The sequence below is a fragment of the Dipodomys spectabilis genome, unplaced genomic scaffold (genome assembly GCF_019054845.1).
Source record: "Dipodomys spectabilis isolate Male_0828 unplaced genomic scaffold, ASM1905484v1 ptg000009l, whole genome shotgun sequence".
NCBI classification, from domain to species: domain Eukaryota; kingdom Metazoa; phylum Chordata; class Mammalia; order Rodentia; family Heteromyidae; genus Dipodomys; species Dipodomys spectabilis.
This window is the reverse complement of record NW_024870686.1, coordinates 15835658-15979836: the sequence shown is the minus strand read 5'-3', so window position 1 is coordinate 15979836 and position 144179 is coordinate 15835658. Positions and strand designations below refer to the sequence as shown.

At 39.9% G+C, this 144179-nt stretch overlaps 4 protein-coding genes and 1 pseudogene across 6 annotated transcripts; all 5 read left to right on the top strand.

The window, feature by feature from the left end:
* Positions 1 to 23603: 23603 nt before the first annotated feature.
* On the top strand, positions 23604 to 25226 carry LOC122125221 (annotated as a pseudogene).
* Positions 25227 to 26066: 840 nt separating this feature from the next.
* On the top strand, positions 26067 to 37385 carry Tlr3 (toll like receptor 3). Of its 2 annotated transcripts, XM_042700500.1 has the most exons (6): positions 26077 to 26169; positions 26283 to 26387; positions 30168 to 30617; positions 30900 to 31091; positions 33990 to 35827; positions 36041 to 37385. In XM_042700500.1, the coding sequence occupies exons 3-6, from the start codon at positions 30177 to 30179 to the stop codon at positions 36267 to 36269; spliced, it is 2700 nt and encodes an 899-aa protein (XP_042556434.1). In that variant the 5' UTR covers positions 26077 to 26169; positions 26283 to 26387; positions 30168 to 30176; the 3' UTR covers positions 36270 to 37385. The 2 variants fall into 2 exon arrangements, with proteins under 2 accessions (XP_042556426.1, XP_042556434.1); XM_042700492.1 differs by having other exon boundaries at positions 26067 to 26387.
* Positions 37386 to 46694: 9309 nt separating this feature from the next.
* Fam149a (family with sequence similarity 149 member A) lies at positions 46695 to 88165 on the top strand. Of its 2 annotated transcripts, none has more exons than XM_042701589.1 (14): positions 46695 to 47302; positions 70091 to 70201; positions 70825 to 70960; positions 72167 to 72309; positions 73645 to 73770; positions 74639 to 74809; positions 76373 to 76563; positions 77558 to 77712; positions 80813 to 80916; positions 81398 to 81607; positions 84523 to 84643; positions 85788 to 85916; positions 86009 to 86087; positions 87908 to 88165. In XM_042701589.1, exons 1-14 carry the CDS (start codon positions 46710 to 46712, stop codon positions 87979 to 87981), a joined length of 2343 nt encoding a protein of 780 aa, XP_042557523.1. In that variant the 5' UTR covers positions 46695 to 46709; the 3' UTR covers positions 87982 to 88165. The 2 variants fall into 2 exon arrangements, with proteins under 2 accessions (XP_042557523.1, XP_042557529.1); XM_042701595.1 differs by lacking the exon at positions 46695 to 47302 and adding an exon at positions 65130 to 65484.
* Positions 88166 to 93401: 5236 nt separating this feature from the next.
* Positions 93402 to 113386, top strand: LOC122127372 (cytochrome P450 4V2). Its single transcript, XM_042702003.1, has 11 exons — positions 93402 to 93689; positions 97386 to 97498; positions 99346 to 99431; positions 100457 to 100647; positions 101037 to 101106; positions 103635 to 103761; positions 105848 to 106030; positions 107294 to 107396; positions 110129 to 110263; positions 110361 to 110540; positions 112005 to 113386. The coding sequence occupies exons 1-11, from the start codon at positions 93476 to 93478 to the stop codon at positions 112175 to 112177; spliced, it is 1575 nt and encodes a 524-aa protein (XP_042557937.1). The 5' UTR covers positions 93402 to 93475; the 3' UTR covers positions 112178 to 113386.
* Positions 113387 to 123890: 10504 nt separating this feature from the next.
* On the top strand, positions 123891 to 142663 carry Klkb1 (kallikrein B1). The gene is made up of 12 exons (XM_042702014.1): positions 123891 to 123967; positions 124931 to 125037; positions 127438 to 127597; positions 128287 to 128396; positions 132493 to 132652; positions 133868 to 133974; positions 134143 to 134305; positions 134396 to 134508; positions 134653 to 134821; positions 138831 to 139006; positions 140185 to 140280; positions 142659 to 142663. The coding sequence occupies exons 1-12, from the start codon at positions 123891 to 123893 to the stop codon at positions 142661 to 142663; spliced, it is 1443 nt and encodes a 480-aa protein (XP_042557948.1).
* The last annotated feature ends 1516 nt before the right edge of the window (positions 142664 to 144179 follow it).

The following is a 144179-nucleotide window of genomic DNA, read 5'->3' as shown; positions in this document are numbered from 1 at the left end:
TTTCTGGGGATACTCTACCTAAGCTCAGCTGGCTGCAGACTCAACTTTTACCTTTAGGACCAAATTCTGGCCTATGTTCCATGCTCCTTTGGGCATCTGACTTTAGCATGTCCCTGTTTGGGCTGTGTTATTCTTGTCTTGGCACTGACAATTTGTACTGTCTGGCTTATGCAAAAGAGGCCAGAATAGGACAGCTTTGAGAACTGCAGTGTACTTTCATTCTTTTCAGAAGCTAAAATAAACAAGTCTCAGTTATACATGCATTTGATACAACACAAAAAAAAGTCTAAAGACTAAGACATATAAAAAAAAAAAAGGCAGGGTGGACAAATGTAAAAGATAGAACCTTAACTTCTGGTGTTAAAGTTCTTTTGTTAGCAAGCAATCTAGTATATTGGGTTTAGTCAGATAAAGAATCCAGCCAGCCTGGAAGTTGCTTATCCTTTGGGGAATTCTGTGGGCACCTGTGGGACACAGACACAGACAAGATCAAGGCTAAGACTAAGTTGTCCTCAGGAGACAAATTGTCCCAAGAAATGGGATTCATACTAGTGGATGGGGAAGAGAAGGATTATTTTGCTGTAGGCAATTTCAAATCCTTTTCAGTACAAATAAAAACTCTTGTTCTAAACTCCAAAAGTTTCTCAAATAGTTGTGTTCAGATCTACACTCTTGTGGTGTTTCCTTCCCTTTTCTTTATCCTGACATTCGTCCTACTACTCTGTAACATTTGTTCATGTGCATTTCCTCCCTTTTGGTTGTAAGCAACTACAGAACAAAGATGGTGCCTTCTTTATCTTTGTTTCCTCAGCACTTTATGTAGTAATGTACAAAAAAACAGGTTGAAAATCCAAAGTCTTAAGTGCTTCAAAATCTAAAATTTTAGGGGGTGCTGCTTTGATCCCACAGTGAAAAAAATCCATGCCTTCATCTCATGGGACAAGACGCAGTTAAAAAAGAAAGAAAAAATAAACACGATCTTTGAAAATAGTATATAAAATCATTTTCAGTCTATTGTGCAAGATGTATAGAAAACACTAGTGAATTTAAGGTCAGGCTTGAGTTGTGACCCCAAAATAACTTATGTACATGCAAGATCTGAATAAATCTCCAAGTTCAGGTTCGACTCATTCCAGAAGAAGAAGATCCTCAGCCTGTAGCAGACAAAAGAAAATTACCCCTTAGTAACTGAAAACATTTCATTTTTCAGGTTTCAGTAGCATGAGACCTTTGCCCAGCACAAACCAAATTCAGTTTTTGGATCTTTCAAAAGAGAAGCCAGCTACTTAAAGTGCAGATTGTTTCAAGATGCCACTCCATCTTTAGCAAGGAGCAAGAGCTTTGTAATCAGTGTATAGAGTTGCAGTCTTCACTTTTCTAGAGCACATCTAAAAGTTGACATTATGAGACAAGCAAGTAAACTCAGTTTTTGGAGAATGGCAAGTCCCCAGGAGAAGCAAGGGGCTGCTTGTTTGGGGCAGAAACAAGGGAGGAAACAGATGCTATCAAATGGGATAGAAAAAACCAGTAAAAGCTCAGCAGATTCTTCAAGACTAAGTGCATGCTAGTATACTTGATGGTTTATAACACTGAGGAGCCTCAGTTTTAAAAAAAATAACTTGTTAGTATTTTTGCATTATGCGAAAATGAGCAAGATTTGGGTCAGGACAGGAAAATCTCAGGCCATCAGTGTTGGACCATGTGCAAATGCTTGTGATGAAGATGGAGAACCGGAAGCTGTTTTCCCTGAGGGAGGAGCTGAAAACTACTCAGGTACTGGTTTCTGGGCCCGGCACCAAACACAGGTTTATTGCAGGGAATGGAACAAGACATTTTCTCCTTCCCAAGGCTCTAGGAAACCTTTCAACCAGAAACAGCAATGACACACCTTATTAAGCTTGTCTTTGTGGAGACCTCACTGCCACCATCTGCCTCTTAGTACCTACAACACAGGACATGGTGAGAGTCTGTGGGAAAGATGTCTGCACGATTCTAATGCATCTTCCATCAAAAAACTCCACTCCTCATAGTTGCCTGCACCTTGGCCTGGTGCTGTTCATTCCCCTCATCCAGATATCCAAAGGATCCCATGGTCAGGCCCCCAACTACAAGTGAGGTTGGAGAGTTACTGTTAAAACCATTGCCTTTTCTGCTTCTACAGTTCAAGCAGAAACTCTAACTAAAGTGATTCTATAAGAGGACTGCAATCGGAGTTGGAAAGCCAGTTCATAAATCCTGCGGACATCCACCCAACTAGAAGCCATTACATCCCATGCACTGCTTGTTTCCTTCCTAGTACTGGAGTACTTGGCTTACACCTGTAATCCTAGCTACTCAGGAGGCTGAGATCTGAGGATCATAGTTCAAAGTCAGCCCAGGGAAGGAAAGTCTCTAAGACTCTGATCTCCAATGAAACACACACACACACACACACACACACACACACACACACACACACACACACAGAGTTGGAAGTGAAGCTGTGGCTCAAGTGGTACAGAGCTAGCCTTGAACACAAAAATCTCAGTAACAGTGCCCAGGTCCTGAGTTCAAGCTCCAGGACTGACACAAAAACACAAAACAAAAGTCACATGAAAGCTCAATTCATTTTTTGATTTCTTGCTTAAGTCTCACTCTACCCCATTCATTTGTAAATTCTAGCCATGCTTTATTCTTTGTTTATCTTTATTTTTGTGGTGTCTAGGCTAGGAACTAATATCTAGCAGAAAGTTGGCATGTGGTAAAAAAACTGCTGAATAAATGAGTAGAGCCTGAGACTTGGGTAAGAGCACAACAGTGGAAAAGTAGAGCACATTTGCAGTCAGTGTTTTGGCTTCATGGGTGAAAGGTGCAGGAAAAAGATAGCGATTGCGTGTGCTCCAGCTTACTTGCTTGAAATGCTTGAATATTGGGATGTATGTGAGCCATCTCGTTTGTATCCCCAAAAAAGAAAAGTAAAGAGAAAAGAAATCTTTGAAATGTTCCAACATCTCTGGCAGGTATGCAATGTGTCACTGGCAGGTCACTACCTTAAAAGAACAAGCCATCAGCCCAGAGCCATGTTTGGAAGTCCCTGGACAGCCTACAGCAAACCACTCAGGCTCCATCTATCTCCAGAAGGCATTTACCCAAATTCCTGGAACAAGTGCCAGCTCGCCTTTCAAACTGGCAACAGAAAAGGAAGCAAAAAGAATTCCAAGGTCTTTGGGTGCATTTTTTTCATTCCCTTTCTACAGCTAAAAGGAAGCCAGAAGCTTAAAAAGGAGATTCATAATCGCTGAATAATAGCCAGAAAAGAAGATTAGCGAGGAACATTCTGTGAGCTGGGGGACTGCTCCTGGTTTGATCATGAGAAGAATTCGGGTGTTCTGTCTTGTGTATTCAGCTTGCTAGCGCTGTGGATATCATCCAAAACTTCAGAGCAGGAGCTCCCCATGGTCTCCTTTTTCCTTTGTTATGATGGGATTAAGAAGTAGGGGTGTCCATCATGTAGGTACAGCCCCCCCAACGTACCCCAGAGGGGCAGAAAAGAAGGTCTCATCTCACGCTGCTACTTCAGACCAGAGACCTGCCCGCTCTGCTCCCATTTGCCAACCCCAGCAGAACAGAGAATCTAGTGTTGTGCAGAGAGGCCACCATTTGGCACAGAGAAAAGCTCTTTTCAAATGATTAACTTGCCAGGTTTCCATATTTCAAAGCAAGCCAGCAAATGGCAAGCAAATACACAGTAAATTTTAAAAATGGCCCTAAATTTCACAGTAACTAACAGCTTTCTGCTCTGTTTCTTTTTCAATCATTTTTCCCCTAACGACCTTCTTCCATTCAGTTCTGTGCTTTAACCAAATCAACAAAGACTCATTATTTAACCTTTAGACTTGTAAATTAACCTTTAGACTCTTCCCATATGGAATAAAGCCTGCGTTGCTCAAGGAAGGGAAAAGTAGCCAGAAATTTCACATTCATCTCCCTTTATGTTGTTGATAGTCTATAATGAGCACAATGTTTATGGAAATACATTCTTTACAGACATGCATCTGTTTCCTGTAAATCTTAATATCCTAGGCATCTCAGCTACCAACGGGTAAAGTTTAGTGCTTTAAAGGTAAAGAAATTCAGGAAATGCTGCCCCAAAATATACTGCTTGGGTATATTGGCAAGGCACTTGAGTGTGATAGTCAGGTTTGCATTGTTGTGACAAAATGCCTGAAAAAAAAACACATTAAAATGAAGACAAATTCAGTTGATCTCACAATTTCAGTCTGTGGTCATTGGGACCATTGTTTATGGACCTGTGACTAGGCAATACATTATGGTAGGTATTGAAAGACCCCCGAAGGCTTGGGGTGTCCTTCAGCCTGAAGAGACCCTTCCCCAAGGAACAACGAGACCACTTGTGCGGATGCAATCAGCAAGAGGTTTATTCGGGCATGCCTCGGCTCCCAGGTGCACTTAACCACGAGATCCACAAGGTTCGAGTCAGGTGTCTGAGAACCGGTTACACGGGTACCCGGGGCGACAAAGTCTATCGGGAGACTTGCGCGCCGAGTGCTTGAAAGCACCCTCTTTTTATGGACAGCAGAAGCGAGGTTACAGAAGCGAGATGCGTGGTTACAGGGGGATGATTGGTTATTTTCAAATTACGCTCAGGATAGGGATTGGGCAGGTTAAGCTGGCCAGATGGGGTAGGTGGGGTTGGGGGGGGGAGCTGACGTGTCGGTACTTGCCCTGACATGCCGGTACTTGCCCTGACATGCCGGTTCTGGTCAGAATGCCCCGAAACTTCTTGTTCCCTAATTTTGACAAGTGATTTATTACATCCTGCCCTACCCTGCCATTAGGGTTAAGTTTTACAGGAAGGGACAGGTGGGTCGGCTATTTTCCAGGAATGTCTGGCTTTAAGGCATGTACTAGGGTCAGGCTAGGGTCTGCAGGCGGTGACTCAGAGGCTCGAGGTTTCGTTTCCTGGTTAGCGGCCTGCGCTTATCCTGCCCCACCACCCCCTTAGGTATGCAGGGTAAGGGGCAGCAATTTTCTTGGGGTACCTAGTGGGCAAGCACGGGCTGGGGTCTTTCATTCCCCCATTTCCTTTTGCCTGAATGAAATCCTTCATTCACCCGACGTTTCCTCCGTTAATTTAAGCTGATGATATTGTTGGGTTAGTACTAGGGCCTGTACGACCGATAGTCGGTCTTTTACAAATTGTATCAGGCGATTTATAATGCAGGGACCTAAGGTAAGAATTAGCATTAATAGTATTAGTGGTCCCATTAGGGAGGATAACAGGGTAGCGAACCATGGGGACTTGTTCCATGATCCTTTGTACCAGCTGTACTTGTAAGCTCCAATTTTAAGACATACTCATACCATTTGCTACATACTTAAACTTTCTGAGGTTTGTCTTCTTTAAAGACAATTCTTACTTTTCAAATCCTTTCTTATCCAAAGTGGATATCAATTTTTTCCCCAATTCCTTTCCCAAGGCTTTCTTTACTACCTTCTTTACAATCCCTTTTCCAAGGCTTTCTTTACCACCCTCTTTCTTTACAATCCCTGAGCATCTTTGTAGCTGTAGTTTAAAACTGCACAATTTTCCTTTTGCTTGCGGAACCTTTATCTTAGAACAGCCTTAAGGCACCACTGTGATGTAGAAGCTTGCTAGATTTTAAGGCTAAGAGTATTACCTCCATTGATAACACACTCAGGTTATTACCATACCAGAGCCAAACTAGGCTGTGACCATAGAGTGGATTTCCAGTCACTATGCACTGAAGTGCCTAAGACAAGTAAGCCAATGATATCCTTGTCCCCAATATCCACTGTGGGAAGAGAGGGTTTTTGGATATCACCCAAAAGAATGTCCGACAAGATCGTAGATTTAGCAGCAGTCAACCAGGAAGCGGACTGAGGTGATGGAATCTTTAGGCAGGAGTTTCTCCAGGTGACTGTCAGGCAGTCGTTGAACTTTAACCATTAGGGTATGCAGCAGCAGCAGCAGCAGGATCTCTCAGTGGCTCCAAGGGACTGTCACACCTCATGCTGGGCTGTAAATTCCTACACAGACTGGTTAAGGATACATTGCATAGGCTTGGCAGGCTTTGATCCTGCTGGTTTTTAAGATCATTAAACAATAGCCCAGGACAATTTACCAAAATCACAACTTTTTTACTAACCAGATTATTTTTGTAAATAGACACAGAAGGCTCAGAAGGCTTAGTCTTGTAACCATCTCTGACAGATGCAGTCTCCACACCTTGCATATCAACAACAGTTAACACTATTTTTTATGTCTTTTTTTTTTTTTTTTTCTTGATCTTAAAAATGGGGGTAGAAGGGCGAAGTCAATCTTCTGTAACTTCTTCAAGCTGACTTTAGGGGCGTTGATCTTACCTAGCCAGGAACCTATAACTTTAGCCTATTTTACAAAGAGGCTATCAGGGTTAGATGTCACTAAGAACAATATTTAACTTTTGACAACTGCACAGACCTTTTCTCCGGCTACAGCAGTGTAGCTTGTTCAGCACTCTGGTTTGCAAAAGCATCTTCCTAGATGGCTTAGGAATGTGATCTCAACAATGCCTAAGATGCCTAAGTTACCTTTGCAGGCCTTTAGACAGATATCAATAGAAACACACTCAGGTTTGCAAACTTTTTCCTGAGCAAATGAACTTCATGTAACTAGTGTCAGCCAATCAATTAAAGCTTTTTGGCACATAAAGGGGTTGAGATTTAAACTATCCCCCACATTTTATAACATTAGCTTTTTACTATCATAGAGGATTGGCAAGTTCCTGTCTCTTACAAGGTAGTCATGAACATTAGGCATGCTTCCAAACTATCTTCCTATGACCTCCCGGCTCTGACCAGTTTTGAAAGGCCACGCACAAATGACACTAAGATCTGACATTTCTGCCATCCAAGCAGTGGCTTACTGCCTCTGGATGCTCCTCCATTGCTTTTGTCCCAGGAGTGTCTTCTCCACATTGGGATAAATGCCTCATTGGCATTTCCCTTTAGCTGGTTGCTGGACTCGAACTCAGGGCCTGAGCACTGTCCCTCAGCTCTACAGCTCAAGGCTAGCACTCTGCCACTTTGAGTCCCAGACTCAGGGCTTGAATGCTGTCCCCTAACTCTTCAGTCCAGGGCTAGTACTCTGCCACTATGAGTCTTGAGCTTGGCGCTTGAGTACTGTCCCCTGACTCTTTAGTCCAGGGCTAGTACTCTGCTGGCTGAAGAGAGGTGACAGTCTCACAGGGACCTTTGTCTGCCCGGGCTGGCTTCGAACCAGTTTGCAGATCAATGCGTCTTATGAAAGGCCACTTTACTCCAATTAAAAGCAACAAGGTGGTCAACATAGAAGTAGCTTTTAAGCATGCTCTTACCTGAAACTTATTAAGAGTCAAAGTTACATCTGACAAACTTGTAAGGATCCTCTGTGCTTTGCTCTGGGCTTGCTGGAAACTTAAAAAACCTATAAGAGCAAGCTAGAATAGCAATTATTTTGGTAATTTTAATTTTTCCCTTTGTGCACATTGAGGCCAATGTCAAGAACAATTTTACATTTAAACTTTATATCCAAAAATCCATTTTTTTAATTAATTTTTTTAAAAGCCTCTTATTAATCACCTTTAATATTTCATACTTTAGTTTTCATTTGCGTTTTGAAAAGATCCCTTGAAATCTTGAGGCCAGGTGTCACTCATTGCCTCTTGGTTGCTTGTTTTAAAGCAGACACACATTAAGATTTTTAAACTCAAATGACAATTTTTCCTTAATGTAAAAATTACAGTCACCATCATTATACCACGAGGCTAGACTTAACACCTCTATAACTTTCAAAAATATCTTAATTGTAAAACATTAAAAGCAAGCTACATTATACAAATAACTTTTTAGCTCCCTTTTAAGGCCTTCCTAATTTTAATGTTAACACATTCAAGGGGCAGTTTTAGCAATACTAATCAGATCATCACATCACTTATTTTAACCATCATGTTTTCAGTGTCTGACTGCAGAGAAAAGAGAGAACAAAGATGGGCCGTTCGGCCCCTTCTATGGAATGGGCACACCCAATCTGACTCTTTAGGGTTAGATGAACTGCGTTTGTGCCAGCTTACCCTCTTTCACCCTGCGTGGACTCTTCCCAGGGCCTGTCCCACCATGCATGGCCAGCTGAACTGCACTTCTGTTGTTCACCCCTTACCCCTAAAGATAGGTCTTCTGTTGGTTTCTTTTCTCCATCTCTTCTCTTGGTTCTCGAATGAAATACAGTTTTAGACAGACAGAACAGGTAACATCTTTGACAGTGTTAAACTAACCTTTACATTTAAATTTTTAATATTTATCTCCAAATTTTAGCCAAGGGAATTAGATCTCAAACTGCCAATGCATTTTTGTTAAGCCAGATAATTTGATTACAGTATAAACAGTCATGCATTTTAAAACATTAGTCTTTTTAAAATACCAGGTTTTCTAATTTGCAAGTTAAAGAATCTTTACAAAGCCATTTAAAACAATGTGAAGATTTTTTTAAAATCTTTGGTAATGTCCAAACCTCATAACCTTTTGAATTTTAAATTTAAACTCACCCAATTGTTACAGCATGCTGACAATTCTTATCTTTGAACATGTTCACGGACACACACAAAGCACTCACACAGATCTTAAAGCGCGCAAAAATCAAAATCAGTCGTACGTACACCTTTTAAAGTTCTTAAACAAAAATTTAAGACAGTATTTCTTTTAACTAGGTACCTTTGTTGGGCTTTATTTTCCCAGAGCTTGCTTATCTAGCAAGGCGATTCACTAATTAGTCTTTTGAATCCCTTCTGTAGGAGGAGGGCTGGGGGAGGGGGTCACCTAAAACTAAACTGTCCAGATTTTTACATTGTCAGGACTAGTTGAAAAAGTCCAAACCAGGCACACAGCCTTTTACACCCTCCCTGCTAGCAGCCTGCACAAGGAGAAAATGCAGCCTGAGGCTTGAAGGGAACCAAACTAGCCCAGTAACCTTCCATGCCTCACAGGGAGGGTGGGCATAGCAGGTCTGTGACCCAGCCCAGCTGGAACTTTTATTCCCCCAGAGATGTTTAAATAAATAACAAAAACACAGATAAACACAAAAACCAAGGGTCCACATTTAAAACTGGTACCAATTCTAAAACAGAACTAGACAAGAACTGAAGGCTGAGTTGGGGACTAATGAGCCCCAGTTTATCCCTACTGGAACTCTGTGCTGTTCTCACTCAGCAAGCTGAATCCAGAGGCTACTGATTGAGCCTGTCACACTCACCCAGAACTTTCCTACCCCAGAAAACATAAAACAAACACACACTAAAGTTAACAATACAACCAAGTGGCCACAAAGACAAAATCAAGTCTCAGTGAATGGGGCGACATTTCACCACCATTCACTTACCAGGGGGCTCAAACCCCCTATTTACCTCCGGAGGATTTTTTTTTTTCTTTTTTTTTCCTGCAGACGTTGACCCAGGGGCCTTCCAAGGCGGAGGAGAATTCCCAGTCATCTGGGGCAAGGGAAAAGAAAAATCCCTAGCGGCCGTCCCCTCAGACTGGCAGGTTCTCCCCCACGCTCAGACCCCCTGAGCCAAGGCCCAAGGCTGAAATCTAACTGGGGCCACTCACAGGTGGTCAGTGGCAATTTCATAATTGACAAACAAGCAAGTTCCTAAAACCTGACAATCTAGGCTCAGGCTGTCCTTCCAGTGCTGTAAAGTAAGGCTAAGGGGGGGTTGTGACAGTCTGTCCCATGCTTAAATTTTAACAAACACAAAAACAATACTGACAACACTTAGAACATTTAGCTTCGCTGCGCGTTTTTGCTAACAAACTGAAAGCAAAACCTGATGGAGACTTTATTGAGAGTCCGGATCTCTCGTCTCCCAGATGAACCACGCGTCCAAAAGGACCGGGTTCCAGATGGGCCACTTTTTCAGGCCCTCGGATGAGCCACTGTTTCAGGCTCCGGATGAGCCACTGTTTCAGGCTCCGGATGGGCCACTTTTTCAGGCCCTCGGATGAGCCACTGTTTCAGGCTCCGGATGGGCCACTTTTTCAGGCCCTCGGATGAGCCACTGTTTCAGGCTCCGGATGAGCCACTGTTTCAGGCTCCGGACACCCCCAAGACGTCTCCTGGGGGTTGCGGTCGGGAGTACGAGCTCGTCAGCTCCTCCACGGGTCCGCCAGATACGGACGAGTACGGCCGAACTCACCAGATTCGCAAGCGCACAGTAATTGGACACACAGATTGACTTCAAACAGCACACAGACAACACTCAGACAATACACAGACGCTGGCCAGCTTACCTCCCGAAAATGGGTCGGTGGTCCCTGGGTGGGGGTCTCTATCCCGGACGAGCCCCCACATGAAAGACCCCCGAAGGCTTGGGGTGTCCTTCAGCCTGAAGAGACCCTTCCCCAAGGAACAACGAGACCACTTGTGCGGATGCAATCAGCAAGAGGTTTATTCGGGCATGCCTCGGCTCCCAGGTGCACTTAACCACGAGATCCACAAGGTTCGAGTCAGGTGTCTGAGAACCGGTTACACGGGTACCCGGGGCGACAAAGTCTATCGGGAGACTTGCGCGCCGAGTGCTTGAAAGCACCCTCTTTTTATGGACAGCAGAAGCGAGGTTACAGAAGCGAGATGCGTGGTTACAGGGGGATGATTGGTTATTTTCAAATTACGCTCAGGATAGGGATTGGGCAGGTTAAGCTGGCCAGATGGGGTAGGTGGGGTTGGGGGGGGGAGCTGACGTGTCGGTACTTGCCCTGACATGCCGGTACTTGCCCTGACATGCCGGTTCTGGTCAGAATGCCCCGAAACTTCTTGTTCCCTAATTTTGACAAGTGATTTATTACATCCTGCCCTACCCTGCCATTAGGGTTAAGTTTTACAGGAAGGGACAGGTGGGTCGGCTATTTTCCAGGAATGTCTGGCTTTAAGGCATGTACTAGGGTCAGGCTAGGGTCTGCAGGCGGTGACTCAGAGGCTCGAGGTTTCGTTTCCTGGTTAGCGGCCTGCGCTTATCCTGCCCCACCACCCCCTTAGGTATGCAGGGTAAGGGGCAGCAATTTTCTTGGGGTACCTAGTGGGCAAGCACGGGCTGGGGTCTTTCAGGTATGTGTAGCAGCTAGGAGGCAAAGAGATGGGAAGTGAGGCCTGAATCCCAACAGCCCCTCCAAGGGTGCATCCCAAAGACCTAACTTCCTTCCATAGGGCCCCACTTCTTAATGGTTCTATGGCCTCCCAGTGACAACTTAGGTTAGGGAACTGAGCCATTAGCAGAGGGGTCTTTGGGAGACATTCTAACGGCAGTTATAACACAACAGCAAATGCAGAGAAGATCGTTCTCCAAATTTCCTTTATATGCCTGAATCAGGCCTGCCAGATGGAACTCAATGATCACGAGGCCTTCTCCATAGGAATCTCCTCAACCAGTGAAAGTTAACTCACAGGAGACTGGAAGCTGACAGTCTGTGTCACAGGCTATTCTTCTGGGAGCCCATCTGTTCATTCTGAAAATCATCTTGTCTCTTAAGTTTCCTTTGTCTATCCCTTTTTCCATCTCCCTTGTGAGGAGAGTATGGAAGCTTCTAGATCTCATTAGGATCGGGAGTGTTAACTTTTCTTCCCGTAATGCCCCTGTGAATGTAGCAAAGCTACATTCTTTTTCAACTGTTAATCAGCCTGTTCTATTTTTATAGACTCAATTATCAGATCTTACGGGTGGAGAGGCTGAGTCTTGCCTTCTCTGTGAGGGGGGAAATATAGCTGCCTGCTTGCAGCAATGGTCTTTGAAAATCAAATTTGATTTTTGTGGTTGTCTCTCGCAACACAATTTGGAAGGCTGGACTTTAGTGAGGAAGAGAGAAAGAAAGAAGGAGACTAAGCAAAACCAATGGGGAGAGCAGAAAGAAGAGGAGATGAGAGAGGGGAGGGGAGGAAGCCAGTCACCCTTTTATCAGGAACACACCTGTGGTTACAAATGCACCCCTTAATAACAGCATGAGTCCATTTGTAAGGGCAAGACTCTCACACCTAATCTTTCGTTAATTAACTCAGTTTTTAAGTAGTTGTACAAAGGAGTTGCCATTTCACAAAGCAGTTCATGAATACAATATATCACCTCTTAAAGCACAGTTGCACTGGGGAGTTAGTTGATAACACACAAACTTCTGGGGAGGGGGAGGTATTTGAACTATAGCACCAAGAATCAGAGACATTGAGCAGTAACTATAAGGGGGAATTAAATAAAACCAGGTTAATTCAATCTTAGTTCATAATCCTGCCTTATTTCCAGTTCCCCGAGGTTGATACTTAGAAATGAGGTGATCGTTACAGGCAGCCTGAGAAACACAATTCTCCTATCCATTCACATGGATCCACTTAGCCAGCCAAAATAGACTACATGTCTATTTATTGGTGCAATAGTCCACTGGGAGGCAAAAATGACAATGTGAAGTAGTATGTGAGATGACCGAGTATTTTCTCAAAACAGATCTTTGGATTATTCTTTTTATTGGTATAAGAAATCAAGGCAGCACTTTGCTGTTAAATGGCAACTCCTTTGTATAACTACTTGAAGATAATAAGCACGTATTTTAAAACGTTAAGTCATTGAGCCTTTAACCTCTCCCCTTTCACAGAGGAAGAACTTTATTATTTATTTGTTTACTTTTGTTTATTTCTCAATCTCCAGTGAAAGCCAGGTCATTTTAGCATCCTGAGTTATTTGCAGCCATGATCTGAAATGATGTTTGCTTTAGAAGGACAGTGAATTAACTTCCCACCTTCCCTTTTTGAGAACTCCCAGACTTACACAGACTGACAGAAGAATCAGCATTCGGTCCCCATGTGACCTGCAGACTGCTCCAAAGACTCAAAGGCATTTAGTAAGTTGAAAAACAAAAATTAAGGAAGTGATTAGCACAATGAAAGGGAAATGAAACCAAATATTAGAAACCAAGTCTCATATAACCTCTAAAGAATACATTGAACACATGGTGAAAAAAAGCTCAGGAAATTTCTGTCTATTCAATGAGGAAAATGGAAACATCCTAGCATTCCTTTCAATAGATTGCATTTAATTTATTGAAATAGCATCTACATACATAAAAATGGCTACATACCTATACAAGTTACCATTCAGTACAGAGATCATTTTTCAATATATATTTTTTATTGTAAGGATACTGTACAGAGGGGTTAGAGTTACACGAGTAAGGTAATGAGTACATCTCCTATTAAGCATTGTTATCCCCTCCTTTGTTTTTCCCCTACCATCCCTTCACTCTCCACTTCCTTAACTCCTCCCTCCCCACCCCCAAAGTTGTAAAGTTCATTTTCAACAGTGTCTTGTACATCTCATTGTTGCAATGGGTCAACTTGTATCCTCAAAATCCTTTGCTACATCTTTGTGGCACAGCCTCCTTCTCTCTGTCCCAGAAATATTTCTTTCTTTTTCTTTTTCTTTTTTTTTTTCGGTCATGGGGCTTGAACTCTGGGCCTGGGTGCTGTCCCTCAACTCTTCAGCTCAAGTCTAGCGCTCAATCACTTGAGCCACAGCGCCACTTCCGGGTTTTTTTTCCACAGAAAATAATTTTTATTTCTGTGAGAACATTTTTTTTTAATTTTTATTTTTTTTATTGTGAAAATACTTTACAGAGGGGTTACAATTACATGGGCAAGATAATGAGTACATTTCTTATCAAGCATTGTAACCTCCTCCTTTGTTTACCCTTCACATCCCTTCCCAGCCTTCCCCTGCCCCCCCACCCGCCAATCCTCCCCACCCCCCACCAAAGTTGTAAAGTTCGTTTTCGACATAACGACTTGTACTTCTCATTGTTGCAATGGGTCCACCTGAATCCCTATTTAAACGACTTGCTTTTCCCCTTCCCCTCTACAAATTATACCGACATCAAATACAGTGAAAGCAGGGGTTATACTGTAGGGGAGGGACAAACAAAGCAACAAAGAAATAATCTTATAAATGTGTTAGAAACAAATGCATGAAAGAAAAAAAACATTTGAATACATATCTTAGGTTTTTCTGGTAGTTTATTGGAGATTAGAGTCTCATGGACTTTGCTGCCTGGGCTAGCTTTGAACCCAGCCTCCTAAGTAGCATTATTTTACAGGCATGAGCCACCGGTGCCTGGCCCCAGAAATATTTCTGACCATTGCTGGCCGTAGTGGAGCACGCCGGTAATCAACGAGTAGGATGGGGCCGAAGGATCACGAAATATTTCTGACCAGATATGATAATATTGTGGAAAAATATTATTAATATAGCTGTTTTTAATTAGCATTTTTAACCCATATTTTTTGTGTTGTTCAAATTGTATTATTGTTATAAAAACAGTTTGTGCAGTTAAAGTGGTTAATCTTGAGGCTGGGAAGGTGGCTCAGTGGTAGAGTGCTTGCCTTGCGTGCATGAGGCCCCGGGTTCGATTCCTCAGCACCACATAAGCAGAAAAGGCCAGAAGTGGTGCTGTGGCTCAAGTGGTAGAGTGCTAGCCTTGAACTGAAGAGCTGAGGGACAGCGCCGGGAAAATAAAAGAGTTTAATCTTTTAAATTTAAATCTTTTAAATTGTAATAACATTTTGATAACTAATTCACAAATATACTGTTCCCTCTCAAGATCTCAATTCATTCTCTTTTGTTACAGATCGAATCTACATATGTGTCAAGCAAGTAGTCTACTGAGCTACACCTATAGTCTAGTTATTTTAAAATGCAGAATATACATATTTTTAGTGGTCTAACATATGTCCGGGAAAAAATTGCTCTTGATATTTAATCTAAACAATGGAGAAGATTATTGATTGATAAAGACAGAGACTTGAAGTAAAACAGACCACTCAGTATTTGTGTCTGTATATGTGTGTGTATTAACACACACACACACACACACACACACACACACATACACAATTTTTGTGTTGCTAAAGGTTTAAACAAAAGGATCATAAATGTCTTAGACAAGCACTCTGCCATTGAGCTAAGCCACAACTCACCAATCCTGCATTTTTATATAACCCACGGACTATCCTTCAAAGGAAAAACATGTTTGCTTTATATGTTTGCTGGATATTCTCACTATTCAGTTATTCATTTCTGTTTTATTTTTATATCCTTGCTCGTTATTTGATTTCCCATGTGGTTTGATTGCTGAGGTCAAGCCCAAATCTGTCACTCCGAGACACATCTCAATCCATTTTAATGAGCTAAAATGTAATGCAAATAAACCAGAGGTAATGTGGAAAACAAAATACCACACAGTCGCCACAAAAATGGCACAGCAGGAAACCACTGGAGACCAAGAGCAAAGATTACATGAGTGACTTCACTTGTAAAGGAGGAATGCGAACAAGCGCCCCAATTCAATTCAGTCACTGGCGACGGGCAACTAAATGCGAAGGCCAAGTCAATGGGATGAGGTGGAAAGGGGAAACGAGGAGAGAAAATAGTGAGGATGGATGGGAACAGTCAAGAACGCTAGTCATTCATTACTCATTGGCCCATGCATGGTCTGAACAAGTCAATGAGCAATGAGCTTTGTGGAAGACTATATAACACACAAATGACAGGGGAAAGAAGGACGAGGGACAAAGAGATAACCAATTCCGACTAAGAATTATACACTTTTTAGGTTGGGAAAGTACTTCTAGGGTTAATGGATTCCGTTTGTTTGTTACACATATAAAAGAGATCGTTAAGGTTGTGTTCTTAGAAAGGAAGGGATGCCAATGAGGGAAGAGGTGACACTGTTCAAAATGTACTCATGTACATCACCTTAGAATACAAAGGGAGGTTGGATTTTATAGGGCATGCTGGGAAATAAAAGAGCAAAGGTTGCCATATGCTCAGGTCAGCACAGGATTGAGCTAGACCCTAAAAGAGCTCTGAGGACAGTTTGGGCACAATCCCAACACAAACCTTTCAGAACCTACAAGACAGGCCATTCAACATGCAGTGTATCACAAGTGCTGACATCATTCCAGTGTCTCCATAGATAAAGGGAAGTTTAGATCACTAGTATGACCAACATGGACAGTGTGTTCCGCCAACCCTTCCCCCACCACCACCACACACACAGCAGACACTTCTCTATTTCTGTAAAGTCAGTCCAAATCTCAATGTAGGCCACAAAACCAAACCAAAGGAGAACGAGAGAGCAGAGACCGGAAAGGGGTAAGAGACAAAGATAAGAGTTAGAGACGCTTGGCTTGGCTTGCTTAGTCGCCTAGCTACAAAATGAAAACTCTTCTGCCAGGACAGTATTTACAACTCAGAATTTAAATCGTTGGCGAGATTTATCTATTTGCGCCATCTACTGTTGAATCTTGAAATGACATGCTTCTTTGCCATCTCACAAGGGAAGGATCTGCAGTTGACTTGATCCATTAGAAACTGAATAACAGAGATGGTGAGCCAAAGGAAAGGGTGAACCAATGCAACAGTGATACTCACAAGACACTATGTTGGAAATAAACTTTACAGTTTAGGGGTAGGGATTGTGGAGGAGGGAAAACAGGAGAAAACAAAAGAGGGGGTAACACTGGGGGGGGGAGGTACTCATTACCCTACTTAATTAACTGTAACCCCTCTGTACATCACCTTAACAATAAAATAAATAAATAAAATAATGACTTTGAACAAAAAAGAAACTGAATAAAGTACAGGACAAAAACTTGATTCTATTGGTTCATAACTGTGAAAAGTGTTCCAAAGCAAAACATTATACATTCCAGGCACTGAATCAATGTTCTCCATAGTTCAAAAGGAAATCTTTAAATCTAGGGCAAGGCAGTAACTGTGATCCAACTATGTCTAGGACAGAATTATAGTTACATGTGCAGTGAGGATAAATAGAGCCTAGGATGTGGCTCCTCCTACAAGTCAATTTCAACAAGAGATCACTTGACAACATATGTATCTATTATACACAAGTGGAAGTTTTATTAGAAAGTGGGAAGGAAGGAAGGAATGGAGGGAGGGAGGGAGGAAGGAAGGTGGGTGATGGGAATCTGTTTTTATGGGAATCTGCTTTGTTCTCATAAATCCATGTTGCTCCTCTCTCAGCCCAATCTTTTGTATGTATCCAAAGACCCTATATGAAGGTCTTGCCTCTCCCAATCTTTTTAGGTATCTAAAGATGGAATATGAAGGATTGAGTCTTGACTTATTACCAAGGATCAAGCAAAGCACCGGGTGTGTGCTGATGTGCTTGTCTGCAGGCAGATCATTCTGATCTCTGCCTCTAGGAGATGAGAGCCCCCACATCCCAACATTCCACTGTGGACCTGGCCAGTGCCCTGGGTCCCAGGAGACTAAAGCCCATAAAATCCTATGAACAATGGCCAAACCCACAGGAAGGCCTGGGCCTCAATAAACAGTCGGAGACCAGCCTATTCCCTTTTCCATTCTCCTCCATTTTCCCGAAAGAAGGAAGGGGCAAAACTATGAGATAAACTTCTACCTCTTATCTCTCTTTTTTAAATTATTATTATTTCTTGAAGCACTGGGGTTTGAACTAGAGACTATGGCTTGCTAGCTGAGGACTTTACCACAGAGCCATGCTTCCAATGCTTATTTTCCACTGGCTATTTTGGCCAAGGGTCTTACTTCCTGCCAAGATGCATGTTTGGACCACAATTCTCCTGTTTTTCACTTCCCTCCCTACATGGGATTATAGACATCCGCCACCACATGCAGGGTCTTCCATTGTGTGGGATTGGTGCACTCACACTGTTGTGTAACCACCCTCACTATCTATGGGAACTCTGTACCTGTTAAACAACAACTTCCTGTTCTACCTCCGAGTGCCTGGTAGCCACTAGCTACCTTCTGTCTCAACTTTGTATTCTATTCAGGTGAATGATCTATCCTTTCGAGGATGCCTTATTTCACTTAGTGTAATGTTTTCGAGGTTCACTTATGATGTAGTGAACAGACTAGTTTAATTGCCTTGTAAGACTAATATTCCATTTTATATATACAACATTTTGTTCAGCGCTCACCCATGGGATGGATGTGAGTTTCTTTACACCTTTTGGCTATTGTTAATAATGCTTCTACAAGTAATAATACAGATGATTGAGTGGCTGATTTTCATTCTTTTGGGTATACCAGGAAGTAGAATCTTAAGATCTCCTGGTAATTTCATGTTTAATGATTTGAGGCCCAGCATACTGTTTTCTACAATGGTTGTACCTTATTACAACTTTCTCAGCAATGTTTAAGGTGGTCAATATCCTCACATCCTTCTTAACACTTAGTTTCTGCTTTTGTTGTTTTTTTTATCCTAGCCACCCTAGTGGGTGAGAAATGGTACCACATTGTGGTTGACTTTCATTTCCCCAATTATAAGTGATGTTGAATTATTTTTCATGTACTTATTAGTCATTCATATAACTTTTTTGAAAATGAAGTTATTCCAGTTAAAATCCTTCAACCATTTTTAATTGGTTGTTTAACATTTATTGTTATCCTACATATTAATCTTGTATTACTGCATATTAGTCTGGATATTAATCAGACATTTTGATACAAGATTAGTATCCCATTCTTTGCTTTGCCTTCATATTCTCTTGATATTACCTTTTGATGTACTAAATCCTTAGTTTTGGTAAAATCTAGTTGATCTAAATTTCTTCTTTTGTCACTTGTGCTTGTGGTATCTTATTTAAGAAATAATTGCCGAATCCAATGCCAGAAAGTTTTTCTCCTATTTTTTTTTGTAAATATTTTTATAGTTTGAGGATTTATGTTGAAGAATCTGAGCCATTTTGAGTTATTTTGCATATGAGAATATTAAATGTTTTACTTCATTCATTTGCACTTGAATAATCTTTTGTTTTCAATAGTACCTGCAGAAAATTATCTTTACTGAATGATCTTGTCACCATTGTTACAAAAGTATCTGAACATATATGGTAGTACTTATTTGAAGGATTTCAATTTATTTTATGAGTTTATATGTAAGTTGATATGTCAGTAACATTGTTTTGATTAATATGTCTGTATGGGAAATTTTAAAATCTAGAAGTATGAATTTTCCACCCTTGATCTTTTAAATTTGGATATTGTGACCTCTTGAAATTATGTAAATGTTTTAAAATGGATTTTGTTATTTCTATTTGATGTTTCAAAAAATGTCTTTGAGATTTTTTTGTTGTTGTTGTTGGTCATGGGGCTTGAACTCTGGGCTTGGGCGCTGTCCCTCAGCTCTTCAGCTCAAGGCAAGCACTCTACCACTTGAGCTACAGCGCCACTTCTGGTTTTCTGGTGGTTTATTGGAGATAAGAGTCTCACAGACTTTCCTGCCCGGGCTGGCTTTGAACCAAGATCCTCAGATCTCAGCCTCCTAAGTAGCTAGGGTTACAGGCATGAGCCACTGGTGCCTGGCGTCTTTGGGATTTTTGTTGTTGTTGTTGTTGTTGTTGTTGGTCGTGGGGCCTGAACTCTGGGCCTTGGAGCTGTCCCTCAGCTTTTCAGCTCAAGGCTAGTGCTCTACCACTGGAGCCACAGTGCCACTTTTGAACTTTCTCTGCTTATGTGGTACTGAGGAATTGATCCCAGGGCCTCATGCAGGCAAGGCAAGCGCTCTACCACTGAGCCACCTTCCCAGCCCATCTTTGGGATTTTGACAGAGATTGTGTTGATCCTCCAATCATTTTGATTACCTACACAATATTAAATCCTTTGATCTATGCACAGAATCATTTTCCATTTGCTTTTCACTTCTTTAATATCTCTTAGGGATGTTTTCCAGTTTGAGTATATAAATATTTCACTTCCTAGGTTAAGTTTATTCCTAAGTATATTATTCCTTTTGATTACAAATAGAACTGTTTGCATTATTTCCTCTGTAGATGGCTTACTGTTAGCATACATGAACACAACTGATTTTGTGAACTGATTTTTTTGGGGGGGGAGGGTGGGGAGTCTGGTCGTGGGGCCTGAACTCTGGGCCTGGGCACTGTCCCTCAGCTCTTCAGCTCAAGGCAAGCGCTCTACCACTTGAGCCACAGCGCCACTTCTGGCTTTTTTCTTTTTGCTTATGTGGTGCTGAGGAATCGAACCCAGGGCCTCAGGCATGCAAAGCAAGTGCTCTACCACTGAGCCACCTTCCCAGCCCCCCTGATTTTCTATATTCTAAATTGTAGATTTTTTAATCTAATAGGTTTTATGGCATCATTGGAGCTTTCTACAGATAAGCCATGCCATATGCAAAGATTAATCATTTTTCTTCTTCCTTCCCAATTTGGAGACATTTTGTTTTTCTAACCAGCACAATTGGTTGGCAGAGGGGACATTCTTATCATGTTGCTGACTTTACATAAAACTTCTCCTCTTTCATCACTTTATATGATGTAACTGTGGGTTTTCCATAACATTGTTTATTGTGTTGAAGAAATTTCCTTTATTTTTAGCTCAAAGATAATTGTATTACAAAGGTAATACAATTTTGCTTTAATGTTTTAAGATGATTTTATCTTACCAGGTCTAATTCTTTGCTGGAAACCAGCCAGTTCTCCTTCTTGAGTAACTTACTGTGTCTGTACTTCAGTCAGTTCCTTTAACCGATGTCTGTGCCCCAGGCCACTGTACATCTTCCCTAATTGCCTCAAAGACAAATACCACACAACCAAGGATATCTTCCACACCCTAGTATTCAAGAAAACTATCAAAGTAGTCTGTCTACAGCTTAAAATACTAACAACCTTGTTCAAGTCTTGTTTGGCTTTTGCTCAAAATCACTAGGAGAGCAGGAAGCCCAGACTACTGGTAAATTTCTGCATTACCATGTCTGCTTTCTATTCTCTTTGTCAGCAAGTTCTCATTCACTGTGTTTGCCAGTGACTAAGTACTTTGATTAAGTTTATTCATAATCACTGTACTCTTTTTAGTGCTATTGTACTCATAAACACCAAAACAGGGCAGTAATCTAATTATCCATCACGAAGCACTAGATAAGAAAAAAAATAGAGTGCCTACACGCAATGGATACTATTCAGCCTTATAAAAAAAGAAGGAAGCTCCATTACTTACTACACCAGGAGTACTATATGTTGAGCAAATGAAGCTAGATACAGAAGGATTAATGCTACGCGACACCATTCAGATGATGAAAGAGGGTAAACAAAACCAATAGAAGCTTATAATGGAACAAAGAGTTGGGGTAGCAGGGTTAAACCGGGAGGTATTCATTTTAGTCTACAAACCAGGTGAATGTTATAAGATAAATGATTCTTAGAAACCTACTATTTTATAGGATAGTAGTTAATAATACTGCATTGTATATTTTAAAACTTTTAAAGAACATTGATCTTCTGTTAAACATTCCTATCATAAAATATAATAATAGGTAAAGATGGTAGAGGAAACTTTGGGGAGAAGTATAGTTTTATTGGATAGGTTGTGGTGATGGGTTCATAGGTATACACTTGTTTTCAAATGTATCAAGTTGTATCCAGTAAATATTACCTACTATTTTATAGGATAGTAGTTAATAATACTGCATTGTATATTTTAAAACTTTTAAAGAACATTGATCTTCTGTTAAACATTCCTATCATAAAATATAATAATAGGTAAAGATGGTAGAGGAAACTTTGGGGAGAAGTATAGTTTTATTGGATAGGTTGTGGTGATGGGTTCATAGGTATACACTTGTTTTCAAATGTATCAAGTTGTATCCAGTAAATATTACATATCAAAATATATTATATGTGTATGTCTATCATCATACCTAAATAGGATAACTTAAGAATAAAAAATAAAACTGCGTATCTTATGACAGGAAAGAAAAATGTAATCATATATTTATTTGTATGTAAAAATTTTAATAGAATAAAAATAAATAAAAGTTTGAGCACCATCACAGGATTTTTGTGAGGAACACTGCTCTTTCAGAGGGGAAGTTTCTGTTTCACTCAGCTCAGTGGTCACCAGTGAGAGTAGAAGAGGGAACATGGCATTATTTCTTCTCCTTTTGAAGTTCTTCCTGTTTTGTTTTGTTTTGTTTTCCTATTTCCTTGGTCTGATTCACATTAGCTAATGTGGACTAAAAGTTCAATGAGCGGACATGGAAGTGAGGTTAGTAAGAGAAACTTTATGTTTTCTTTAGAGAAGGGTCCAAAAACAGAAGGAACACCTTCTAAACTTTCAGATTATACAGAGGCAGGAGCAAGTCCTTTCTCAATGATGACCATTCTCAATGAGTAGCATTCACAGTGACCCTGTATTTAATGCTCAGAGGGAAATTTGACAATCTAAGTTCACCTGGTGTCAATCACATGAATTTCCCATGCAGAGTTCTCATGATGAAAAAGTACACCTTGATTTTGATTTCCTGTTACCATGGAGATTACTCAGTCCCTCTTCATTCTATTCACAAAAGGTTTACTTCTCTGGCTCTCTAAGAGCTATTTTAACTTAAATCTACGCATGATATTGACAGTTAGATATTGAAAAAAATGTCTCAACTGTTGAACTGGAAATTCATTATTGGAAGTAGTTTAAATGTTCCTCAGCAATTAGTTCTTTTTTTTTTTGGCCATCATAGAATTGAGCAAAGTGTAATGGACATTCAATATTAATCTGACTTTTTTTTTTTTTGGTCAGTCTCGAAGCTTGAACTCTAGGCCTGGGTGTTGTCCCTGAGCTCTTCAGCTAGGCGTGGGGGGAGGGGTGAGCTTTACCACTTGAGCCACAGCACCACTACTGGTTTTCTGGTGGTTAATTAGAGTTAAGAGTCTTGCAGATCTTCTTGCCTGGGCTGGCTTTGAACCGCAGTCCTCGTATCTCAGCCTCCTGAGTAATTAGGATTACAGGTGTGAACCACCAATGCCTGGCTAATCTGACTTTTTACATAGATACATGAGAGGGAAGTGTTTCTTCAATTTCAACTTTCTATGTTTGTGATTAGAAGCTGCAATGGGGAAATCTCCATGACTGTTTTAGTCCATATAGAAGATTGTAAGACTGCCATATAGAGCTGTGGCTCAAGTGGTACAGCATCAGCTGTGTGTGAAAGAAGAAAGGGACAGCACCTAAATCCCAGAGTTCAAGCTCCAGGACCAGCACACACAGAAGAAAGGAAAGAAAGCAAGAAAGCAAGAAGAAGAAGGAGGAGGAGGAGGAGGAGGAGAGAAGGAAGGAAGGAAGGAAGGAAGGAAGGAAGGAAGGAAGGAAGGAAGGAAGGAAGGAAGGAGGAAGGGAGGGAGGGAGGGAGGGAGGGAGGGAGGAAGGGAAGGAGAGAGAGAGGGAGGGAGGGAGGGAAGGAGGAAGGAAGGAAGGAGGGAGGGAAAGAAGGAAGGAAGGAAGGAAGGAAAGGAGGGAGGGAGGGAAGGAAGGAGGGAGAGAGGGAGGAAGGAAGGAAGGAAGGAGGGAGGGAAGGAAGGAAGGAAGGAAGGAAGGAGGGAGGGAAGGAAGGAAGGAAGGAAGGAAGGGAAGGAAGGGAAGGTTGGGAAGGAAGGGAAGGTTGGAAAGGAAGGAGAAAGAAAGAAATGATGCCAGCCAGGTTCAGCAGAGACGGGAACAAGATGGCGATTCTGAAGGCAGTATGGCTTTATTTTGCCAAAGAAAACACAGCAGTGACACTGTGTTTTGCAAAAACCATCAATGTTTGGGAATGATTCTGATGATGATGATGAGACCTCCGTGAGTGAAAGCCTTCAGAGGGAAGCTGCTAAGAAGCAGGCCATGAAACAGACTAAACTAGAAATACAGAAAGCTCTTGAAGAGGATTCCATGGTGTATGAGTATGATAGTATATATGATGAAATGCAGAAAAAAAAGGAGGAAAATAATCCTCAATTGCTTTTGGGAAAAGATCGAAAGCCCAGGTATATTCACAACTTACCAGAAGCAGTTGAGATCAGAAAAAAAGGAACAAGAAAAAAGAAAAAAGAATGGAAAAGAAAATACAGAGAGAACGAGAAATGGAAAAAGGAGAATTTGATGATAAAGAGTCATTTGTGACATCTGCAAATAAAAAAACTGCAAGAGAGAGCTGAAGAAGAAGAAAGAGAAAAGAGGGCTGGTGCACTTGAAGCACATCTGGTTGTAACGAAGCAGAAAGATCTCAGTGGATTTTACAGGCATCTGTTAAATCAAGCAGTTGGTGAAGAGGAAGTGCCTAAATGCAGCCAGGTCTGGAATAAAAGAAGAGAAGGCCAGGGGTTACTCTGATGAAGTAAATTCAGAGAACAGAGTACCACAACAAAACTGCATTCTCCAAACTGGTGTGAAGGATGAGGAAAACCCAGATGCTGACAGTGATTTTGATAGTAAAAGCAGTGAGGAGGATGAAATGGAGGAAAATAAAGTGAACTACAGAAAGGAAAAGGTCACAGAGACCTCCAAGGATTACTCCAAGCATCGTAGGAATCAAACCCATTCACACCCATCTAGTGAAGAAAGAGGGCATGGTGCCAAACACCACACCACAAGTTCCAAATCAAGAGGGCATGAGAAAAGGGGAGATCAGCACCCAGTCAGGCAATGCAGAGACCAGGAGAACCATTGCAGTGACCAAGACCACCGAAAAGAAAAGGATTCTTATAGGCACCGAGATACCAACCATAGAGATTCCCACTGGAAGAGGCAGGAGCATGAAGATAAACTGAGGAGAAGAGACCATAGAGAGAAAAGTGACAGAGAATGGCAAAGGGAGAAATGCTCAAGAGAACAAGAAAGAGATAGACAACGAAATGATCATGAGAGACACAGTGAGAAGGGAGAGAAGGAAGAGAAAGCTAAAAAAAAGGAAGATGTATAAAAGGAAGGAAAGAAAGATATGAACAAATTGACAAATACAGAGATAGGGAAAAATGACAAGTAAATGAATCTTCAGAAAGAAATCGAGATAGAAAGGAAAGTAGCCCAAATGTTAGGGCAAAATATGAATTTCTTGACCAGCAAAAATCAAGCAAAATGAAAGACAGGGAAAAGGATGAAGAAAGAAACCAAGAGAAACCCATCTCTAGTTCTGAGATGTCACTGGGAACTAAACACAGATTAAGAGAGGAAAGGCAAGAAAAGGATAAGGAACAAGAAACACAAAAGGCTGTGAGCAAGTTTGGAAAGCAGAACAATGAGGAAACTCTAATGTCAGCTAGAGACAGGTACTTGGCCAGGCAGATGGCACGGATTAACGCAAAGACTTACATTGAGAAAGAAGAGGATGAATAGCTATCACAGTTGAAAGATTTGTGGAAGCACAGAACATTGTTACTCCTGGAATTGACTTTGTAAAAATTATGAAGAAGTAGATGAACAGTACTTGGGAAGAAATTCATGTTTTCATTCAGTCCTAAATCAAAAGTCGGTCCTTTTATCTTAAATATTTCTGTATATATTTCTATGTCAGTAATACATTGTTAGTTGTATCCAAAAATCATAAGTGTGTACTAAATCTGCAGGTACATAGGAAAATTGGCTCTACTACAATTAACAAAAATAAACTACTTTTCTAATGATAAAAAAAAGAGAGAGAGAGAAATTAGAAAGAAAGAAATGAGAAAGAAAAAGAAAGAAAGGAAAGAGAGAGAAAAAAGAGAGTGGGAGAGAAAGAGAGAAAGGAAGGAAGGAAAGAAAGAAGAGAAAAAAGAAAAGAAAAGAAACAAAAAATAGTGGCTACATTCTGCCTTGTTGCTAACAGAGTTGCAAAGAAAGTGGGGTTGGGAAGAGATAGTAGGAGAAAAATAAAGGAGGGGGTAACAATGTTGGAAAAGAAATGTAGTCATTGCCTTACTCATGTAACTGTAACCCCTCTGTACAGCATCTTTACAATGAAATTAAATTTTTAAAAAAGCAAGCAAAATAAGCAATGGGAAGTGCTTCCCCTTAATTAAGATGGAGAGATTTTTTTTGTCTTGATCACACAAACTACACGAAGATACGAATTTGACAGCTGTGCAATCGCCCAGAAGTGTGATTTTCTCTGAGTTAAGCACCTCATTAACTTGCGCAATTCCAGCCCCGCCCACACTCCCTCAGGATGTTAGTTCCTACCCTTTCAACTTTCTCCATTGCTGCACCAGAGTGGATTCCAATGCTATCCGTGTCTTTTATCAAGGACTCTTAAAAGGAGGAGACATATGAAAGAAGCAATTTGAAACAGCTCACTGAAATTGTCCTGAAATTTTTGTGTATTTTTTTTTCTTCCTTCACCCTCCTTAAAGCGAAGCGCAAAAGCCTTTTCCTTTTTTTTTTTTTTTAAAGGTAAGTTTCACTTTCAATTTTCAGGAAACCTGCTGCGAGGGAGTCACTTCCGCAATGAAAACATGCCTGAATTTGGACTAAGAGGGGAAAAAAAGGAACGGGCTGCAGTCGGCAGAGTAAGGAGTGAAGGTATGCATTTTAAACTTACAATTGGGTACACTGTGGATCTTGCTAAACAAAGTCAGAATGTATTTGGCTCTTTTTAATTTTTTTAGCAGTCTTCCTTTAGTTAGTGTTTGACATTGCCTGAGTCATTCAACAAGGAAACAGAAATGGCAAGGATACAGGTAGGGGAGAGAATGAATCATTTTCAATTTCTTGAAATTTGTGTTCAATGTATAATGGACTTATTGGGATGTAATCCCACTGTAAATCCAGGAGCATCTGTATGTTGTTAGAACTGTTCTATTTTGTTGTTGTTTTGTCAGCCTCTTACTGTGTCTAATCTATAAAATAGATACACAGGCATATGTAGGTAGAGACATAGTGTGTGTGGGTTCTGTTGCTATCTGCTCTATCACTTGGGCACTGGAGGGACTGGAATGTGTACAGAAGGGAAACTATCTACTGAAACATACATCATAGGTAAATTTCAAAACTAACCTGTGGCATGAAAGAGGCCTTACGTAAAATACTGAATATTATCCCCTGTGTCTGAGATTATAAAGTACATGAAACTAATCCTTAGTAGGACAAAGGGCTGGGATGGCTTTAGGGCAGCACATTTGGGGAATAACCAAAACATGTTAGGGAATTCCTTGAGGTTAGAGTTTACACAAATGCGTGCATTTGTCAGAACTCAAGAGAATGTACATTTATGATTTGTCCACCTGACTAAATCCAAGTTTTACATAAAAGTCTCCATACACAAATATTGAATGATAGGTAAGCATGTATATATTCCATTTACAGGGAAAAGCAAATGGATACTTCCTGTACTCATTTATGAACTGATGATAGATGGAACATTGATAAATGATTAGATATGTCATAACACAAGCATTTTGTCTTTGAACTGTATTGCAAACTTAAAAGATTTAAATTAAATATTGGAAAAATATTAATTGTAGTATAGCCATACGATGGAGTATTGTACATCAATGAAGATGAACAAGTGTGTTACAAAACACTGCACATAAATCTTACAAGCTTCATATGGAGCCAAGAAAAATAGAAAGACAGTAAAATAATACACCCAGTAATGCCCTCACTCCACAGGTGAAGTGGTCCAAGTCTCCAGTAGACATCTAAAAGTACAGATATTACCAAATCTGTGTAGCTCTTGGTTTTCCCTATACATACAGATGTATAATAAAGCTTAATTTGCAGGTTAGGCACAGAAAGAAAGAGAATTATTAGTAATTAGAGTAATTGCAACATTTACTATCATAAAAGTTAAATGAATGAGTTTTCTCAAAAACTATTTTAGTTTAAACAATAATAGTTCAACGAATAATAGTTTAACTAAACTATTAATACTACTAAATAATGCTATTAAAAGTTGACTAGTTTAATAACAGCTTAATAATCGTTTAATTAAACTTTTAACTCACTCGTGGTCTATACTAATGTTCTTGTGCTGTGGTATAGCTGTCCATCCATCCATCCCTCCATCCAATCAACCCAACTGGTTGTAAAACAATAAGTATGATTAAGAAGCTAGGTAATATTGGTGTTGTGAAAATGTAGCTTCCTATAGTGCTTCTCTCAGCAATAACAAAATAGGGGAAGTTTAAACTTTATGAAAGTCACAGGCCAAATAGCCAATGAGATGGGTGATCATTTTGAAGAATTGGTTTAGTTTAAGGGAGGAGTAAGGTGTTGGCTCTCTCCCTCCAGGGTCACTGATGAGAGGCCCTGAACTCTGACTGCCCTGTTCTCAGCTGCACTCATGTTCACTGGCAATATTGCTTCCTGAATAACTCTACTGAAGGCAAAGCATCCCAATGAATTAAAATCATACTTCCTTTCATTCTCCTGTGCAAAGCTGTGATTCTATCTTTAGGCTCCTCAAGTGTGCTCATTTAATAAATTATTCTAATTCTTTACATTTCCTCATGAATTGTACAATATCTTTCTGATGGAAGAGTAGAATTTATACATATATATGCATATATTCATATATATATATATATGTATACCACATTAAGCGAAGTAAGCCAGACCCAAAGAAATATAGGTTGCATGATTTCCCTCATTTGTGGTAACTACAATGTGCCTATAAATATACAAATAAATACAGTGGATGGTAATAGTAATAATAATAGTAATAATAATAATAATACACTGGGGCATGATAACTTATGCAGGTCTCCAAAAATTCACACAGAGACCAAAGGAGGATATTCAGGAGAGTGGATCACAAAGGCTCGATGTCCATCTGATCACATAAAATAATATTTTTCAAAACAAAATCCAAGAAATGGAAAAAGGGATTGTTGGCGGTGGTGGTAGTGGTTGTTGCTGTCTTTGTTGTCTTGTCCCTTTGTCTTGTTTGTTAGCTTAGTTGTCTTTGGGAGGGTAAGGGGGAACACAGAAAAAGTGGGACAAATGCAGCAGTTACACTCACTAGACACTCTGTGGAAAATGAACTATATATTTGTGGGTGGGGATGGGATAGAAAATCTGGGAGAGAGTGAGGGAAGGGGTGGTTTAAAAAGAATTGTACTCATCACCTGACTTATGTAACTGAAACCCCTCTGTACATCTATAGTAACAATAAAAAATATGTTGGGAAAATAAAGAAGAATTCTAACCACCTGGGAGGAAGGGATAGAAAGATTGCTATTTCAGGCCAACCTAGGGAGTAAAAAAGCTAGCGAGGCCTTATCTCAAAAAACTAGTCAAGGTTTTCCTGGCGGGAGGGCAGGGAGAAGTTCTAGAATCTATTTGAAAATAACTAACGCAAAAAAGTACCAGCAGTATGGCTGACATAGTAAACACTTACTTGCTAGACAGATGCTCTACTGCTTGAGCCATGCTTTTATCCCTTTTGCTGTGATTCCATTTAATACAGCCTCCATCTTGGAACCTGAACCATGATCTTCCTACTTATACTTTCCATCACAACTCTGAAGACAGACATGTAACACAGCCCCCAGCTCTTGGTTGATATGGAGTCTCATGAACTTGTTTTCCCAGTCTAATTTGGAACCATCATGCTCCCAATCTCAGCCTCCCAAGTAGCTGAGAAACGGGAGCCACCAGCACCTAGCCCATAAAATGTTCTCAATGTGAAAAGAAATAAAAGTTGGAGGCAGGGGATATTGCAGTTACTTTAATCTGATCATTATATATTATATATGTGTATTAAAATATCACAAGCGACTCAGTAAATATGCACAATTATTATGTGTCAATAGAAATAATTTTTATTGTGAAAATACTGTACAGAGGGGTTACAATTACATGGGCATAGAAATAATTTTCAAAAGATATTTTTCTCTGAAGTTGACTGCTTTACAAATATTACAAATAGAGTCGGGGTATAGTTTTAGCAATTATATATGTAAGAATTGACTTAATAAAATAACAAGGTTGAGGAGAGATTAGGGAACTCATGATATCATGATCATGTTCTTTATCTTTAGAGTGGGAAGAAAAGGCTCAATGTCAGTAAGGAAATAGAGGGGCAATAATATTAAATGTATAGAGGTAATGGTGAGAATTGACAATAGAAACTCTGAAGAAAGGTAACCTTGGAGTATTGGAACTGAGGAAGAAGTAATATATGAGAAAGGGGTTGGCCTTTCTATGTAGTTTGGATTATCAATTTGTACAATATAGACATGCAGAAATGTAGCAGAAAATGATGAATAAAAGGATCATACAGAATCACCTATCAGTTATATATCTGATAAAGAATATACAATGCACTTGAGAGCATGTGTTACTTATGTATATGTACAGGGCATAACCATGAGATGTTTACCTGGTCATGTCTACTCCTTCCTGGGAATGATGCCCCTTTGGATTCTGGGAATATCTTCCATCAACCAATGCACTGTGAGACAGGAAGTAGCTGACTGCAGTCATCTGAAGTTGACTCACATACCTGATGACCTCCCAACAAACATCACAGTGTTGAATCTTACGCACAACCAACTCCGACGACTGCCACCTGCCAATTTTACAAGATATAGCCAACTTACTATCCTGGATGGAGGTTTTAACACCATTTCAAAACTGGAGCCAGAACTGTGCCAAAATCTCCCCCTATTGGAAGTTTTGAACCTCCAGCACAATGAGTTATCTCAGCTTTCAGATAAAACCTTTATGTTTTGCCTGAATTTGATTGAGCTCCATCTAATGTCTAACTCAATCAGAAAAATTCAAAACAATCCCTTTAAAAACCAGAAGGTAAGATGAAAATGGTCATTGCTTCTGTCTAAGAAATGCAAAATATATGCTTGAATGCTAAGTTTTCAAGTCATTTATTTTGCTAAGAGAAATAATGTGACTCTTGAAGTAAAAAACTAAATGTTTACAACAGGTTATTTTTAATCACAAGAAAGATTACTTATTACTCCTACTATTAAAGGTAATGTTTTGTTGTTGAACTATTTCAAAGACTGACTCAGATTTGGAGGAACTGCTTGGGATGACAAAACTAACCTGATACTATTTTTTTTTAACTCTCAGAATTTAATCAAATTAGATCTTTCTCATACTGGCTTGTCGTCTACAAAATTAGGAACTCAGCCGCAACTGGAAAGTCTCCAAGAGCTTCTCTTGTCAAATAATAAAATTCATACACTAAGAAGTGAGGAACTTGACTTCCTTGGTAATTCTTCTTTACAAAAATTAGAGCTGTCATCAAATCAAATTAAAGAGGTAAGAAGTAAAAGTTATCTTGCTTCTACCTTTGTCTGACGTCCTTAACTGTCACATTGTTAGGAATCTCAAGTAGCTTTAGAGATAAAGCTGCTGTCTTTCAGAAATTCTTCAACATTTTGCTTGGGCCCTTAGGGCCATTACCAAAATGGAACTTTGTTAGTAATTACAAGATGGGCTCTGAGGTCAAACTGTAGTGTGCTAAAAATCCCTGTGCTGTCAACAAGAGTTCCTTGAACTGACCCTGGAAGACTGACTAGTCTTAGTTTCATTACTTTATCAAGTGGAAATAGTACCCAAATCTTGTGCACGCTTTCTGTCTCTCTGTTTCTGTCTGTCTCTGTCTCTCTCCCTTCTCCCCTCTTTCTGTCTCTCTGTCTTTGTCTCTCCCTTCTCCCCTCTTTCTGTCTGTCTGTCTGTCTCTCCCATCTCCCCTCTGTCTGTCTGTCTGTCTCAATCTTTTTCTCTTTGCCAGACCTCAGGTTTGAACTCAGGGCCTAGTACTGTTCCTGAGCTGCTTCTGCTCAAAGCTAGCACTCCACCACGTGAGCCAGAGCACCACTTCCAGCTTTTTCTGCTTATGTGGTATTGGGGAATCAAACCCAGGACTTCATGCATGCTAGGCAAGCACTCTACCACTAAGCCACATCCCCCAGCCCAGCCCTTGTGGAATCTCTTTTCTATGGTTAAGGAAACAGCTTTAGAGTTGGGTTAGCTGCCTCCATGTGTGGCTTTATCTTTTAATAATATTGTAATTGGGCATGTATTTGATTTTGTTCTGCTTCAGCCTCTCAGCTTTCAAATTGGCGTATTAATGACACTGCTTCATAGTAGTAAAGAATTGGATACACTGTCTGACAGAAAGTGCTCAGTAATTGAGAGCTAGATCTGTTTTTTACCAAAACTCTCCTCTAATGGAACATACATAGTTAGCCATTATGGATCCGTTATCTTTAGTTGAGCCATTTCCATTCCAAATGTGCCTATATTTCCATGCTCTATTTTTCCATGCTCTAAGAATATTGGAAGAACTAGTTAAGGACTAGTTAGGACTAGGCTAGTTAAGGATTATCTTAAAGATAGCTTGCAGAATTGTTTTCCAGACATAAAAATAGACTATAAAGTGATCCCGGCATAAAATGAAAGAGTTCATGCAAGCTACTCATCTTCTGTTATTTATTTTCAGTGGTATTAGGGATTGGACTCAGGGCCTCATGCTTGCTAGGGAAGAGCTTTACCATTTGAACCATCTCACCCGTCCTTTTTTAGTTTGCTTTTCAGGTAGTGTCTCACACATTTTCTCAGTCTGATCTGAGGCTGATCTCCTGTGACTACTTCCCAAGTAGCTTGGTGATAGGTGTGCTCACCACACTCAGTCATTTTATTTTTTAAATGGTATGTTCCCTAATTCGAATATTTGTTGTTATAATCTTATAAAACATATACTGAGGGGCAATAAAAATAAGGGGAGGCTAAGAAAAATCCACTCTAAAGTCCACTTTAAAGAAATAAGCACCCTCCTACTTTGGCTATATTTATTTTCAGACCCTCCCCAAATAATTATTATTATAAGAAAAACAGGGAGTAGTTGTGGAAGTGGGAGAGAAGGGATGGTAGGGGAAAAACAAAGGAGGAGGCAACAATGCTGGATAGGAAATGAACTCATTACCTTGCTCATGTAACTGTAACCCCTCTATACAGTATTTTTACAATAAAAATGTATAAAAAAAAAGAAAAACAGAGCTAACTCTGTACCAAGCACTTTAAAGCATATATATATATGTATATATATACGTACACACATATATGCTCTTTTAAATTAATTTATTATGATATTTTTACACAAGAGCGAATTGAAATTAAGAAGGATTAAGTGTTGTAGCTAAGATCTCATAGGGTATTCATGGCAAAACTGAATTCTGGTATGCACCTGGAGCCCCGGTTCTCAATGATGGTGCTAAGAACATCTCTGAAATGTTTTTTTTTTCTTTTACTGCTTTTAAAAAAATCAATATTTTTGTGTAATGAACATCTCTCATATAACTTTAATTTTAGTGGCTAAAGAAACCACTATTGTGTAAATGTACCATAATTAATTTAGCAATTTCCTGCTTTGCTTATAACTTCTTTTATTCACAATGAAGACCATTTTCTTCCACACTTACCTATTTTATTTCTTTTGCCCAAACATCTCACCAGTGAAGCATTAGAAAGCAAAACTCCTTTACTTCCCACCTGTGTCTAACTGCCTGGGTCTGGCTACTATCCTCTCTGGATTGTTTTCCTCCTCCTTTCTTTTCTCTTGGCTCAGCACTGGGTCCCAGACCAGCCAAGGCTTCTGATGGGGAAAGGGGAGCTAGAAATGAGTGGCAGAGAGCTAAAAATATTATATAAAGTTAGGAAAGAACCTGGGTGAAAAGATGGGGGAAAAAAAGAAAAAAATCTGACCTCAGAATACTAGAGAGTCAGTGTGCATCACTTTTTCCTAATAAAAGCCATTCATTCATTCCTTGCATATCCGTTGATAACACAGGACAGGATCAGGTGACTTCACAGAGAGTTCATTCATTTCAGTTGCACCCAATGCAATACCGTACTAGAAAACATGAGCTAGCCATGATTGAGAACTCAGGAAAAGGCCCCTGCTTGAATGTGAGTGTTCAAGGCACATAAATGGATCCAGGAGTGCTAAACGGAGATTAGCTAGAGGGAGGGGGAGGTCAGAGACTGGAGCCTATGGTCAGTGATACAGGCACCGAGGAAGGCTAGAGCCATGTCATGCAGAGGGGCTTAGCACAGGGACTATGATGAAAGCGGAGTGAGTATGCGTAGAGGATTTTCAAGGGTATAAACACCTATTATATTGTAGTTGTTAACCTCTTTTTGTGTCCTCTCTAGTTCTCTCCAGGGTGTTTTCATGCCATTGGGAAATTATTTGGCCTTTTTTTGAACAATGCCCAATTGGGCCCCATTCTCATAGAGAAACTCTGTTTGGAATTATCAGACACAAGCATCCAGAATCTGTTTCTGAGTAACACCCAGCTGTCTAGAACCAACAACATGACTTTCTTTGGACTAAAGCAGACAAATCTCACTGTGCTTGATCTTTCCCACAATAGTTTAAGTGTGATTGGTAATGATACTTTCACTTGGCTTCCCCAGCTGAGATATTTATTCCTGGAGTCTAATAACATACAGCATCTTTCTTCTTCCTCTTTTTATGGACTTTCCAGTCTTAAATATTTGAATTTGAAACGATCTTTTACTAAACCAACACGTCCCAAGATTGATGACTTTTCCTTTCAGTCATTGAAATGTTTGGAGTACCTTAACATGGACGATAGCAACATTCCAGACACAAACAGCCATATGTTCACAGGACTGGTAAACTTGAAGAATTTAAGTCTATCCAGTGCTTTCACTGGTTTGCAAACTTTAACAAATGAAACATTTTTATCACTCGCTCACTCTCCTCTACTCATACTCAACTTAACCAAAAATAAAATATCGAAAATAGAGCCTGGGGCTTTCAGTTGGTTGGGTGAATTAAAGGTACTTGATCTTGGGCTTAATCAAATTGAGCAAGAACTTACAGGCCAGGAATGGAGAGGTCTAGGAAATATTTTTGAAATCTACCTTTCCTATAACAAATACCTACAACTGACTAGTAATTCCTTTGGATTGGTTCCAAGCCTTGAACGCCTCATGCTCCGAAGGGTGGCTCTTAAAAATGTGAATAGCTCTCCCTCGCCTTTCCACCACCTTCATAACTTGACCATTCTGGATCTCAGCAACAACAACCTGGCTAACATAGATGAAGAAATGTTGGAGGGTCTAGGAAAGCTAGAAATTCTGGATTTGCAGCACAACAACTTAGCACGACTCTGGAAGAATACAAACCCTGGTGGTCCTGTTCATTTTCTAAAGGGTCTTTCTCATCTCCACATCCTTAATTTAGAGTCCAACGGCTTTGATGAAATCCCACCTAAGGCATTCAAGGGCTTATTTGAACTAAAGAGCATTCATTTAGGGTTGAATAATTTAAACATCCTTCCACCATCTGTCTTTGATGACCAGCTGTCTCTAAAGTCACTGAGCCTTCAGAAAAATCTCATCACATCAGTTGAGAAGAGTGTTTTTGAGCCAGCTTTCAAGAACCTGAGCAATTTGGATCTGAGTTTTAATCCATTTGACTGCACCTGTGAAAGTATTGCCTGGTTTGTCAGTTGGATGAATAAGACTGACACAAACATCTCTGAGCTCTCAAGTCACTACCTCTGCAACACTCCACCGCAATATCATGGGTTCCCAGTGATACAGTTTGATACATCACCCTGCAAAGACAGTGCCCCATTTAAACTTCTCTTCATGATCAACACGAGTGTGCTGTTGATTTTTATCTTAGTTGTATTGCTCATCCATTTTGAAGGTTGGAGGTTATCTTTTTATTGGAATGTTTCTGTCCATCGAGTTCTAGGCTTCAAAGAAGTAGACAACCAGCCAGAACAGTTTGAATATACAGCATATATAATTCATTCCCATAAAGACAGAGATTGGGTCTGGGAACATTTCTCCCCGATGGAAGAAAAAGACCAATCTCTCAAATTCTGTCTGGAAGAAAGAGACTTTGCTGCAGGTGTCCTTGGACTTGAAGCGATTGTTAAGAGCATCAGAAGGAGCAGAAAAATCATTTTTGTTATAACACAACATCTGTTAACAGATCCATTGTGCAAAAGGTAGGTGATTATTGTGAAATTTTAAGTGTGTGCCATTTCAAATATTACCTATACTCACAACTCAAAGAATTTATTAAACAAAATTAAGAAAACAATCCTAATTTTTAATGGCAGATTCAAGAACTTTCTACCAAGAATTTTAGCTTGTTGCTCTTTTGACTGCTAAAAATTGATCATTTAACTTTATATTCCTTTTTTTTTATTTTCACTTAGATTCAAGGTACACCATGCAGTTCAGCAAGCCATTGAACAAAACCTGGATTCCATTATATTGATTTTTCTTGAAGAAATTCCAGATTATAAACTAAACTATGCACTCTGTTTACGAAGAGGAATGTTTAAGTCTCACTGTATCTTGGACTGGCCGGTTCAGAAAGAAAGGATACATGCTTTTTATCATAAATTGCAAGTAGCACTTGGATCCCGAAATTCAGCACATTAAATTTTTTAAAGGCTAAGTTAGCAAAGGAATCACTGTCCAACTTAAAAAGTTTCATGGTAAACTTAAGTTTTACTTTAAAGTAATGTAATGTGGTGGGCCATATTTATGGATGAAGGTATCGCTCTTCTGTGGAAATGTATCTCCCTAGTTTAGACTTCTTACTGACAGTGGACTTTCCCTCCTGAAAGAAAACCCTCTACTAATGAACGCACAAGGGGTCTCTGATGCTTATCATGACTTTGACAGTTTCCTCATTGAAAGAAAAGTTAGAGTTACATTTTGTGATCACCCCTTTGGGATTCACTTACAATAGAAAGAGATAATTGTTTTGATGGGCATAAGGTTATTTCAATTGTAAAAGGGAAATGTGTTGCTAACTGTGACCAGTGGTAGTGCAGTAGGATACTGAGCCAATGAAAATTAGAAAACACTGAGACATAGACAGATAGATAAATTCTGTCTGGAAGAAAGAGACTTTTCAGGTCTCAAGGGACCAGGGATCCCAAGGTTCTCCTGTACTTGGACCTTGAGTCCCCATAAGTAAGCACATTTTGAGTTTATTCTGGTATATTTTGGGTTGAGTTGACACAAGGAAGGTTGCTATAGGTACATGTAAAAAGTAAAGCATCTTTATTAATATTACAATCAGTTAAAACAAAGTTTATGAGAGACACTGGTTCCCTTATTTTGAGACAGGAGACTGCAGCCCAGGGAAAGTCCGGGCCAGTGTCTATATATTAACTCCGGGTTAAGTTGTGAAGGTCCCTGGTATAGCTGCCAGCCCAAGGAAAGGGGGGGGGGTGGCTGCACCCCAGTCTTTCCACTCTCTCCAGACTTTTAACCTTTCCATAGCCCGCTCCCAGCATTCCAAGTGCTGTCAAGGTGGCATTCCAACCTCTCGAAACTTTTCCAGGTTTCACAGCTCAGCTTCAGAGTTCCCTGCAGGAAAGTATTGAGAAAAAAATTAATTGCAGTCATATTTTTCTATTGAAAAAGCTTTTTATTTGGGGGTCACCATGTTGATTTTGTTAAGTAATGTTTAATTTGTATACTCCGGGGCAGAACAATTCACAATGCACTTCGATTATTTGATGAAATAAAAACTTGTACTAAATACTCATTTGTGTTTTCCTATCCCTTGAATTCTACTAGAGGAATATTGTAGAAAGGCTTTCTTCCTAAAAAGTTAATTAGAAGGTAGACATTGTGAAAACAAAGAAGTTCCGTCTGTTTACTCAAAAGATAATGCCCAAGTCACTTGATTCTTTGTCTCTTTATCTTGAAAATTACAATGAACAATAAAATTTCAAGTAGCTAGTGATGTTGAGCACGAGTTGATGTGGAATATATTGTGCCAGTTTCATTTTGCAATCAAATTAAAAAGCTTAGCTTTAAACTGAGATAAAAATAGTCAAAATATTGGAAACGAGTAGTTTTTTGGAGTAGTTATAGTTCTGGTATTCCAATATAAGAAAGACAATGCTGAGTTTGCTTCTTGTATTCATCTCAACTTGTATTCATCTGCTAAATCTAGGAAGTAGTTAAGCTGTCACATTTTGGAACTTTTAAATATATTCCCAGGACTTTTGACATGACCCTGGAGTAGTGTTCCTTGTACAGAGGCAGGCTCTGTAACACAGGGAAAGAGGACAATGCATAGCAGCAAAAAGGTTATTCCTTACATCCGAACATCACATGACCCTCAGTGAAAAACAGACCATTCAAAACAGCTGGGATCAACCTGGCTGATAATGACTACAAACTCCTTTTCTTCATTATAATGTCATCTTAGTATTATTAACCCTGTAGATTGGTTCTTCCCATCATGCATCTGATACCACCATGCATCAAAAAATCTCCTATTACACTGGAGAAGAAAAGAAAGGAAACCCTATTCCATGAGTTCCCCACCTTCTCTCCCACTGTGACTCATGAATAATCTTCTCTTTCATGAAGCTTGACCACAAAATATGCTGTCCAAAAAACAAACAAACAAAATTCATGTGGTTTGCTCTGAGAATGCCTACACTCACCTCTTGAATGTTTACCTTTTACTCTATAATAAAACTTTCTCCCAATGTCTTTCTTTTGTCTCTTCTCTGAAATTATGGTAGAGGTCTCTTAATCTCCTTCTCTGACACCTCCCTCTTCTGATCACTGCTGGTTTTGAAAGAGTCTAGGAAGGAATAAATTTTCACTTTTGCATTATTCACAACCTGTACATCTACATATTCGTTTACAGAATTTTAAATGAGATTTGTTGTTAACTGAAATATCTTGTTCTATCTTTTGACATCATAAAATCAAAACCATTACTACTTTTCTTCTTGATATGCTTTGTATGTTATCTAACAATATCCTTAACTTTCATTAAAATGTTATTCCATGATAATTATAAATTAATCTATGGTTTGTAAAAAGTGCTTTAATTTCTCGTTTATGTGCCTATAGGTGATTGAATCAAAGGCCATCATTTAACTTGAGTTCAAACATAGTATTTGCTAAAGCTGTTTAATATTTTAGAGGCTAACACAGGCAAAGAAAGACTTGTTTAAATAAACACAAGTAAAACTAATAAAAGGTGAACTGTGATTTGCACTTGACCTGCACAGGAAGTAGCATCTGTCCTTCTTAATTGTTCTCAAGAGGAGGCCTTGTCCCTTGAGTTCAAGCAAGGGGATTGCAGAAAAGGATGTTTGTAATTTCCACGAGCAGCTTGACTTGTTTGACTACTCTCTCAGGGGTCACAGTACTGTCTGCTCACTCCAATGTCTTCCTGTTCTCCATTATGCAAAACAAAACCCAATTGAATCAACACAGAGTTAACATAAACCTTAGTAGTTAGGCTTTATCAAAAAAGAGACTAATTTTTTAGATTGTGATAAGAAGTACCTTGATAAATTCATTAGTGAGGTGGGGGATTTATTTAGTGCCATTTAATGATATCTGGATATTCAAATATACCTATTTTAGGTAACTTGTACAGTGGGTTCAATTAGTAAGCAATGGTGACTATCATACTTCAAACTAGGACTTCCTGCAATCTATAAAGACAGTTGTAAATGTAGCTCAAATGGTAAGTCATTTGTTAAACATGTGGGAGAAAAAGCCTTAGTTCAATTCCCAGTACTGCAAACACAAACTATAGAGCTAGAAAGTAGCTGACAGGAATGGGGAGTCACTGCAGTAGACACGAGGTGTCTTTGTAGCATGATGAAAGCATTCTAAAATTAAGTTCAGGTAAAGACTGCGCAAGTAAACTTACTGGAAAACACTGCATTATGCAAAGAAAACACGTAAGTTTATGGTTATCTAAATTACATTTTCATAAAGATGTTAGAAATCATGTTCGTTGAGCAGTCACAAGTGCCTAGCTCCTTGCTAAATTCTATTGTGTAAGAAAGGTGTGAAATACAGGTGTAGGAAATGGGACAAGTAGTGCAGAGAGTAAGAAAGGATTGTCCAATGTGGACCTGTACTAGCCAGGCTCCAGAGAACAGTCAGATCCTTCAAAGATAGGTCTTGATCTTATGAGAGAGGGGGAAGAAAACAGACTGAGCTGTAAATCAGAAGGGAGGGGGAGTCATGAACTTGGCATTAGAAGATAGTATGGACGCCATACTATCTGCCATGCAGATAGCATATGCTTTGGATGTTACAAACCATATGTTACAAAGCATATGCAGATAGCATATGCTTTGTATGTTATCTACCAATAATCTTAACTTTCATTAAAATGTTATTACATGATTATTATAAATTAATCTATGGTTTGTAAAAAGTGGGAGATAATTTTGCTTTAGATTTAGGTTTATATTTATTCTATTAGTATTTGGAGTTGTGATTCTATGAGCTTCTTTTGGTAAAAACAGACATTTATAATGAAATTCCCTTGTGATATATATGTATACACATACACACTCACACACAAATATATATATATATATATATATATATATATATATACCTTAGATTTACATAAAGGTCAACTGCTTTTATAGAACAATATAGCTTATAAAGTCCCAGTCTAAACAACCAAGCTGCTGCTTTCTCTCACAGACAGAACAGAATAGGCTTTGAAACACTTCTACACTATGGTGTATAGCCATACACTACATAATAACAAGGATGGATCAAGGATGGATAGTACAACAGTAATTCCATAAGATTATACCATTAAGTGGGCTGGTAGTGCAGCTCAGTGGTAGAGTACTTACCTAGCATAAATGAGGCCCTTGGTTTGATCTCCAGTACCACTAAAATGAAAGAAAGTATCACCTAGAGGTGACAGAGCCATCTTCCTTTGTATAAATATTCTAAAATACTCTAGAAGCTCAATGGTAACAAAATTATATAACCACTCATTTCTCAGAACCTATCCTTGCCTTTATATATTGAGTGGCAACTTCTCTGTGTTAAAACAGCAGGGCATGTCAATCAACTGATCATTTGTTACTAATTTCAGTGTGTTGGATATAAAGCCTCTCTTTGTTCTTGTAAAAACTCTGCCTCTGTCACTGAAAACAATCTGGCATATTTATTAAAAACATCTAAATGGTATAAAAATAAATAAATTTTGCAGCAAATGTAGCTATGTTTTCCTTACAGATCTTTTTCTCTCATTATTTAATTAGATTTTTCTCACATTTAATAAAAAACGATATACTGTGACCAGCTACTAGTGGCTTATGACTATCATCTTAGCTACTCAAGAGGTCATAGTTTGAAACTAGCTGGGAAGAACAATCAAAAACAAGCCCAATACTAAGGCTACCATCACAATTATGTTTATTGCAGCGTTATCTACCATAGCTAAGATATGGAACCAACCCAGATGCCCCTCAGTAGATGAATGGATTGTATGTGTATATATATATATATATATACAATGGAATTTTATATATTCTCTCTCTCTATATATATACAGTGTAATTCTATATATAAAATGGAATTCTATGTCTCCATCAGAAAGAATGACATTGTACCATTTGTCAGGAAATGGAAAGACTTGGAAAAAATTATATTAAGTGAAGTAAGTCAGGACCACAGAAACATAGGTCCCATGGTTTCCCTTATTTGCAATAACTAGTACTTGTGCAGGACAAGCAGAAAAGGCCCAAAGCTATGTACATATGACCATATAAGATGATGCTAAGCAAAACGAATCCTAAGACAGGGACACATGTTTATTTCTTTCTTGCTATTGTTTCTAATGTATTTATAATGTACCATGTGATTATTTTGTTTCTTTTTATGTTCTTCCCCCACAGTATAACCCCTGTTTTCACTGTATTTGATGTGGGTGCCTGCATCTTGTATATACACTTCTCTAATTTGGGAGGGGAAAGGAAAAAACAAAATGCTTAAATAAGGATACAGGTTGACCCATTGTAACAATGAGATGGACAAAACACTATGTTGAAAATAGACTTGGGGGGGGGGGCGGGGTATAGCTGTGGATATGGGAGAAAGGGATGATAGGGGGAAAACAAAGGAAGAGGTAACAGTGCTCAACAGGAAATGTACTCATTACCTTGCTCATATAACTGTAACCCCTCTGTAGCACTTTTACAATGAAAAACATACAAAAAAATAAAAAATAACATACTGCACCAGGTACGAGTGGCTCATGACTATAATTCTAGCTACTCAAGAGGTCATAGTTTGAAACTAGCTGGGAAGAAGTCAGTGTAATTCTATCTCTATTTATGCAAAAAAAGAATTTGAACTGCAGGTGTGACTTCAGCTATGCGTAAAAAAGGTGAGCAATAATGCAAGGTCCCAAGTTCAAGCCCTAGTACCAGCACGTGCACACACACAGAGAAACACACACAAACAACAGCAATCAACACCCAATACCCATGTACCTCATACTGACAGTGTACCACATGCCAGCTCTGTCCACTGCCCTTCTGGGTAAGAATAGTGTAACTTTCACAAGGCATCATTATTTGAATAGCTATTGTTATTATCCTTGAGCTACCGTTGAGGAAACTAAGGAACAAGGAGAAGCTTTATGTTGGTGAGTGGCTGAGACAGTCTAGCTATACTCTTCTCATCCTAAATAGCTTCCCTGGGTGCCCAGTACTGAGTTGTTAAATCAAACAATGTCTTTCATTATTCAGAATACTAAAAGAGGTGACACTGATCAAGATGCGCTGTATTCATAAACTGCTTCGCACAACTACTTAAAGATAATAAAAATACTTTTTAAAAACAAGTTTCAAATTTCTCATGGTAAAAATGTCCAGTTTTTTCCTTATAGCCCTTAACCTTCCTGTCATGCTTAGCAAGGTAATTTAACTTCACAAAAAACTCATTGTTTGCTTTAACTTTCAGGTTTTCAAAACATAACATGTCTTTGTAATAACTTGTTCTTAACTTCCTAATGCTTTCTCCATGATATAGCCAAGCATTATCTTACACATCAGGAAAAAAAGTCCATCAAATTCTTAATTTAAAAATGTGAACAGAAGAATTCTATCAAATAAAATGCCACTTTGACACTTCTAATAGTCCCTTTAAAACAAACATTGCCACACATAGACACTACGATTTACTGTATTTACTTTCATTCCATTCTTCTTGAATGAATGACTTCATCCAGTCCACGAAGAGAATACCCTGGGGCTGGTAATTAACTGAGAAGCTTGGAGCATCTAACATCTGTCTTAAAAGACTGTTGATGGATGAACAATGGGTGCAATAGACCTAGCCTCTTACTAAGAATGGCTCATCATGTTTGCAATTATGGGTCATTTTGAAAGGAAGTACCTCCAACAAAAGGATCAATTGTTCATTCACTGTCCTTTCCTAGAGACTGGCTGTTCTAAAAAGCTACTCACAATGTCACTATCTCCCATGCTACCTCACTTATATGAGTTCTGACACACTCCCTATGGATTCATTTCTTCTGCATCTTTTTTAGAGTAAATATACTTTTAAAGAAGAACAAGATACCATATTGGGGAAAGTACTTCCCAATTTTTTACTATCCCAATAGAGCATTAAGGGCTGTCTTAATGAATTGCCACAACCGGGTAACTTAGACAGATAGAGATTGGAAATTGTAAGACTTAAATCAGGTCCTTCAGAACAATGCCCTCTGAAACCAGTGAAGTTGGATTCCTCTCTTGGTCTTTTTTCTTCTTCTTTCCAGCAGTTGTCGCACTGTCTCTCTTGTCATATGGTATTGCCTCTTTGGGTCTGTGCTCAATGATTCCTCTTCTTAAGAGTACCTCACCCCTTAGATTAGGGCTCATCACTAATCTCCCACTCCCAAACCCATACATTTGTTTTTCAGGGTTTCAAAACATTACCATAGCACAATAAGGGATTATTAGAGATTGAGAGAGATGAAAACAGTACAATAGATAAGTTATTACATAGCATTTGTTACATGAACTGGTAGTTACAATTTGACCTTTTTTGAGACAGGGTCTGCTATGTAGCCTTGAACTTGAATTCAGGATCTTTCAGCCTCAGCGTCCTGAGTGCTATGACTACAGGTCTTCAGGATTTCACCATATATTTTGGGAGGATGCAATTCAACCCATAAACATGTACATACATTTATCTAATTTGGGGAATGGAAGGGGAATAACAAAATGCTAAAACAAGGACACGGGATGACCCATTGCAACAATGACACTCACAAGACACTATGTGGGAAATGAACTTTATAACTTTGGGGGGCAGGGAGGGGGGAGGGAAGGGACAGTGAGAGAAAAACAAAGGAAGGGCTGACAATGCCCAACAAGAAATGTACTCATTACCTTACTGATGCAACTGTAACCTCTCTGTACAGCATCTTTACAAGAAAATAAAAACATTTTAAAAAGAATCCAATGATTAGCAGCTTGGACACTAAAAAAAAAATCCATCCTCCAGAAATTATCTCTTCTTGTAATGAGAATAGCCTGGTATAGAACTCAATTGTTCTTCTAGAATCAAGATGCTTATGAAGTAATCAAAAGAAAAAAAATTCTACAAGCTACTTTGCAATCTTGAAATGCTATATGGAAATGGCATGGTCTCTGATGGACCTTGCATATTCTAGAGGCTTCCTGGTGAACTGGCGCATCAGGGCAAAGGTGGGAACAGGAGAAATATGGGTGAGTCCACCCCAGCCCCCCTCTGCCGGCCTTGAGCTCTACTAGAGCTGACATAGCTTTCCTGGGCTGACTCTGACTTTTCTGTCCATTGCTGCTCCTGTATGTGCCTGCTGCTTATTTTCTTTTCCCTTTATTTTAATTCTTCCCTGTGGCCAATTGCATGCCATTGCCTCTTCTGGTATCAATTAAGACCTGCCTTTATTACTCCATCTCTTAATTCTCTTACATACCTGGAGTTCTGCTTCCTTCCAGCTAGTGTTGACCATGATGACTGTCACAAGTGGTGGGGGGGGGGGGTGAAAAAAGAAAGGGTGGGTAAAGACAGTCTTAATATTCAACATATAGAACTGAAAATGAACCTAGGAAACTTGACGGGATGGATGGGAGGCAGGGAGGAAGAATGAGGTTAGGGCTGTCACTGATCCAGATGTATTGTACATATCCATCAATGTGCTGAACTGAAGTTCCTTTGTACACCTGTTTAAAAATAAGTTAAATTTATTTTTTAAGAGAAAGCATGGGGCTGGGAAGGTGGCTCAGTGGTAGAGCGCTTGCCTTGCATGCATAAGGACCTGAGTTCGATTCCTCAGCACCATATAAGCAGAAAAAGCTGGAAGTGGCGCTGTGGCTCAAGTGGTAGAACACTAGCCTTGACCTGAAGAGCTGAGGGACAGTGCCCAGGCCCAGAGTTCAGGCCTCCTGACCGACAACAAAAAAGCATGCAGTAGGGAATGTAAGTTTACTTATTCATTATCATACTTATTCTTCTTCGTTCCTTGAACTTTGAACTAAATCAGAAAACATATCCTGATACAAAAACAAAACTCCTCCCAATATCAGTGGTAAGCACCACCCACAGCTTTAAAACAAAGCAACAACAGAAACATTTGCTCAAACCTGATCCCCTCCTGCTACAATATGTGTCATGCTCAGGATTCACTTTTCATACACATTTCTTCAAATGAAGCAAAATGTAACCCATTCCACTGAAGAGCCTCCTCCATGTATCTTTGAGTCTGTAGATGGTATCTAGTCATTCTCATTCACTGGAGTTCACAATACTTTGATTTACACAGGATGTTTTTCACTCTCATAGTCCTTTGGACATGGGGAAGCATGCATACTCACTAGCTCAGCATTCAGAGCCCGATTTCCAAAAAACAAAACAAAGCAAAACAAAACTGATTTCCAAAAAAAATTTTTTTTTGATAGGGGAGGCAGTTCCAAGCTGTTTCCAACTGTCACCTTAGTGATTTCTTTCTTTCTTTCTTTTTCTTTTGTTGTAGGTCTTGGGGCTTAAACTCTGGGCTGGGGCGCTGTTCCTGTGCTCTTCAGCTCAAGGCAAGAGCTCTACCACTTGAGCCACAGCACCACTTCCAGTTTTCTGGTGGTTTATTGGAGTTGAGTCTCATGGACTTTGCTGCCCTGGCTGGCTTTGAACCATGATCCTCAGATCTCAGCCTCCTGAGTAGCTAGGATTACAGGCGTGAGCCACCGGTGCTGGCAATGATCACCTTTAGTGACACACTTTGAAGGTGACCTTGGGGTACGGAACATATTCCTTCGAGTATAACTTTTTATCCACCTTTCCTCACATTATAAAACTAACCCTGAACAAACCACGTTTTTTTCTGGTCAGAAAGAGATGAATTCAGAATCTTTTGGCACCAGGATTTTGCTTCCCAGGGCTCTGCTCCACTTTTCTAGCTCTCCCGAATCCGGTGAAAACTCTTAAGGACCTTGGAGAAATTGGAGACTGTGGCTTTAAGGCATGAATCAAGGAGGGAGCCTGAGTTTCTATTGTGGCCACAGCCCTGAGCCCTGGTGTGGGGCCCAATTAGCCATTAGCTAAGCTGGGGTTTTGTTTGGCCTAGCAACCGCCCGTGCTCGCGGTCCCTGGGGCGGTCTGGGTGTCACCTGGCCTCTGGTTGCAATCTGCGCGCTCAGACTCCGGGGCGGGCGGTGGCACCGAGTCCGCTTTCTCTGCTCCAGGACCCTCGGTGGCCCCGACTTGTCCTGTTGAGGGGACAGGGGAGGGGTTGCGCCGCGCTGGGGGTGGTTAAGGTCGGGCTGTCACCACCTGCAGCCTCAGCTCTTGCCGAGCCGGCCAGGCGCGTCGGGGAAAGGACCGTCCTTTTCCTGCGGTTCGGAAGTTCCTGGAGGTGCTTCGAGAACCCGAGGCCTCCGGGGCCCTGCGGTGCACAGGGACCCCAAGATCTCCGCTCTCACCGGGGGCCACCCGATCCCGATCGTCGCGGGCGGCGGCGGATGGAGCTTGGGATTCGGGCAGCAGCGGACACCGCATTGGCCTGGCCAAGGCCCCGGCATGAAGCTCGCCGTGTTGGACTTGGGATCTCTCTTTGCCAAAATCTTCAAGTCCTCGACGGCAGCGTCCCCCGCCGTCCCGTCGCCGGTCGCCCCGTCCAGCCTCCCCGGAGGCGCCGCCGAGGGCGCCCCGCTCGCCATGGCTCCGCCCTCCACCCTCTTCCCCTCGCTGGCTCCCGAGTCCTCGCGGGGTCCACCCACCCCCGTGCACCCTGCCCTCACCTGCTCCCACCCCAGGGGCTCGGCAGAAGTCCAGCGGTCCCCCTTCTCCCTGCCCGGTAGCCCGCGAACAGCCAAAGTCCAGCCCGCGCCGGGCGCCCCCGGCTCCCCCAGCCACCTCGGCGCCCTGGCGCGCTCGCCCCCCGGCCCCGGCGGCGTCTGGGCTGCGGTGCCCTGGGTCGCCGGCCCCGCGGGCTGCAGCGGCGGCGTGGCGGCGGCGGCGAGTCCGCGGAACCCTCGCCAGCCCGGCCCCGGAGAGCGCGAGCCCAGCGCCTGGATGGGCCCCGGGCCTGGCCCCAAGACCTTGTTCTTCACCTTGCCGGACATCGGGGAGGAGTGGGCTTCGGGCAGTGACTCGGAGGACCGCGAAGAAGGGTGAGTGGCTGCCGGGGGGGGGGGGGGGGGGAAGGAGGGGGGAGGGCTCTGTCTGTCCAACTGTCCCTCTGTCTGTGTTTGGTTGGGAACACTCACTGCTCCACCTGCTCCTCGGGTGAATTTTCAGGAAAAGCTCCCCTGGACCCCCTCCTTCCCCTTCTCTGCTAGCCTTTCTTGGCTTTCCAACAGCAGTGAAAAACTTTGTCCTACTTTTTTTTTAAAAAAAAAAAACAGGAAGGCTCAAGGGAGAAGAGGGGAAATTTTGTTTTCGTCTACCTGACGAAATGATCTATCCTTATATGATCTATCCTTATAGGATCTATCCTTAGATCATTAGCAAGTGTCCACCGTGACTATTAAGGCGCCCTAAGTCCCTTTCTTTGTATGTAACCCAATGCGCACCTTGGCCACCAAGATTTGATTGTAGAAACAGTAAAACCCAACTAAGTCCCTACTTTCTAAGGATCAGCCCCAAGGCTTATCCCCAGTGGACTGGGGTTCCTGGATATGACATGGAGTTCATTTACACATGCAGCTCATCTTCTGATGCAAACGGAACTGGCAAAGCTCACGACACCTCTGATTATGTCCCCTGGAGGTCTTGTTTGAGTTCTTGCTGTAGTGCCCTGGGTTGCTACAGAAACGCAAACTGACTTCATGAGATTACAACTCTAACTCTCTCTCTCTCTCTCTCTCTCTCTCTCTCTCTCTCTCTCTCTCTCTCTCCTTTTGCAAAATAAGTACTTCAGAGTAAAAGTGAATTTAAATTTTTACTGATCAGATCCTATAGCTAGCTATTCTTACAAGTGCAAAAGATGTTTCACCGTTTTCAGAGCTACAAAGGAAGGGCGAAGTAGTCAAAGGCAGATCGGAGAAGCCCATTCACAGATGGAGGTTTCTGCACCATTCATTGTAAAACAGTCAGGCTTAATATAAGCACAACCATTACCGTGCTTCCCCCCCCCACAATGTTCTGAGAAGGATTTTTGCTTTATGACTGATGCTCACTCATTTGCAGTTTAAAGAATTACAACTTCATAAAACCGCCTGACATTCCTATCAATGCTAAAAAAAAAAAAAAGCAGCCAAAGAATACTGAGTTAAATAAATCCATTCTTTAAAAAATACTGTGTAGGGTTGGGAAGGTGGCTCAGTGGTAGAGCACTTGCCTTGCATGCATGAGGCCCTGGGTTCGATTCCTCAGCACCACATAAGCAAAAAGAAAAAAGCCGGAAGTGGTGCTGTGGCTCAAGTGGTAGAGTGCTAGCCTTGAGCTGAAGAGCTGAGGGACAGTGCCCAGGCCCAGAGTTCAGGCCCCACAACCGGACCAAAAAAATAAATAAATAAAAAATAATAAATAAATAAAAAATACTGTGTTATGAAATACATATTTTTATTCATTGGTATTTTCTCCAGGGAAAATTAATTGTCATTGGAATTCTGCATAGAGCACATATGCCTAAGGAATTAGACCTTTGTTTTTAGCAACTGGTCCTTAACATTTATGCAATTAATGTTTTATAAGCCAACAGATCCACACACTGACCTCAAACTCTAGTCTCGGTACTTTTAACCAATAGGCATTGCAACGCGCCATGGTCACTAGATGAAGTGGCATTAGTTTCCATTCTTCAACATATTAGCCCTGTTTATGTTGTTCTAACATTTGTAATTAGATATTTTTTGAATAATGGTATACTTGGCATTAGTTACACAAGAGAGTTTTAGGCATTAGCTAATTGCACTGAAAGTCAAGAAAATGAATTTTATAAATAATATTCTCAGAGATTTGTTTTCAAATTATCCTGATGATGCATGTTATCTGTAGCAGAAGATAAAGTATGGACAGAGGTAGTCCAGAAGACAAGCCTTGTTTTGTTAAAATACACAACTACCCCTTTATTCTCATGCACACTTCTTCAACCTTTAAAATGTAAAAAGGGACAAAAGGGAAAGACTAATGCATTAAGGTACATTTTTCCCCCAATATTAGCAACCTTTAGCACTTTGAAGTATATTATCCCTTATGGATCCCTGTAGTGGCTAGGTATAATATTGAGTAAACAAACACCCTAAGACAACACATTTAAATGATCTCCCTGCCATTTTAATTGCCTTAACAGACAGTTGCTGCTGTCTGCCTGCTTGATTAATGTTAATGCTGAGTGTTTAAATTTCAAGAGAGACAGAGAGAGACAGACAGAAAGAGAGAGTGACAGAGACAGAGACAGAGAGAGACAAAGAGAGAGAAGGGGGATTGGTTAGTAGCCCTGGTTTTGAGCTTTGACCCCTGGATTCCACCAATGAGATCTTTGTGCAACAAACACCCTTTTCATTCACAGGACATATTGCAATACCTGAGTTAGGATGGAAGACACTGAGTTCTCTTTCCTTATCTCACATATGTGCACCCCCAGATACGTGATTTGAACCTTTCATCTTGGCTTTTACCTCCCAATGTGTTTGTTTTCTAGATGCCACTTTACTTATCATTTCCCGAGTCCTTCCTTCCTCCTCACAACCTCCTTGGCCACTGGTTTCTAGCCATGAAATTATCAGCTTGTAAAGGCCTTATTTGTTCTGTAAATAAAAGAACTTCCAGTGATGACTGATAAGTAGATAAATGCTGCATATGAGTGACGGTAGATGTCAGATGACAAACTTCAGTGAGGGAGTATGTGTATCTTTGGCAGGACATTGCTATTAGGATTACTAATTCTTTGTCTGAGTGATTGTTTTCCACATTGAAAGTGTCTTAGCGTAGCCATATTGCAAGTAGCTAGCTGCCTGAAAGGCTTGTGAACAATAAGGTTTGACAATAAGATTATTGCAGGAACTTAGATTTTTCCCATTTATTTATCAATGAGACAGCCTAGTATGGACCCAATAATCAGACAAGGTGGGCTTTAATCTCCAACTATTTTGCTTTTGAGTAATTATGGGAGTTAATCATTCTTTCCAAGCTGTGTTTTTTTTCCTTCTTGATAATATGGAGACAGTAACACTTCCTAAAAACAGATGTTCCAAATATTAATTGAAATAACATACTGAGTACCTAACATGTGGAGAATTGTTTAAAAATTGTAATTACTACCTTGTTGGCACTGAAATGTAAACTGAGAACATGTTTTATAAAAAGAAATATAACAAATGAAGAGAAGAATGGAAGATCAAAAGGACTCATTTCTATTTCTTATATACATATAATAAATGACATATTTTCAGTTCAACTTTACACAGGGTAAAGTTTAGCTTAATTAGCATTACCACCAAATTCTGTATTATGCCAAGAAGGAAATGTATTTATTTTCCTGGAACCAAATTTTTAGGGACAATACAGAGTAGTCAGTAGTATCACCGAGCCTTTATATAGCCAATTTCCCTTCCCATGTGATCCACTGATTTATGTGTCCTTTATTAGACTATAAACACTTCCTACTTGAAGCAATGCAGACTCACAAGAGGGATTTAGTAAATATTTTTTAGGAATGAATAAAAATGTTTTTTTCCTAGCCCAGCACTGGTTGCTCATACTCATAATCCTATTTATATAAGAGGTGGAGATTTAGAGGATCACAGTTTGAAGCTAGTCTGACAAGAAAAGTCTGTTAGGCTCCATCTCCAAAATAACCCAGGACAGAGTCTGGCTAGCCTGGAAGTGTGACTCAAATGGTAGAGCACTTCAAACCAAGCAAGAGGTCCTGAGTTAAAACTCCAGTACCACATTGTTTTTCCTTCATGTAATCCTTTTTTTTTTTTTTTTTTTGAGTTCCTAATTTCAATCGTCTAGAAACAATTGTTGTTCTCTTCTTTAAGACTATTGTTGACTTGGGCCTTTTTGTCAGTTGTCTTGGAGTTTTCCCAAAGCTGATTAATGCCTTCTGCTGGGATTTTACATTTCCACTGGGAGGAATGGTGATCTCACTGTATAGTCATCATGTGACTTACTCTTTCTATTACAGTCATGTGACCATGACTTTCACTAAAAGTAGTAAAGAGATTGGTTAGAATTCATTGTAAATGCATGGAAATACAATAATGAAATCTCCCCTCCCATATAGCTAATGAAAGTTAATCAAAAAAAGAATAATGAAGAAAATGGATGAAAGTTTTTTAAAAAGTAGCAATGAACTTGATAAAAAGCTTTTAAAGTCTACTATTTGCTTAACAAACCAAGAAAATGGTTTTGTTCTTACTCTTGGGCAGTATTTTATTTTAGCTTTCAATTTGCTTCCTTACTGGTATATTTAAAGTAGTAGCTGCTCTGTGTTCTTCTGTGTATTTAGAACATATTCTGGATTTTCTTCCTAATATAGTCGACACACACATATATAACTTGATATATATCAAGCTCCCAGGACCAATCACATGGCATTTGAGTTTTTGAGAGTTGTACAACAGTAAACTTCATTTGAATTAGCTCAAATTTTTGAGCAAATATCGAAGTCAGATTGACAAGATACAAATTCTACTTTATTTTAAATCCCAAGAGTGCTAATTCAGTGCTAATGCTGGATATCTTACTCTACCTCTCAAAGTCAGTTTCCAAAATTGAGAATTAAAAGCCATCACAATTCTTGTAATGTAGTCCCCGTCTTCAAGGCAGTTTTTGTAACAAAGGCATGAATTACAGATTATAATTCCGAAGTGTTGGAGACTGTAAGAGGATTGGACACATCCAGCCCAGGGCACCACGCAGAGGCAGGCAGGCACAGGAGAAAGATTATTATAAGGTTTATTAGAGGAGCCCTATTTCCCCCAAGAGGGAGCCAATCGCCTCTGTCACCATCCAGGTAGCAGCAGGGTCTGGGGGTAGGAAGTGAGGTAGATGGGAGCTCAGGTGGGTCTGGGCAGAGAGAGGGAGGGGCTGGCTGTATGGTGGGAACTCCAGGAATGGGAGGGGGCCCAGGTCTGGGTGGAGCTGAGGACCAGAGGTGAGCATAATACTAACCGAGACTTTTGACAGAAAATATATAAGCACAACAGTCTCTCTTTCTATTCTTCTTATTTATAGTCTATCTTTGGGAAGATTCTTTACTTAAAACTATGGATGATCATAATTTATTCTTCGCCCTGAATTCTCTAGGAAGGAATCAGGTCACAGTGAGCTCAGTGAACTCATGTCTCAGGAGAGGACTTCTCCATAGCTTGAATTTAGTTTCCATTTGCAGCTCAGATGCTGCCAAGGTGATAGAAACTAAAACTCGGTGGACTGGGGCCTCCTCCATCTTTATTGTAGGCACGAATCTCATTCAGGTGGCTTTACATGAGACATGGACTCTCTGTGGTGAGGAATAAACGCACCATCGATAGCTTCTGTCCTTGGATCCATCAACATATTCATGAGCTCTTTTTGCCCTTGATTAGAGCCCAAGTCTCTCCCACAGATCCATGAAGATACTTCATATTCAAGGCTTCTCTCTTACTTCTCTGTCACTCCTGGAGTTCCCTAAGTCAGCCTACTGCTTTATTTTCTAAAGCAATAAGCAAAAATGTCCTTTGGATTTTTTAGTGTGAGAAGGGACACGGGAAAATGCAAACACTAGAGTAGAAATGTCAGTTAAACATAAGAATCCTCTACTGTACAGAGAATCCTCCGTCTTTCTGCATGCAGTACAGATACTCATTTAAGAACAGCCAAACCACATATAAATATTTAGATTTTCATAGTTTCCCAATTCATAGACAATTTCCCAAAAGTGTTTGTCTTATGTCTGTTCAAATAGTTCTGTTTGACACATATTTATTTAGTAAGATTTGATTCATCAAATACTATTTACTAATTATTGAGCTAAGGAAGAAACACAGTAAAGTCATAAGTAAAGCTCAAGGGTAAGAAATCAGTCATAAGTGAAAAAAGGTGAGAAAGCATACAAGGTACTAAGTTCAAGCCCAGTAACAAACACACAAAAAATTGCTAGCACTTTAGGTAAAACAAAGGTCTGAATGAGGCAGACTTTCCTTTGGCAATATATTGCCCCTTAAAATATACTTCATAAAATTAGAGCCCCTGCATTAATTTAGCAGTGATACTATTACGATTGCTCTTTACAGGTATAGGTTTGTTTTGTTCTCAATGGAACTATTTACGTAACTGGATTTTGACAAATCCTCAAGCTACATGGATGGCTTCTAAGACATCCATTGTTCCCTATTAGGAAACTGGCTTACATTTTGCTCTCTCATCTATTTCACTTATGAATGGCTTCTTTCCATCGAGCTACATTTCCACTTTTGACTTTGACTGGTTAGAGATAGAGTCTCTCCAATTTGTCTCCCTGTGATGGTCTTCAAACCTGGACCCTCAGATCTTAGCCTCCTAAGTATTAGAGACTACAGGCATCAGCCACTAACTCCTGGTTTTGTTGTGGCATATTGTAAATCATACTTACTGATTGATGCAGTGAGCTTTGCTCAAACATGTATTATTCTATTAGCCTCAATGCTTTATGGACATTAACATGAGGCCCTAAACAAACCATCCAAAGATAGGAGTTTATTTTCATTTTACCGATGAAGAAATTGAGACTCAGAAAAGAATAAGAAGTCATCGAATTCCTCATAGCCTAGGTAAAAAGTATCAGATTCAATTCCAGGCATCACACAGTTGTGCAATCAGGTGTGTGCAATGGATGGAGTGTTTAAGACGGTAATGAGGATTTAAATCCACTTCTAAAGAAATGGGGAATGATTTTTCTCTTACAAACTGGCTTTGAGAAATTATATAATTTCCAACAAAAATAAAACACGTTATGAATCTGTAAGTATCTTTATCAAAATAATATTTCTATTAGTGGACTCAAAGAGACCACATTTATAGTTTTTGTCCATTTTAAAATACAGATAAAATTTTCTATTTTCTTAAAGTTAATGTTACATTTTTAAAAAGAGGTAGCTGAGTAAGAACCACACCATGCATGTGGTATTCAGGTAAGGGGTAGGTTTATTCATCATTCAGGCTGGCACCTGGCCATGTTGGCCCTCCACGTGGCTGGGAAAGACCTGGGAAAGAGAGCATCTGGGCCTGGGCAAGACTTTACCTAGGGTAAGGGTGGAGAAAGGTGTGGCTACATCAAATTCAGATGTGACTTCTTCCAGGTGTGCCAGTCGCTTAGGTAACACAGGTACTGGGTGGAGACTTTGCTGCGAGGAGGGTAGAGTCTGCTTGCCATCCAGGAGTGGGCCTTACAGTTAAGATTTTTAAAAAATTCATGTGGTTAACTCACTTAGAGTTCACTTATATAATTACATTTTTAAACTAATAATTTTGCATTTATAAGACCAAATCAAATATTTAATTCATACTAGTAAAACATAATAAGCAAGCACTGCCTTACCAGAAGAAAATAGAAGCAATTAGATATGACACTTGCTAGGAGAAAGGGTATCCTGGCCTATTACCATTTTCTTAATTGAAAGTTTTACTTAAAACTTTAGGAGAAGCCTTCCCCTTAAATATTAACAGCTGTAACGCTTGGCAGGCACTAAGATTCATCTTGTTTTAATGAGTATAATTCTTATCCATAACTTTTAATATGTGGGTCCTTTTTTAAAGTACTGGTTTCTAAAATAAATCATGTAACCTTAAGGATCTAAAAATATAAATAACTATTTTAAAGATTTATTAAGGTGATTTTTATTTTATTTATTTTTTTTGCCAGCCATGGGGCTTGAACTCTGGGCCTCTGCTCTGTCCCTGAGCTCTTCAGCTCAAGGCAAGTGCTCTACCACTTGAGCCACAGCGCCACTCCCAGTTTTCTGATGGTTAATTGGAGGTGAGTCTCATGGACTTCCTGTGTAGGCTGGCTTTGAACCACAATCATCAGATCTCAGCCTCCTAAGTAGGTAGGATTATAGGCGTGAGCCACTGGCACCTGGACAATTTTTAAATTAGTTATTCACTTTGATTCTTTACAATAAAATGTCTTTGAGTGTATCATAGAGAGAGTGTAAAAGAAACATTGATGACAATTGCTAAATGCTGATGTAATCAGCTTACAGCCACTCAAATAAACACCTTCCAGGTCTACACTATCTACTTTGGGGACTGCAAGAGAAATGAGCATGAGCTTGCCATTCTGTGTCCTGCAGTCCGTCTTCCTGTCCATATGCTTTCTCCTGACTCCATTGGTTTTCTACACTGAATACTTTGTGTTGACCTTGTGATAGCATTTAACATTGGACATGATTAGTTCCTTTGGGCCCTGATATCACCTCAGAGCTCCAGAGATCTTGACTGAAATGGCCTTACAATGAGTGTTTTAAAAATCTCATACATTCTGGCCAATCCAAATCTAGCTCAATGACCTTACCAATACGTTATCCTCTTAGCTAATGCCAGGTTTAGGCATGCCTTGCCTAGCTTGGAGAATGGGATAATACTTGCTTTCCTTTTGCTTTCATTAAATGATCACTCATCCCCAATTATGTTTGCATATTAGGCAAAAAAAAAAAAGAAGATGTCAAGAAGGCATCTAAACAGCTTGCTGCTGAAGAAACTCTGAAGTGCATTCAGAAGACTAAATATTCTATGAGCTCCCTAGCCTGTTCTTACCATTTCATCCTCTCTGGATGAGCACGGGGCTTGCTACCTGTCGCACCTGCATTCCCTTCCAAGGCTCTCTAGACCTCCGTCCCTGTAGAGGGAAGCAGTTCAGGTGGTTTCTCAAACACAGGACAATGGTGCTGTGCTTCTAGAGTTGCCCAAGGCTAAGTTGGAAACTTGAGGCAGGTAGTTAATCTATTCGCAACTGTTCATCAAGTGGAAGCAAGGCTCAGAAGGGGATGTGAATGTGGTGAAGTATGATTCTTCATGAAAATTTGCATGAGTGATGGCAGGCAATCCGGTGGGCACCACTCAGGGCTGTGGTCAGTGCCAGCAAGCTCAATCACATCAAGGACATGGCACAGTGTTTTGTTGAAATACAGGAATCTAATGAATTTTTGATGATGAATATTAATGAATGTTATTTATGGCTATACAGGTCCAGTTGATTCTGTTTCTCTACAGAACTCTGACATAGAGCAGGATGCAATTCTACTTTCCTTATAAAGATTGCAGGAACCATTTGCATTATTAAGTCATTAGAAAAACAATAGATTTTAGGGAATATTCTTTTAGAAAATACATGGTGATCTATATTACACAGTGCAATATCTCAATGTGGAAATCTTCAGCAATGATAGGGTACATTTTTACAGCTCAATCACGGTCTAAGGCCAAGTAGAAAAACTAAACAAAAGTTGAAAGTCACTCAGCAGTTCAGATACATTGGGAAAAAACCCAGCCGCACAGAGCCGGAGCCTGGTGGTAGATTTTCTCACTTCTGATTGGATTAAGGTTTCCTGGGATGGTGTGTGACCACCATCTTAGTTTGCTGTATCCATCACATAGTCCCAAAAACTGTGTGTGTGTGTGTGTGTGTGTGTGTGTGTGTGTGTGTGTGTGTGTGTGTGTGTGTGTGTGTGTACTCCTCTCTGAAATTAAGCTACCAGCTACAACTGCATGTTCTTTATTAAGAAGATCATGTCAATATAAGAATGTAGAAATATTTTAAATCGACCTATCAGTGAAGTATACTAGAAATAGGAAGACAGTATATGATACCAATTAGACTTGAAAACAAGGAGGATTAGTAGAGGTCCCAAGAGCCATTTTTGTAAAGATAAAATGGTCAACCTATTAATAGATATAAACATTTTAATTTACAAGCAACAATACTGAATGACAAAAATACACTGGAGAAATTAATATCTGCTTGTAAGACTTTCTGGACAGATGCAAGAAAGACATTTTCCAGTGTTTTCTGTCCATCTAATTCTGGAAGTCAACATCACTGGGGAGAATACAGAAATTGTATATAAAACATGGGAAGATTATTTTAATATCTAAGAAATAAACTTTCATAAGAGTAAAAACAACACCAGCTTGACTCCAAAGAGTGAATCTAAAAATTGAGTTTACACCCTACATGTATAAATGATTACTAAAACTAAGAGAAGAAATAATCCCAAAAACTGACTGTGAGATTTCAATATATCTTTCACAGTAATGCTGTACATATAATTATTTGGAAAAATACCACAAATTACCTTTAAAAATTTGAACAAGAGAAATAGGCACATTTTCTTTAAAAAGCTCTAGTAGCCATGCACCAGTGGCTCAAGCCTGTAATTCTAGCTCCTCCTCGGGGAGGCAGAGATCTGAGGACTACAGATATAAGGCAGCTTAGCAAAAAAAGTCCTTGAGACTTTATCTCCAATTAAGCAAGCAAAAATGCAGGAGTAAATGAATGTTTCAAATGGTAGAACACCAGCCATGAACAAAAAATGCTTACTTAGAATGTGAGCTCTGAGGTCAAGCCCTGGTACTAGCACAAAACTAAAAAAAAAAAAAAAGTTTCAGTAGATAAGACTTGATACAAAGAGAAGAAAATAGAAGGTAGTACAGAGGCCAGAAAATGGATTTGTATATGAACATCTGATTGTTGCCAAGGTGGCATTGCAGATACTAATGAAAACCCCCAATGTACTGGCATTAGGAAATGGAGCCCTTGGCAAATAATTGGGTGTACATTCAGTTATAAGGGCGAGATCTTCCTGACAGGACTCATGCTCTCATAAGAGAAAGATAGAGCTCTCTCTCCCTCTCTCTCCCTCCCTCCTCCCTCCTTACAATTTTAAAAACTGTAAGTCATTCTTGTGCTGATATAAAACAACAACAACAACACCTAGGCTAAAATAAACTCCAGAAAAGTTGTCAACCTTTACAGCCTGACTCTCAGGAAGACTTTACTTGTTTAACAGCTGAGGCTCTTCCTTTCATCCACACAATATACTGTGCGCTGGTAAAACACAGGCAGGGGCATTCTAGCAATTCACTGGGGAGCAAAGAAGAGCTGTGGTGCTCTGTTCTCTGGCTGCAGTCTTGTGAAGCAGATTGCTGGTTGCTCACAGACTATAACATGAAAACGACGGCCTCTATTTTCTGGTTGCCATGTTTGCCACTGGCATCTTTCTGAGGCCTAGGAGAGCAGTCAAGTGGTATAGGAAGTGTCTCCCAGGAGCTCCGTCACCCTGAGAGCAGCAGAACCCCAAGATCTGCTTTCAACTTTGCTCCGCAGGGAGCCCCAGAGCATGAAGAGGAAGGAACCTCTCTGTGCTCTGCCTCTTCGGCTTTAGTCTTCTAGTCTTCGGGTAGCACAGATGTGTTACTGTGTTGTGTTTCTTAGGGGAGTCTTTCTAGTGTTCCCCACACATAGAGAGCAGATGGTATACATGAGTGGAGCTCTCCATGGAAGGCTCGGGAAGCTTTGGGTGCTGCAGGTGGACAGGAAGTTGTGGTTCCAGTGCTTGGTCTCCATGGAGTAGCTGTGGGCCCCAGTGGCCTCCTCTGTACTCTTAAGACTTTACTTGAGTCCTCTCGTTCACTCGTGGATTTCAGGTAGAGTGGGCTCCAGTTGTCTGAGGAAGGCTGGAGGGGTGGCATAGAAAGAATTGTAAAGCAGATGAATTAGCACAGAGGATCTAAGGGAGCCATCTACACACACACACACACACACACACACACACACACACACACACACACACACACACACACACACACACACACACACACACACACACACACACAGTCTTTGGGACTGTGTGAGAAATCCAAATTGTCTCCTAGAAATTCGGGTGTGGTCTAGCAAGTTCATCATTTATAAGCCCTCAGGCACCCGTGATCTGGGAAGCCAAATGCAGTGCCCACTGATGGCAGTGCCCACGGATGGCAGTGCGCATGCCCAGCCTTCTCTTCGGCAATGACAGTTCCCACTTCAGACTCAGGGCGGATTGTGCCTTACATCAGCTCCCAGGTCCATTAGACTAGTTTGCTTGTCTGATCCTCGAATACACTTTTGAAATTAAATAATTGGCTTTGTGAAGACACGCTATGTCATGTTCATAAATATGAACAACGAGGCAGGGCATAGTGTGGATTCTCACTGTGTCTTGCCGGTTATGTTCCACAGGGAGCCGCACAGTACAAAAATGGCGACCACCAAACCATCACCAGCTTGGTGTGTGAGCGATGAGCCATTGCTTTTAGGGGAAGCACAGTGAGCCTCCAGCCTCAACATATTCACCGGCAATACATAACCTTAGCTCATATGCATGTGTCTTATATGCATGTAGTTTGTAGCACATACACATGTGTATGCATTGTTTAATGTACACAGAATTGACTCATGAACATTCAAGTTACCGCCAACAGTAGCCGAATGACATAAACACATTCCCGTGTATTTCTTTTCTATGACTTTTCATGCTTCTGTAAACTAGGCGGGACTTCATGGCCGCCTTGCGGGAGTCCCTGGTCAAAGTGAATTCACCAGCAAAGTAGCACAAAGATGCAGAAAGCAATTCACCACAGACCCCTAAGGGCCCCGCTGACTTAACTCAGGTGCGTGCAGCCAGGTTCCCTCAGCTCAGCTGGGAGCCCAGAGCTCAGGTGACTCGATTCTTTATTGTTCCTATGAGCATGAAAGTATTGATTCTGGGGAGATCATTAATTTTAGCAAGTGGGTGAAGTCTCAGATCTCAAGCCAGAGAATAAGGAGGCTTAGGTTTTAATGTGTCTATTACGTAATATGAAATCATGAGTTTTCAGTAGTGACCTAGCTTGTGATTGCTACAAAGCCTTTGTTTTGGGCTGGGCTGCATTTCAAGAAGAAATCAAGAGAGGGCTATGGAAAACAGGTTTTAGCAAAGTTCAGCCCTACCAATATCATAGCTTGAGAAGACAAACTCATAAAGTGTATTTGGGTAGCAATCTCCATTTTGAAAGACTGGTGAACTCTTTATTAAATATGTCTATAAATCCGTCTTGACAGTTTTTTGTCTTGCTACTGAAGAGAAAATAGCAAAATCTTTAAAATTAAGAAAAATATTGGATACTAAAATGTCATGGCCTCCCCTTGTCAGAAGTATTAGGTCGAAACACCAGAAATTTCTATTTCCCTGGCTCTTGACACTGTAGTGTAGACCATTCCACATGGTTCTTCCTAATAATTATTTGTCCTTGATATTGTCATTTCTTTTTAAATTCAGGATTTCGGTAGTTAGGTGTTTTATTTAGAATAATATACTAATTGTGAATCGTGCTGTAATTTTTTTTTTTTTGGGTCCGGTCGTGGGGCCTGAACTCTGGGCCTGGGCATTGTCCCTCAGCTCTTCAGCTCAAGGCTAGCGCTCCACAACGCCACTTCTGGCTTTTTTTCTTTTTGCTTATGTGGTGCTGAGGAATCGAACCCAGGGCCTCAGGCATGCAAGGCAAGTGCTCTACCACTGAGCCACCTTCCCAGCCCTCGTGCTGTAATTTTAGATGAGCTTAGGGACCTCCTAGGTGGCCCAGGACGTTGTGACTTTTATACTTTGCATAATAAATCTGCAATGTTTCACCTACCATCTCTTTCCAGAGACAACTCTATCAGTCTTGAAACTTCTTTCTATCCTTTGAGAAACAGAGCAAGCATCCATGTCTCTCTATCACTTGGAGAGGGCTTCAGGGGTGGGACTCATGTTGTGCATAGATTGAAGTATGTGATGGATAAGCCATGTGGCTAAAGGTCTTGCCAGTCTCAGATTTTCTGATCTTTAGTTTCCGAGACTACAGGATGGAACTGTAAGCGGTGCTCTTCCATTAACTGATTGTGAAGCTCAAATAGATAAATAAATGTGTACTGAGGGCTTCCAATAGGGGCTGGTATGTGGCACATCTTTAAGAACTATGGGTAAGTGGCTGGGAAGGTGGCTCAGTGGTAGAGCGCATGCCTTGCATGCCAGAGGCCCTGGGTTCGATTCCTCAGCACCACATAAGCAAAAAGAAAAAAGCCAGAAGTGGCGCTGTGGCTCAAGTGGTAGAGTGCTAGCCTTGAGCTGAAGAGCTGAGGGACAGTGCCCAGGCCCAGAGTTCAAGCCCCATGACTGGACCCAAAAAAAAAAAAAAAAAAAGAACTATGGGTAAATACTGTCCCAGGAAACAATGATGCATTGAAAATACAGTAGGCATGTATGGACAGGAACTTTGATGGAAATCAGTACACTGACTTCTAGCCAAAACTCTGTAAGATAACTATTTGATGGTCTCCATAAACTGCATGCCCATGGCAATTTACAAAAATGTGGCTAACCTTGACTTTCGTTTCCACATGGAAGAGAACCATAGCCATGGTTCTGGATGAATGTGAGTAGATTGCAGCTGGGCCCTATTTGCTTGTCAACACAAAGCCCTCAGCTCCACTCATCATAGATTCAAATGTCGTAAGACTTTCTCTGGGCTGTGTGTGTACCTAATTTGGTCTCCTGCAACAGTGATTTCTGATCTGAATAGGATTCAGTATCTTTTCTGAAAATGGGAATTCAATGAATCTTAGATTTTACAAGGAAAATTAAAATCTGAGCAAGGCTTATAGTGACAAATGAAGGGAAATCCTGACATCTAGTGGTTATATTTAAGTACTACATACAAGCATTTGCAGTCTGAGGTGCCTGTGGAATCTTGCTTTTCATAGATTGTAACTTGAATTTTTTCATGTTCATTTAATTCCACAGATAATTAATTTTAATTTCCTGGAATAATTTGAAAATAATATAAATTTCAATGCTTAATTTTTAAAAATCTTACACTTATTATTTTGGTCATTTTTTAACTTTCTAAGATGTTGATACCTTTTATATTAAAATAATAAAGCACAATATTGTTTATCATTCTTCTCTGAAAGTAGTATCTAATTTGTTTTTTTCTTTTTTATTGTGAAAATACTTTATAGAGGGGTTACAATTATATGGACAAGGTAATGAGTGCATTTCTTATCAAGCATTGTTACCTCCTCCTTTGTTTCCCCTTCCCATCCCTTCCCATCTTCCCCCCCCCCACCTCCTCCCCACTCCCCCACCCTCTGCCAAAGTTGTAAAGGTCGTTTGTCGACATAACGTCTTGTACATCTCATTGTTGCAATGGATCCAGTTGTAACCCTATTTAAACAATTTGTTTTTTCCCTTCCTCTCCACAAAGTATACCAACATCAAATACAGTGAAAGTAGGGGTTATACCATGGGAGAGGGACATACAAAGCAACAAAGAAATTATCTTAGAAATATGTTAGAAACAATCGCAAGAAAGAAAAAAAACATTTGAATATTTATCTCGGGGTTCATTTCACCTAACATCAACTTATCTGACCATTTCTGCTTGTCTCAGACATATACTAGCTATTGCAAATAAGGGAAACTATGGGACCTACGTTTCTTTGGGCCTGGCTTACTTCACTTAATATAATTTTTTCCAAGTCTTTCCATTTCCTAACAAATGGGACAATGTCATTCTTTCTGATGGAGGCATAGAATTCCATTGTGTATATATACCACATTTTCTTGATCTATTCATCTACTGAGGGCCATCTGGGTTGGTTCCATATCATAGCTATGGTAAATAATGCTGCAATAAACATACTTGTGCTGGTAGCTTTAGTATGGTCTTGTTTGTGATCATTTGGGTAGATGCCCAAAAGTGGGATTGCTGGGTCATAGGGGAGCTCTATGTGGATTCTTTGGAGGAACCTCCATACTACTTTCCAAAGTGGTTGAACAAGTTTACACTCCCACCAACAATGCAGTAGGGTTCCCTTCTGTCCACATTCCCTCCAGCATCTGTTGTTATTAGAGTTCTTGATTATAGCCATTCTGACTGGGGTGAGGTGGTATGTCAATGTTGTTTTGATTTGCATTTCTTTTATGGCTAGGGAGGTTGAGCATTTCTTCATGTGTCTATTGGCCATCCTTCTTTCCTCTTCAGAGAAGTTTCTCTTTAAGTCTTTAGCCCACTTATTTATTGGGCAGTTGTTTCTTTGAGGATTTGTTTTTGGGGGATTTAATTTTTTGAGTTCCAGGTATATTTTAGATACGAGACCCTTGTCTGTTGTATGGCTAGTGAAGATCTTCTCCCAATCTGTGGGCTTTCTATTGATCTTGCTAGCTATGTCCTTTGCCATGCAGAAGCTCTGCAACTTCATGCAATCCCATTTGTCCAACCTTTCTTTGATTTGTTGTGTTTCTGGGTCTCTTTTAAGAAAATTTCTGCCTGTGCCAAGGAGACCTAGGGTTCCTCCTATTCCATCCTGTAATGTTTTCAGTGTCTGCTTTGACTCCGAGATCTTGGATCCATTTGGAGTTGATTCTGGTGCAGTGAAATACATAAGGAGCTAGCTTTAGTTTTCTACAAGTTTTCTACCAATTTTGCCAGCACCATTTACTGAAGAGGCTGTCTTTCTTCCATTCTATATTTTTAGCTCCCTTATCGAAGAGTAGATGGCTATAGGTCTGTAGGTTAATTTCTGGATTTTGAAGTCTATTCCATTGTTCCTAAGGTCTGTTCTTGTGCCAGTACCAAGCTGTTTTGATTACTATGGCTTTGTAGTAGAATTTGAAATTTGGTATTGATATTCCCCCAGCACTGTTCTTTCTGTTGAGGATCATCTTAGCTATTCGGGGTCTTTTATTGTTCCATATGAATTTTTGGATTGCCTCTTCTATTTCCTTGAAGAATGAGGTTGGAATATTGATAGGTATCACATTGAATTTGTAGGTAGCCTTGGGAAGTATTGCCATTTTCACAGTGTTGATCCTTCCAATCCTTCCATGGGAGGTTTTGCCACTTTCTAAGTTCTGTTTTGATTTCCTTTTTCAGGTTTTTAAAGTTTTCATCATAGAGGTCTTTCAGTTCTTTGGTTAAATTAATTCCTAGGTCTTTTATTTTTTGTGGGGCTATGGAGTTAATGGAGTTGCTTTCCTTATTTCAGCTACACTTTTCTCATTGTTGGCATACAGAAAAGCCATTGATTTTTGAGGGTTAATTTTATACCCTGTGAAAGTAGTATCTAATTTGGAAGATGATTTTTGTATGTACAGCAGAGACAGTTCTGAGTATTTCTTAGTGGCGAGCTCTTGACTACATGTAAAGACTTTGCTTTTAATCTCTACCACAGATTTTTTTTTAAATATAAAAGAAGGCAGCGCAAATAGAGTTTTTAAAAATTTAGAGTAGTTTTATATTGAAAGAAAATTCCTGTTTTTTAAACATCTATTAGTATCCTGGTACTTGTCACAACTAATGAATAAACACTAAGATATTACTATTAACTAAATCCACTTTTCTTTTCTGATTTCATTGGAGTATTAGATACTAGGTTTCTCAAGAAACACATTTCCAGTCGTATGTGTGTATGCATGTAAATATGCAAAGACAGACACACACACATTCCCAGAAAGCAGGGATTCCTCTCCTAGGGCAGGGGCGGCTGGAATTTCAGGCTACCCACAAGAGGCCTGTCACTGAGTTTGTTTATCGTTTGTGTATTGCTGTTTGTTTGTTTTAAAGTCCATTGGCTCCTCCCCAAACCTAGAATCCTTGGGTGAGGATTGAGAGTGTAGGTGAAATCCTTGTGGACTTGGCTGCCTTTCGCTTGAACAATAAAATACTTCTTCAAAGAAGCAAGACGGGGTGGGGTGGGGGTGGGGGGACACCAGCGCCCCGGGGAGGGGGTCTGACTCCTGCGCTCTGGAGGCTCCCACGGGGCGGTGGGTGGACCCCGCGAGGCCCAGCGGCCCGTGGCTCCAGCTCTGGTCACTGGGTCGGGAAATCCAGCCCGAGGCGGGAAGAAGGGGGCCGCGGGTGCCAGAGCCGGTGGCGGGGCGGGGAGGGCGGGCAGGATTAGGCGGAGGGGTGGGGGGGACCCCGCTGGGCAGCTGGACCCCGGAGAAGGGTGCGGCTTGCTGGGAAGAGGCGGGGGACGCTGGCAGAGAGGCCGGGAGAAACCAGAATCAGCCGAGCCACGCGTCTGGCCTAGGAAGGGGGTGCAGGGCGCCCCGAGAGCGTCTGCGCCCCTGGGCCTTGCCGATCGGGCACAGCGCGGCTCGGCCCGGGCGCCCGGGCACCCCCTGGCTGCACGTGGCCGGGCGGTGGCTCTAGGGGCGCAGGGCTGGGCCGGCGGGGGGCCGAGGCCCCGGGGGCGCGGGGGGCGCACAGCGGCCCGCAGCCTGCGTGGAGTCCGCCTGGGAAACCAGCCCGCGGCGCCCAGGCCTCGGGGTGCGGGGCCCGGCGTGGGGGGCGCGAGCCAAGGCCTCGGGCTGATCGTGATCGGGTAAGTGCTGCGGGGGAGAAGGGGGGTGGCCGCGGGGCGCAGTCGGTGCCGTGCGGGATTTGGTTTCCCCCCCCCCGGCGGGCGGAGTCTGCCCGCTCGGTGCTCTGGGCTCGGTGTCTCCCGGATCCACTCCCGACGCCGATGGCATCTGCACTTCCTCGCCAAGTCCTGCGGTCCCTAGGACCCGAGCTTTGGGTAACCGAGGACCTGGGCGTGTTCGAGACCCCGCTCTGGCCGGGCCGCGGCTGGGGTTGAAGTTCTCCAGCTCCAGCGCAGCGTGGTAGATAGAGATGGTGGCCAGTGAAGGCACAAGTGTGTGTAAACGCACTCGTTGGAATGGGGAGATCCGGGGGAGAACCCAAGCAGTGTAATTCCGTAGAAAGGCCCTGATCATAGCTTCCCCCCCCCCCCCCCAGGAAATAGCTACTTGAACTGGGTTCAGTGGGGTCAAAGGAAGAGAAATGGGGGAGGATGCAGTTGCGGGGGGCTGGGAGGGATGGGTGAGACGTGAAAGGGTGACCTTGATCAAGACGCATGGTATTCATAAACTGTTTTGTCCTATGTACAACGACTTAAAAAGCTTTTTGTTTTTGTTTTTCCCAAGAAGCAACCTTAGCAAAATGAATCAGCAGGAAGTGGGCCCTGGAAAGGGGCGGGACGGGGTCAAGGGGAGCAGAGGAGACAAATGAAGAGAAGAAGAGGGAAAGCGGCAAGAATCCAATGGCGCTGGGCACAGGTGGCTCACGCCTGTAATCCTAGCTACTCAGGAGGCTGAGGTCTGAGGATCGCAAGTGGAAGCCAGCCCAGGCAGGAAGGTCCTTGAGACTCTTACCTCCTATAAACTATTTTCACAAAAAGCTGCTGTAGCTCAAGTGGTAGAATGCAAGCCTTGAGAAAAAGAAGCTCAGGGGCAGCACCCTGAGTATAAGCCCCAGGACCAGCACCAAAATCAATCAATCAATCAATCAATCCAATGTATACCCTGCAAAATTAAGAAAAGTGAGGGAAGAGTTGGGTAGAGGAGGAAGGGATGCAATATATTGAAAGGGGTAACATTGATCAAGATATGTTGTATTCATCAACTGCTTTGTTAAATGGCAATTCTTTGTGCAACTACTTAAAGATAATAATAAAAATGGGAGGTTAGAGAGGGGGGAGAAATGCAGCCTAACAAAGAGATGGAGTAGGGATGTAGCGCAGTGGTAGATCACTTGCCCAGCATTCACAAGACCCTAGCTTTCATCCTCAGCCCTGCAAACATAAACATAAACGTGACCAGACTTAGATCATTGGCTGAATGTTTGCCACAGTTTAGTCTCTCCAGGAACCCATATTCTTTGGTCTAATTTATTCTCAAGTTGAATGTAATATGTAGATTCTTTAAAACTGAGAGATACCCAAATCTCTCACGGATTTTTTTTTTTTTTTCCCTGACAGAATAGATAAGAGCAGTGTGCTGAACAACCTTCATTCCATATGTTCTATTTAAATCCCACCAATTTTAATGCTGTAAAAGTGCAAATAAAAAGGTACTACTTAAAAAAAGGGGGTTGGGGAACGTCTGGATTTCAGTCACTTGTGCAGATTGGAACTCAGCCTTAATTTTGGTGCATAACAAATTAGAACAGTGCAGTTACATGTCTGTGTCAATCTCCCCAATGGGAACCTATGTCCTGCTCCCAAATTAAATGTGTTTCCAAGTGATTTATTATCTTTAAATTTAAGCAATGTAGGAAGAAATTGTCACGTCTATGTATTACAAAACATCACCTTTCCAGACATTTTAATATGCTCAAGTTTGAAAATACCAGCCTGAAGTGGTGGTGCACACCTATAATCCCAGCTAGTGGGACAGCAGAGGCATGGAGGCTGAACAGTTAGAGGCCAGCCACAGCAAAGTCAGGGAGGTTTGGCACACTTCCTTACCATGTATGGAAGTGGACGACTTGAGTATTTATAGGGGATTAAAGACGTTCAACATGCTGCCTAGCAGATCCATGCTTGGTTATTGTACAGAGAAGCCTACGAACAGAAGCATACTACAACAGAACACAAAGGATATATTTTATGGGCTCTGTTTTGAATTCACCACCTTAGTACCTCTTGGTCTGTAACAAGTCAGTAGCCAGCATCCGAGTCTTTTTGGTGGCCTTGGAGGTCATTGAAATATAGTTCAAACCTCTTAGATCACATGTTTTACATTTGTCTATGAGTTCCAAGAAGTTCCACAAAACATGAGGAGGGGAGGAAGGGAGAAGATAATACTGGGAAAATGATGTGGAATGAGATCGTGTTGTAATGCATTTGCTTTTTGGAAATTCCTGGGAATACTGCCACTTTCCCTGAGGTCCTGTACCCCAACTTCCCCCTCTCCTGAATAGCCACTTGAGCCACTACAATAGAACGGTTGCTCAGCTACTCCATTTGGAAAATCAGGCATTAAGTACTCCTGATTCAAGACAAAACTAGACTGTTTCTAAATGTATGCCAGCATCATGGTATCTGGTTGGAAGTAAGGCAGATTGAAGGCTGTTCCCCATTTCATTGCCTTACCTTAAGTCAACACAAGTTTTATTTGAAAGGAAAATATGGTTCCTACTACAAAAACATTAGTTTTCTTTTAAGGACCAGGAAGGATTTTGACGGGAGGGAATTAAATGCTTTAAGAGGTTCATTGCCAGGACATTTTAAAGATTAACAGGAACTTGCTTCTTGGTTCAGTTTCATAGTTTACTTAAAGTTTAAGTATTTTTTTTCTGTTTTAATCCTACATTGATTTTTTTTTTTAATGTTTTGAAGCTGTCTTGAGCTGGGGGCCAGTGGCTCATGCCTGTAAGCCTTGCTATTCAGGAAGCTGAGACTTGAGTATTGTGGTTCAAAGTCAGGCACACAGAAAAGTCCCTGAGACTCTTATCTACAATTAACCTCCAGAAAACCGGAAGTGGTGTTGTGGTTCAAAGGGATAGAATGCTAGCCTTGGGCCAAAAAAAATCCCCACCAGGATAGCTTCCAGGCCTTATGTTCAAGTCCCATAACTGATCGCCCCCCCCTGCCCCCCCAAAAAACTCTCTTAAAACCCAGAATATACACCAGACAATGATGCTAAAGAAAAAAGAGTTAGACTTCATATTGACTTAAAAGAACGTGTTGCATTTAGCATTAATATGGGGTTCATTCTACACTGCAGTGTAGGTTGGGTTTTTCAAGGACAAGGGAGCTGGTCAAGGGACAAGCTGGTATCTAGCGCGTGACTGACTTGCCCAATCTTATGCCCTGGAGTAAGGCTGTGTCTGAATTCCTGCCAACTGCTCAGGGCAAGGTTTACTTCTCTTAATGTCAGAGAAACTTGTTACTTTAGCTAGTTAATAGAAAGGTACCTGAGGCACTGTTCTAACTAGCTATTGACAGCCTTGTTCCAAGAAAAGACAAGTCCAGGCTCCATGTGTTCATGTTCCATGTGTTCGGAGAAATAGGGCAGGGGAAGAGGAGGAACTTCATACAGAAAGCAGTGAATGTTGTTGGGCCTTGACTTAGGCTTTTGTTGTTTTGAAGAATTTACACTCTTTGTGAAAGCATTACAAAATAAGTATGGGCCAAGGGGAAAGGGATAGAAGAATGAAGCAAGGAAGGGGAAAGAATGCAGGCAAGAATTCATTGTATGTACCACAGAATTGAGAAATAGAAGGGAAGGGGGGGGGAGAGGGGGGATGAATATGTTGTAATGGTGACACAGATCAAGAAGCATTGTACACATAAATTGCTTTGTTAAAAGACAAAAAAAATTCAATACATAACCTAAAATTAAGATAGGGAAGGGGTGGGGAGGGACGAGTAGGTGAGAAGGTTGAAAGGGATAAAATCGATCAAGATGCACTGTAGTTATGAACTGCTTGGGTGAATGGCAAATCCTTTCTACAACTACTTAAAGATAATAAAAATAGCTGGGTGCTGGTGGCTCATGCCTGTTGTAATCCTAGCTACTCAGGAGGCAGGGATCTGAGGATCGAGGTTCAAAGCCAGCCCAGGGAAGGAAACTCCGTGAGACTCTTATCTCCAATAAACCATCAGAAAACTGGAAGTGACATTGTGCTAGCCTTGAGCTAAAGAGCTGAGGGACAGCGCCCAGAGTTGAAGCCCCACGACCACCACCATCACCACCACCACCCACAACAAAAGATGATAAAAAACATTCCAAAAAATAATTAGATGGGGTGGTGTGTAACTCATGTTGTAATTGGGAGTTACAGGTTAGGAGGACTGCAGTTCAAAACCAATGGGGGGGGGGGGGGAGGAGGAATGATAGTGAGTCCCATCTCAACTAACAAGTCAGGTGTGGCAGCTTGTATCCATACTCCCAGCTACATTTGACACAGAGGTAGGAAAGGCAAAGCGAAGTATATTCCAGCCTTGGCGGAACCATGAGACCTTCTGTCTGAAAATAACTAAGCTTAGATAGTAGAAGGCTTGCCTAGTAAGCATGAGGCCCTGAATTCAAATCCCAATGCCAACCCCCTCCCTGCAAAGCTATGAGAGTGTATAGGTTTTAATGAGTAAAGACAAATTATTTCTCCAGGAAGACATTTTATGTTTTAATTTTGTTCTGTAGAAGAGGACTGTCAGAAGGCCCTAGGAAACCCAGTGTGCTTTTGGAAAGCAAAGACTCTTTACCTGCAAACTTTACAAGGAATGTGCAGAAAGCCATTGATAAATACACCAGGTAAGAATTAACCTCTTAGACGCTGCTGATGACAAAATTCAACAATGTCCATATAAGCATAGGAAACAAAATCCGTGATTAGATCCTATGAGCTTTGAAGAGTAAAATGCAGGGGTTTTGTTGTGGTGGTGGTGTTGGTGGTGGTGATTGAACACCCTGAGCATTTTTGCTCAAGCTTAGCACTGTACCACTTTGAGCCATACATAGCTTCACGTCTGGTTTTTTGGTGGTTAGTTAGAATAAGAGTCTCACAGACTTTTCTTTCCTGGGCTGACTTTGAACCATGATCCTCAGATCTCACTCAGTCTCCTGAGTAGCTAGGATCACAGGTATGAGCCACTAGAGCCTGGGGCAGTTTCAGTTTTGACCCAGTAAAAATGACATATTGCAAATATATTTTAAATGTATAAAAGGTAAAATACATCTGTGCTATTTCTACATGGTATCTGTTTAATATTTAAACTATTTCAGCGGTCTTTAAAATGCATTGTCCTGTGGAATTCACAGATCTAATTAAGGAATGGTAGAAAATAAAGGCCTTGAGAAACACAGTCACTTGCTTGACTTACTGTGGAATTTCTTAGGGTAAAGTTTATTTCTGTTGCTTGTGTTCACACCCACAGTGAATCCTCCACATTCTCCTCCAGCGGGAGTCGCACACCTACAGAGGCCCACAACTCATGGCCGGGGTCTTCCACACAGAGTTCCACCGCTGGTCTGTCTACAGAGAGGAGCTCGGTTTATTCCTGGAGAGATGATGTATGTTATGTTTCAGAACACGGAATAATCCTGTGCTTGCAATGTGTACTGAATTGCATTCTTTATTATTTATTATTTTAGTGTAGTTACTTTTAGATAGAGTCTTGCTTTGTTGCCCAGGCTGACTTTGAACTCAGAATCCTTCTACCTCCATCTTCTAAGTGCTGGGAATACAGATGTGTGCCACCACATCTGGTTAAGAATTGCTTTCTTATCTTCAAAGAACCTTGTCATTCTTTTTAAAAGCATTGCCTACACTCATGCATCTCTCACTATTTACATGTTAAAATAGGAAAATACAGAGAAAAACATAAAGATCACTCATACTGTCAGAGACTCAGACTTTCTAGAGTCTTAGCTGTTGGAGGTTTGTTTTTCCTACTCCACAACTCAACCCCGACAATATTACATATAATTTCTTGTACAGTATCTATGGCTGGAAACCCAGTATAAAACCCTGGCAATTTCTTATTAAGAAGTCAAATAAAAGAATGATTTTGGAAAATTGAGGACAGTGAAACATCTCCATAACTGGAGGATTTCTCCCCGATGCTCTGAACTGAGTATTTCACTTTCATCTTTTAACCCTAGGGAACCCATGACCTGGAACCCTACCTTGCATCTTTGTGGTGGTGGGAATCTTAGCTGGGTAGTTTAGTTCCAGCTCCAGCTTTGCTGGGAACTCAGCTGCCTCTCCAGGCTCCGCCCAGTGGCAACCCCTTACCCCCCAGTGACCCTGTGCAACCTGGAATGTAGGTTTGGCAAAGTGCCATCTGCCTGTGGAAGAGCCTCCACTACACTTCTTGGGAGTTCTACTTCCTTGTTTGTCCTCTTTCTTTGCTTTCCATCCTCTGGCCTCCTCTTAAAACCTTCATATAACTGGGGATAATTTATTTCTGCTTTATTGATTAAAATAACTTTAGTGACCCTAGGTTCAGAAGTAATTTCTCTTCCTGTGGTATCATCAGAAGAAAAAATACCTTGTAATTTGTGTGTGTGTGTGTGTGTGTGTGTGTGTGTGTGTGTGTGTGTGTGTGTGTGTGTGTAAGAGAGAGAGAAACTGTTGCATTGGTTCATCTGAGTGAAAAGCCCACATTCTTTCCCTTGTTTGAACCCTCATGAGTATATTGTCTTTTCCAACATAAGCATCATTACTTGGAGAGCCTGGTGCTTCCTGTCATAACTAAATTTGCATTTCTGTTTCAGGAATTTGACAAAGTCAATGCACAGAAAGTGCAGCAGCTGTTCTGGGAGGTGGAGGAAATGTTATTTGAAGGGAAAGTGAGTCCCCAAACCCAGAATCTGCTGGCGGAGTGCAGCCAGTGGGCAGAAAGATCTCTCCATCTGAGGTAGGGGGCCGTGCCCAGAAATTCTCTGAAATGCCTTTGCTATTGATGGCTCCTTCCTGGAATTATTTGCTGAGTCAAAATATGTAGGCCGAGCATGGTTCTTTCTGATAAGTGACATCATTTGTTTTGGTGCCAGAGGGAGACATTAATACCTGCCAATATTCAAATGCCCTGTTATCTGTCAGGAACAAGTCTGACTAATCCTCAGAAAAGCTCGATATGAATAACGAACGCTGGAACATTAGAAGTGATTTTTACCTTCGCATTCTCTCTCCACGAGTGTCAGGCATCTGACCCTGGGCACAGGAAGGATTCTGGAGTGGGCAAGTGCTGATTTTCTGAATGATTAGATGTACTTCTCATCTCCTCGCCATGCTTCCTGGGGGGAAGCCCAACTTTCATATTTATAATATCAAAAATAGAGGGTATGGAGTGGGTGGGAGAAAAACTGCTTTCTTCACCCTGCCAACCCACAAAGGGAAACATTCTCTCCGTTCTTGGGAGTTCTTCTGCATTACAGTTCTGGAGAATGATCTAGAACATGAGTTTTCTGATTAGCTTGATGGTATAACTCACAAAATAAACGTTATAGATGTTCATGGTGACACATGCCTGTAATCCCAGCACCTGGGAGGACAGGGCAGGAGGATCATGGGCTTGGTTCCTTCCTGGGCTCTGGGCTACATGGGGTGACCTTATCTCAAAAACTAAAAAGAAAACAGAAAGCCTTGACCAAGTCGGTAGAAAATTTCCCCCTCATCCTTCATAATCTCCTACCATAAGGAATACAATGTGCTAATCGGATATTAATTATAGATGTGTATTTTTCTGGGGATGGTGTAGCCGGCAAATTGTCAGGAACATAGGCTTATTTCTGTCACCATTACCATATGTTTTACAATATAAATGAAGAAGGGAAATTGGGGAAAGGAAAGATGGCCAAGGCCATACCTATATGGGCTTTCAGTCATTAACATTCAGATATTACCAGTAGTGAGCATGTCTGTCGCGTGCCTTGCCTTAGGCATCTGCGTCCATCGTACATTAGCTCTAAGTTATTAATCACTGTGGTCAGATCATTAAGAGTCTGTTTTGTCTATGAAAAGCAAATGATCAGTAGCTGAGAGAGGCAGAGAACTGAGTTCTGACCCAGTCCAAAGTCAGAAAGACTACCCTGCCCACTCAAAGCCCACTCTGCTACCACCATGCTTCCACACGCGCAAATGGTAGCAAGTGACAAGGTGATTGCCCTCTCCTCTTTATATCACATCACGTGACAGGGTTCCCCTGTTTGATCAAAGGTAGGAGCAGCTTTGTGGTTTCTCCCTTTTACAGGGTGTTAGGAAGACAGCTCATACCTCCAACCGATGAGGGCTTCCGGCACTTCCAGAGGAGTGAGGCTGCTTCTGCCCACCACAGGCCTCTACCTGCTGCCCCTGAGCAGAGTGGCAATGTCAGAGAGTAAGTTTTTCCATGCCATTTTAACTGTTATTTTAATTATCCTTTGCATGTTGACCTCATCCAGTAGGCTTGCTTCCAACAGATACTCAAATTTCAATCTCAGCACAAGACAGGTATAGAGCATGTTTATTTATAAGATGCTTCTAGGGGCTGGGAAGGTGGCTCAGTGGTAGAGTGCTTGCCTTGCATGCATGAGGCCCTGGATTCGATTCCACACTACCACGTAAGCAGAAAAAGCTGGAAGTGGCGCTGTGGCTCAAGTGGTAGAGTGCTAGCCTTGAGCTGAAATGCTGAGGGACAGCGCCCAGGCTCAGAGTTGAAGCCCTATGACTGACAAAATGAAATAAGGTAAAATAAAAGGTAAGAAAAGAAAAGAAAAAAGATGCTTTTAGATCCTAGGTGATGATGGTGGTGATAATGATGATGATGTTGGTATGTGTGTGAAATAGAGGAGAGAAAGAGAGCAATAAATACAGAATATACTCACAGGCATATGGAGTTATTTTCAAAAGAAAACATGGCCTATGCAGTAGAAAAGAGAGCTTTTTTGTATCCCCTACCATTATTAACAGATTTTTGATAAATCTCTTTCTGCCTTCATACATATTCAGAATCATGCGGTGACATCTTTTTTTTTTTTCTCTTACTGCAGAGTAGATACAGACACATAGAATATTCCAAGGCTCTAAGAAGCCCTTAAAATTTATATCACATCTCTAGTAAGGGATATGAGTTTTGGCAAATGCGCCACTGAATGGTTTTACATTTGAGATGCTGTACTCTGTGGAGAGTTGGAAGGTTCACCACAATCAATCTAGCATTACACTGTTCTACAAACTCCCATGTAGACTCTGTTTTGTCCTCACAGGTTGTGCATCTCTGGCTGCCAAATAATCCCAGCTGCCTTCCCACCTTCTGCCCTGCCAGGCCCTGAGGGCACAGGGATTGCTGACCTCCACGCATGTCCATCCCTGGAAGAAGAAGTTTATAATGAGGATGGGAAGTTTGAAGAGTATTTTGCCTTTGATGGAAAAGACAAGTAAGTTGAATTTATTTGGTATTGGTTTCATAATATAGCATTTATTTGTTTGACATTTGTTTTATTATATGATCATTAATTCTTTGTGTATTCTTCACTTACTTAAATGATTTCTGTCCTTTGGTTTTTTTGGAGGGTCCAGGTCATGGGGTCTGAACTCTGGGCCTGGGTGCGCTCTACCACTTGAGCCACAGCACCACTTCTGGCTTTTTTCTTTTTGCTTATGTGGTGCTGAGGAATCGAACCCAGGGCCTCAGGCATGCAAGGCAAGCGCTCTACCACTGAGCCACCTTCCCAGCTCCTCAATTTCTGTCCTTTGGAAAGTAATAGATCCCTCAAAGGTTTTAGATTGCTGGAAGGAATCTAGCACAGGCCAGAAAAGGACTCATGTTAGGACTCCAGGCTCTAACACTAACAGTTTACCAATCAAAAGAACAGTAAATGCACTAAATGCATGTTTCATTCATGAATGAAAACCTACAAACACAGTATAGTAAAAATTTGTCTGAATCCAGGTACTGTGGCTCAAGCCTATAATATCAACTACTCACAAGGCTGAGATCTGCGGATCTCAGTTCAAAGTTAATCTGGGCAGGAAAGTTTCTGAGACTCTTATCTCCAATTGACTTACCAAAGAGCTGTAAATGGAGCTGTAGCTCGAAGTGGTAGAGCAATAGCCTTGAGCACAAAAGGTTAGGGACAGTGTCCAGGCCCTGAGTTCAAACCCCAGGACTGACACATACACACACACACACACACACATGCACACCCACCCACCCACCCACACACACAATCTCATGATTGAAAATTGATACAAAGTAATCAGGTTCTAAAATCAGGCCTAACAAATATAAGGAGATTGATTTCATATCAAACATCTTTTCTGACCACAATGACAAAAAAATAGAAATTGTTAGGAAGGAGGAAACTGGACAGTTAATCCATATATAGAAATTAAACATTGTTCTCCTATAGAAATAGTGGGCCAAACCAGGGTAAAAAAGAAAGCAGGAGAAGAGCTTAAGACAAAGGTAAATGAAAATACAAACTTAAGGGATACAATAGCCCTAAGAGGAGGAGAGTTTGTAGAAATAAATACCTGCATTAAAAAAGTAACCAAGATCTCATATAAGTAAACTAAACTTATACTTGATGGAATGAAATTCATAACAATAAACTAAGCCCAAAGTTAATAAAGGAATCATGGAGATTAGAGTCTCTAGTTAAAGACTAGAAAAAGAAAAATAGAACAGATCAATGAAGCTAAGAATTGCTTTGTAAATGAAGCTAAGGGTTGCTTTGTTTATTGTGCTTTCTCTCCTAGGTTTATTGAGGCATAATTAATAAATAACAACTTATATATTTAAAACAACCATGTGCTGCTGTGTTAAAAGTGTGTTGTGTATATTAATAAAAATAAATATGTAGATGCTTGCAAGACAGATGAAATAGACAGGTAGATAGATGATAGATAGATGGATGGATAGGTAGATCATTGTAGGTAGATTTATTTTAACTTTAACCATGAATATTTTAATCATTAAAATGGGTTTTCATCTTCAGTGGTGACGAACAGCTGGGACAAACATCAGTTCATCATGGCAGAAAGTGGAATAAACACGGGCTTCCTCCTGTGTCTCCGCATGACTGTATCAAAGATGCCGTGGCAGCAGAAGTGTTTGATCATGTCTGGAAAAATGTGGTAGAAATACTCCAAGAGCTGATTCGAAAAACTTGGGAAGCTACGGTCACAGGTACTTACCTGTTAAATTTAGCTTACTAAAAAGAACAAAAAGGGCATTATTGGTTTGAAAAGTGGGCTTTCTGCCTTTATTTTATATTATTCATTTTTGTTGATCATAGGATTTGATCTCAGGGCCTGGTCACTATCTCTGAGCTTTTTTTGCTTACCAAAGAAGCCACATTCCATTTCTAGTTTTTTTGGGTGGTATGGGAGAAAAAAAGTCTCATGGACTTATCTGCCTGGGCTGCCTTTGAACCATAATTCTCAATCTTAGCCTCATGCGTAGCTAGATTACAGGAGCGTGTCACCAGCACCTCGCTTCTACTTTTATTTATGGGTGATTTTTAAACATTTTTTTTTTTCAAAAAGGACATTCTTGTTTTGGTGTTCTCAAAATAATACACATGCATTCTATAAAAACAACAAAAAACAAATACACATAAAGAAAGTAGAAGACAGTTTTAATTGTGATTAAAACAACCTAGTTGACTAATTCTAATAATTAGATGTTACTTTTTTAATCACATGGCATTTCTTATGAAGAAAATATAAATATAACTAATTTAATGATTGCTTCAATTATCTTCAAAATATGAAATGCTCTCACATCGAGCATTAGAAATACTGATGTGGGGCATTAATGACTAATTTGATGTAGCAGTTGATAGAATTGGCAATAATAATCATGTGGATTTGAATACTGTTGTTTGTCCAGTCAAAGGGATTGGTTGGACTGTCATAAAATGAAGAGAATCTCTGCTGTGTAAAGTCAGTCCTTGCTCTGTTCCCTGTTTGTCTATTGGTCACTGAGCATCCCCATGAATTGACAATCCTGGGGAGGTGGGGAGGGAGGATAACTACTTGGTTCTCGACTGTAGAACTCTTTAATTAGAGGCCACCTGGGAACCTGTGATGACTGAGGAACAATCAAGGACAAATTTCATCTTTGGTAAGTGTCACTTTAGGCAATCTGATGTTGCTCAACAATTTTTTTGCTGACACAGAAGGAAAAAAGCAGAACGAAAAACTGAAAGTAGCTGAGAACAGAGCTTCCAATGTGTATATCTCCCGGGTCAGCACTGAGGTGGCCAGCGTCCCCCCGTCTAGAAGTTCTGAAACTCGTGGCATGTCACTAGCCTCTCATCTCCATCCTCCTCAGGTACCCCAATATCCACCCACCTCTCCTGCCTTTGACTTTTATATCTCTCTTCTCAAGTGGTAAAGAATGCTATTCGATTCAGTTCCCTTAAATCAAGATATTTGGGTGTTCTTCAATCAGTTAAAATGTCATATTTTGACTTACTTTATGCCACATAATGTAATTTCATATGCTATATAAGATGTGATAGTTAAACTTAAAATATAATTATTTTAGCTTATATAGTGACTTTGCGATGGTCGATAGAATTACCATGTTCTCTTTTCTCCTCCCCTGCTGTCCTATTCTTTATTAGTTGTACAAAAAAATTCATTGTGATTTTTCTGTACAGTTTTAGTAAGTTATTTTACGCTATTTGCATATATATATATATATATATTTGTACTTTGATCATATTTACCCCATCACTCTTATTGGTCCTCTTAAACAGTCTCCCTTCACACACAATCACTACATTCTTTTATTTTTTAATGTTTTAATAATTTTTATTGAGATTAAGTCATTACATAAATTTCACAAATTTCACAGTATTGTGGGATAGTGATACTTAAAGTCACAAGCACATTTAGCCTTCACAAGGCAAATTGTCATTATCATGGTCTATAAAGTTTGTGAATTCTATAAGCGTTGACAATACAACTATTTCTTCCCAAATGGTGAGATGTACATTTCTTTCCTTCTGCTTAGTGTCAGCTGTTCCCTCTTTCCCTCTCATTCCCTCCCTCCCACTGCTGCCCTTGAGTTGCTTAGTTCACTTTCATCAATGTCCAGTGCAGCTGATGGGCCTCTCTGCTGTATTTTTTCACCTGCTTCCTTCTGACTCTGTGCCTTCTTCCCAGCTTTTCTCAGATGTGCACATATGTATACCATACATTCTTAATGAACACTTAGACACTGCTTTGATACATGGGACTATTATATTTTGTGAGAGCAAATAAAACACTTTCTCTAAATTTCTAGCTACTTGTGAAGTTACGAATGGCCTCCTGTCTTTCCACCAAAGTGACAAAAATAATCAATTCATATGCATTGGATTCACTGAATAGTTATTGCTAATATGAAATGTACCATATTCAATATAGTTTGGAGATGTATAGATGAATGAAACACTGTGTCTGACCTAGTAAAACAAAATTTATAGCAGAAGGTCAGATGCAACACATTCTGTATTGTAAAACAAAGCATCGTGGAAGAATCAAGGCAAGAATGGTTCATCCTGATTGGACAGTGAGGACTGATCTACAGTGGAGGTGAAATCAGAGCAGAAATATGAAAAGATGGGCAGAGATTTGTAAGTAGGAAAGCTGGTTGAGCCACTTCAGGCTGGACAGAAATGTGGGTCTGAGAAAGATGGAGGTGTTTAGGGAACAATGATTAAATTGAAGACAGAGTAGCAAACACTGGGTTTTGAAGTCATGAGGCTTATTTTGCACATTTCAACGTTTCTAAACTTCCTATCTGTATAGTGAGCACAATAATATGCTGTCTATGCGATTGTTTTGAAAACGTCAAATCAGGTACATGTAAGAGCTCCCAACACCAAACCAGACATAAATTAGGCATGCAATTCCTTTTCTTAGGATTGTGTCTTTACTGAAGGATCTAGTAGCAAGTTAAGCTAGAAAGGATGGATTGACTCATGCGAAATCTTCAGGGTACCTATGGAAATAGGGCATCATATTTTACATGGCCTATCTTATTGGGGATGAAGCAGAAGAAAGATCAAATAGGATTCCTGGTCCTACACTAGACATTATTTACAGTTTAATTGGAGATGATCAAGCCACACCCCCCACAAAGATATAATATTGATGACTAAGGGTTTGAACTTTGCACCTAGGATACAATTAATTAGTGATTTCAAATCAGTCCCTTTTTTTTTCTAAAATCTTTGATTTCACCTTGTGCAGGTGGCTCATGTCTAAATCTTACCTACCCAGGAGGGTGAGATCTGAGGATCACAGTTCAAAGTCAACCCCAAGCAGAAAATCTGTGAGAGTCTTACCTACACTTAGCCACCAGAAAGCCAGAAGCACAGCTGTAGCTCAGGTCATAGAGTGCTTGCCTAAAGTGAAAAAACTCAGAGGCAACAGAGTTCAAGCCCCAGTTCAAGTGCAAGACAACAAAAAGCAAAAACCTCCATTCAGTTACCTATGGATGATAGGAAGCTGTGAGAATTAGAGAATGTAAGACATTTAGTACAGTGTTAGTTTTTGTTATAATCAAATGCTGATTAATGCTATACATCATACCATATTTTACAACTAGATATGTTAAGTTCTAAGGGGTTCAGAGGAAAAAATATCATCCCTTTCACGAAGTAATCATAAACTAAGCTCTGCATGATAGGTTAGATTTGCTAACCCTGAAAAAGGAAAGAAGTTCACCTATGTATGAGGCATAATAATAAATGAGTAAAAAATCTTTGTAGGAGGGAAGGATGCAGGCCTGAACACACTGAGTGGGGAAAATGGCACTTGCTAGACTTCTAGTGTAAAGGATTTTTTTTTGTCAGCTGTGGGGCTTGAACCCAAGGCCTGAGTGCTATCCTTGAGCTCTTTTGCTCAAGACTAGCCCTCTACTATGTTGAGCCACAGTGTCACTTACTGTTTTTGAGTGGTTAATTGGAGATAGGAGTCTCCCAGGGACTTTTCTGCCTGGGCTGGCTTTGAACTGTGATCCTCAGATCCCAGCCTCCCGAGTAGCTAGGATTACAGGCATGAGCCACCAGTACCCAGGCAGTATAAAGGGTTTTTTTTGTATATATATTTTTTATTGTAAAAATACTATACAGAGGGGTTACAGTTACATAAGTATCAAGGTTTTTAACCATCACTGTTTGCTTTTTCCAATGATAGAAAAGTTTGGAGCTGCCATCTACTTGTTGGATCTTTGGTCTCTTTAAACTCTTCTGATATGTTTGACATGGTATGTCCTACTCAGTTTAAGAGGAGTAAAAAACATTAGGAAAATTATTATAAAGCATACTCCCTTTCCTGAGTTTACCTACATCAGGCTATTTGCTCCCTGTTAAGTTCTGACTGACCTTGTGATGGCACTGGACATGTTTTAAATTTTAGCTTCTTTTCACTTTTCTCAGATCCATCGCTTCTCCAACAATTTCTACAGTGATTTGAATGGTGTGATGACAATTCAAGCCAAACCGCTCCAGCAAAGGCCTTCCTACTCCACAGACAGAACACAGTATGTCTCAGGGATAAGCCGGCACTTCCCTATCCACACAACTCCTGAACACTGAAGGTCTTAGGGGGATGAGACAGCGAGAATCCCATTTAGTTCCACTCTCTGAGTGAACTGCAGGGGCAAATGCAGAAGGCGGCATGTGAGGACAGAAACAGTTTGTCTCACATCTACCACAAAATAACTCCTGCTGCAAGTAAGGTTGGGCAGGATGAGGATGAGGGAAAGTAGCTGTAAATTCTTCGTCTCTTAGGCTTTATTCTACAGGCAATGAGGAATTTAGGTCTTTTCTTCTGTCATTGATTCTTCATTGACCTAGCAGTGGAAATGGAGGTGGTCTGAGCGTTCTCAATGGATGCTCAAGGGAATGTATTTTGTGTGCTGACATTGGTGTAGGCAGTACTGAGAGGAACGCAGACATTGTTGTGTTCTCTGATCTCAAGACATTTATAGCTAAGTGATGAATTGGATTCCCCTCTCCTAGGAATGAACAAGAGGACAGATTATCTGGTGTGGGAGCCAGTGCTCTTTCCTATACCCGGGCCTGCCTGGGACGAATCTCAGATACTCGTGGTTTACAGACTTCGGGCAAGAAAACAGCAGTGCACAGGAGGCTGCCTTCTTTGCCTTCAGAATCACAGAGACTAAAAACTCCCAATGTGTACAGCGATGAGATTCTCAGAGGAACCAAACTGTGAGTCTTGTTTCTTTCATAGTCAATAAAGGATCACAAAGGACAGACACATGTCAATTGGGATTGATGGCTTAGCCTGGACACAGGTTCCTCTATCATATTTTAGCTAGAAGCTCTTTTAATAACTTCATGTACTTGAGTATTTACCACTAATTTTGTCTGAGTGGTATATGTAGGTATATACTAAATTGCAGTTCAGGCAGCTAAGTGTATTTAAGTGGAGTGGGCTGATATTGGGTGAATTCAGTAGCCACATCTGTAAAACTAATCATTAGTGCGCTTAAAATATCCCTAAGATGTAGAAATGAGCACAATAACGTTTCAGTCAACTACACACCAATTATATGGTGGTAGGCCATCGGTTGATATTGCCTAGTGACTTTAAAGCTATGTTTGTAGCTGTGTTTGCACTGGTACATCCTGTTATATTCACAGGATGACAGAATTCATAATGATACATTGCTCAGAAAGTATTTCTATCAATAAGCCACATATAACATACTTAAAAATAAAAGGTATGTAAGATGGAGCACCCTAGAATGCACTTATAACTCTGGAGGGAGACCAAGACAGAAGGATAGTTTAAGACCAGGGGTTTTGAATCAACTGGCCAATAAGGCAGGCAATAATCTCTCTCTCTCTCTCTCTCTCTCTCTCTCTCTCTCTCTCTCTCCCCCCCATTAAGTTTTGTTTGATTTTGAGGAAGTGTTTCACTTATGTGGGAGTTTGAGAGATAGTTTTGAGGCTAAATGTGATCGTTCTGTATAGATGTGGCACTGTGTACTGTAATTCCAGAATTCATGAGCTAAGGTAGAAGAATTCTAAATCTGATGTCAGTCTGAGGAATATAGTAATACTATCCTGAAGAAGGAGGATAAAGGAAAAGGGGAAGGAGGAGGAGGAAGAAGCAAAAGAGGAAGAGGAGGAAGTGGGAGAGGAGGAGGAGGAAGAGAAGGAGAAGGGGAGAAGAAAGAAGCATCAGCTTTGATCTCAGTAATTAACATCAAGATCCTTACCTAAGTAAAAAGCCAATAGTCTCTCACTTTGTCCCAGAATTCTGAAGGACTACTCAGACAACATATTGTCAAGCTATATTTATGTTCATGGTGACGTCTGGGGTTTAGTAATTGTTTTCTTTGTTGCCAACACTAGGTAGATGGATCACATTTATAATCTTATTCTAACCACAGACCTTTATTACTGGGGTATGTATATGTGTGTATTATTATCTCAATAATAATTGAAAGACAAGGGAGGTGTAGTTCAGTGTTAGAGCCACTTACCTACTATGAGCAAAACCCTAAGTCCAATTCCAGTGTCTGTGGACAAGTGGGACATTAAAGCTGCACCAGAATCAAGGTAAGGAAAGAGAATAAGATATAGTTATGTATGGTAACTGTGTCATGGCTCTACAAAAGGAGGCTCAAAATTAACCCATAGATAAAGCACTACTACATGTACAGATAGTCTATCTGTGGCACTAGCTTTCTATAGGGGAGCAAATAGGAAAAGCCTGTACCTAACTTTCCCAAATATTCTAAGTTACCCCAAGTCTAACTTCTGAGAGAAGCTGAATAACATGCTAAAGATCTTCACACAAGAAGGCTGAGCTGGGGACACCTACCCAGCCCACTGGCCTTGGAGTCTACCCCCTGGGCCATTGTTACAGGATTTCACCTGCAAGAGAGTTGCCTGCAGAGGGGCTGCTCTGCAGATCACTGCAGGAATTGGAGGACTAAGCAATTTTCAACAATCACTCTCAGTCACTGGGTTTTTTTTTAATGCATTCCTAGTATCATTTTCAGCTTTTCTTAGGCCAGTGTTTGATAATTTCAGGATTGACATTTCCAATTGTATGGTATCTTCTCTGTTAATTTTTAAAAAAAAAATATTTTATTTTACTTTAATTTTGTTGGTCATGGGCCTGAACTCTGGGCCTGGGTGCTGTCCCTGAGCTCTTCAGCTCAAGGCTAGAGCTCTGTCACTTGAGCCACAGCACCACTTCTGGCCTTTTCTGCTTTTGTGGTGCTGAGGAATTGAACCCAGGGACTCATGCATGCAAGGCAAGCATTCTACTACTGAGCCACCTTCCCAGCCCTTCTCTGTTAATTAAAAAAAAAATTCTCAGCTGGATTCTAATGGCTTATATCTGTAATCCTAGCTACTCAGGAGGCTGAGATCTGAGGATCACAATTTGAAGCCAGCCCAGGCAGGAAAGTCTGTGAGATTCTTATATTCAATTAACCACCAGAAAACTAGAAGTGGAGATGTGGCTCAAAGTTCTAGAGCAATTGAGTGAAAAAGCTCAGGGACAGTGCCCAGGCCCTGAGTTCAAGCCCCACCACTTACAAAACAACAAAACAAGACATTTCTCCTTCCTTTTATTCTCAGTGTGGCCAGCTCCTACACCTTCTTCACTCCGATTTCAAGTGATCACCATTCTATGAACTTTCTTCTTCCTCCCCTCCAACGTCGACTTCTGAATCACACTTTTATCACAAACCACCTCTATTTCTTATCCAAATAAACACAGACCCTCCAACTGTACATTTCTTTATATCTTGTCTTCTCTCTGTGTAGACCAATGTGTCATCATTTGTTTCATGGTCATGTTATTTGTAATAATTCTCTGGTTTTTAAGAGGAGTAGCTAGATCTTTAAATCCTCTGTGCTCTGTTTATTTCCCAGAGTAGTTGTGTACTCAGTGAGTCCAGATTGACAGTCATAGTTAAACTAGGTCAGTGTAACTGGGGCTGGGGTTTCCTGATGCATATTTATCTTCCCATACTTCCTTGGTCTCTATGAGTGTTGCTTTAGGAAGGCAAACTGATAGTAGCACAAACGGGCAGCCTCATAGTTGTGTGTGTCTTACTCTCTCTGTGTGTATGTTCAGTGACTTGTTGTTGTATTTACAGGCAGACTGGCCTAGATCACCTGTCTTCCCCAGCAGTTCAAGCTTCCCGGAATAGATTACCCCCAATAGGCTCAGAAGTTGGGGAACAGAACACAGCAGTTTCTGGATCTCGCTTTGTTTCCGTAAGACAGATTTCATTATAAATGTAACCATTTAGATAGTTGGTTGGGAAGAAACAACACAACACAAAACGTTATTGGCATTTCCAAGAGAAGTCAGTACATAAGCTGAATAGTTGTATTCAGTATATTTTTATATAGGTTCCCAAAGAGTTTATGAACATTTACAGAAAGCACATGAGGATTTATGTAGTATGTGAGGACTCAATTCATCCTTTTGTGAAGTGAAATTGTCTTGTACTGACTAAATCAGAAAGACCAGGTGTCAAGAGGAAGACATGAAGCTTTAGGTCTAGAAACAGCAGATCTCTCTGGATCCTGCCTGTCAGACAGTATGGCTTGGTAGAGATTACTTAACTGTATCTGAACTCAATGCCCCTATCTCTTCAAAGGTAAAATGGTTTCTATCTCAAGGAATTATTATAAGGATTAGAGAGACTCATAAATTTCTAATAAAGCTAAATATAAATAAGAGCTCAGTAAGTGATTACTGTCTTCTTTTTTTTAGGAGTTCCCACAGCTAACCTTTGCCATGTTTATTTCAGTGTGAAATATCTTCACACACACGGTCCTTTTCCCCTAGCAGTGGAAATAGATGTGGGAAAGTAGACCACCTGCATATGGATCACCAGCCTTCTGCCAGCCTGACAGTGGCCTCTCAGTTCACTTGTGACTTTTGTATGAAGCCCAGAAGCTCCTCCCTGAGTTAAAAGAGAAAAAAAGAATCAAGCTAAGGTGTTTTCTTGCATGGGCTCAAACACAGCAGTAGAACCTGTTCTCAGAGGGCAAGAGGAAAACTCTAGTACTGAGCCAATAAGAGAAGGCCAACGTCACATTAACAAACCTGATGCTTTCCAAGTTCAGAATTGCGTGTCTATTAGAATTTAATATCAAGAATTTTACATAGTTAAGGATTTTGATCTCTGCTTACCTACTACTGCACTGGCATTCATAGGGTTAAGAATTACATACTTAAAGCATATGTAAGCATAGTTTCCTTAGTAGACTTAATACTTGGTGATATCTAAATAAAAGCTCCGAAGTCAGTGAGTATTAAGTGGGTGAACACTTGCAGCATATATAGTATGTTTTGCCTAAAGACTGTATACATTTTTTTAAAGCAAGAGTGTGTTGTCCCCCCTTTTAGTACAGAGGAAAGCACCCACAAAACCGTGTACTGAGTGCACTGCCTGACAGCACAGAGCGCTCACCTCTTCGAGAAAGAACCATTACCTTGGAACAGCGTTCAAGGCCCAGCACAACTCATACATTCCGGGTAGAATTCTCCATTTGATTTTTCTTTTTTTTTTTTTAAATATTTCCCCCAAAAAGTCAAGCTTGTCCCTCATTTTATTTTTCTCTTTACAGTCAGATACACCTCGGAAAGGTTCGTTGACACCCATGGAGTTTACTGGTCACACATGGACCGGGCAAAGTCTTTTAACAGGTTAGCTTTTCCCACTTATGAAGAGAATGTAGTAAGCTGGGAATGATAGTGCATGTCTGTAACCTCAGTACTTGGAGGCTGAGTTAGGAGGATGGTGAGTTCAAAGCTAGCTTACCTGTGTTACATTGTGAGAATCTCGCCCTCTCAATAAAATCAGTGTTATAATTTGTGACATTTCATATTTTAGAACGTGATAGTACAGATTATCTAGTTTAAAACTTCTGACTAGACCATGCAGAAAGATATAGAAGCATACCCTCAATGCATTTTCCTTCGGTTTGTTTTTTAGATACAATCTTGATCTTTTCCCCATGTCAGCATACCACAGTTTTCCTCCTTCCACCACCTGAGTATCTGGAACTATAGGCTGTACCACTTTCAGCCAGCCTGGCAGATATTTTTTAGCCTTAAAAAAAATTTCTCCTAAGCCAGGTGCCAGAGGCTCATGCCTGTAATCCTAGCTACTTAGGAGGCTGAGATCTGAGGATTGCAGTTCAAAGCCAGAAAGGCCATGAGACTCTATCTTCAATAAATCACTCAGAAAACCGGAAGTGGCTCAAGTGGTAGAGTGCTAGCCTTGAGCTGAAGAGCTGAGGGACAGCATTCCCATCCAGATTTCAAGTCCCATAACCAACAAAATAAATACATAAATAAATAAATAAAAATTCTCCTATGGTAATAGCTCCAGGCTGCTGTGTGTTTGCATGTTAGAGATCCTGACTACCACATGTTAAGTAGAGATGTTGAATAGGTTGTTGGGACACACAATTTGGGATAAAGATAGAGAACTAGACTGTATACTTAGTCGTTAGGCTTTCACCAAATACTGAGTCAGTACTGTTCCCTGGTTCTGGGAATTGAGCTGAGACACTTTGCACATGCTAGGCTAGCGTTCTACCACTGAGCATATACCTTCAGCCCAATGTATCCTTGTCTCAATGACCTTGAGATAATTTTAATTATTGGTGGCTAGCAGTCTTTTCAAGTCTATGAAAGTGCTATAGACAATATTTCTGAGGGTTTATATTCTTTTTGGTCTGATGAAAAGATACATGAAACTGTAACACCTCTTACAGTATCCTTACAATTAAATAAATATATATATATATTTAAAAAATAGATACATGACCACATTTATTCTTTGATAGGAAACATTTTTTAAAAATCCCTGAAGATGGGAAGGTGGCTATCCTCAATAGCAGGTAGGAATTTTTACAGCAGAGGACATTCTGCTCTCCCTGTGAAGTTGGACTAGAGATAGATAAGGAGGTTATAGCTCCTACTCCTTATTCAACTTCCTGGGACATAGGGAACAACCCAAACCAAGGTCTATACAGGAACAATCTCTTGCAAATTTGCATTTATGGAAGAAAGCATCCCAGAACTGTAGCTTCTCAGAGAGGTCATCCTTTTTTCTCAGGACAATAAAGGTGTGTGTGTGTGTGTGTGTGTGTGTGTGTGTGTGTGTGTGTGTGTGTGTGTGTGTGTGTGTCCTGGGGCTTGAACTCAGAGCCTGGATGGCTGTACCTGAGCTTTTATTTTGCTCAAGGCTAGCACTCTACCATTTGAGCCACAGCTCACAGACTTTTCTGCCCAGCCTGGCTTCAAAGCACGATCTTCAGATCTCAGCCTCCAGAGTAGGGTTTCTAGGGGTGAGCCATCTCTACCTGACCAGGTTTTTGTTTTTGTTTTGTATATGATAAACTATTTATTTATTGTATTAAAAACAAGGTTTAATCTACATAGGATGTCTAAAACGATCCTCTTGAGATGTTGAACTTCTACCATCTGTGAGAATTCCTTTTTGGTTTATGTTTTAGGTTCACAATATATGCCTAAATCTTTTCAGAGGACAACTTTGACTTCAAGGAAGAGGTTCCAAGTGGCATCTTGAAACTGTGTGCCCCAGAGTTATGGACTTACTGGGGCCTTCAAAAACCCAAACCACAAGTATTATACTATATATCTATTAATCTGCTTGTCTTACATTCTGACATGTGAGACTTGCTGAGAGAAATGTAAACCAATACGTTGACATAATGTTTTCATTGTACAGAGAATAAAAGTTGAAATGACTACTCTTTTCTGGTAGGTTCTTCAGACTTTGTTCAGAATACTCTAGAATATCTTTAAGTCCTCTCATTTGATCATCAGCAAATTTATATGATCATTCATTTGCAGGCTAAAAAATATAGGCATGTTAAATAAGAATAGCCACTTTGTAATTTTGTACCTTGATTTAAATTCTTTTTGGTTCCTATTCTCTAATTCATCAAAACACAGATCACAAGCAGATATACTTCTTTAAAAAATAGTAAAGTCATATTTGAGACAATCTGTCCATTTGAAAGAGATGCTGTTTGTTTTAATCATTGTGCTGAGTTTCTTTTTTGTTTTTTTTGGGGGGGTCCGGTCATGGGGCCTGAACTCTAGGCCTGGGCGCTGTCCCTCAGCTCTTCACCTCAAGGCTAGTGCTCTACTAGTTGAGTCACAGCACCACTTCCAGTTTTTTCTTTTTGCTTATGTGGTGCTGAGGAATCGAACCCAGGGCCTCATGCATGCAAAGCAAGTGCTCTACCACTGAGCCACCATCCCAGCCCTGTGCTGAGTTTCTTATACCTTTGTGTCAAAGCACCCCTGAACCTCTGTGAGGAAAGTCAGTGGCTAATTGGGAGCTACTATTGTGTGAAAACACAAGTAGCTTTCATTGTCAAAGTCAGACAGTCCATTTCAAAAACATGCCACATTTGTTGATACTTAAAACTGAATATAAACATAATTAAAATCTGGGGCACATAGTTGCCTGTTTGTTATGTCAGGTGCAATGTCCACCTACTAGAGGGTTTACTTTCAGCATCCTCTTCCCCCTCTTTCCAGCCTCGCTTCCTGACCAATGTTCAGATGATATCTCTGACACCTGCACCCTCTGTTTTTCCTGACCTTTGCTCAGATGACTCCTCTGATCCCTTAACCTCTGTCCTCTTGCTCTGCTCTTCTCCCTTCCTTCCTTCCTTTCTTCCTTCCTTTCTTTCTTTCTTCCTTCCTTCCTACCTTCCTTCCTTCCTTCCTTCCTTCCTTCCTTCCTTCCTTCCTTGCTTTCTTTCTTTCTTGGCCTGGGGCTTGAACTTAGGGGCTGGGCACTGTTCCTGAGCTTCTTTTTACTCAAGGCTAGCACTCTACCACTTGAATCACAGCACCACCTCTGGCTGTTTCTGTTTATGTGGTACTAAGGAATTCAACCTGGGGCTTCATACATTCTTGGGAAGCACTCTACCACTGAGTCACATTCCCAGCCCTCTGCTTTATTTTCTTTAGAACATGAGTCACATCTGACATTGCTATAGAAAGGGGAGTGGAGAATGTAAAGAGAAATATTAGTTAAGGAGATACCTTTACAGCAGTTTAAATCTTTAGAGTTGTTTACATATTCTTACATCTCAATCAGTCTAATTCCTTTTTTCCTAACAGATAATTCCCTTATAAATCTAATTTTCCTGACTCCAAAACAAAACTTGATAGATATAGATAGAAATATGTATTATCTAAATGTCTAATAAACTACTTTCACAAATATTTCTGGCTGAAAAGAATGAAGATCATTGTCTATTTGCTTAGAGATGTTTGAAAGTTTTAATGTATGAGGAGATTAGAATTAGTGTTGTTATATTTTATCATGAAATGACGAAGTTGAAATGGCCTGCACGCTCTTATGAAAGATTGTATGTCCTTATGTTATTTACCCCACCATCTGCAGTGCTGAAATAGATAAGGAGAATCACCAGTCTAGGGAACTCCATGTCCTAGCTCTGGAGAATAGTGGTAATGCTTAGTTCCCCACATCAAGCAGACTAGGGCATTAGGACCATTTGCTCAATTACTCCACAACACAACCAATGAAAACTTTTAAAAGAACACATTAGTCTTAATCAAGCAATTGTCCAGCCAGAAGAACTTGTAGATAAGTGAGTGCTCTGGATCCATGCGCCAAAGGTCACAGGTGAGTTTCTATCTGGCTTGTCATTAAATCTGCTACTACACCTGTCCACTCTCTTCACTCACAACTGTTTAGGTGCTTTATATCAGTTTCTTGGTACCATGTAATGACTCTCCCATTCATCTCAAACTTCTTAAAAGAAGACAGAACGTGGTCTATGTAAATGAACAATTAGGTCACGTGTCCATGACAAATTACTTTGTTGTTTTTAGAGAAACACTAAATCTATCTGATGGTAGCTTTACATTGCTTGATATGAGAGGGTTAAAAATGAGAACATATTATTTAAATATTAGTAAAATCATATTAAAAATAGAACCAGGCACGATTTTGAAATTTCTCCTTCAAAATTGTGATTGGAAGATAAAGTACTATTAGAGATTACAGAGGATTTGGGGCTCTTCTTCATTCTAAACAGGGTCTTCTTATAAAATTTATTTTTATTTTATTTATTTTTATATGTGGTAGAATGCTTGCCTTGCATGCACAAGACCCTGGGTTTGATTCCTCAGCACCACATAAGCAGAAAAAGCCAGAAGTGATGCTGTGGCTCAAGTGGTAGAGCTCTAGCCTTGTGCTGAATTGCTGAGGGACAGTGCCCAGGCCCAGAGTTCAGGCCCCACAACTGGCAAACAAAAACAAAACAAAACAACTTATTTATAGGTTAAATGAAGTTTAGAAGTCAGCAAATAATGCTTGTATCAAGAATGGTAGTTTTTAATCTAAAAAGTTTTTAGGGTAATGTTTGTCTTGTAGTCTACTTTGATAAATGGGTATTGTCTTACCATTTCTGTGATAAAAGGCAAATTTAATTGGATTTGAGATCTATTTCCAAGTACGGGTTAGTGACTACATTTATTAAAATAGCTGCTTCTTTATCCCAAACCACTGGAAGGAGTGAAATAATTTAAAATGAATTTCAAAAAATATAAAGTATAATAGAAAACTGAAGAATTTTATAAATTGAATAAATACAAGTGTCTGCATTCATATTATTTTGAACTAGAATGGACTTCCTATACCAATTGATAGGTACATTTTAAATATCATAAATCACATAAATTTTTATTATTGCTTTCTTATAACTACAGGTGATTCTTCACGATATTTGATTTTTTAATTTTAATTTTAATAAAATACAAAAGTGTTTAAAGAGTTTCCCAAAATGTATTGCATTGTAAAAGCATCTTTTCCTTAGCTCTTCAGCTCAAGGTGCCACTTCCCATTTTCTGGTGATTAATTAGAGATAAGGGTCTCATGGACTTTCCTGCCTGGGCTGGCTTTGAACTGTGATCCTAAGATCTCAGCCTCCTGAGCAGTAGGATTACAGGAATAAGCCATTGGTGCTGGGTTTTGCATTCTTAATATATGTAATCTGTGCAACTATCTCTCACTTTACAATTTTTAATACAAAAGCATTAAATTATTTCTAACTACATAGCAAAGTTCCTTCAGTGAATTCAAAATACATATTCACACAAATGCATGAAGGTAAGTTATGAATACTACAATTGAATAGTCCTTTATTTCACACAGTAACATGTTTAGCTGATAATTATTATGATTTCTTATTTCATCAAATATTAAATACCTTGTATAAAGTGTTATTAGTATTGGTATTAACAACACAAAATTATTGCTCTAAAATAATTTAGATTATAGGAGTATGCATTTTGCCTGAATGTACAATAGTTATTATTAGAGACTGAAAATAATGTTTGTAAAATGGAGAGGGTAGCAGAATAAAGGATACTGAGTTTGGTCAGTGTATGCTACAGCAAATACTATCAGTATGTATCAATAATACATGTTAGTGAAAAGTTTAAAAAATTACCGTTATCAATTTGTTGCAAACAATGAAACAGTTTGAGTCGTATGCTCAAGAAAATAGAGGAAAAAACACATAATTTAAAAAAAGAACTTGAATCTGACAAATAATCATTTGCATTTATAGAATTAAACACTAAAATGACTACATTGATAGCTTAATTGCTATGTTTAATAGCATAGTAGACACACGAAAATATCAGTGAGCTGAAAAATGAGGACAATACAACGAGGTAGACCTCATTCTAATGGTATGATGAGCATCTCTGTAATCACATGACTTCTGACAAGTGGCACAGTGGTATTATTGGTTAAAGGGCAATCTTCTCATAAAATTGGTGAACTGGATATTCATAGTTTTAAAAGTGGATACCTTCCTGCCTTGCGCACATGTTCACACAAAGACATCGATTAAGTTTTTGGGTCCAAATATTGGTGATACAAGTCTTTAACTTCTAGAACTTAACATAGAGATTTAATTTTTTTTTTATTCTATGGTGGAAAAAGGTATTCTAAACAGGACAAAAAGTAGTTATCATAAAGGAAAGGTAATAAATCGGATCTCATTAAAGTTATCAAGCCCTGTATCCATCCAAAGATATCCTGAATAGAATGATAAGCAAGCTACAGCTACTTGAACTGTGTATTTGCCGAAGGGTTTACAGTCTCACACCCACAGGTATTATACAATAATTGCTTATTGTGATCGCTGAAGATCTTGAGGTGAAAACTAGGACATTGCTCTTGGCCACTCAGCAAGCAGCCCAAGGCCAGCCACCTCCCTGCACCTGGAGCTTGCTCAGTAGGTGGAAGTTAGCGCTCCGAAGGCTGAATTTCCATCTTCATCCTTACAGGACTGCTACCACAGCCAGCATCCCTTCACCGCCAACCCCACGCGTCCCTCAGTCCTAGCTCAGTCCACGCATTGAGAGGGTGCGGGGTGGGGATGGGTGGGTGGGAAGGAGTGGCCTCAGAGCTCGTGAAGGCCGGTGATTTGCAGTTCGAATCTCCTCTCCATCCCAAACCACCCTAGGTGCGCCCTCCTTTGGTCCCCAAGGCCCCCCGCGGGCCCGAGACGGGTTTTCTTCTTTCGCTTTCACCTCCCCGAGGCCGTCGCGCAGGACGCAGGCGCCTGCAGCTCCAAGTGACACCAACTCCCCAGCGTTCTCGGGTTGGAAACCGGGTTCCCCCCCCCCCCCCCGCGCCGGATCCCCCCAACCACCCCTCAGCGCCCTGACGCTTGCTCCGGGTCCCAAGAGCGCTGTCGGGGGTGGGGAGCGGCGGCGGGACTGCGCCCACCCCAAACCCTGGCCCCAGGAGGAAAGAGGGAAAGAGCCTGGGGCCTGGTTTTTCCAGGGTCCCCGCCCTAGTCCCGAAACCCCTCCCTCTTACCCCCACCCCCCCCACCCCCCGCCCCTTCAGTGCGCTTGAACTTGGGAGTTGGAGCTCCGGGGCCTTAGCCAGAGCCCTGCCCCAGCGCGCCCCGCCCCGCCCCGGGAGGACTCCTCATCTGTAACCCCTCTCCCCGCCAGCCCTAGGCCAGAGAGACAGGGAGGCTGCCAGGGAGATGACTGGGCACTGGCTGGGGTTACTCGGGTCGAAGCTGCTGCTCTGGGGAGCAGCCAGCGCCCTCTCCCTAGCCGGCGCCACCGTCCTGCTCCACCTTCTGCCGATGGTGGCGAGCTACGCGCGGAAATGGCAGCGGATGAAGCTTATACCAACCGTGGGCCGCGCCTTGCCCTTGGTGGGACACGCTCTGATGTTTAAACCCAGCGGGAAAGGTAACGGATCTAAGGGAGCGGAAGGCAGCGCACCCCGACACTTGACCGTCCGGGACCAGAACCCCCTCCCAAGTGTCACACCCCGGGTGCCACATTGTGAGCCTGGACTCCCCAGTTTAGCTTTTCCTAGACCTGGAATCTCAGTACTTGAGGATCTCAGTACTTGAGATTGCAGGATGCAATGACGACAGAATCTGTCATCTGCTAGAAACTGGCGACCCCATTCTATGGGCTCCCCTTGGGCACTTACTCTCCAAACGTGCCCGGGGGCCCTCCTCTCTCAGTGATCTCTTTCTTTAGATCTCACACAGAATGCAGCAAATGCCCGTCCTGCTTTTGCTTTTGCTTTTCCCATTTGGCGCTACTCAGATCTTAAAAGCTTGTCATTTTTACCAGTCTTGGTTTGCAAAGCCATGAAAACAGAGGCCCCTCTTGCCTTCAAACCTAGCGCAAGATCTGCTGTCTCCCACTCTGGAAAATAGACGAAGGCTTCTCCCACGCGGCCAGGCAGACCTCAGGCGGCGTGGCTGCTGACTTTCTGTATGTGTAAAATCATTGAGGCATCCTCAACGAATGTACAGGTGGCTATTTTTACACTTGCGTCTGGGAGAGATAAAATTCTCAACTTTTTCAGCTTTTTGGACACCATCATTGTGGGTTTTGATACATTGTATCATGTCACTTAAGTTTTCTGTCATAGTATTTCCTATGTCTATGGTTAGGAAGAAGTACGCACAGAATCTCTAATAATAGTGACATATGTGTATATATTTTTACCTTTTGAATATAGTTTTATGAATAGAGTTTCCATCCATAGCTGTTAGAGGCATGGGACTCTTGTCAATATACCTGAGTATTTATGATTGCAAACATGTGTACGTTATTATTTTATTGGGCAAGATGGCCTATGAAATGGTCCTCTGTGATCTTATATGTTTTTTTTCTTCAAGAAAATTCCTTTTAAAATAAACGTGAATACTTTAAAGACCTTGTTTTTAATTATAGTCTATAGGTCTTTAATGAGCAGTATGAAATAAAGGTTTTAAATCCAAACCTGGTCACAGTCTCTAGTCACAGAGCACTTTCTTAGGTCCTTCAAGGAATTTTTATATTTTTTTTCCACATATGTTTTCCAGCTATACTGTGTTTTGATTTTTTAGGATTTAAACCTACAGAATTACAGAATTAGGATGTTTTCTTTGGGAATTATAGCTCACATCTGCGAATCTCTTTCCCATCCATGCCTTTACAGTGGGAAAGTCTTGTCACACAATTCTTTCCGGGATTCCACAAATTAAACCATTTAGTAAATAAGGAGGATCAGTATTAAGGTAAGCTGTGAGCTCATTGGATTGTTAATTCTCCTTGCTGTGACTTACCAAGTGATGACCGCAGAGTCCTCTTCCACAACTTGATTTTTTGTTTCAGCAATGCAAATTGGATTTTGATAGCAAGAAAATTGCTGCTCGATTTCTAGCTTTATAGCTGAGTTACCTGAGTAGATATTTAAAACTCTCATAAGTTTAAGGCTATTTTTCTCACTTGTAAACGTAACTCTTGCTAGCCACTGATGGCTTATGCTTGTAATTCTAGCTACTCAGGAGGCTGAGATCTGAGGAACATAATTAAAAGCCAGCCCAGACAGGAAACTCTGTGAGGCTCTTACCTCCAACTATCCACCAAAAAGCCAGAAACGGAGCTTGCCTCAAGTGGCAGAGTGCTAGTCTTGAAGTGCAAAGCTCAGGATGGTGCCCAGGCCCTGACTTTATGCCCTAGTACTCCCACAAAAAAAAAAAAAAAAAAAAGAAAAGAAAAGAAAGAGAAGGTAATTCTATTTCAAAAGCTTTTTTTTAAAAGAATCATATTAATTCACACAAAGTTTCTAGATCACTGTGTAGAACTTGACAAGAATGAGCCCTGTAATGCCAATGAAGCATTCACTGAGGTCCTTCTTTATGCCGAGTGCTGAGCTCAACTAACTTGAGGATAGCAGAAATTTGTAAGATATTATCCTTCCTCCTCCTCCTCCTCCTCCTCCTCCTCCTCTTCCTCCTCCTCCTCCTCCTCCTCCTCCTCCTCCTCCTCCTCCTCCTCCTCCTCCTCTTCCTCTTCTTTTTTGTTGGGTGTGGGGCCTGAACTCTGGGCCTGGGTGCTGTCCCTCAGCTCTTCAGCTTAAGGCTAGCGCTCTACAGCTTGAACTACAGTGCCACTTTCAGCTTTTTCTGCTTATGTGGTGCTGAGGAATCGAACCCAAGGCCTCATGCATGCAAGACAAGAACTCTACCACTAAGCCACCTTCCCAGCTCTATATTATCCCTCCTCTAAGCAATGCTACTTCAGTACAAAAGGCTAAACCTTTCAATCAGTGGGTAATGTCTGGATTCTGACATTAGTTATGAGACCTTGAGTATTTTGCACAGGACTTCCAGTTGATCTTTGAACTTGCACTCTGATTCCCCAAACTTTTGGATTAATACTTTCCTTCCCCAGCTACTCCCAGCTGTTGGCCCCGATAGCTTTAAACAACATTTAGACTGCTCTGACCTTTGTCAGACCAGACCAAGGCAGACCACATGAAGTAGGATGTGTTGATATCCTGATAATATTTTATCCAGGTGCTTTCACAATAATTTTGTCAATTTTTTTTTATCTAAGAGACCTTTCGAAGCAGTGATACTATGTTCTAGAGTTTTGGTACAATGCCAGGTTCCACTGTATACTAACTTGGTGGCACAAGGTAGTGCATTTTGCTTATTTGCTTTTTCTGGTACTGTTGATTGAGTTCAGGGCCTCATGTGTACAGTTGCTGGGAAAGCTCTCTACCATTCAGCCATACTTACTTTATTTTTTAATATTTTTGCTTTTTTGCTTATTTTATTTTTTAGATAGGATCTCACATGCTCTTCCTCCCAGGTACTAACCTCAGTCTATGAGCATCCTACTTGTACCTTCTATGTAACTGGAATTATAAGCATGTACCACCATCCCAGACTTGGGCAATCATTTTTTTTTGACTGCAGATTTTGGCACATCAGAACCTAAGAATAATTATTCTATATAGCTGACATCACTGTTTTACATTTATATCTGTGGTAATACATATTTTGAAAGTTTTTTAGAAGTACAGAAGAATTAAAAAAAGTAGTGCAAGGAGTTTAAATTGATCCTCACTGGAGCTTGCTTTAACGGTGATAATTCCCGTAGTTACTATATTTGTAGAAATATTGTTTTTAACGTATTTACAATGTACTGTGTGATTTTTTAAAATTTCCTTTGTATGTTCTTCCCCCATGGTATAACCCCTGTTTTCACTTGATTCTGGTGCTCTGCATCTGGGATATACATTTTTCTAATTGGGGAGGGGAAGAGAAAATAACAAAATGCTGAAATAAGGATACAGGTTGACCCATTGTAACAATGAGCTATACAAGACGATCTTTACAACTTTGGTGGTGGTGGGGGGCGGGGAAGGAGGAGTCTGGAAGATGGGGAGGGAAGGGATGGTAGGGGAAAAACAAAGGAGGAGGTAATAATGCTTAATAGGAAATGTACTCATTACCTCACTCATGGAACTGTAACCCCTCTGTACAGTATCTTTACAATTAAAAACATATACAAAAAAGAAATAATGAATATTTACACAGCACTATGTAAAATGTCTGGATTGAATTAAAAATACAATACTTCTTTTTTTAGCTTTTTTCCAGCAGATTATGGAGTACACAGAGGAATACCGAAATAAGCCACTGCTTAAACTCTGGATTGGCCCAGTGCCCCTGGTGGCCCTGTATGAAGCAAACAATGTGGAGGTAGGTATGTGATAAATAACATAGGTGTTTTGCTAGGTATTTGAGGGCACAATTCATCTGAACAAGTGTAATTTCATTTTGACTCAAACTAAAGAGAGTTCATTAAGCATTTTAGGCTGTGTTGTTAGCATCGGATGTTCTCAGGAAGTAGTTCAAATACCCCTCCGTATGTCTTTGTATAGTTTTCCTCAGGTCTCAATATATTTGTCCTATGGTTTGTAGGAACAATAAATAGATTGTTCCACAAAGTTACTGTTTGTGAGCTGTCATACACAGCTCTAAGATTCCAAAGTGCATGACTCAAAATGTGTTTCCCTCAAGGTCTTAGGGTGTTATTTTCTGCCAGTGATACATTTATTATTTCATATTTACAAGCTATACATTATTAATCTGGACTGATAATTCCCTTGGTCTACAGAAAATTTGGATCTCTGCACTCATTACTGTGCTACTGAGGAAATTATCTTGTAATATGTAGAGAAAAGGACATGGCCAGGTAGCAAAAGTGGAATCAGCAGAGCTTCTCTTCCTAAAATTAAAAACAAACTTTGTCAGGAACTAGTGCTGGGACATAGCTTTCTTAGTTATTGTGGTAGAAAGGTTGGAATTTCCCTTGTACCACACTCCAGAGTCTAGTCCCGAGAAGATCGTGAGAGAACCAGGCATGGAATTTTGGCGGCCAGGCCTAGCAAAAGAATGTGTGGTGTATTGTAGGTAGAGATCTGTCCAAGGTACAGAGGACTGGAGTGAGAAGCCTGAGAGCATTCACGCTCAATCCTAGATGTTCATTCCTTCTTCTTTATCTTGGCTCTAGGAATCTAGCCCTAATCATGATTTCCAATGCTCAAATATGTCAAATATATGCCTTAATGCCTTAACGTGTGTGTGTGTGTGTGTGTGTGTGTGTGTGTGTGTGTGTGTGTGTGTGTGTGTGTGTTGTTAGTAAGGCTTGAACCCAGGACCTGGGCACTGTCTCTTAGCTTTTTCACTCAAGACTTGTGTTCTGACACTTGAGCCACAGCTCTACTCAAGATAAGAATCTTCAGACTTTTCTGACCAGGCTAAGATCCTCAAGTCTCAGTCTCCTGAGTCACTAGGATTATAGGCATAAGTCACCAGTGCCTGCCTATATTACTTTGGTTTTTATCTTGAACCTCCCACTTGCTTTCAGATCATTGCAACTCAAATGCCTCAAAGTCAGTTTAACTAAGGACAAACCCATAATTTGCATTGCTGTAGTCATGGCAACCTGACACTTTCCTTTCTTCCCTCCACCCTTGCTGATGTTCACCACATGACTCCTAGTTCAGGCAAGAATCACAGAGTCATCTTTTATTTTTTAATTTAATTTAATTGTAAAGATGTTGTACAGAGGGGCTGGGAAGTGGCTCCGTGGTAGAGCGCTTGCCTTGCATGCATGAGGCCCTGGGTTTGATTCCTCAGCACCACATAAGCAAAAAGAAAAAAGCCGGAAGTGGCACTGTGGCTCAAGTGGTAGAGCGCTAGCCTTGAGCTGAAGAGCTGAGGGACAGCGCCCAGGCCCAGAGTTCAGGCCCCACGACCAGACCCGCCCCCCCCACACACAAAAAAAGATGCTGTACAGAGGGGTTACATTTACATGAGTAAGGTATGTTTCTCATTGGACATTATTTTACACATTTCCATTTAGTTCCTGAGACTTGCTCAAAATTCTGGTGGGAGTTCTTTAAGGCACAGGAATGGAAATGAACTAGAGAAAGTAAAATCTGTGAAATATTTACCTTAAGGAGTTATGTCCTAAGTAGGTACTATATTGAAGTTTCTTTCATGTCTGTTTCTCTTAAATATTTTTATTTTCTCTTCCTAAGGTGATTTTAAGCAGTTCAAAGCAAATTGACAAGTCCTTTATGTACAAGTTTCTAGAGCCATGGCTTGGCCTTGGGCTTCTTACAAGGTAGGTCTGTGTATATTGTAAAGCTCTCTTGTTGATAGAGTTACTTTTACAGTATGTTGTTGTTCCTGCAATTGAAAGAAGATAATTTTTCTGTAGCAAAACTATTTTCAAGGAGTACTAACAACTGGGTGCCTGGTGGCTCACGCCTGTAATCCTAGCTACTCAGGAGGCTGAGATCTGAAGATTGAGGTTCAAAGTCAGCCCGGGAATGAAAGTCTGTGAGACTGGAAGTGATGCTGTGGCTCAAGTGGTGAGCACTAGCCTTGAGCTGAAGAGCTGAGGGACAGTGCCCAGGCCCAGAGTTAAAGCCCACAACACATGGGAAAAAAGAAAAAAAAGAAGGACTAAGAAGGCTGGAAAGAAAGATCCTGTTAACATCATGCCTTTGACAAGTAAAAGTCCAGAGTAGATGGTAATTGCTGGCTTTTGTATTAGTGATGAGTATCGCCAGCATTTCAAGAAGAACTAGGAAATCCTGATGTTCAAGTGCAGTAGAGCAACGGAGTTAGAGCAGAGAAATCTTGAAAGGCCAGTGGCAATGAACCCCCCCACCCCCGCCCCCCAATAAGTACATAGTGGCCAGTGACCTTCACCCTCCACCTTGACCTCTCATGAAGAAATAGAACTCCGGCCTATTTGTGGAGGGAGGGCTCAGCAAGCCAAAGACAGTAAATGCCAAAGGACTGGAAAATTCCAACAGTGGAAATTAGGCAGAGTCATGGAGCATGGTAGTTATCTGAGGATTAAGGTATCCATGGAAGAAGAAAAAAATCTTATTTGTAGAAACTCAGAATATAGACATGAGGAAAAAGAATCCTAAAGATTTATATTTTCCCAATGTTATTTTAACTATTTGTATTATACATCAGTGTCTGAGAGATTGGCATCTTGTAACTGTATATGAATATTGTATATATCTATATATCTGTCTTTGCTATTCTCATCAAAGCCTTTGGTCACACTCATGGGCTTTTTATTTGGGATATTACTCCTTTTTAATTTGTAACCATTTTTTGTACTTTTAGTACTGGAAACAAGTGGCGCTCCAGGAGAAAAATGTTGACACCCACTTTCCATTTTACAATCCTGGAAGATTTTTTCGATGTCATGAACGAACATGCAAATATATTGGTTACAAAGCTTGAGAAGCATGTTGATCAAGAAGCATTTAATTGCGTTTTCTCCATCACTCTTTGTGCCTTAGACATAATCTGTGGTAAGTCTGATTGGTTTGTGTCTCAAGTAGTGGTGTAGAGATAAAATGGCTCATAAAATAACCATTCATTAGAAAATCAATGGAAAGAACTTTTCAGAAAGGACCCCAGATTCCTCATGGCAATGTTACTGATAAATGAGCTACCCTAGATGCAGCAGGCATCTTTTAGGATGGTGAATAGAGGACCTTAGCCAGCTTGTTGACAAAGTGAAGAGAAGGACTGTCAGGAGCAGGAAGTAGGAGAAACAGAAGCCACCAACAGAAGAAAGGAGAAGAGCATTTGGAAAATGCGGGAGAGCGAACAGTGTTCATGTCTCTTTAGTGTCTACTGTTGAAAAATAAACCTGAGTAGATAATTTAAACACCTACTTCTCACCTGTATCTTACAGAAACAGCTATGGGGAAGAATATTGGTGCTCAAAGCAATGGTGATTCTGAGTATGTCCGTGCAGTTTATAGGTAAATTGAATTCCTTTAATTATTAAATTAGGAGTTAGCCTTTTCAAATATTGTTAATTGCTTGTGTCTGTGTTGTCTATTTTTTTATTGTAAGTAAAAATATCTAATCCTAGCACTCAGGAGACTGAGGCAGGAGGATTGAGGGTTCAAGGCCACCCTGTGCTATACAAGCCAGCCTGAGCTATACAGTAAGATCCTATCTCAAAAGCAACACAACACAGCACAACAAAGCAAACAAAGCTAAACCAAAACAGCAACATGAGATAGTAAATTAAAATTTAACCTCAAGACTTAACTGTATCTTTCATTTATTTCTTTTCAGGTTTGATTTTTTTTTTTATTTAAGCAGTTGTACAAAGAGGTTCCAATTCAACATATCACTTGATGAGTTCAATGCATCTTGGTCAATAGCACCACTTTTTAAAAATTTTTTTTTATTGTGAAAATACTGTACGGAGGGGTTACAATTACAATAGCAAGATAATGAGTACATTTCTTATCAAGCATTGTAGCTTCCTCCTTTGTTTCCCCTTCCCATCCCTTCCCATCCTCCCTGTCCCCCTACCCAAAACTCCCCCCCCCCCACCAAAGTTGTAAAGTTCGTTTTTGACATAAGGACTTGTACATCTCATTGTTGCAATGGGTCCACCTGTATCCCTATTTAAATGATTTGTTTTTCCCCTTCCCCTCCACAAGTTATACCGACATGAAATACAGTGAAAGCAGGGGTTATACTGTGGGGGAGGGACATACAAAGCAACAAAGATATAATCTTATAAATGTGTTAGAAACAATCGCATGAAAGAAAAAAAACATTTGAATACATAGCTTAGGGTTCATTTCCCTAACATCACCTTATCTGACCTTTTCTGCTTGACTCAGACATATACTAGTTATTGCAAATAAGGGAAACCATGGGACCTATGTTTCTTTGGGCCTGGCTTACTTCACTTAATATAATTTTTTCCAAGCCTTTCCATTTCCTAACAAATGGGGCAATGCCATTCTTTCTGATGGAGGCATAGAATTCCATTGTGTATATATATCACATTTTCTTGATCCATTCATCTACTGAGGGCCATCTGGGTTGGTTCCATATCTTAGCTATAGTAAATAATGCTGCAATAAACATAATTGTGCTGGTAGCTTTAGTGTGGTCTTGTTTGTAAACATTTGGCTAAATGCCCAAAAGTGGGATTGCTGGGTCATAGGGGAGCTCTATGTGGAGTCTTTTGAGGAACCTCCATACTACTTTCCAAAGTGGTTGAACAAGTTTACACTCCCACCAACGATGCAGTAAGGTTCCCTTCTGTCCACATCCCCTCCAGCATCTGTTGTTATTAGAGTTCTTGATTTTAGCCATTCTAACTGGGGTGAGGTGAATACCACCACTTTTATGCTCTCTCCTAACCATGAATTTAATAATAGAGGAGTGGTTATATCACTCATGGCAAATTGAGATTATACATCAATTTAAAGTGATTGTTTTCCAAGATATTGACATTCCATTGTGATACTAGATAGCAAAATAAATAAATTCTGCAGTATGATAGTTACTAGCATGTAAAAAATATTTATAGGAAAAAGCTATATGAAGCTATACTAAAGTGTTAGCCTTTCTTTACTATAGCATTTTGCTTTCCTTTTTATTTATTTTCCTTTTCTATGTTTTCAGCAATGAGTAAATATTATTTTTGTATCTGAACCAATTGATGTTTACTTTAAAATTGCTTGTTTAGTTTTTATTTAGCTATGAGGATGCAATGTGTTTTAAGTTCACTGTACGTTTTACATCATTTTAACAGATATTAATTGTACATGTATAATTGACCAACCAGTGTACAAGGTACTAATTTTATAGTGTTACTCAAAACAGAATGAATAGTGGAAATGAGCATCAAATCAACCAATATGAACTTATGCAATCTTGGCTTAGGAAGAAAAGACCAAGTTGAGTTTGATGGGAATCAAGGATGTGTTGTTGGATGGAGAGGTCAAGGAGAGCCTCTGGGAAGGATTGGTGCTAAAGAAGTATCGGTGCTAAAGGAGATGAGATACAAGTCCTTCTGATCTGTCTCTGGAAATGAGAGTGATGTACTCAGGGCAACCATGTGACACATCATTATTTAATGTGCACTTGCAACACAGCTGGTTGCTTTTTCTGCACCTGTAAAAGAAGGCAGAATTTATCTCTGCACTTTTGATACAAAACTGCAGGCAGCCTTGGGAAGTTGAAAACATTCTAGAGAAACACAAGCACTGATCACAGGCCATCTATCGGTAGATAACATTTTATAGTGGGTCTTCATGCCTGTAAAGAGAAATGAGTGTAGATAGATAGATAGATACAGTTTCATTGGTTATGCTATAGCTTAATCTTTAGTACTAAGCATGGAGACCTTAGTAGCCTTGAACATTGGTCATATCATTCTTAGGGGTTACTTTCATGTAAACCAGGTAGGATCATGTAAGTGTTCAAGAAATATATGTTCCTGATGTGAAAGATGGTATATTTATCCTATTTATAGGATGAGTGATATGATCCATCGAAGAATAAAGATGCCCTGGTTTTGGCTTGATCTTTTGTACCTTATGTTTAAAGAAGGATGGGAACATAAAAGAGGACTTAAGATCCTACATACTTTTACCAACAATGTAAGTCACTGATGTTTTCTTGTTGTGGTAAAATATACTTACTGTGAATTGATACCAATTTTTGTATAAGTTTGTGACATTAAAGGCATTTACAATAGTGTGCCAGAACTATTTTGTAAGAGTATGATTTTTATGTATTGTCAATGTAGCTAGTGAATGCCAATACAGGGAGTCTCATAAGAATAAAAGTAGAATGGAATAAGAGTGGGAAAAGTGGTTAGCATGATTGCATTCAAATGATATATTCAAGTAGAATTGACCAAGTACTTTCTGAATGCCAAAAACATTGGAAGCAGAATAGGGAATGAGATTAGTATGTTCCCATCCCTGATAGAGGCTAGTTATCTATAAACAAGTAATTGTAATACAGATTATAAACACTTGCCAATAAGATGCTGGGTAGAAGGGTCAGGAGTCCCAGACCTGTGGATCTGAGTTCTTTGGAGATTAAAGAGTTTGCAAAAATATTTATTAAAGTAATACATATCTTAATTTGCAAAAAAATAGCCAACTACTACTATTTTATTTCAAACTGAAAAATAACTAGGAGATAGGGATAGTATATCAATTTTTGTATCAATGGTATGCTTAAGAAGCTTGGCTTTGTGGCTCATGCCTATAATCCCAGCTCCTAGAGGTGGACAGGAGTGTAGAGATCACAAGCAATGTGGCTTATTTATATATGTAATTCTTGCAATGCAGGTGGCAGAGGTAGAGAGATTGGGCCTAAGGCCAGTGCAAAAACCTGAAACGGAATTTGAAAAAGAATCTAGGGCTCAAGCTGTAAAGTGGTTAGCCATCAAGCAAAGAGTCATGAGTTTAATCCCTAGCATCCCTCCCCACCACACACAAAAAAAGCAAGAAAGAAAAAAGAAATCAATAAAAAGAGATAAAGTTATGTTTTTTTTAAAAAGCAAGATACACAGAGGTACAAAGTTATCATTTAAAGTGCTAAGAAACTTTTTTCTTTCTTTGCTATTAACTTTGGTTACGATGTATTGAGACTGTTTTCATATGGTAAGAAAGTCCCTGCCACCAACAGATCAAATGACAAAAAAAAAGTCAGTTGATGGCAAATGAATGTGATATTGGCTTGAACTTGCCACCATCTAATAGCTTGAAGAAAGAGCACACAGGTTGCATTTTACAGTTACATTTCTCCTTACAATTCATACTTTGGTATCTTAATATTAATATTAAAATTCAGGCAGATGGGACAAGGTTACTGGAGAAAGATACTGAATCGTAAATGTGATGGAATGTTAACTGGTAGGTGGAAATGAGAAAAATACAGTAAGGTAGTGAGGGCAGCTATGCTCCAAGAAGGTTTTGATTGGGTACCAGTGGAAAGATGGGAGAATGAACCATGCGGGTATCCCAGGACAGCACATCTAGGAAACATCCTTTTGCTGTTTCTTTTCTAACACAACAGGTAATTAAAAGTTATCTATAATGAGTAAAGTTATCTATAATGAGTCTATTACATAATAATTGCTTTATCTCTGCCACCTACACTTTTTCTCATTAGAGCATTCAAATCTCTAGGGTATGATTTTATAGAGTATGACTATATTCCCCATGATAGAAAGATTACAAATTTGGCACTGTGCTTTTCTGACATTAATTTTTTATATAGAGTATGTGTATGTGCTGTTCCTGGGACTTGAACTTAGGGCCTGGGCGCTGCCCCTCAGTATTTTTTTCTCAAGGCTAGTGCTCTACCACTTGAGCCACAGCTCCTCTTCCGGCTTTTTGGAAGATGTTTAATTGGAGATAAAAGTCTCATAGACTTTCCTGCCTGGGCTGGCTTTGAATCACCATCCTCAAATCACAGCCTTCTGAGTATCTAGGATTATAGGCATGAGCCACCGGTGCCCAGCTATTTTTATAGTTTCGTTGACTAATTCTCAAAATCTTAACAGAAATTTTTACTGGATTTTTACAAGAACTCGGGTTATGAGACTTGAAAGGGTAGGAAAGGTTTAGGAAAAAGTAACTTGAAGAAAGCTTGCATGCCTTCATAGGAAAAAATGTAGCCTTCACCTAGTCCAGACAAACTCAAGTGACAGTCATTTAAATTGTTCAGGTCATTGCTGAACGGGTTAATGAAATGAAGACAGCGGACGAATGTAGCTCAGGAAGCGACTCTGTCCCTTCCAAAACCAAACGCAAGGCTTTTCTGGACTTACTTTTAAGTGTGACTGATGACAATGGGAACAAGCTAAGTCATGAAGATATTCGAGAAGAAGTTGACACCTTCATGTTTGAGGTACTCTGTATTTTCCGGGTACTTTCTGATTCCACAACTCAGGGTGTAGCTCAATAAAATACTTGCCAAGCTTGCTGACCTCCATGGTCAATCCCCAGCATTGCAAACCAAGAAAGACTTTTTAGATTATCATAAATTATAATACTCAGACACCTGATTAAATACTAGAAGAACTTCCTTCTTTAGAAGATGATTTTCACAAGATGGCTGACTCAGCAGCCGACATTCTAAAGGTCAAGTTCCTTCTTTTTCTTTGCTAGGCTGTCTGTCCAGTGAGGAAGTCATTTGATATTTTTTACTTCCTCAAGTATGAATAGTAGTAATTCAGATTTCTGAGAGTTTCTGTGAAGATTCATTTCTGGGACATACTTAGTATTTGGCTAACACTCAACAAGTATTAACTAAGTTGTTTATCAGTCTCTTGGTGTGGAGAATACTGCTAGGAACCACATATAAATTCTACATCAACAGGCAAAGCTACATTACAATGGCAGAAAGAAGAGAACTACAGATCTGTCAGGTTGACTCCTCAAAGTCAGATCATTCAGCCTCTTAAAAAGGTTTAGCTCACCAAGATGTGTTGATCTGCCCACCTCATTAGTAAAGATCAGCTATTTCCTGCAATGTGTGGCACTATAAAGCACTGAACATGAAATCTTTTTCTTTCTTTCTTTGTGCCAGTCCTAGGGCTTGAACTCAGAGCCTGGGTTCTGTCTCTCAAGGCTAGCACTCTACCACTTGAGCCATAGTTCCTGTTCTGGCTTTTCTTTCCCCTCCTGTCCCCTCCTCTTCCTCCCTCCCTCCCTCCCTCCCTTCCTTCCTCCCTCCCTTCCTTCCTTCCTTCCTTCCTTCCTTCCTTCCTTCCTTCCTTCCTTCCTTCCTTCCTTCCTTCCTTCCTTCCTTCCTTCCTTCTTTCCTTTCTTCCTTTTTTGGTGTTTAATTGGAAATAAGAATTTTTCCTGCCTAGGCTGACTGGCTTTGAAGCTCAGTCCCCAGATCTCAGCCTCCTGAGTAATTAGGATTACAGGCCATGAGTATTCAGCTTGAAAATGCCATCTCTAAGCAGGAGCTTCTTATTAGTAAGAAATTGTGTTGTTTGTTTTTCACGGAGGTGACATGTGCCATGGGAATATTTCATGTTTTGCAGTCACACTACAGCTGTCAAATGTAGGGAGAATTCAAACGATGTAAATAGCTACTCCTAATCTTCTCAATAGAACTCTATTTTTAAGCTTGTTTTTTTTTTTTCCCTTATATTTGTAGGGCCATGATACCACTGCAGCTGCAATAAATTGGACCTTATACCTTTTGGGTTATTATCCAGAAGTCCAGAAAAAAGTGGATAATGAATTGGATGAAATTTTTGGTATGTTTAGACTCTTTGCTAGTTTTGCTAGTTTTAGATCCTAAGCCCTTCCAAGCAAATGTTATTCTTGTTCATTTAAAGACCATCAAGAGGTTCTACAGCTACAGTCATAAGCACAAAGGGGCCATGTAAGACCCCTTTCCCTTCTGCAAGCCCTTCAATAATCCCTAGCAGGCATTCAGCAGTCTTTTGGTAAGTGATTGTCTTGATCTAGACCATCCAAGGCACAAATCAAAGCGATTGCCTTCACCATCCAACTGGTTAATATGTAAAACAGGCACATGCATATAAAGAGTCCTGGGCTTTACCTTTGAGTAGATTGAAAAAAGGTGCAATTTGGGAGGTCAGAGAAGCAGGTAAAGCTATTTCTAAAGGCAAAGGAACGCTCTTTCATATGCAACTGCCCCGACCACAAATTAAAGAGCAGCTGTGTGAGTTCACGAAAGGTAGATTTCTATTCCAAAGCAATCTGGAGGTACAGACCTAGGCTGATGCTAGTAGACATGTCCCAAGGCCTCAGATTTGCTCTTCCACATCTCCCAACTCTACCATCTCGTCTCTTTGCTCCTTGTTCTAGGCATCAGACTCATCTTCAGAGCATGAAGAAAGGGGATATAGGGTATATTGGATTCCTGCAGAAATTGTAACAAACTCTTCAAATAGTGAGGGTTAACACAACAGAAACATACTTTCTTGATAGTTTTGAATACCAGAAGTCCAAATCAACATGTTGTCAAGAATGTGCTCTTTTAAATTTCTGGTGACTGCCAGGATACTATGGCCTATGGGTACATCAGTGCTTAAACCTCTGCCTCAGTCTTCACATTACTCTGTGTGTGTGTGTGTGTGTGTGTGTGTGTGTGTGTGTGTGTGTGTGTGTGTGTGTGAGAGAGAGAGAGAGAGAGAGAGAGAGAGAGAGAGGGAGGGAGAGAGATACTGGAGATTGCATTCAGAGTCCTACTGAATCAGCCAGGAGAGTTTTCCAAGCTTACAACTTTTCCTAATATGAGTTTTTCCAAATAAGACAATATTTACAGATCCCAGGAATCAGAACTTGTTATCTTGGGGGCTCTTACAGGAGGAATCTCACCACTTTTATCCTTTATAAAACCATATGTCAGGGCCGGGAAGGTGACTCAGTGGTAGAGTGCTTCCCTTGCATGCCTGAGGCCCTGGGTTTGATTCCTCAGGACCACATAAGCAAAAAGAAAAATGCTGGAAGTGGCACAGTGGCTCAAGTGGTAGAGCGCTAGCCTTGAGCAGAAGAGCTGAGGGCCAGCGCCCAGGCCCAGAGTTCAGGCCCCACAACTGGACACCCCCCCCCAAAAAAAAAGAAAAACCGTGTCTCATGATTCCCCACAGTCAGAGCATGAGAAAACAACAAGTTGAATTGTCCAACCATCATTGTGGTATCTGATTCAATTTCATAGAGAAAAGAAGTAGGAGCCAGGAACTGCTGGCTCATGCCAGCGATCTTAGCTATTTGGGAAGCTGACACTGGGAAGATCCATGGTTCAAGGCCAGCCCAGGCAGAAAAGTCTATTAGAACCCTTCTTAATTCATAATTGGTAGTGGTGTCACATGCTGGCTTTCCATCCTAAATTACCTGGGAGGGTAAAATTGGGAGGATCATGGTTCCAGGTCACAGTTCCAGCCTGGGGAGGGGGGATAAGGGGGGCAGGCTCCCGCTATGAAGATGGAGCTCGACAAAGCAGTGCACAGCAACAAGAAGCCTACAACAGTTGGGTTGTGGTCCAGGTACACACCCTGACAGGAGGACAGTGACTCTATCTGAAAAATAAGCCAGTGAGAAGTAGAGTGGTAAGCATGAATATCTGCCTACCAAGCTTGAGATCCTGCGTTCAAATCCCATTACTGCCTTACCTCAACACACTTTCTCGTGTTCTCTCCAATTGCAATGGCTACACGATTTGCTAGTTTTCCCAATGCTCTTTAACCTTGCATAATTAGTAACACTATTTTTCTTACTACAATCACTGCTGTGTTCGTGTTTTCACTTACTGAGCACTTTGATAATTAGGTCCCAAAATTTTGGCTACTGAGTTGCAAGTATTGATCCCTTTTGTTGGTTTTATAATGAAAATGAATGGCACATAACATAAAAACAAACATTTGAATGTATATGTTTCAGCGACATTTAGTACATTTACAGTGTTGTGTAACTCTTATCTTTAATTCCCAGTGTTTTCAGCACTCCAAAATAAACCCTTTACCTTATCTTTCTGTCCTCCCTCTACATCTGAATAACCACAAGTTTGCTTTCTGTCTAGAAAGGATATAGTACAATATGTGTGTACTTATATCTTTGATTATGCATAATATTTGACATTCTAATGTAGTTTTTAAATTTTTTTTGCCAGTCCTGGAGCTCAAATGGGCTTGGGCACTGTCCCTGATCTCTTTTTAGCTCAAGGCTAGCACTCTACCACTTGAGCCACAGCACCACTTCCGGTTTTCTTTAGTGGTTTGATTGGAGATAAGAGTCTCACAGACTTTCCTGCTTGGGCTAGCTTTGAACCATGATCCTCTGATCCTGAGTAGCTAGGATTAAAGGCATCAGCTATGAGTGCCCTGCTGACTCTTGCCTTTTGTGCTAGTGCTAGCTTCACATCTTGATGCTCAGGATCTCAGCCTCCTGCATAGCTAGGATTATGGACATGATGCTGCCTACAGTCAGCTCATTTTCTCTTCCTATTCTGACTTTAAACCAGGGAAGTCTGATCGCCTTGCTACATTAGAAGACTTGAAGAAGCTTAAGTATCTCGAATGTGTCATTAAGGAGACTCTTCGTCTTTTTCCTTCTGTCCCTTTTTTTGCCCGGAGAATTACTGAGGACTGTGAAGTGGGTAAGTGTTCTATAATTACAGTAGTCTTGAGAGTGGATCCAATGTCCCATGTCTGTCTTGCACCTGTTTTATGACCTGTCCCCTCACTTCTTGACAGCGGGTTACAAAGTGTGGAAAGGCACGGAAGCAGTTATCATTCCCTATGCTTTGCATAGAGATCCTAAGCACTTCCCAGACCCCGAAGAATTCCAGCCGGAGCGATTCTTTCCTGAGAATTCCCAAGGACGTCACCCGTACTGCTATGTGCCCTTCTCTGCTGGACCTCGGAACTGTATAGGTTTGTATACACATGACTATGCTTCACCTTCCAATCCCATGTGAGAGTAGGTTTCTAACAAGGCTTTCTTTGAGCTGTGGTTTTACATTTCTCATGTGTGAAAGTCTTAAAACTTGGGGCCCATCCACTTTACAGTATAGTTTTAAAATATTACTGTCAGAGTATAGTGCTTTGCTATGGCTGATCTAACAAAATACTGTAGACAGGGCGGTTTAAACAACAGAACTTTACATTTCTTTACAGTCAGTGTCAATAGATTTTGTTATTTATTTACTTATTTATTGGGGGGGGTCTCTCAAGTTTATAGTCTTCACTTGGTCTTTGCTCTTTGTGTACCCGTGTTTAGTCAACTCTATCAGTATGTATTTGTCCCCACTTCATTTGACTTTAAGTTTAACCATTTAATGTTTATGTTCTCTTTTAAGACTGTATTTCTAACTATTGTCATAGAATGAAATGCTCTGGTTCAGGTTTTCCACTTAGGAATTTTGGATGTGGACACAAGTCCGCCCATAAGAGAACATATAATCAATACTATAATAGTATTTTAAAATGTTGTAGGTATGAGACTAAAGAAGAATTATTGTAGTAGCAATTATATCAGTTAGTCAGGCATAACTTTATTTTTGTGCTTATTTTTAAGAGGTGCACCATATAATGCCAAAACAAAGAATGCTTGCCATGTGGCTACTTAAAGTACCTAAGGAAATGAGTGTACTTCACCATGTAGTATAAGCACTCACAGTAATTCTAGTATTTTACATTTTCTGTAAATGCTGACATTAGCCAATTGAGGCTAGATCTAGGTGTGTGAATCTGAAGTACATTGGTGAATTTATAGTAAATTAAAGAGCGAATGAAAAGCAACTTAACATAGTTATTTTCAGGCTTGAATGAGACTAAAATCCATCTGGGTGATAGCCATCCACAGGTATCTTCAAGGAACATGGTCCTCCCATGGATACCAAGATATTCAAATTCCGTCTACAAAATGTTGTAGCATTTATATATAACTTAATCCGTATTCCTGTGTGCTCTAGGTTGATCTCTAGATTACTTACAATAGCTAATAAAAATGCAAATGCTATGCAAATAGTTGCCATACCACACTGTAGAGAAAATGACAACAAGAAAGCCTGCATGCATTCCACACAGATGCATCTTTTCCCCAACTATTTTTGATCCCTGATTGGAGGAGTTGGCAGACAGAGAACTGATGGGAGTGCAGGGTCCACGCTACTGGTAAAATAGAGATTCCTTGGCCCACTGTAGTTAATCAAACACACTGAGTGAAAGCAGAAAAGGGTATGTAAAAAATCTTCCTTTTAAAAAACAGCCAAAGTGGTTCTGACTCTTTTATGACCCATGTGAAGTTATAAAACTGCTCCTTCTTGTAAGAGTTCTGCTTCTTTCTCACATATGCTTATCTGTCATTGAAGTAATGGTTCTTATATTAATTTGAAGGTCAAAAGTTTGCTATGATGGAAGAAAAGACCATTCTTTCTTGTGTCCTGAGACACTTTTGGGTGGAATCGAACCAGAAAAGAGAAGAACTTGGCCTATCAGGAGATTTGATTCTTCGGCCAACGAACGGCATCTGGATCAAGCTGAAGAGGAGAAACACAGATAAATCTTAAAATATGTTCCCAGGCTGTGCCAAGATAAAGTCACTCTGTAAGGGATACCTGATGAGAAATGTATAGATCATGAATCTGGTACCCTGAATTTCCTGACCCCATTACTTTTGTTGTTCTACTGCGCTTGGAATCTACTTTATCAAAGAGAAGGCTTTTGTACTTTTCTAAAAAAAAATATTGTTGTAGATGTTAGGTTACCCATGCCGCTGAAGTACAGTGAACTATTGAGGTACAGTCAATACCCAAATAAACATTTATCAAGTTTCTCAAAAGAGAAACTCATAGGACAATCCCATTTAATTTGGTTGACTCAAAGGATGTAATTTAATTGCGGGTCCCAGGGCTTGAACTGGGACCAGCGCACAAAAAAGTGGCCTGGGCACTGTCCCTGAGCTATGTTTTGCTAGAGTCTTGTGCTTTAGCTCCCTTTATTGGCTTTTTGGTGATTAATTGGAGATAAGCATCTCACAGGCTTTCCTGCCCGAGGCCGGCTTCAAACCACAATCTTCAGACCTAAGCCTCCTGAGTTGCTAGGAATGTAGAAGTGAGTAGTTTGACTTAAGAGGCCTAGGTTTAAAAATTTTTATCAGTGGCAACAGTTATGGTAATCATCATTATGGGACTTTTCAGATTTTACTACCTAGAGCAGATCATTTGCATGCTGACTTTCCTTTGTTTAATATGCCCTTGTAGTCTTCTTTTTATTATGACCTGCATTGAACAAGTTCCTTCGGGCAGTGTCCAGTTAGAGTAGAACTTTTCTTCTTTTACTCTCATATTAGGAATAGCAAAGTATGATCTACAAGAAAAGAAATTTCTACTCGAAGTCCTTCTAGAAGCTGGGACAGATCTAGAAATCAAGGTCTGTACTCTAGATCTCTCTACTCCTTTCTGCTGCATTTTCTATAATACACTATGGCCTTACAGATCTCGACTATGATTTAGTTGTGTTATTATAACTCAAGATTTCTGCCTGTTGTTTAGACATATTTCTTTTGGAATTCTCCCACCTTCAAAAGAAAAAAGAAGCTTGATCTATGCCTAGTAAGCTAATAATAATCTACTTTAGTTTAGGGCTAGACCTCTACTTAATTCAGTGTCGCAGAACCTATCTATCCAACTATTACATATGTCCTGAATTTAAATTTGTATTTAATACCTCTATTTCTTACTGATTTAAAAACTTATTTTAATAAATAAATTTCACAAGATTGTTTTCAATTTTGTAATTTTGTATCTGCATTAGCAGATAGAATAGACTGCTTTTCAGTGGATAGCAAAGTAATAAGTTATCAAACCACAGCCATCTGGCAAACACTATAGCCTGGTGCTTTAGTGGTATGTGAGCAGTTGCATCTGCTTGTCTAACTATCTATAGAACTCCAATGAGTAAGTCCAATCCCTAAACAGATGCAGAAATAATCCAAGGACACATATGGGATGGATTCCTACAAATAGTTTATATCTAGCAAATGAAAATACATAAAAATTCTCATCCCCACATGATTTTTGCATATTACAGAAATTAGTGGGTTTTTTAAATTGTTGTTTATTGTTTTGCTAGTCCTGGGGCTTAAACTTGGGCTGGACATTGTCCCTAAGCTTCTTTTGCTTAAGGCAAGTGCTCTACGGCTTGAGGCACAGCACCATTTCTGGCTGTTTTTTGAGTAGTTAATTGGAGATAAAGAGTCTCATGGAGACTTTTTTTTTTTTTTTGGCCAGGGCTAGCCTTAAACTGTGATCCTCAAATCTCAGCCTCCTGAGTAGCCAGGATTATGGGCATAAGCCACCAGTGCCTAGCTAGAAATTAGTATTTCTTAATTTATGCCCTCATATTTATGCTTGCTAGTTTATTTTTAGTAAGCCTACATTAAGTATTAAATTAAATTGAAAATAAAACATTGTTCAATGTGTCTTTTAATCCAAGATCTTCATCTAGTCCTAAACTATTTTGATGCTCATATTTTAATGGCTTATTCACTAAAACTATATCAGAATTGGAACTGAGAAGTTATGTTATGTCCTGTAGTGTCAAAATGCAGTGATTTTGTTTTTTAAAAAGAAAATGATCACATGATCTGTTTGTGTTTCCACTGCTTATTTTACTCCCTCTTAAAAGAACAATCACAAGAAAAAGGAATTTTATATTTAGATGCTTTATTTTATTCTAAAATTTTATTTCTGTTTGAAATAAAGGAATCATTAAAAGTAATTCACTGGGCATGGATTCAAAATTGGTGATAAAACGTTTGAGATAATGTCATCACACTAGAGGAGAAGTGGAAATATCAGAGCTTCTTGCTCAGGAAATGAAATCTCCCAGGGCTACGTGGGTCTCATGGCTTAGAAATCTGTTCATTGTTATTGCACTGGTAAGGCATCCACTGTCCTTTCAAATAACTGAGACAGGTCAATTTCTGGACCAGCTCACCTATCTTAACAATTAAAGGTACTTGTCATAAAAGAGCAGTTTTTATTTGAGAATATTTCTAGAAAGGTTAAAGAATCCTTCTATCCATCACCTAATGAGATACCCAATAGGTATGATTAATTATTATTGGTAATAGTTTGCCATATATCTGTATCTATCTATCTATCTATATATACATATATATATAGTTTTGGAATTATCTCTGTTAGTTTTTAGCAACTACTGGAAAGAAACAATTTGAAAGGATGAAAACAACACGGTTCACAGTTTTAGAGAAGATCTTGTCCCAGGTTGGATAGACCCATTGGGTGTGAGGACAGACAGAATATCATCCCAGCCAAGAAGGAGAGAAAGAGAAAGGAAAAGGGAGAGGGAGAGGAGAGAGAGAGTGACAGAAAGAGAGACGAGAGAGAATATATTATTAGGAAAATGGAGGAGAAAGGAAGGAAACAGGCGCAAACTCCATCTTCACTTCTGGAGGCTTTTCACTTGGGCCCAAGATGGAATGTTTACAGTCAGGCTTAGCTAGATTGCCCAGCTGGAGTCAGGCTCTCTGCCTTTAACTTTGGTGGGTTACCTTTTATCTGTATGCACCTGGGAAAACAGGGTACACTCAATCCTTCCTCCATCTTTTAATACATAGAACAGGCCCAGAGGCAAGTCTTCATATATATCTGTTTTAGTGGGCTTCTGCCTCTTTCTCTTTATTGAATCCAGATGCCCAGTCTAAGGAATGGCATCACCTTTGTTCCTTAGTTAATTGTCTGAAAATTCTTAACAAGCACTAATCTACTTATTTACTAATTTCCAAATCCACTAGATGACTCTTAATTCAATCACTTCAACAATCACAGCACTCGTAAGTTCACTCCTGGTCAATTTAACATGCAAACATATCTTATTACACTGTTCTTAATCTCCAAATAAACATAGTGACAAGTTCACGATCTCACCTAATATAACTTAACTATCCTGCATACAACCCAAGTTGCAATAATTCCTTTCCCAAGGTGTCAGCTTTTTCAGTTTTGCTCATAATCCCAAGCCCAAAGTCTTCTTTGAGTCTCAAGGCAGTTTCTTAGCTGCAAGCCTCTGTAAAATCAAAAGAAATCTACTTGATTTCAATATTCTCAGCAAACAATGCTAACAAGTAAACATACCCATTGCAAAAAAGAATGGAAAGTACAGAAGAGACCAAAGGAAGTCCAAAGCCCACCAAGAAAACATTAAACCCATAGTTCAACAGCAGCAGTTTATGTACATTTAATAGGACATAAGCTCCAGAGAGCTTGAGCACTCCTAGCTATAGCTTGCTATTTGCAGCCCATACAGACCTTCTCTTGGTTTGGTTCCATTTTTTGCTTACAGCTGTCCTTGGCAGACATTTCTGGAATCTCAGACTTACTGGAGCCACATTGCAACTTTGCCTTGATAGCTTCATGCATCATACTTTCAAGAACTGAGTACAAAGATTCCAACGCTCTCATATATTGCTTATCCTACCAGGCTTTCTTTTGAAATTATACTGGAAGCCTCCATGATGTTGTAACTCTTATATTTAAAAACTCTTATATACAAAACCAACATCATGTAAGACTGCAGTGGTCTGTCAGTGCCCGGGCAGAGGGGCACCATAAAATGAGTCCTGGCAAAACAATTTCCGAGGCAGCCTGTGACCTGAAGTTCTCTCCCCAAGGAAAAGTCTTTCAAATACATTTGTTTTATATCCTTGAGTCAGTGATAGGTGAGGTCTGCTCAGTTTCTTAGTTGCTCTCAAGACGCCTCTCTTACTAAAGCAATACAAAATACTTGGCTTATTTTTAAAGATGCTAGTCTCTTCAACAACCAGGCCTTCTTCTACCCAACATTACCTAAATTTTCTGACCAAACCCAAAGTCTTAGTTCTCTGCTTGTTCCTTCCAATTTTTAATGTGCACCTGAATAAAAGTAATTGCATTGATGCCACAAGCTAAATGCTACATTGTCTTGAAACTTTCTCTGCAAGATTAGTTGATCCAGTATCTTTGAATTCCATTGATAAAATGTAGATAAGTTCTTTGCCAGAATATGACATATGTGGACACTAGTTCAATACAAAATATAATCCTAATATAATATAAAATATAATTCTAATTGGAAACCCCATATTTCTATCAGCATTATATTCTGAACTCCCAACAAAAGTACCCTGTGAGCAATTCTAGACTTTTCTCTCATACTTGGGACCTCTCTGACTTCTTAACTAACAGCAGGAAGCTCTGCTTTTCAAAACCTCTATAAAGAGGTTAAGTCTAGCCTAAGTAATATCCCATGTTGACTAGTTCAAATGCAAATGAGCAGAAATCTTCAGCATGTCATATAACATAATCATGGGCAGACATGCTATCTCATTGTATTCTCAGTCCTCAACCTGGGAAGTGTGGAAAAACATTTTTTTTTTTTTTTTTTAGAATTCTGCTTACCACTCCCACTTTTCAGTTTCATTCATCTAGCTCTCTCAAATTCACAATGGAATGCTTGCTTTCTTTTGAGTTGCTGGAACGCATTATTTCTTTCCTTGTAAGAAACCTTCAAACACAACACGAAAGTATCATTTAAGGAGATTTCAATCCCTAAGCTCACCTTTTAGGTAAACAACCCCTGAGAACTTCTGCAGAGCTATGGAGAAAGGGTGCCCTTGTTTGTCCCATTCATCTTTTCTCTTACTGAGTTGTCTTGCCAGCCTGATAACTCCAAAATTCATACTCTTTTATAGCACTCAGATCCAAGTGCTTTCTTTCTTTGTTTGCTGTTGTGCCAGTTAATACTCTAAAATTTAAAAGCAGCACAGCAGGTATATTTAAATAGGTAACTTTATGTTAGCCCAGAATATTTATTGTCATCCAGCATTCTAGTAATATAAAGTTTGTGAATCAACACTCTCCAAATATAAATTTACTAGTTAGAATGATGTTCTGTAATTCCAAAGAAGACCAACTGCAGGAGATCTATGGCCTCCAAATATTTCTGTAAAAACACAGGAAGGGACTGAATTATTTTGTGTATGTAATAGGTAAATCAAGGGCTGAGGGTTAGGAGTTGTAAGAAGGTGTATTTCAGTGCATTGTCAAACCAAGCAGCTGTAACAGAACAGCAAGCAAACAAAAACCAGATGAAATTTAAGCTTTAACATTAGACACCTGGGCCGGGTGCCAGTGGCTCACGCCTGTAACCCTAGCTACTCAGGAGGCTGAGATCTGAGGCTGAGATCAAAGCCAGCCGGGTCAGGAAAAGTCCTTGAGACTCCTATCTCCCATAAACCACTTAGAAAACCGGAAGTGCACTGTGGCTTAGGTGGTAGAGCACTAGCCTTGAGCTGAAGAGCTCAGGGAGAGTGCCCAGGGCCAGAGTTAAAGCCTCATGACTGAAAAAAATAAAAATTAGAAACCTTAGAGTGAATTGTGTGGCTCTAAGGCAAATTACCCAGTTCTCCATGAGCTAAACTTTTGAATGTGTTGCCACATCTTTTTTGTTGTACAAATTACAAATGAACAATTTTCTGAATATATAATGTACAACATGTCTCGACACACAAATACACACAAATGATATCACCATCAAGTTCTTTAATATATCCATTATCTCTCATAATTTACATGTGTGTAAAGACTATAGATCTTCTCTTCAGAAATTAGCAATTTAGAAGATTTTTTTCAAGTTTTTTATTACAAATCAACAAGGGTTTATCTCACAAAACATTGTTTTGCAGGATGAAGTGATTGTATGTATTAGAACCATGATAATGCAGCATATTTAGAAAGATGGCTGGCTTTATATATAAGGCCATAAGTTATAATACACTCGCATACTGGCTTTCCTTACACAGCGCAAACACTTGTCAGGAATGCAAACACAGAATGTAAAAAATGCCAATTCACAGGTGACATATTATGTATGAGATGCTATGTGACCTGTTTCCTTTTACCAGCCAGCAGGCTGCCAGAACATGGCAGAAAAACACAATAATGTTCTGAGCAAGCTCTTCCATTTGGAACAAGCCCTTCCAGTTGAAATAAAATACTACAACTACAAAACATGTTCAGGAGGTCTCTGGCTGAAGGACAAGGCCTGACAGGTACCAGGATCACCTGATACTTGGGTTCATGGGGATTGGGTCTGTTACTGAGTCCACAGAGGCCATCCTGGCACTGGCGTTGCTTGATGTCGGCCAGCAGCTGGGATTGGAAGTAACAGACAAGCCCGGTCTAAAGCGGCTGATGTGATGCTAAGGTTTCCTGGGTTGGGCTTGATGTTGGGATCTGCAGTAATGTTGGGCAGTCACATCCCTCTCCTTCCTCCAGGCAGAAGATATCTCTGTGCTGAAGTGCCTCGGTTCCACAGCAGAGTATCATGAATGTGAGACTGTCTTTCTATACTCTTTAACATGTCTTTTCTTCTTTCAGTTCTACCAGGCACTGTTACCTCTCACCTGGGTGCTTTCGTTCTTTGTGGCATGTCTTGGTGCAGGGAAAGTTGTTCAAGTTGATGTTTCTGCAAAGGAGCGAGTGCCTGGAATTTTTATTCTTCTATCGCTTCTATCATTCCCTGAAATGGTTAATATATTGGATATCTGAACACAGATGTACATGGAGTATATTGACAGGACAAAAAGTTGAAACTGGTGGCAGAAAGCCAAAGTCAATATTGAAGCTAAGCAAATATGATCTGCAGGGCCATGTTAAGGCAGCTTGAAAACTGTTCATTTTTCATGGCAAGAGAGGCTCTCGGCTTCCAGAAGCAACTGGGCTAACAGGTAGCAAATGTATATTATTCTGATCATTCCCAAATACAGTGTTTTGTTTTGGTTTTTTTTTTATAAAAAACTATATTTGCCTTATGAAGAATCTGTTAGTTTATCTCTTTATTTCCTGAGTATTTAGCAATATTAGATGGAACTAATGTTCTCATAAGTGGAAATATCTAAATGTAAAATATTTGAAAGCCAAAAGTGATTTTTGACTGCTTGAAAATTAGACTTTTATGGGCTTGGATATTTTCAGAGGATTTATTTATGTAGGGATCTCCACATTTGCAATTATTTTATTTGCACTTAAATTGAGAGGTTTTATAACTGTTTAATCCCTCTGTCAATTCCTTTTCTAAAATTAATAGCAAAATAGATGGCTAATTAACAACAAATACAATGCTAACAATTTCCATGTGTATCTTAGGAAGCATTATAAAATTGCAATTTCTACATACAAAATATACCAAGCACCCCTCTCTCACCCACCCTAAAAGCCACCCCAGTTTCCATACTAGTTATTTTGTGCTTTGGTTAGCAATATAGACATTTACAAGAAAATATGTACGTATATCTATTAAAGTAAGTCCCATGTTAAATACTGTCTAAATCCAGCAGAGTTATATTGTGTGTTTCTTTTTAGGATGTTTTCATTCAGCCAAGCTGCTCATTTTCTTTGTTTGTTTTCCACAGTTTCCTGTGGTAAGTGTATTAACTCTAACAGTTAAAGTTAATGGTGTGTGAGAGAGGAATTGTTAAGCAAAATTTACCACCTTGGAGAAAGTTACCAAGCATAAAGCTTTGGGAGAGGGAGGAAAGCTCTTGATGATTCAGATGTCATTTTAATGTTTCAAGGAAAAGAACTACTCTCCAGATGTATTGCTATAAACACATGTAATTGACCAAGAGAAGAGCTCAGAAATTAAAATCCCTTAAGGCACGAGTTACCAAAAATGTGTTTGGAGAGGAGTTCCTGTAAAGCAGATTTCAAAACAGGCAGCCAGTACTCAGTTTTTATTGCCAATACTTAAAAAGATTAACTTTACCTAAAAATTTAAAAGCGTACTAAGCATTTTATAGTGCTTAGGTTCAATAAAAATATCTGACAAGTACTGGGTATTTTTTATTTCAAGCTACTAGAACAATATTTCCAAAATGAAGGACCCTGGTTTAAATTTAACTTTGTTTGACCAGCCCTTTGATCGTCTACATGAATCCTTTTAAACAAAGGGGTTCAATCTTATTTCTTTCTCTTTTTACCCTATTAGTTTTCAGAGAATAAGAATGAGTCAGTACACTGACTTTGATTAAGTATAGAATGGGATTTTCTTATGGGCTACCACTACGAATAGCTTCCGGAAATTAGAGTTAAGATATGGTCAAACCACAATGATTGTTGTATGGCTAAAATCAATTCCTCTGGTTTACATTTATAAAGATATGTAATGTCTACAGGAAAAAGCTTTTGTTTCCCTTTCTTTAAATTGCAAGTGCCCTTCATTTGTTACCTCTTCTTTAATGTTCTTCTATGCTACAATTATTACCACATAATTAACAGTTTTTGTTTTTTTGGTGTGTTTTTTTTTTTGGTTTGGCATGTAGTCTCCTTACCAGACACAGTATTCAAACTTTCTCCTGGAAAACTTCCTCCATCCAGTTTTGGTCTATATGGTTCTGATGATGTAGCTTTTGTGGTTAACAGTAGTGCTAGAAATTATACCCCAACAGACCAAGAAGCAGGAAGTGTATCCATCCTGCCTGCTACAAAAACTCAGAGTCAAAGTCTTGTAAAAATATTTTTGCTTAGACTTTTAGAAATAAGACACTTAAGTTGCTAATTTGAGTTGAACCATAAGAGAATACAAAGGCCTAAGCTATGAGTACTACCCACTTGTTATGTAGATCTTGAAACCAGTGGTAGTACCATGGAACAAAGTAAGTCAATGCAGAAAAATTGTGTGCTATAGAGCACAGTGTTCTAGTACTCTTGACATCGATTCATCATGGACTTTTTGGCTTCTGAACCAAAATTTTCATCTGTGCGCAAGGCACTTTGGACTAGGTTTCTATCATTTGGAAACAAAAGCGGTACTATATCAACACTTATTATTTAGTTTTTAGTTTTAGTTTTAGTTTTGTTTTGTCTTTTTGGTCCATCGTGAGGCTTGAACTCTGGGCCTAGGCACTGTCCCTCAGCTCTTCAGGTCAAGGCTAGAACTCCCACAGTACCACTTCTGGTTTTCCAGTGGTTTATCAGAGAGAACAGTCTCCTGGACTTTCCTGCTTGGGCTGGTTTTGCACCATGATTCTCAGATTTCAGCCTCCTGAGTAGCTAGGATTACAGTTTTGAGCCACTGGTGCCTGGCTTTGGTTATTTAATTTTTAATTGCTGCTAATCTTATGGATAAAAATGACATCTTTTTATTTTACCATGTATACATTTATGCTTCTTACTGCTTTTCATATACTTATTTGTTGTATTTCTCTGGTAAATTATTTTTTCATATCTGTCATTAATTTAATATATTTTTCTTATTTCTTATTTAATATTAGTTTTTTCTTACTATTTTTGTACTGCTTTTCATATACCTTTTTATTGTATTTCTCTAGCAAATTAATTTTTCATATCAGTCACTGATTTAACATAAAGTATTTTTCTTAGTATTATTAATCATGCAGTTTTTAACAAGATCATATTACCTGCCCAGTATCCAAGGACATGGGGAGGGACGTGGAAAAATTGTGAAAGCCGTAATCATTATGTGATAACTTCTGCTAAATTCTCTCTACTATACAATACAAAGCTAATACTGTCATTGACGTCATCATCATCATCATCATCATCATCACTACTTCTAATCATCCACCCTCTTCTATTATCTGAGTCACATGGCCAGCATTGGTACTGCCAGGCTGACATTGGTCATAGTTTGCACTGTGTGCATAGGCACTGGGGAGAGATGACTGCTTTGTAATTATGAAGCAGCCTCCAAACACTAATTATCTACAGATCACGTCTCTTTATAGTTAGTATTGTCACTGGGCCAACCACTCAATAGGTTATGTGAAATCCAGGTGAAATCCAGGTATACACATGAGGGAACTTTTATTCCCAGAAGTTTCTATCTGTGCTCTTTCCAAAATTAAATCTTACCCAAGAGGTCAGGCATCTTAAGAGAAGCTGGTGCTGAAAGGGGCAACATTGAACAAAATCACTGTTTTCATATATCGCTTTGTTGAATGATAACTCCTTTGCACAACTTAAGGATAATAAAAACACTAAAAACAACAACAACAACAACAAAGGAAGAGAAGCTGGTTTGGATCATCAAAATAGAATCTGGATCAAGATCCCCAGAGGGTTACAATAGTGCAGAAAAAAATACTAGTCTTCGGTGCTTAATGAAATGTGTCAACCAACCTGCCCATTTCCTAAAATTTAATATGAAAATGAGAAACCCATTAAGTTGAAATGTGACTACCACGCTAGCAATGTACATGGTTGTTATGAACTGTCCCATGGTTAATGGACTCATGGCTGACTAAAACACATGTACTCACTAAACTGCAAAGTTTATCAAATGGACATTGAATTGGGTCTTTCAAGGCAAATTCAAATTCATATATTAAATCCAGTGAAGATAATTTTTCAATAATATGGGAAGTGCAAAGTATTTCAGAGTTGTAATTCCAAACAGCAAGCAAATTGATTTTTTTTTTTTCAATTTAGCATAAGGATGCAGTTGTTCAAGCTATCTAAGAAGTGAGTTTGGGATTAGGAGTCACATTTTAACATTTCTAGAAAAGGGGAAAAGGTTGGGAACCAGATTAACTTGAGATTTTGTCTCATGTTTCTATGAAATATGTGAGTCTCTGAATGGCTTGAGATTCAGTCACTTGATTCTCTCTCTATCTCTCTGTCTTTCTCTCTCTCTCTCTGTCTGTCTTTCTCTCTTTCTCTCATGTCTCTCACACACAGAGTATTAGATAAAGATAATGAAGCCTGCCTCAAGCTTCCTTTACAAAGTGTGAGAATTTAGAGAGATATTTATTCTAAAAGTGTTTTGAATATAGATCAAACACTATTATCTTTAAGATAGGATATTTTCATGTTAGACATCAAGCAGAAACAAAGTTATGATTATATTTATTGGGGATAATTTATGTGTAGCTTATTATATGGTTAAAAACCAACTAAATTTTTTATATAGAAGTACCATGAAATGACTTTAAGGAGTTGTATATTGTTCAAACAGTTGCCTTCATGTTTTTCATCCTGCTTCTATGATTAAAGTCACATAAAGGTCTTTAGGTAGCCATTGGGAAAGGCAATATAGTAAAAATATAAATATATTTTTATTAAAAAGTCATTCATATTCATTCCAGATCAACATTTTAACAATTGTATTGTAGGTTGTCTGACTCAACTACACAAAAACACCTTCTTCAGAGGTGGGGATGTGACCGCCTTGTACAGCCCAGATGCCCACCACTGTCAGATGGTGTGTACATTTCACCCCAAGTGTTTGCTCTTCAGCTTTCTCCCTTCAAGCTCAACCAAGGATCCAAAGAAAAGGTACAAGAGAGTTCATCACTAATTCAAATGGTCACTTTTCAAAGTAGTATCCGTTGTATGCAAATTGCACACAGCTTTGTAGCATCTCTCAGGATTGTCTATGGTCAATGTGTTGTTCAACACTAATTCAGATATCTCTCCAATTGGATAAAAGTCATCCTATTAAAAGTTGATTAAAAGTTGATTCCAGAGTATGTAAACAATGAAGTTAACCTTACAGTTGACTTTTCAGATGGAAGGGAGCCTTGCATTAGACGGAGACTACAAGGAGTTACTAAGCAAGATGACCTTTATATATACATCTCAACTTCATGACTAATTAAACTTTTTAAATAAACTACTTAAAAAAATCTCAAGTTGAAAAATCATTTCCTGAAAGTTAAGAAATGCTAGAACAATCTTCAATATGGTTGACTTTTGATACATATATATGTATATATTATTATATATAATAACATTATATATTATATATATTTATTTAAATGTGTTTATTGCTAGGTGCTGGTGGCTCATGTCTATAATCCTTCTTACTCTGGAGGTTGAGATCTGAGGATTGCAGTTCAAAGTCAGTCCAAGAAAGAATGTCCATGAGACTCTTATTACCTATTAACTACCAAAAAAAAAAACAACCCAGAAATGAAACTGTGGCTCAAGTGGTAGAATGCTAGTCTTGAGTTCAAAAGCTGGGTGACAAGGTCCAGGTCTTGAGTTTAGGGCTCAGGACTGGAACACACACACACACACACACACACACACACACACACACACACACACACTGTCTAGAAAGAAAAACAATGCTGAGGTGAGGAGTTGCAGAAACTACTGGATGTTATGGAACTGATTCTAAGAATGTTTCTCTCACAAGTTGCTGTCCTATTCATGTTAATATATAGACAACACTAGGCATGTTCTGGATGCAGGTTCATTATTCTGCTTCCTAAGTGACTCCTGTTTTGAAAACAGGTTTGGTTGCTTCTTGAAAGACAGTGTGACTGGAGACCTGCCAAGAATGCATCGAACAAATGCAGTATCTGGATATTCCTTAAAACAATGCGGATATCAAATAAGTGGTAAGGGGTGGATTGCTTAGCTATACCTGAGTTCCTAGTGGATTATCATGGAATAGTTTTTGCTCCAATGCTGGACTGCCATGGACTTTTGGAAGGGAGTAGCAAGAAAGCTAAAACAGATGGAGTAGTGTTCTGGCTACGAATGTTGTCTTAATCAGTCAACATTCTTAATGAAGCTTATTTGCTTATTTATTTACTTGCCCATATTAGTTACTTGGAATGGTTACATTTCCACATTTGCTTACAATATATTTTGATCAGTTTCACCTGCTCTATCATCATCCCTGACCCTCTGAGGCTCTTATTAGTCATGAAATTAGCACAGACTTCTAAGCTTTGCAGAAAACGAATTCATATGCAAGCAAAAGCCGCTGCTTGACTTGGTGCCCGGTAAGTCACTTCAAGAAAACTCAGGGAATCTCTCTTCTAAGTTACTTGAGGGTAATTTGTAATTCTCAATCAGCAGCGCTTTGTCCTTCCCCTCCCAGAGAATATTTAGCAGTGCCTAGGGTCATTGGGGATTGTCACTGAGAGAGATGTTGCTGCTTTACATAGTCAGTTGAGACCAGAGCTGTCAATGAACATTCTAAAAGGCACAGAACCGTCTCCACAATAAAGAAATTTCTGGCCCAAAAATGTCAATATAGTGCTATCGACAAGGTTTTGGGAAAGCTTTTCGGATATCAGCCAACCTGAAGGTTTGGGTTCTTTGAATCCTGCTGAGACTAATACTTGTTAGAAAAAAATCTGAAGGCTAGGATGACACATGTTGCTGTTGATGGTACAGGAAATGTTTTCTACACTATCCTAAAAACCTAACAGTAATAGACTATTTCTCTACAATGATGGGCTGATCAGAAAATAAAAAGGGTTACAAAAATTATCTCACTGGCTGAGCTGTATCCTTACTATTTTATCTTTACTATCTACAGTTAATTCTGTAGGGTAAAATTTCAGATACTTTCAATTTTTTCTCATCAATACCACACAATTGATACACACAAATTTTAAACATATTCTGATTTTTAAATAGTTAATAATAAAGGATAGCAATGCCTGAGTAATAATATGGAGGCATGACTTAGCCTAGTTAATCTGAGGTGAAGTAGATTAGGAAATCAAATTAATAAAAAAAAAATTAGTTAATAATAGTAATACAGGTGGACCCATTGCAACAATGAAATGTACAAGTCGTTATGTCGAAAACGAACTTTACAACTTTGGTGTGGGGGGAGGTGGGGAGGATTGGGTGGGGGGGGGGAGATGGGAAGGGATGGGAAGGGTAAACAAAGGAGGAGGCTACAATGCTTGATAAGAAATGTACTCATTATCTTGCCCATGTAATTGTAACCCCTCTGTACAGTATTTTCACAATAAAAAAATTAGTTAATAAAAAAGTACATAAATAAAATAAAATTTATATACTAATACAACTTTGGTACAAGTTTTCAGTGAAATGTAATTTCTCATTATCCTCTCTTTCAGCAAAATTTAAAGGGAAAAAAATGTGCCATTCCCAATACTGCCAGTTATGGTTAATTTGTCCCCAAATTTAGTTTTACTCATTAAACTTGATTTGAAAGATTTTTTTTCTAACTATCTCAGAATGCCTTAGATTAAAATAAAATAAAAATTCCAGGAAGAACATAAGGTCTCCAAGCTCAAGATGAATTTTAGTCAAAAACATGTAGATGTAGGTAAAGCTTTCAGATAATCATAAAGAAAGAGTTTTGTTGTAAATATTTCTCCTATATCTTAGCCTATTCCTTTTCTTATCTGCAGCGAATTTGAAGAATTTCCATTTCTATAATCAGCATATGTCCATGAACACCTCTGGGGATGGCCCATTTACCCCAACTTCAATGTATTGCTTCACTTTTAACTTACATGTTTTTGGCCTCCTTATTCTTAAAATTAGTTTGACTAGTTGAAAGTAGAGAAATTAAGATAAAAAAGATTCTTCATCCAGTGGCACATGTCAAAGGTTGTTTAATGAAATAATCCCCATAGCACTCATGATCAATATCCTGGTTATTTGAAACTTGTATAAACATTCCCACTTCCCACTGATAATTTCAACACAAAATGTGACCTGTATTGAGGTATATGCTTTGAAGTTTATAAGTAGAACAATTCCTTTTTAATTCTAGCATTTAAGATTCTGTGTGTGTATGTGCATGCATGCATGTGTGTGTGTGTGTGTGTGTGTGTGTGTGGTGTGTATTTCATGTAGAATTAGATCATTTAGGGTCATAATAAAAACATTAAGTCCCCAGTTAATACAGCAGTACCCCCAAAGTGGGATATAATGATTCAAAACTGCCTTGCCTTATTGGTGTTGATGATCCTCCTCTAGAAAGAAATTTGTCTGAATTTGCTCCGCATATTTCATTTATACAGCTTGCCACCGGGACATTTATGAAAACATTGACATGAGAGGGTCCAATTTCAATATATCTAAAGTTACAAGTCCTGAAGAATGCCAAAAATTGTGCACCAATAATATTCACTGCCATTTTTTTACATATGCCACACAAACATTTCCCAATGCAGAGTATCGGTGAGTGAACCATGAGGTTTGTTCTTTGCCATTGGGTGGGGGCGAGTGGGGGGGGGGAGGGTTTTTTTTGTGTGTGACTTGTAACTTGTTTTTCTCCAATTAAAACCAAAGATTGAGTCCTAGTCTCTTTGCTTATTTACTCAATTTTAATGGCATTTTTCCTGAAGAGATTAGAATCTACTTGACCCACAGGCTCTGTTTGGGAGTGGCGGTTTGGAATGAGGCTTTCCACTTGTGGTTCTGGTGGCTTACAGCTGTAATCCTAGCTATTCAGGATACTGAGGAATGAGGATCACCATTCAAAGCCAGCCCAGGCAGAGTCCACGAGATTCTTATCTCCAAAAGGTTAAAAATGCAACAGTGACTCAAGTGGTAGAGTGTCAGCCTTGAATGAAAAAGCTAAAGGTAGTGCCCAGGCCCCTAGTTCAAGCCTCCGTACTGGCACATACAAACCAAAAAGACTCCGTCCACTCCCCTCCATTCTTACCCTAACCCCTCCTCTGCAGGGGAATGGAGGAAAATGTCTGCCAGTTCATTATTCCCCTAACCTACATACTACCACGTTCTTGTTCGCCTTGACATTTTAAAATGCCACTGCTTGTAGATCATATCAATGCCAAATATTACCTGGGAAATTGCATGCATCTTAATAAATAGGAAGCAAAGTCTTCTCTTCTCTTCATATTCAGGAACAACTGCCTGTTAAAACACAGTCCAAGTGGTACGCCCATGAGTATAAAGGTGCTGGACAGTGTGGTATCTGGATTCTCCCTGAAGCCTTGCGCACTTTCAGAAATCGGTAATTGGATGACTAGCACTTCACTGAGTTCAGTAGGCAGTGCAAGAGTTCCCCTGGGGAATGTGTTCATTTCTGAAGCCTGTGAGTGTGTTGGTGAGAGAGGTTATCAAGTGAAGGACTTTGAAATAGGCATTACTCTCCAAGACCTCAGTGTGCCAGATCCAGTTCTTATAAGAAAGGGGGGCTGGAGATAGAGAGGGAGGGAGGAAGAGAGGAAAAGAGAGATGGAGAGGGAAAGGGAGACAGAAGGGTCAGAATCAGAGAGAGAGAGCTGAAGATGTTATGCTGCTAAAGATGGAGGAAGTGTCCCTAAGCAAGACTTGAGCAAAAGGTGACCTATGGAAGTTGAAAATAGCAAGGAATCATACTTCTATGGAGCCACCCAAAGGGACAAAACCTTGCTGCCATCTTGATGGTAGCCCATCAAGACCAATTGTGAACTTCTGATGTCTAGGAGTTGTGTTTTTTTTTTAACTGTATTTTTTTGTCTTTTCTAGTTTGGTACTGGGGATCGAACCCAGGATGTTGCACTTGCTAGGCAAGCGCTTTGCCTTTGAGCTACATCCCATCCCTGATGTCTAGGAGTTTAAGATAATAAGTTTATGTTGTTTAAAGCCTCTCAGTTTATAATAATACCCCTCTAACAGCAGCAATAGGACACTAGTTCAAAGAATATATAGAGAAAATTGTTAAGGCCATATTTAGTGAAATGACTCTATCATGATGCATCCATAGAATTCCGTTATTTTAGACATATAAGTAATTTCAATTAGAATATCTAGACAGTTGCCATGACATTGCTACACAGTATGGTGTGCTAGCTTTGAGCTAGCTCTTGCATTGGTTTCTGTATTAGGCCCTCAGTGTGGAAGATTGCAAAGTTCCAAACATCAGGTATCTTTACCTATTTAACTCTTTTTCCTTCCCACATATCCTTTCTATGCTCCATGCCATATTTGTTGTTTCAAATATGTACTTTTAGATTCATATATGTTCTGGGAGAGTTTTTGAAGATACGACTATGAATTAAGAGTGGTAATTCAGATGTATTCCCTTCTGTGTGGAGCATTCGTTTTTGCTTATTTTTTCTGTTGCTCTAGCAGAAAAGCCCCGAGACTAGATAATTTATAAAGAAAGGACATTTATTCAGTTCTTTGATTCTGGAGTCTGGGAAGTGACCATATCCGGAAAGGGCCTCTGGAGGCATTGTAACAAGGGGAAAAGTGCAAAGGGAAGTAGACAGTTGTGGAAGAGCCAAAACCCAAGAGGAAGCTTTTCTTTGTAACAATCTTTCTGCAGAGAAACTAATCCAGTACTATAGGAAAAGCATTAATTCATTCACAGGGGGTCTGAAATTCACAATACTTCCCAAGAAGCCTCTCCTCCCAACAATCAACACATTGAGGACCAAATCTCACAAGAGTGCTGATTCAAAAGTAGCAACACTTGCTGATAGTGTTTGCTGTGATCACTAGAGAGCTGACAAGATTGTCAGCTGTTACTACATAATTGTTTTGAAGGGCTGCCATTAAATATGGGATTAGACTAGTCTAGGTGGTTCTATAGGTGAGCTTAAGATAGATACATGTGTGCAGAATATAAGAAAAAACTATCCCTACAGCTTCAAGATCCAGAAAAGAAATGGACCTTGTCATGAGATAATGCATTTTTCACAACTACAAATATCTCAGTAAAGTTGTGAACAATCCATTGGGTATCCCTGTGAATATGCAAATTGTAGGCTGGCATCAGTGTCCCATGCATTCATTTCCAGCTGTCAGGATCTGCGCATATCAGATTTTTTCTTAATTTACTTTGGTTTTTAAAATTATTATCTTTAAGTAGTTGTACAGAAAGTTGCCATTTAACAAGACATTGGTGAATATATCTTCATCAATGTTACACCTTTCAACATTCTCATCCATCCATCTTTTACCCACCCCTTTCCTCACTCTTCTTAATTTTGTTGGCTATACATTGGTTATATTTGATTTTTTTTTTTTTTTTGGTCGGTAATGGGGCTTGAGCTCAGGGCCTGGGAGCTATTGCTGAGCTTTTGTGCGCGAGGCTAGCACTCTGTCACTTTGAGCCACACCTCCACTTCCAGTTTTCTGGTAGTTGGAAGTAAGAGTCTCATAGACTTTTGTTCTCCTTGTTGGCTTCAAACCTCAATCCTCACATCTCAGTCTCCTGAGTAGCTAGGATTACAGGTATAAGTCAACAATGCCTGGCTTATATATTTGATTTTTCATTCAAGTAATTGATAATTTCAGAGACTGCTTACATGAAGGTATCATAGGAGCTTCTCTCTGTCTCTCTGTTTATCTCTTTCTCTGTTTCTGTCCCTTTGTCTCTGTTTCTGTTTCTCTTTTTGTCTCTTTCTTTATCTGTTTCTCCTCTGACTCTTTCAGTACAACTCTGTACATTTAACTTGTGACTACATTCATTCTTCCTATAAATGCTATTATTATGTCTAAGCTTCCATAACTTTATTTTTTTTTTTAAATTTTATTTTATTTTATTTGAGAACATACTGTACAGAGGGGTTACAATTACATGGGCAGGATAATGCATACATTTCTTACCAAGCATTGCAGCCTCCTCCTTTGTTTACCCTTCACCTCCCTTCCCAGCCTCCCCCCTCCCTCCCACCCAATCATACCCCCCCTCCCCCCCCCCCACCGACATTGTAAAGCTGGTTTTGACATGACTTTTTGTACTTCTCATTGTTGCAACAGGTCCACCTGAATCCTTAAACGACTTGTTTGTCCCCGTCTCCTCCACATGTTATACTGACATCAAATATAGTGAAAGCGGGGGTTACACTGTGGGGGAGGGACATACAAAGCAACAAAGAAATAATCTTATAAATGTGTTAGAAACACATGCATGAAAGAAACAAAAACATTAAAATACATATTTGAGGTTTCGTTTTCCTAACATCACATTATCTGACTTTTTCCGCTTGACTCATACCTATACTAGATATTGCAAATAAGGGAAACCATGGGACCTATGTTTCTTTGGGCCTGGCTTACTTCACTTAATATAATTTTTTCCAAGCCTTTCCATTTCCTAACAAATGGGGAAATGTCATTCTTTCTGATGGAGGCATAGAATTCCATTGTGTATATATACCACATCTTCTTGATCCATTCATCTACTGAGGGGCATCTGGGTTGGTTCCATGTCTTAGCTATGGTAAATAATGCTGCAATAAACATAGTTGTGCTGGTAGCTTTAGTGTGGCCTTGTTTGTGATCATTTGGGTAAATGCCCAAAAGTGGGATTGCTGGGTCATTGGGGAGCTCTATGTGGAGTCTTTTGAGGAACCTCCATACTGCTTTCCAAAGTGGTTGAACAAGTTTACATTCCCACCAACAATGAAGTAAGGTTCCTTTCTGTCCACATCCCCTCCAGCATCTGTTGTTGTTAGAGTTCTTGATTTTTGCTGTTCTAACTGGAGTGAGGTGATATCTCAATGTTGTTTTGATTTGCATTTCTTTTATTCCATAACTTTAATAGAACTATTGTTATCATATCAAGTTGAGTAAATAATATAAACACAAAAATAAATGAGAAATAACATTATGTCAGGAGGATGAAAGGAATTTTTTTCCAGTTCTACTCTTAAGGAGACACATGGCATTTCTATCATCTACCTAGGATTTCTGTTGCTCTCCTTTTATTAAAAAGTTTTTCATAATATCTGAGAACATAGAACATAAACCTGTTAAATCACTGTCCCTAAAGCCAATTAAGGATGAGGGAGTAGGAGGAAAACACAAATATACACTGAGTAACCGAAATGTTTTGGGGAAGGGGGAAGGAGGAGATGGGAGCAAAGATTATTATTCAGTTTCTTTGATGGCATGGAATTTCTCTCTTATCAGCATTAGAATAGTGTTGCCTATCCCCAAACGGCACAGAGGTTTGCAGGAATTGTAACAGATAGTTTTGCCCTTAGCATGTATAGTTCTATAAGTTCACAGAGAAAGAAAATTCATCAGAATTTTCTTCCTTATTATGATAAAGTCCAAGCAAACTTAGCCCATTTCACCCACTAAAGGATGCTCTTCCTCCGTGAGTACAACAGGTTGCCATATGGATCTGTTCCAGCATCGAGCCTTTTCAGATATGGATGTGGCCAGAGTGGTCTCTCCAGATGCTTTTGTGTGTCGAACTATCTGCACTTACCACCCCAACTGCCTCTTCTTTACATTCTATACGAACGCGTGGAGCGTAGAGTCACAAAGGTGAGCGTGGCGGGCAGCCCACGCTGCTGTCCGCTCAGCAATCTTACATCCTTGTCTGAGTTTTGAAAATGTTTTATTTGTCTTCTCCCAAACCCTAGCAGCTGCAGTTTAAGGATGTAATTTTCTGCCAGACTCAATTTAGTGCATATGCGATGCTGTATCCTGTTTTACATAAAACAAATATCAATCACTGTGAAACTATGAACCAAAAAAAAAATGACCCTGGAGAAGAGGAATTTGACACTCTTCTTCCTGGTATTTTTGGGTTGGATCAGGTGAAAACTACTCTACTCACCTGCAATATATCCTTTCAGATTTTTTTTTTTGTCTAGAAATTAGATTCCTGTGTGTCCTTATTTAAGTTCTGATCTGACCTCTTTAGTCTTAAGTAATTAATCCTTTTAAATATATATATATATATATATATATATATACAGGACTTGGAATGTGGCTTAGTGGTAGAGTTCTTGCTTCACATGCATGAAGCCCTGGGTTCAATTCCTCAGTACCACATAAACATAAAAAGCCAGAGGTAGTGCTCAAGTAGTAGAGTGCTTGCCTTGAGCAAAAGAAGCTCAGGACAGTGCCCAGGCCCTGAGTTCAAGCCCAAGGACTGGAAGAAAATAAAGTAAAAAAATATACAAATGGGCCCAACAGACAGCATATATTTTATAAGAAAAGCAAAAATCCCAATATTTCATCCTTTGATTTTCTTTTTTTTTTTTTCACTTAGAAAGTGGAACTCTGCCACTATTTAGAAAGTAGAACTCTACAATTATCTTCTTTTGATATGTTATTAGTTTTCACCAGACAGAACTGTGGCTTGGTTTACATGTATACATTATAATTTATTAGAATCCTACAGTCTAACTTACTTTGTCGAGATTCTCAATAGAATAAAACATTCAGAGTTGCTTTTTAAAAATATAGAGAGGGGCTGGGAAGGTGGCTCAGTGGTAGAGCTCTTGCCTTGCATGTTCGAGGCCCTGGGTTCGATTCCTCAGCACCACATAAGCAAAAAGAAAAAAGCTGGAAGTGGCGCTGTGGCTCAAGTTGTAGAGCGCTAGCCTTGAGCTGAAGAGCTGAGGGACAGCACCCAGGCCCAGAGTTCAGGCCCCACGACCAAACCCCCCCCCCCAAAAATAGAGAGAGACTGCTTTAGTATTTTGTATTAATGTAGCTTTCTTTTTGTTTCTCATACTTTTTATTATGTAGAAATGCATGTTATCTTAAGACTTCTAAAAGTGGTACCCCAAGTCCCTCTATTCAAGAAAACACTATATCTGGACACAGCCTGGCCACTTGCAGGAAGACATTGCCCGGTAAGGAGAGTCGGTGATGGTACTAGATGACTGGCAGATATGAAGATTATTTTCCCCTAAGTGCAAGTGGTGTAGCAGTCTTCAGGGCACTAGAACTATGTGATCATGTGGTTTATTGTTTGGTGATTGTGGTTGTTTTGTAACTTTTTCTGTTGTTACTTGATATAGAACCCTGCCATTCCAAAATCTACTCTGGGGTCGACTTCAGAGGAGATGAGCTGAATGTGACTTTTGAGGAAGAAGCTACTGCTTGCCAGGACACTTGCACAAAGATAATTCGCTGTCAGTTTTTTACTTTCTCATCCCTCCCGGAAGACTGCAAAGGAGAGAAGTAAGGGGAAATGCATTTGGTGACTGGCAAGGTATTTCTTACCATTTCTTTCTCTGAAGGTTTACTCTTTGTATGGTTCATTTGATGCAGGTGTAAATGTTCCCTAAGGTTCTCACTGGATGGCAACCCAGCTAGGATCACATCTGGGGCCCACTGGAGCTCTGGCTATTCTCTGAGACTGTGCAAAACGGGGGACGGCTCTGGTGAGTCTTTGAAGCCCTTGTCCAGGGATAGCTGGGTTGTTGCATTGGGTGGCTTCGTCTTCAGGACAGCATTGGGTATCTCGTTTTCCTCCACTCTTGATTTCTCCCAGCTCTGACCCTGTGCTGCAAACCCTCTCGTTTTAGTCTGCACGACAAAAACAAATGCACGCATTGTTGGGGGAACGAACTCTTCTTTGGGAGAGTGGCCCTGGCAGGTGAGCCTGCAAGTCAAGCTGACATCGCGAAACCACGTGTGTGGTGGGTCCATCATCGGAGAGCAATGGGTCCTGACTGCTGCCCATTGCTTTGATTTGTAAGTTTATAGAAGGGGATCTTGTCTGTTTGTCTTGAAGAATCAAATCTATAGTCAGTTTCTCCAGGATCAGATGACTTTATTTTTAAATTTTTTAATTTTATTTTTATTGAAAAGGTGATGAGCTGGAGGGTTATGGTTACATGGGTAAGGCAATAAGTACATTTGTTTTTAATCATTTTTACCCTGTTCCTCTTTGCCCACTTTATTAATAGAATAATTATTTGCTTGCTAAAAACTATTTTATTTAAATTTTATTCTGGGGGGTAATGGGGCTTGAACATAAAGCCCTGGCTGCCTTGCAAGGCAAGTGCTCTACTACTTAAGCCATACACCCAGCTCTTTATGGGTTAGCTTATTTTTCAGATAGGATCTCACTAGATCCAAGGACCATCCTTGGACTACAGTCCTTCCATCTCAACCTTGTATATAGCTGTGGTTACAGGCATGGACTGCCACACTCAGACTCTCAATTGACTCTTTAAGCAATAAATAAGATTATAAAAATTGCATATGATTATAGGGATCCATATGATGTTTCAATACATGCTTATTATGTGATCATATGTGAGTGTGCACGCGTGCGTGTGTGTGTGTGTGTGTGTGTGTGTGTGTGTGTGTGTGTGTGTTCACCCAAGTAAAAAAATCTTTAGGCTCGAGGCTCTACCACTTGAACCATAGCTCTACTTCTAGATTTTTTTTTTGGTATTTAGCTGACAATAAGAGTCTCACAGACTTTTCTGCCCATTCTGGCTTTGAACTCTGATCTTCAGATGTTAGTCTCCTGAACAGCTAGGATTATAGGTATGAGCCACTGGTGCCTGGTTGTTGTGAGATATTTAAGTCAGGGTAAATCTATTTATCTCCTCAAGCATTTATTTTTTCTTCATGGTGAGCCCACAGAAATATTCTCGACTAGATTTTTTGAAATATACAGTATACTATCATGCAACAATTCCCAAAGACTTTTTACTATTATCTAGATGTTACTTAATAGTCGTTGTTAAATCTGCCCCTGTCCTTGATGCTCTTTTATTCTCCTCTGATCCTGGAAACTGCCACTGAGCTCTCAAGTACTATGAGATAAACTTTAAAAAATCCACACAGAAGTCAGTTCTTCTAGCATTTGACTTTTGTTCCTGGCTTCTTTCACTCAGCATGATATTCTTTAGTTCTATCCACGTTAACACAGGTGACAATTTATCCTTTACTGTGGCTAAATTGTATTCCATTGTGTTGTTGCATAGTATTATCTTATTCATTGACCAGTTGTTGGATATCTGGGTTTCCTCCCAGGTTTTAAAATAATATACAAGTCCTTTTCCTCCACAACCTTCCGAACATTTGTTACTTTTGACTTTTTGTAGCAGCCGTTCTTAGTGGAGCAAGTGGATGTGATTTGTATATCCCTGACATTAGTGATATCGAAGACATTTTAAGGAGAGATGATATTCAAAATATTTAGCAGAATGTAGGGGCCTAACTAGTCCAGGCCATCAGAACACAGTGTGTGGCCAATTTGTACTATTTTATTGGATAGAGAGTATAATATGTCAAATTTTGAAGTTTAAAACACTGAAACTTTGTAGTTTGTGAGTCACAGCTCCATCAATTATTACAATGGTGGTTTTGGGCAATTCACAAATCCTTTTGAGGGTTTAAAATTTTTTTTTAATCTAATATTTTTCCTGTCTTGAATTCTGGGCCTTGAAGCTGGCCCTGTGTTTTTTTTGTGCTCAAGGCTATTGCTTTACCTCTCGAGCCACAGCTCCACTTCTGGATTTTTATAGTAAATTGGACAGAAGAGTCTCATGGACTTTTCTGTTCAGGTTGGCTTCAAACCACAATCCTCAGATATCAGCCTTCTGAGTAGCTAGGATTACAAGTGTGAGTATCTAATTTATGATGTTGTTAGAATGATTAAATGACATTTGAATATTTAACATCATAGTTGAAATATAACAATTGCTCAGAAAATATTAAATTAACATATACTGCATTCCATAAGAATTATAGAAATGGACAAAGCTTATGAATAAGCTAAAGAGATACCAAGATGTACTTGGGATCTCCCCAAAATAAATACAAATCAAAACATTTTTTTTCATGCTTTAATTTTTTATTGTGAAAAAACTGTACAGAGGGGTTTGGAATTCTATGCCTCCATCAGAAAGAATGACATTGCCTCATTTGTTAGGAAATGGAAAGACTTGGAAAAAATTATATTAAGTGAAGCCAGACCCAAAGAAACATAGGTCCCATGGTTTCCCTTATTTGCAATAACTAGTATATGTCTGAGTCAAGCAGAAAAGGTCAGATAAGTTGATGTTAGGGAAATGAATCCTAAGATATGTATTCAAAAACATTTTTATTTAGTGGAATTTTACCCTTCCCCTGCCCCAAAGGGTAAGGCCAGGAGCTGTGTATTAGAATCTACACACTGCCACAACTCCACAGCAGTCAGTGGCTTTGTGGAGGATAGCCTGGCCCCTATAGTTACCTGTGTGTGCATGTGTGTGTGTGTGTGTGTGTGTGGTCAATATGTGACTTTGTGGAAGGAAGATGATTGACCCAGAAAAGAATGTCCTGATGACCCAGCAATCCCACTTTTGGGCATTTACCCTAATGTTTACAAACAAGACCACACTAAAGCTACCAGCACAACTATGTTTATTGCAGCATTATTTACCATAGCTAAGATATAGAACCAACCCAGATGCCCCTCAGTAGATGAATGGATCAAGAAAATGTGGTATATATACACAATGGAATTCTATGCCTCCATCAGAAAGAATGACATTGCCCCATTTGTTAGGAAATGGAAAAACTTGGAAAAAATTATATTAAGTGAAGTAAGCCAGGCCCAAAGAAACGTAGGTCCCATGGTTTCCCTTATTTGTAATATCTAGTATATGTATGAGTCAAGCGGAAAAGGTCAGATAATGTGATGTCAGGAAAATGAACCCTTAGATGTGTATTTTAATGTTTTTTTCTTTCATGCATGTGTTTCTAACACATTTATAAGATTATCTCTTTGTTGCTTTGTATGTCCCTCCCCCACAGTATAATCCTTGCTTTCATTATATTTGATGTCAGTATAACTTGTGGAGGAGATGGGGAAAAACCAATTGTTTAAGGATACAGGTGGACCTGTTGCAACAATGAGAAGTACAAGTTGTCATGTCCATAACGAACTTTACAACGTTGGTGCAGGGGGGGGAGGGCTGGGGGGGAAGGAAGGAGAAGGATTGGGATTAGGGGGGAGGGGGGAGGCTGGGAAGGGATGTGAAGGGTAAACAAAGGAGGAGGCTGCAATGCTTGGTAAGAAATGTACACATTATCCTGCCCATGTAACTGTAACTCCTCTGTACAGTATGTTCACAAATAAAATTAAATTAAATTAAAAAAAAAAAAGAATGTCCTGAGCTGGGAACTAATCTCTGATTTTTCTAAGTACACCAAAATTGAGATCAAGCACTTTCATTCTTGAAGGTTCTGTACTGTGTTTTAAGAGATGGTAGAGCTGGAATCATTGTGATATAATTGAAAGTCATTTAAGAATGATAATATTTACACTAGAATTGTTTTTGCTGGTACCAGGGCTTGATCTGAGGACCTCATGCTCTTGCTCGGTTTTTTCCCCGACTCACAGATGTTACTCTACCACTTGAACTACACTTCTATTTCCAGCATTTTGCTGGTTATTGAAGAGTTTTGAGGATTTGTCTATCTCAGCTGGCCTGGAATCAGGATCTTCAGATCTCAGCCTCTTGAGTAGCTAGGATTGCAGGTGTGATCCACCAGTGTTCAGCTTATAGGTACTTTTTTGTAAACAAAATTATCAGAGATCCAGTACTGTTGCTGTGGGTGATCACAATTTACCAGGAAGAGGAAATGGATCATATGTAGAATTTTCTTCCTTAGCCTTTTTTAAGAGAGGAAAGGAAAGGAAAAATGGAACAAGCAATAATCCTAGGTCTCATCAGACATTTATGTTTTTCTCTCCTAGGATGCCCCACATGGATGTTTGGCACATTTACGGTGGTCTTATAAACCTGTCCGAAATTACAAAAGAAACTCCTTTCTCACAAATAAAAGAACTTATTATTCACGAGAACTATAAAGTCTCAGAAGGAGGGCATGACATTGCCTTAATAAAACTGCAGGCTCCTTTGAATAATACTGGTATGCAACCTATTTAAGGAAATGCTATAAAGTGAATGACACTTGGTTAAGTTAAGTATCAGCTTGAATGAGAGGCAAAATCTGCAGAGGTTGCCTTTACTTCTTGCTTGGTGTCAAGTAGAAGTTGAGGACTACCAAGAAAATGACATTCCTGTGACATTAAAAAAAAATAAGAAATGATCAGTAGTTTTTCCAGAAAGTAGCACAGATGAATAGATGTTGTTAAAATAGTAGGCTGAGTCAAGTTGGTGCCTCGTGCCTGTAATCCTCGCTATCTCCAGAGGCTGAGATCTGAAGATTGTGGCTCAAAGCCAGCCCAGGCAGGAAAGTCTGTGAGACTCTTATCCCCAATTAACAAGCAAAAAACTAGAAAGTGGAGTTGTAACTCAAGTGGTAAAGAACTAGCTTGAGAAAAAAAAAAAGCAAAATGAAAATACCCAGATTCTGAGTCCAAGCTCTAGTACAGGCACAGGAAAAAAATATATAATAGTAGGCCAAGTTAATATCCATGCCCAAACAAGAGCATTGGCCTTCTTTTGGTAAGAATCACCAGAATCATTGCTGGAATTTAGGGATACTGGGATGAAGAGAGTGTCAGGGAACGACTGTTATTTTCCAGGATGAACTTCTGGAGAGAAAAGACAGATGCATGAGTAAGTTCTGGGGAGAAGGGAGCCTTATCCTTTTGGAGCATCACTCTAGAGAAACTCAATGTGCGCTCACACAACCCAGTTCTAAAGACCCATTAACAACTGTGACCTCACGCAACTGGCCTTCTGACTTATTCTTTAATATCCTCATGTCTAAAATGAAGGGAATCATTTCTTCTCTCCATTTGTTACAATAAGTAAGATAATAAGTAAAGGCACTTCATGGAACACTTCTGCTGTGACTGATTCATAATATATACTTAAAAAAAAAAAAGGCAAGGCCTTACAACAGCATTTGACAGTAAATTTGGGTTCTCACTTTTGGTTTAACCAAGGAAATGTCCATACTATTTTTATGTCATGTGGGGGAGAAATTTTCAAGAATCACCAATTCAGAAGTTAAGCAGCGAGCAGAAGGCTCATTCTCAGTAGGAGTCTGTGGAAAGAACTTCTAGGGATAGTTAAAGGTGTGTTTTCAAAGTCAGTATCAGTAATGTCACTTAACCTAGTTTTAACATTATCTTTCAGAATTCCAAAAGCCAATATGTTTGCCTTCTAAAGCGGATATAAATACAATTTATACCAACTGCTGGGTGACAGGATGGGGCTACACTAAGGAAAAAGGTACAGGTTGACATTTTCTCTGTTTTCCTATTCTGACATGTTAAATCAGCTCCCATCTAAATTGATGTCCAAGTTTATGAGTATTGATATTTGAACTCAAGTTCTCACACTTTTGAATCAGGTACCGTACCACTTACGCCACATCCCAACCCCTTCATGTTTTGCTATTTTTTTTTTCTAATAGGGTCTTATGTTTTTTGCCCAGCCTCAGGTTACAATCTTCGTACCTACAGCTTCCTGGGTAGTTGGAGATGACAAGCTTGTGCCACCATACCCAGCCTTTTTCTTGAGATGGGTCTTCCTAACTTTTGCCTGAGCTGGCCACAAACTGAGATTTTCCTTAGTTTTACTTCCAGAACACCCATGGTTATAGGTACGAGTCTCTGCACCAGGCCAAACTTTTAATTAATATATTCCCAAATATTTGTTCAGTGATTCCTGAGATATAGTTGGTTTTGGCACTGAACATACAATGAGGTAAATTTTTTTAGCATCATCTTTCACAATGAAGATTATTTGTTTGACTTTGAGAAATTGGGCCTTTATATGATCAACAAGCCCACTTGGTTCTCAATATTACTATAGCTACAAATTAATATTAATTACTATTACTATCAATAGTAGTTACCATTAACAATTACGTGCTATTGATATTGATAGTGTTGTCGATAAGCTATTAATATTAAACACTATTAATATTAATTGCAATAGTAAAACTAATAATAATATTAGAAATAATTGATTTCTGCCTCCCCATTCTGTGTTCTTCCTTGACATCAAATAGATAGCTGTATAGACCATGAGACACATAATCTCTTTTTAAGGCCAGTTCTTAATCTGTTTTTACATTCATTTGTTTCATGATCTGGTGATGCTTGTGACATTTTCTCTAATGCTTTTAAATACTTACATCAAGCACATAGGTTTATGAAGAAAACCAGTTTGATTACAATAAAGCTAAAAGGATAGGTATAGTGGTAGATGTGCATCTATATTAATGTATTAAATAGTTGTTTTAATAACTACCATAATTTGGAAACTATGATGTACAAGTGTTATTTTCATATTTTTCCATATACACCCACCACTACTGTAATGCAATATGAACATAGTTATAATCTTGGTTTAGGACTAGATAAAAGCTGCAGCTACTGGTTAGAACATCCAGGTTATCATACTGGAGGCAATGCACGCCCTCCGAGGGGCTTAGACTAAGATGAGAGGAGGTACAGGCTAAGACACAGTCTCTGGTCAGCTTAAGTAATGGGATTGTTGAAACTGTCTCTGTGTTTCTCTCATTCCTGTTCCTCTCTCTCTTTCTTTCTCCAGTTCTCTCCCTGCCTGTCTCTCTCAGACTCTCTTGTTATCTTTCTGTGTCTTCCTTTGTCTATCTCTCCCCCTCTCTCTCTCCAGATCTTTCTCTGTCTCTCTGCCTGTCTCTGTCTTTATCTGCATATGTGAAAGATATTCATTAGCTGTCTCTGTCTGTCTTTATCTGCATATGTGAGAGATATTCATTAGCTGTTCACATATATACATACATATACATGTATACATATATATATACAACAGCGTATAAGCATATAAATGTATACATGCATGCATATGTATATACACATACATATATAACCATACATACACACACGCAAATATATGTATGAACCTACTGAGAAGTGCATCACATGATTTGTTCTAAGATTTTAGGTGCCATGTATATTGTATTCCTCCCTTTGAACTTGTATATTGGTTGCTTCATAGATGAAATCCAAAATACTCTACAAAAGGCAAGTCTCCCTTTGGTAACAAATGAAGAATGCCAGAAAAGATATAGAGATTATACCATCACCAAACAGATGGTCTGTGCTGGCTACAAAGAAGGGGGGAAAGATGCTTGCAAGGTAACACATTTCATTATGAAACAATGCACAATACTTCGCTAGAGATAATTAATGTCAAAAATAGTTTCCAGTAAGGTGTTTCATGGCATTTAAAATTTCAGACGGAAATTATCTGCTGATTTTACACACACCATCTAACATATATAATGTGCTCCCCATATTGTTTATGATCCGTATGTCACAGTCGGTGCAGGTGAATGCTGTAATTCAGAATAACAATGATATGTACTGTAGTTATACTAAAATATAAGAACATACAAGTTCTTTGACTCAAGAATAAGGAAGTCAAAATTTCTTAGCTGCTTCTACTTATGGATGGAAGCTGGAATACATGGAAAATGCAACCATTTTTGTCAATTTCGTCACATGCAAATAGATGGGAATGGAGATGCCTGTGTGTGTTGTGTGTGCTGTGTGAGATGTTGTTGTACCTCTGATATCACCTTCACTCGTTGTATTTTTAAACCCACTGTGACCCAGGGTGATTCCGGTGGCCCTTTGGTTTGTAAGCACAATGGAGTGTGGCAATTGGTTGGCATCACCAGTTGGGGTGAGGGCTGTGCCCGCAAGGAACAACCAGGTGTCTATACCAAAGTTGCGGAGTACGTGGACTGGATTTTGGAGAAGACCCAGAATGGCAGTGGAGATGTGTCAATGACATTGCCATGAAGAGCTGAGGAAAAGCTTGGGGTGCAGTACTCACTTTACAGCAAGGGTTCAAGCCCAACGCTGAGCCTTGAGATCCTTGCCCGCAAATGTACAGTAGCATCTACCTCACCTTGTCACAAATCAGAAGAACACAATGAGTACACAGCTGCTAGGGACATTGTCTCATGACACTATCTTGCCCAAACATGCTTTGAAAATTTAGTCACAGAAGCTTCTATTGGGAGATGACTGAAGAGCTTCATGCTTTGTTTTTTTGTTGTCGTTGTTGTTTTTTGAAATAAAATGTCCAATGAGTGTGAGTAGATAATGTCTTCTTATAGCTATGAAACGGAACTGAAAATAAGTTGCTTGAGATTCTCTCACAGTGACTGGGGTCTTTGCCGCTTACTGTTTCCCTTGAAACTCTGTACCTCTTAGTGGCCACTTCTGTAAGCTTCAGACTTCATCAATTATTTTGAATTATTCTCTAAACCAAGCACTGCTACACTGGGGGTAAAGAGCGGGAAAGCTTGAGCTTCATTTCACCCAGGGGAAAGAGTTCTGTGTAACATTCCACTTTGCAATAAAAAGAGGAGTCATCTGCAGGTGGGGAAACAGAGCACTATTCTATGTCAGTCTCTTCTTACCTTTGTGAGCTGGGCATTAATACTTGGTCCAGGCTAGATATGCAGATAAGGGTTATAGAGCTACATTTTCCTGGTTGTAGTTTCAGAAAGAGCCTGGATGGAGGGCAAGAATTTTGCTTTGAAAAGAATGTTAACCCTGAGAGTTTAGTGGAAATTGAGTTCTGCAACCTAATTAAAAATGCATCATTAGGTGTAAAGTTTTGCATAAAACGAAGACTTGTACATTCATAGTGATATTGAGTAACATAAATCCTTATGTAACATACATTCCAAAGTTGCCAGTGATTACTACAGATAATTGTTGGTATCTTGATTTGGTTCTTATTTGGTACAGATAATTGTTGGTATCTTGACCCAGAATAGACCATTTACAAAATATCCTGAAAGCAAAAAAACAGAAAAGTGAACATTTCTACAGGAGATTCAATTTTTCCTTCCATATTCAAAGGTATGGTACATGGTAGATATACCTGAAGAGGAAGTAGCTGAAGAAAACCAAGAGTTCCTGGTTATGTGTAGGCTGTGTGGTAGGAAAACAAGAGTTAAGAATTTGGCAACAATATTAAGTGAAATAAGCCAGGCCCAAAGAAACATAGGTCCCATGGTTTCCTTTATTTGCAATAACTAGTATATGTCTGAGACAAGCAGAAAAGGTCAGATAAGTTGATGTTAGGTGAAATGAACCCCAAGATAAGTATTCAAATGT

Coding starts and splice junctions, on each gene's coding strand:
- LOC122127372 (XM_042702003.1), top strand. CDS start 93,476: ATGACTGGGCACTGGCTGGGGTTACTCGGGTCGAAGCTGCTGCTCTGG. Junction 97,499..99,345: donor ATGAAGCAAACAATGTGGAG/GTAGGTATGTGA, acceptor TCTCTTCCTAAG/GTGATTTTAAGCAGTTCAAA. Junction 100,648..101,036: donor TGCCTTAGACATAATCTGTG/GTAAGTCTGATT, acceptor TGTATCTTACAG/AAACAGCTATGGGGAAGAAT.
- Fam149a (XM_042701589.1), top strand. CDS start 46,710: ATGAAGCTCGCCGTGTTGGACTTGGGATCTCTCTTTGCCAAAATCTTC. Junction 73,771..74,638: donor CAGAGTGGCAATGTCAGAGA/GTAAGTTTTTCC, acceptor TTGTCCTCACAG/GTTGTGCATCTCTGGCTGCC. Junction 77,713..80,812: donor CTCATCTCCATCCTCCTCAG/GTACCCCAATAT, acceptor CACTTTTCTCAG/ATCCATCGCTTCTCCAACAA.
- Tlr3 (XM_042700492.1), top strand. CDS start 30,177: ATGAGATGTTTACCTGGTCATGTCTACTCCTTCCTGGGAATGATGCCC. Junction 31,092..33,989: donor CATCAAATCAAATTAAAGAG/GTAAGAAGTAAA, acceptor TGTCCTCTCTAG/TTCTCTCCAGGGTGTTTTCA. Junction 35,828..36,040: donor ACAGATCCATTGTGCAAAAG/GTAGGTGATTAT, acceptor ATTTTCACTTAG/ATTCAAGGTACACCATGCAG.
- Klkb1 (XM_042702014.1), top strand. CDS start 123,891: ATGGTGTGTACATTTCACCCCAAGTGTTTGCTCTTCAGCTTTCTCCCT. Junction 132,653..133,867: donor TGGAGCGTAGAGTCACAAAG/GTGAGCGTGGCG, acceptor TTTATTATGTAG/AAATGCATGTTATCTTAAGA. Junction 133,975..134,142: donor TTGCAGGAAGACATTGCCCG/GTAAGGAGAGTC, acceptor TACTTGATATAG/AACCCTGCCATTCCAAAATC.